This window comes from Dendrobates tinctorius, unplaced genomic scaffold, assembly GCF_039654945.1.
Source record: "Dendrobates tinctorius isolate UK_male_01 unplaced genomic scaffold, ASM3965494v1 ptg000022l, whole genome shotgun sequence".
Lineage (NCBI taxonomy): Eukaryota > Metazoa > Chordata > Amphibia > Anura > Dendrobatidae > Dendrobates > Dendrobates tinctorius.
In genome coordinates this window covers 70,776,841-70,921,019 of record NW_027361690.1, presented here as the reverse complement: position 1 = coordinate 70,921,019, position 144,179 = coordinate 70,776,841, and the positions used below count along the sequence as shown (strand labels likewise).

General features: G+C 45.0%; 1 pseudogene; it reads right to left on the bottom strand.

Moving 5' to 3' along the window:
* Window positions 1-65,029: 65,029 nt before the first annotated feature.
* LOC141084423 (uncharacterized) lies at window positions 65,030-129,926 on the bottom strand (annotated as a pseudogene).
* Between the last annotated feature and the right edge of the window lie 14,253 nt (window positions 129,927-144,179).

Below are 144,179 nucleotides of genomic sequence, written 5' to 3'. Positions count from 1 at the left end.
TGAAACTGCACCTCCTGTACATAGAACAATTAGGCATAGACGGCGACAACCCTGGCACACGCTGCAAACACACTTCATATAGTGGTGCCCCAGGTGCGCCGAACGTTTGTGGAGAAAATCCAATCTACCCGAAGATTTCATTCATTATAAGTTTATGCTTAAAACATACAACACTGCCCTTCACCTCTCAAAACAAACCTATTTCAACACCTTCATCACCTCACTTTCCAATAGCCCGAAACGTCTATTTGACACTTTTCATTCCCTACTCAACCCAAGAGTGCAGCCCCCAACCACAGATCTCCATGCTGACAATCTGGCCAATTATTTTAAAGAAAAAATTGACCATATCCGACAGGAAATTATGTCCCAATCACCTCACACCATGCACTGTCCTTCCTCCCCCACTGCATCTAGCTCACTCTCTGATTTTGAACCAGTAACAGAAGAAGAAGTAATCAGTCTCCTTGCATCTTCTCACCCTACTACTTGCACCAGTAACCCCATTCCTTCACATCTCCTCCAGTCCCTTTCCCCTGCTGTCAACACTCACCTAACAAAAATATTCAACCTCTCTCTCTCTTCCGGCATCTTTCCTTCCTCATTTAAGCATGCCATCATACAGCCATTACTTAAAAAACCATCCCTCGACCAAAACTGTGCCGCTAACTATAGACCTGCCTCTAATCTTCCTGTCATCGTTAAACTCCTGGAACACCTGGTTCACGCCCAACTTATCCGCTATCTCTCAGATAACTCTCTTCTCGACCCTCTACAATCCGGTTTCCGCTCTTTACACTCTACTGAAACTGCCCTCACTAAACTCTCTAATGATCTTCTAACAGCTAAATCTAATGCTCACTACTCCATGCTAGTTCTCTTGAATCTCTCTGCAGCATTCAACACTGTGGATCATCAGTTCCTCCTCACTATGCTCTGCTCCATCGGCATCAAGGACACTGTTCTCTCCTGGTTCTCCTCCTATCTCTCTGACCGCTCCTTTACTGTATCTTTTGCTGGCTCCTCCTCTCATCTTCCCTTTACTGTTGGGGTTCCTCAAGGATCGGTTCTAGGCCCCCTCGTCTTCTCTTTGTATACTTCCCCTATTGGTCAAGCAATCAGTAGATTTGGGTTCCATTACCATCTCTATGCTGATGACACCCAATTATACACATCTTCTCCTGATATTATGCCTGCCTTTTTGGAAAACACCAGTGATTGTCTTACCACTGTCTCTAACATCATGTCCTCCCTATCTCTGAAAATGATCCTGTCAAAAACTGAACTCCTCGTGTTTCCACCCTCTACTAACCTGCCTATGCCCGACATTGCAATTTCCGTATGTGGTTCCACCATTACCCCAGCAATATGCCCGATGTCTTGGGGTCTTTCTTGATTCAGAGCTTTCATTTACCCCCCACATCCGATCATTGGCTCGCAATTGTTATATGCACCTCAAAAACATTTCTAGAATTCTACCCTTTCTTAATTTCGACTCTGCAAAAACTCTTACTGTTTCTCTTATTCATTCTCGTCTGGACTATTGTAACTCTCTACTAATTGGTCTCCCTCTTACCAAACTCTCCCCTCTCCAATCTGTCCTGAATGCTGCAGCTAGGTTCATATTCCTCATCAGTCAATGTCTCTACCTTGTTCCAGTCCTTACACTGGTTACCCATCCACTCCACAATTTAGTATAAACTTATTACCCTCACCCAAAAAGCACTCCATAGCTCAGTACCACCCTACATCTCCTCTCTCATCTCATCCTACCACCCTACCCGTGCCCTCCATTCTGCTAATGACCTGAGGTTAACATCCTCAATAATCAGAACCTCCCACTTCCATCTCCAAGACTTTTCACGTGCTGTGCCAATTCTTTGGAATGCACTGCCCAGGTTAATACGATTAATCCCAAGTCCCCACAGTTTTAAGCATGCCGTAAAAACGCATTTATTCAGACTGGCCTATTGCCTCAAAGCATTAACCTAAATATCCCTGTGTGGCTCATTCAAAATTTTTTACCATAACCAGGTTCCTCGCATCATGTTCTCACATGCTTTATGCATTTATGCATTTAATAGCCCTCTGTGTCTGTACTGTTACATATTTAGACTGTTAACTGGTTCATGCAGCATCACAGGAACATGCGATTCTTACACTATGGCTGGTCTGAACAATAAAAGCAAATGTTACCATCCACCTTTCGTGTCCCCCCCTTTTTTCCTTATAGATTGTAAGCTTGCGAACAGGGCCCTCATTCCTCTTGGTATCTGTTCTGATCTGTTTATTGGTATGCTGTAATGTCTATTGTCTGTAGTAGTCCCCTCTATAATGTAAAGTGCTGCGGAATATGCTGGCGCTATAGAAATAAAATTATTATTATTATTATTTTTTTCATAAAAATATTTATTTATGGGTACAATATATTTAGTTTTTTTTAACTTATTTTTGATTTTTTAAAATGTTTTAAGTGTTTGTAAAACTTTTTTTTTTTTTACTTTTTTACTTTGTCCCACTATGCGACTTTCATTTGTTGCAGGCTGAGCGCTTGTATATTATAGAGATGCCGGCGCATCCCTATGTAATGTAAACTGTCAGCGCTTCACTGACAAAGTTGCTGATCATGCTCTGAGCAAGATCAAGCAACTTTGGTAGCTTGGGTGGCCATGGCAATGATCATCGCGGGGTGTCCAATCCAAGGGCAGAGGGTCTTTCGTCCCTCTGCCTGATCCCAAATTGCTGTGATAGAGTTTGATAACAGCATTTAGGGGGCTAATGTGCCAGGAGTGATCCTGGCACTAAGTGCCGGGTGTCAGCTGTCAGAATTAGCTGTCACCCGGCGGCGATATTAGCGCACATCCCTTGTGCTCGCAAAATCGCCGGGACATATCAATACATTCCAGGCCAATAAGTACCAGGTCAAAGAGACATTAAGGAGTTAAAATACTTTACATTATTTGGCATTTACAGGCTCTAAAGGTCCTTGCACATCCAAGTTTCATGTGGTTTGTGGCCATATATTTACAGCATATGGGGTCTATTCTATGGAGCATCTTATGGGGCCATAACCTTTATGGAGCAGCATATGGGGCATATTATTCTATGGAGCATCTTATGGGGCCATTATTAACCTTTGTGCAGCATTATATGGGGCGTATTTTATATGGAGCATCTTATGGGGCCATCATTAACCTTTGTGCAGCATTATATGGGGCGTATTTTGTAAGGAGCATCTTATGGGGCCATCGTGTACTTTATTGAACATTATATGGGGCTCCTGATTAAATATGGATATTCAAAAACGTTTAACCTACTGATGTCTCAGTTAATTTTACTTTTATTGGTATCTATTTTTATTTTTGAAATTTACCAGTAGCTGCTGCATTTTCCACCCTAGGCTTTACTTGGGTCAGCTTATACTCGAGTATATATGGTACATGGCTTTTAGAACAATAATATTAATGACAGGTGTTTCTTTTTCAAAATTAGGTACCTTAGGGTCACAAACAGACATTCCTCAACAGGAATTGCTCGATGTAGTTGTGTGTCCTGCCTGGTGATGGATCCTCGGACACATTGCAGCAAGTCATCAAAGCTCTGTTTCGACATCCTCGTGTAGTCGAAAAACTTCTAAGGGTTTGCACGCAGCTCGGTGTACAACTTGTGGTATGCTCCACGGCTCTCTCTGACTTCAGCGATGGGGTGTTGCCAGTAGCGACGACGACGTCTTCTCCGTCTTTCTCTTCTTTTTTCTTCATAACAAGCAACAGCAAAGGCATAAGCCAATTTCAAATCCAAATCCAGATTATGAAATAAGCTCTCCATGCGAAGATCCATCTTGCAGCTGGATACAGCAGCAAAAGATGAGGATTTCATCTGTACAAGGGTCTATATACAGAATTTTCATGAGACACGCCAATTGAACATGGCTTGTGTCAAGGAAATTCTCTTGGAAAAGCATTGTTCTATCGAATTCATGCGCATAAAAATCACAAACACATGCAAAAACACATGCAAAAGCATGCGCACACACGTTTTTTTGGCGTCATGTGTAAGATCATGCGGATAAAAACACTGCGTTAGCATACGTTTACGCGTGCAGATGATACGCTGCGCATGTATACGCAAATGTGAACTTAGCCTAAGACTGTCATCTGTAGCTCTGTGATATAGTAGATTGTCAGTTAACTTATTCTGCTAACTAATAGCACAGTACAGAGATTACAGCAGGCAAACAGTGGAGAATTTTTAATAAACCTCAATCGCAAAAATATTTTTTATCCCAAAATATATGCATTTAAGTAAAAAATGGAGGATAACCCCTTTAAAGTAAATACTCAGGAACTCATCAAAGAACAGTAAAGAGAAGTGTCAGCTATCACAGACTGATGGATAATACCTGATCCAATGGTGGTAGAATATCTGATCCACATGGTGTCCTTTGACATCTTCATTGTCAAAATGTATCTAAATCCTATAAAACATCAAGTTCAAGTACAGTGAGCAGAAGTTTTGAGAATTGGTTCAAATTTATTTTGATCTTAGAATCATTCATCATTTCCCCACCGGTCACATACTGCTCACTGTGACAAGGCTTCCCGGCTGAGCAGTAGCATTACTGATGTCACTGCTCAGCAGTACAACCAGATGTTGCAGAGTCGGGGATTGTTGTGGAACATAAGCATTATGGATTATCAATGTACAGGTAAGGATTACTTTGATTTTTTATTTTTATGTTAATAAATGGGGGAAAAGAGGGGATTTGTCAGGAGTGTTTTGTTAAATTAAAATACTTTTTCTGTGTGTATGTCTTTATTAATTTTCACTACGGGGTTAGTAATGGGGGTGTCTGAAAGACGCCTCTCCGTTACTAACCGCTGAACTTGACGTCAGCACGTTACACTGTTGACATGAATCCGAAAATATTACCCCACTTGTCACCGCACCAGGTCAAGCAGGAAGAGCCAGGCAAAGCACCAAAATTGAAGCATCTAATGGATGCGCCTTTTTGGGGGCTGATGCAGGCTACTATTTTTAGGCTGAGGAGGGCCAAACATTCATGGTCACTTCCCAGCGTAAGAATACCAGTCCTCAGCTGTCTGTTTTAGCTTGGCTGGTTATCAAAAAATGGGGAAGACCCCCACACTGTTTTTTAAATTATTTATTTCTTTATTATTGGTAACCAGCCAAGATAAAGCTGACAGCTAAGGGCTTCTTCCGGGAGAAGTCTATTTTAGGGTCCGTGCACGGAGCACGAACTTTATCATTCAGGTTCACCTATCTCTATTCAGGGGCATTGATGGGGAAGGGCAAACTTAGGAAATGTGTAGGATACTGACTGTTATATGTTTAAGCTTCATAAAAGGGGTATTTTCAGTTGGAACAAGCTATCCATGGGATAGGTGATGAATCTGGCTTATAGATCAGTGAGGGTACGTGTGCTGTGAACTCCATCTTTCCCTGGCAGCCTTATGAGACCACAGGAATCGAGATGTCGTCATGGACAGGAGGAAGATCAAGAATTAACATATTTATTAACAGATATATACTCATCGCAGGGAGAAAGTGGTTATGGGGGGTATGGTATGGAGCAATGTTGTATAGGAAGCGACAGATGGGGTAAAACAAGAACAAAAGAATGTTCAAGAGAAAATAAACTTATCACTCTGTTTGCTTCTTGATTGCAGTTCCTCGGTATCTAACGGTGGCACCAACAACAGCAGCACGTGTAGTCTCAGAGTCGTCCGGTGTAGACGAAGTTTCGGTATCTGAGGCGGGCGAGTATTTTTCTCTGGGTCAGCTGGGTTCCTGTTCTTTCAGCTTCTACGTAGTGTGCTCAGTTCGTTGTGAGATACCGCCAGAGCGTAGCTCTGCTCGGCGGTGTATGCGGGTGAGGGGTCAGGAGGCTCTGGCTCAGTCACCTGAACCTGGCTGGGCCACGCACACGCAACAGTCACTCATCTCATGTGTGAGTAACCTCCAGGCACGGAGGACAATGGGTTCTGTCAGTCTAGTGTCCGCGAGCAGTGGACACAGTTATGAGGGATGTACAAGGCGGGCCTGCACTCGTGTGATGCTCTGCTGATACAGCCATCACCTCACCCTGCTGTGCTCTCTCTCTTCCTGCCAGGAACTCTCCCTTTTTCCCGCACGCAGCCCTCTTTATGTCAGGCTGATCCCCTGCTGACAGGTGCAAAAGTCGGTCCTTGCCAGAATAAGCTCTGCAGTGCAACAACGGCGACAGTCCCGACAGTTCCAGAACCGGCACAAGAAAGGTACCCCCGGTCCAGTTCATCTCCTTACAGCTCCATAAAAAATGAATGAAGCATGGATGGGAGAGGGTACTGGCACTCCATTCTAACAGAATATCAGTGCCCTGTTATCCCGCATATAGGTGATAACTTGTTACAATGGGAGCACCCTTTTAGTATGTGGTATATACAGTGTGGAGGACAGGATATTGTAGAGAATACTAGCAATACTACACATCAGGCCTTCCTGCATTCTGCTGTGTAATTCCCCATGCAGAGCTGGGGGAAAATGTCGGGATTTTGCTGCTGGATCCATCCCAAGGAGAGATGTAACGAGTGCCAGCCTCACCCACTGGTATTTCATCAGATCATGTTCTGGGGTAAATAATAACTTGGTAATAAAGACTGGGGAAGAAAATAAAGGAACGGAACGCACAGGTTGTTTTCTCATCAATCCTCCCAGTCGATAGTCATGGCATCAGAAGATGGAATGGGATACTAGAGGTGAACAACTGGCTACGACGGTGGTGCAGGCAGCAAGGATTTGGATTCTTGGACCATGGCGTGAATTACCTCTACGATGGACTTCTCGCAAGAGATGGGATGCACCTCACAAAACCTGGGAAACACACATTCGCCAGAAGACTTGCCACACTCATCAGGAGGGCTTTAAACTAGAAGAAGAGGGGATGGGAGGAAAAACAGCAGACAAGAACATGCAGCAGAAGGACAAACTAATCAAGGATACTAGATGTGGTAAAGAGGACCCAAGACAGGGTACTCAGAAGGAAGCTAAGAAAAATGAAGCAAAACTTCTTTCCTGCATGCTGACCAACGCAAGAAGCCTGACCAATAAGATTGAAAATCTGGAGTTGGTAATGTATGAGGAAAAATACGACATATTAGGAATAACTGAGACATAGTTAGACGACAGCTATGACTGGGCGGCTAACTTGCAAGGATATGATTTGTTTAGGAGGGATGGTAAAAAAAGGAAATGGGGTGGAGTCTGTCTGTATATAAAGTCCACTTTAAAGCCCACACTAAGAGAAGATATACAAGAGGGAAATGAAGAGGTGGAGTCTCTATGGGTGGAGATACAAGGAGGGAAAAGTAATAAAATCCTCATAGGGGTTTGTTATAAGCCACCAAATATAACAGAAACCACTGAAAATGTATTATTGAAACAAATAGACAAAGCAGCAAATCACAATGAGGTGATTATTATGGGGGACTTCAACTATCCCAACATAGACTGGGAAACTGAAACTTGCGTATCTCAGAAAGGAAACCAATTTCTGTTAGTGACCAAGGATAATTATCTGTCACAACTTGTGCAGGGCCCAACTAGAGGGAAAGCCCTTCTGGACTTAATTCTAATCAACAGGCCAGATAGAATAACAGAAGTATGAGTCGATGGACACCTAGGGAACAGTGACCACAATATAATACAATTCCACTTGTCCTTCAGTAAGGTGCCCTGGAAGGGGGTTACAAAAACGCTGAATTTCAGGAAAGCAAAGTTTGATCAGCTTAGAGGACCTTCACCGAATTGATTGGGACAATGTCCTCAAAAATAGGAGCACAGAAAATAAATAGGAAATATTTAAATCAGTTTTACACACCCACTGCGAGCTAGCCATACCGTACAGAAATAAAAAGGCTAGGAACAGGAGAACACCAATGTGGCTAAATAAGGATGTAAAAAGGGCAATAAATAACAAGAACTAGGCATTTAAGAAGCTAAAACAAGAAGGCAATGAAGAAGCATTAAAAAGTTATAGAGAAAAAAATAAAATGTGTAAAAAACAAATATATTTAGCAAAAGTGGAAACTGAGAGACTCATTGCTAAGGAAAGTAAAACAAACCCCAAACTATTCTTTAATTATATAAGCAGTAAAATTATTAAAATTGATGGTGTCGGCCCTTTAAAGAACAATGAGGGTGAAATCATAGAGAGCGATGTGGGAAAAGCAAATGTTTTAAATACTTTTTTCTCAACAGTGTTCACACAGGAAAAGGATTTGCCAGGGGAAATGCAGAGTGATAATGTAAACTCCCCATTAAGTATTACCTGCCTAACCCAGGAAGAAGTGCAGAACCGCCTTAGTAAGGTTAAAATAGACAAATCACCAGGCCCTGATGGCATTCACCCTCGGGTATTAAGGGAGTTAAGTAATGTGATAGACAGGCCTCTATTCCTTATATTTAAAGACTCTATAGAAACAGGGTCTGTTCATTTTGATTGGCGGCAAGCAAATGTGGTACCAATATTCAAAAAGGGGTGTAAAAGGGAACCTGGAAACTATAGGCTGGTAAGCTTAACATCTGTTGTGGGTAAAATTTTTGAAGCGTTTCTAAGGGATACCATTATGGAATATCTCAATGTTAATAAATGTTTAACTCCATATCAACATGGATTTATGAAGGATCGCTCCTGTCAAACTAACCTGATCAGCTTCTATGAGGATGTAAGCTCTCAAATGGACCAAGGAGAATCATTAGATGTCATTTATCTCGACTTCTCTAAAGCATTTGACACTGTCCCACATAAAAGATTGGTAAGTAAGATGAGAAAGCTTGGACTAGGGGAAAATGTGTGTAGATGGGTAGGTAGCTGGCTTAGTGATAGAAAACAAAGAATTGTTATTAATGGTGCATACTCAGATTGGGCCAGGGTTACTAGTGGGGTACCACAGGGTTCTGTATTGGGCCCCCTACTATTTAATATATTTATTAATGATCTAGTGGATGGCTTACACAGTAAAATATCAGTAATTGCAGATGATACAAAGCTATGTAAGGTAGTTAACACAAAGGAGGACAGTTTGCAACTACAGACAGATTTGAGTAAATTGGAGAATTAGGCTGAAAAATGGCAAATGAGGTTTAACACAGATAAGTGTAAGGTTATGCACATGGGAAGGAGAAACAGATGCTACAATTACTTACTAAATGGGAAACTGCTGGGGAAATCAGACATGGAAAAAGACATAGGCATCTTAGTCAATAAGAAGCTAAATTGGAGTGCCCAGTGTCAGGCAGCTGCCACCAAAGCGAATAGGGTCATGGGATGCATTAGAAGAGGTCTGGGGACACAAGATGAAAACATAATTCTCGCTCTGTACAAATCACTTGTCAGACCTCACTTGGAGTATTGTGTGCAATTTTGGACGCCGGTAATCAAGAAAGACATTACTGAACTTGAAAGGGTTCAAAGGCGGGCTACTAAAATGATAAATGGAGTTGGTTCACTACAATACCCAGAAAGGTTATCAAAATTAGGTCTATTTACTCTAGAAAAGAGAAGACTTAGGGGAGACTTAATATATATGTACAAGTATATCAGAGGGCAATACAGAGATCTCTCCAATGAACGGTTTGTTCCAAGGACTGTGACAAGAACAAGGGGGCATTCTCTTCGTTTGGAGGAAAGACAATTTCTGCACCAGCATAGAAGAGGGTTCTTCACGGTAAGAGCAGTGAGGCTCTGGAATTCTCTTCCTGAGGAAGTGGTGATGGCCAACTCACTGAATGAATTAAAGAAAGGAATGGAGGCTTTTCTTGTGAGTAACAGTATAGAAGGTTACGAATAACATAATATTATAGGTAGATGGTTGACTCAGCTTAGGGGAAGGAATTTTTTTCCCTATGGAGAAAATTGGCTTTTACTCTGTGGGTTTTTTGCCTTCCCGAGGATCAACAATGCAGAACAGCTGCACTAAAAATAGGCTGAACTAGATGGACATAAGGTCTTCCTTCAGCCTTCAAAACAATGTTACTATGTATGTTACTATCAGAAAATATCAGTTCTGGTCTATGAGTGCGTGTGTTGTGATGTATGGTCTGTCCGTTGCGTTATATTATGCGTTATACCTGAAATCTCGCACTGAGTGCAGGTGTCTGTCTTCATACTTGGATGAGATGTAACACGTTGGATGAGATGTAATACGTTATAGTACATTTTACTATAACTTTCATAAAATACTGAATATTATGTGTCCCTGTACAGACAATAGGTGGGCATGCACCTATATATCACTTCATATGTTACTTAGATTCATTTATGGGAGCCACAGAGATATTTGGGGAGTAAAATAACTTGTGTTGGCAATTGAACATGTAAAAAGAAGTCCTGGTAATGGATTTAATGGTCCTAACATTGTGGTTTTTATATTCAATCCATATTTAAATATTAATCAGAAGTCATTGGGAGAAATTTTCCAAGCTAAATGTGACAAAATTCTGTAGGTATGTGCAGCAAACCTTGTATTTCATGGCTTGCTCCACATGTTGTAAATACTTTTAGTGCCTGACAAGAGGTGTGGCTTAGCTGGAAAAGGCGCAGCTTAGCTGAGAGAGAAGGGGGGCTAACATTCTGCATTGCGCATGAGAAATTGCACCAAAATTGAAGCCAACTAATAGGTGGTCTAAAATCGTCAAGATTGCCTAAAAATTTGTCAAGTTTGTCAAATGGCAGCTGAAGAGGAACGTGACCTACTGCACGCTAATTTTTACCAGTTTTTGAAATTACAACATACTTACCAAGCGGGTCACTGGGGTTACAGGTGGACAACCCATGAATACACCACATTGCTAACATGGAGTCATTTTAATATAACAGTCAGCATTAAATTTAGAAAAAAGGAAAGAAAACTGAACAGCAGCTCCTAACACAATAAAGCAAGTGTGAAGAGGTGCAAGGTGCTATGACTGCATTATACACAGAATGTGCCAAGTTATAAGCAAATATTGACTATGAGATGAGCAAATCTTTTGAAACTTAAATTTGCCAGCTTATTGCCCGGAAAATATGTGTGTAACACTTGGAGGACTTCTATAACTTTATTTTACTTCCTTTTGATCTTTTTTTTAACAGAAACTCAGCCTTATTTATGTCGGAGTGCACTCCACAGTGGAATGCACAAACATACAGAAGATTGCCAGAGTGCGTTTTACCCTAAAGTGGAACACACAGATGATGAAACTAAATATATTCACTGAAGGAAAACAGTGGATGGGTATCTACATAAGAATTCAAAATGAGCATCTGTGGATATATAACACTGCAGAACGAGCATCTGCGGATATATTCAACCACAGACAGAAGATGGCCTCTGTGCAACTACAATATATTTGGCGCTTTGCAGTCCAATCTATATAAATATCAAACTCAAAATCTGTAGAAGTTCGCTCTATTCAAATCCACAGTTCTCACCTGATTTGGGTGAAACTTGGCATGCCCCCTCTCCACCCACAGGAGCAGAATACTGCACATGCTACATCTCGCTAGTGTCCCCTCGTCATAAGATTGGGGCCTTCGAAGTTAGGCCCTATACATATAATGAAGAAATGTGAAGGTGAAAGTAAAAGTACTGAGGGGAAAACAACAGTTATGACTGACAGGGACAGATTATAGTCACGGCGCCAAAGAGTCGCTGCTAAAGGGGCCGCACCACCACACACAACACACAAACATTTCACAAACATCATACAAACATCACACAGACAGCAGACATACACCAACCCACAAGCACAACACCACACAAATGCCACAACACACCACACAAACACCAGACCACTCTAGACACACAACACAAACACCACCCCACAAATACCACACCACCACCCCATAAATACTACATGCACATCACACACACACACACACGCAAGGCCATACACGCATGCAAACACACTCAGATGGATGCACCCTACGCACACGGACGAACATTACTGAGCAGCAAAATTGGTCAGGCGAAAAATGCCTCATAGTAAGATTGTCATTATTGCTTATATACAGGGAACTTTCATCACTGAAGCTGCTGAAGGTAAAGTGAAATCTGAGCTCTGATTGGTTGCTATGGGCAACTAGACAAGTTTGCCTGTGAGGTGGTTTTCATTACTGAGATGTGAGCTCCTTCAGGTCATAGTAATACTGTGTGAGGGCTGCTCTGTATTTACTATTCATCCCATTACATCTCTTATCAGTGTCAGGTGAATACTAAAGGGTCATAATACTAAGGACTTTAAAATGCCGCCCAAAAAACGGCCTTCTATCGGGCAAGTTCATCCAAAAGGTAAAAAAGCAAAATTGTGTCAATGAGCTGAGACAAGTGAACAATGTGACTCACGGCTTGAAAAGAAATGGATGAGACAGGCTAAATGTAAGGCATCTGAGACATCAGGGCAACAGGAATGTCATCTTCACAAGAATCGGATAAGGCAGACTGAAGCAAAGAATATGGAATCTTCTGAACAAAAGGATGAATGTTGTGAAAATGACCGCATACAACATATGCAACCTGTACAAAGATGTAGGCAGGCTGATTTGAGTGTGGAAGCATTTGCTACAACTCAATTCAAGACTATAGGTCACATCAGAAAGTGATAATTGGCAAAATGGACATAATATGCAAACATTGTCAAGTAAATATATATATAAATATGTATATATATATATATAAAGTGGAAAAAATTACTGTAGCACTCTGAAAATGTCAATTTCAGGGTGACACTGAAAATTTAACTTTAGCCACCATAACCAACAATTTAGCATAGTTTCCGCGAGCGAAGCCGCTGGTATTCTACTAGTAGCTGCTTATAATGCACAATTCCACCTGCTTTGGGGGTGGTGGTGGTCCCCTTACATCCTGGACCTTTGTACGACTGCACAGGTTGCACCAATGGCATGTCTGCACCTCTACATTATTCAAATTTCAGGAGTCATACATTGCGATGACTGTTATTTTTACTAAAGTATATGCAGCAATACCCTGATATTCCCCCCAACAAAAATAAAGAGAACAATAAAAAAATGCACGCATGTGGCATCGCCGCATACAGAAAAGTCTGTTCTATCAAAATATAAAAATAATTAATCCAATTGATAAGCACCATAAACATAAAACAATTAAAAACAGCAAAACTGATTTTTGGGGGGATTGCCGCAATAAGGGAAAAACACCGTAAGAAGCTATCCAAATGTCATATCTATTACAAACTAGTATAAAAAGTGTCTCGCCACGCAAAAAATAAGTCCTATATCACCTGAAAAATGAAAACATTATGGGTGTTGGAAAATGGCAATAAAATATATATATTTTTTTCAAATCTGTTTTTTCACCATTAAACGAATTTTAAAAATGGACAAGTTTGGTATCGCCGTACAGATGAGGAGAATTTTATTGCCAGGTCATTTTTACCACACAATATATGCTGTAAATACAATTTCCAAAAAACTATGTCAAAATCATGTTAATTTCACTGAAACTTGAAATTATTTTTTTTTTCAATTTTCCAGTACATTATGTGGTTAAATGAATTGCGTCATTTAAAAGTACAACTCTCATCTCAAAGAATAAGCTGTCATACGTCTATGTGGACACAAGAATAAAAATAAGTTATGGCTCTGGGAAGAAGGGGAGGGAAAAAACTAAAAAAGAAAAATGGAAATTGGCCATGTCGGGAACGGGTTCATGTCATACTGTCATTTGCCTATAATATTCATATGTTTTTATCTAATGGTTACCAGTAATCAGGTAATTTCTTCTGTGAGTAATCCTTAATTCTAGATAACTCCATTTCCATTTGTCCAAGGCTAGATATGGGTATTTCAGTTCTAGACTGTAACTTTATCCGATATATCCTGCTTATGTATGACTACATGACCCACAATAGTTTTGATCTACAGTAGCAAGGACAAATTCATTTTCTACAAGAAAATTGAAACATGACTTTGCAACATAGAGAATTTGGAAAGAGCAAGGCAATAATCTTAAAGGGAAGCTAATACCAGACAACAGCCTATTGTTTAAATTACCATATATACTCGAGTATAAACTGACCCGAGTATAAGCTGAGGCACCTAATTTTGCCACGGAAAACTGGGTAAGCTTATTGACTCGAGTATAAGCCAGGTATGCATTGTCCCCTCATCCCTGTCCTGTTATGCGTGTCTCCCCCGTCACTGTTCTGGTATGCGTGGCTCCCCCCATCGCTGTCCTGGTATGCGTGGCTCCCTCGTCCTGTCCTGGTATACGTGGCTCACCCCGTCGCTGTCCTGGTATGCATGGCTCCCCCGTCCAGTCCTGCTATACATTGCTCCCCCATAGCTGTCCTGGTATGTGTGGCTCCCCCCACAGCTGTCCTGGTATGCGTGGCTCCCCCATAGCTGTCCTGGTTTGCGTGGCTCCCGCCGTTGCTGTCCTGATGTGCGTGGCTCCCTCCTCCCGTCCTGGTATGCATGCTTCCTATTACAAAAAAACAAACTCACTCCAGCGTACCCTCACTACTCACACTCCAGCGTGCCCTCACAGCACCTCATTCTGGCTTCCAGCAGCTCTTCCTGTACTGAGTGATCACGTGGCACCTCTCATTAAGGTAATGAATATGCGCTCCACACCTACATGTGCATATTCATTACCTTAATGAGCGCTGCCACATGATTGCTCAGCACATTAAGTGCTGCCAGCACCAATGAGAAGCTGCGAGGGCACCAGGATCAATGAGAAACAGGGCACGCAGGAGGGTGAGTATGATATCTTCTGGAAGCCGGCGGCTGCAGCAGTCACTGTGCCCGCTATAAGAGAAATGAATCATTTCTCTTTAGCAGCGACACAGGCACCCGCTTCCCCTCCTCTGCTGACCCTCTGGGACAATGACTCTTGTATAAGCCGAGGGGAGTGTTTTCAGCACAAAAAAATGTGCTGAAAAACTCGGCTTATACACCAGAATATACGGTATGTGTTTATATTAAATTTATTTTCAAACATTTTTGTCGTTTTTTTTTTTTACATATCTCAATTAACCCCTTCATGACCAGAAGTATTTTCGTGTTTAAATTTTCATTTTTTGCTTCCCTCCTTCCCAGAGCCATAACTTTCTTATTTTTCAGTCAAAATGGCCATGTGAGGGTTTGTGTTTTGTGGGATGAGTTTACTTTTGAACAACAACATTGGTTTTAACATATCGTGTACTAGAAAACAGGAAAAAAAATTCCAAGTGCGGTGAAATTGCAAAAAAAGTGCAATTCCACAGTTTTTTTTTTACCATGTTCAGTAAATGCTAAAACTCACCTGTCATTATGATTCTCCTGGTGTTTACGAGTTCATAGATGCCAAACATGTCTAGGTTCATTTAATTTAGGTGGCAAAAAATCCAAACTTTGGTAGGAAAAATATATGGCGCCATTTCCGAGACCTGTAGCGTCTACATTTTTCAAGATCTTGGGCTGGGTGAGGGCTTATTTTTGCATGCCGAGCTGATATTTTTTATTGATACCATCTAGATGTTGATACGAACATTTGATCAACCGTTATTGCATTTTATTGCAATGTAGTGGTGACCAAAAAAACGTAATTCTGGCGTTTTGAATTTTTTCTCGTTACGCCATTTAGCAATCGGGTTAATTTTTTTATATTGATAGATCGGGCAATTCTGAAATTGGCGATACCAAATATGTGTATATTTGATTTTTTTGATAGTTTTATTTTGAATGGGGGGTGATTTGAACTTTCATATTTTTGTATTCTTTTAATATTTTTTAAAACTTTTTTTTTACTTTTTGCATGCTTCAATAGTCTCCATGGGAGACTTGAAGCTGCAGTTGTCTGTTCGGCTTTGCTACACACAGGCGATGATCAGATCGCCTGTATGTAGCAGAAATGCTAACCTGCTATGAACGCCGACCACCGGGCAGCGCTTATAATCCAGCTATGACAATCATAGAGGTCTGCTGGAGACCTCTGGTTGTCATACCAACCAATCGGTGACCCACAATCACGTGACAGGGTCACTGATGGGTGGGATTTCGGTGCACTTACCGAAAACGCAAGTTAAATGCCGCTGTCAGAGATTGACAGCAGCATTTAACAGGTTAACAGCAGCGGGTGTTTCGCGTTTCCACCTGCGGCTGTTAGAGGCACATGTCAGCTTTTCAAAACAGCTGACATGTGCTGGGAAAGATGTGGCCTCAGCGTCGGAGCCCACATCAAAGAGAGGGATTCTGACATGGGCGTACTATTATGCCCAATATTGGAAAGGGGTTGAAAATAAAAAATATACATTTTGCAATTTTTACATTGGCCACTGGGGCCTTTTTTCGACTCTAACAATCATCCTGTTGTTTCAGTAAACAATCCATGTACGTTAGCCACAGTGAACAGACTCTGATCCTTTTTTTTATTAAAACATCCAATCAGGATGTTCAAAAGTCAGTTTGATGGATGGAGAAGCAGGGTTAGCTGTGACATCACCTATTGCGATTGATGGGTCCTGTGTTATCAGTTGCATATAGTGTTAATACCTGTCATTGTATTTCTGCCTTTGATAATTTGAAACATTATTGAAAACTCTAAAAAAATTTCAAATTATTTTTAAAAATACATATAACACAAAAATCCTGATTTAAACAATAGGTACTTTTCCGACATCTTGTAAAGAAAACCTATCAGTACAATTTTGTAAAGTAAAGACATGGTGCTGTAATTCTAATTACAGTGATAATTTTGCTGGAGAAATCCAGTTTATGGTTCCTCTTTAACCAACTTTTGAAGTTTTCTGCTAATTAGATTTCAGTGCACAGGGGCTGCACTCTTCTCCTCAATGTCTGTGATTCTCAGCTCCTCCATCTGCCTCTAGCAGAGAGATGAGATGCCACAGCTAGTTCACTGAAAGTAAGTGCAGGCCTGCCTGTCTGGGAGCCCTACTTACACGGGCAACCCACCTGATGGAGACCTAACTTGGAGTCTCTACATTTCAAAAAATTGTTTGTAATATCACCATTAACAGCAAGCACAGAAGACACCACAAAGAAAACAGACTGCAATAATGCAAGATCAATACATGACACTAAAAACACCACCATCACCTAGTCTGCCCAATCTGTGACTGGGATGCAAAAGTTATCAGAGATCCATGACTTGTTCATTTTGATGAAAGTTATGTGGTCTACACTTTAAGGGGACAGTTAGATGTGCTTATCCATTAGGACACCACCAGCACCGCTGAAGACACGTTCTGAGAGAACTCTGGCTGCCGGGCATGATAAAACCTCCAAGGTGTGACAGGCAAGCTCAGGCCACTCATTCATTTTTAAAGACAAAAATGTAAAAGGGTCCAACCCCCCCCCTGATGGCATACTGTACTTCTGCACTATCCTCTACAGTCATTCACAGAGTGTCAGACTTGTACACTGTTTTGCTGATGCATGTGCTGGTCTAAAAAATGTGTTAAATGACTCACAGAAATTGCTTATGCCACTTACACTGTAATGTTTTGGCTATGACGCCTTGACGTTCCCATGGTTTCACTACTACATCTGGGATGCACACTATGTGCCTCACTGCTGTCTTGAGGAAAACCACTCTTAAGATTGTGTACAAGCGTATTTTGATTCTCCAGCATGCATGCATCCCTTTCTGGGGGGCAGAAGCAGCTAGCTAAATTTACTCTTGTACCGTGGATCTAACAGAGTGGCAACCCAGTAGTCAGCACTATTTCTAACTCAAAGAATACGGGCATTGTGTTGAAGATAGTGCAACAAGAAGGTGCTCATGTGTTGGGTGCTTCCATGAGGTCCAAGCCCATGCTGTGTTGGTGGCGAGGTAGCACTCAAGGTTGCTTTCTCTATCCCCTCCTGCTGACCATGGACAACAGAGAGCGTATCATTATCCTCTTCATCTCCTGACTATTGGGAGTCTATCACCTCCTCCTCATCAATTTGTTCCTCGGCTCCTGTATCTTCACTAACAGTTTGTCTGGTACCATGAGCCATAATGCTCCATTCCTAATGGGCTCCGTATAATTCTCCAATTTATGATGGGATCCATATATTGCTCTATAATATAATGGGCCCCATATAATGCATCATACAGCAGATGATAGGCCTCATATATTGGTCCATACATAATGGGCCCCATAGAATGCTCCAATCATAATGAGCCCCATATATTGTGCCATACAGTATATGATGGGCCCAATATAATGCTCTATACAGAATGGGCCCCATATAATGCTCCATACAGTACATGATGGGCCCCATATATTGCTCCATACATAATGGACCCCAAATAATGCTTAAAATAATGCCTCAAATGATAATAATTATTGCTATTATTATTATTACTATTATTATTATTCATACAGAATGAGGCCCATATAATGCTCCATACAGTATATGATCAGTCCCATATATTGCTCCATACAGAATGGACCCCATATCATGCTCCATACAGTATATAATGGGCCCCTTATATTGCTCCATAAAGAATGGCCCCCATATATTGCTCCATGCAGAATGGATCCCATGTTTTGCATCGTACAGAATGAACCCCATATAATGCTCCATACAGTGTATCATAGGCCGCATATAATGCTCCATAAAGAATGGGCCCCAAATATTGATCCATACAGAATGGCCCCATACATTGCTCCATACAGGACATGATCCCTAGGGGATTGAGGATTAAAAAATCATCCACCACTCAATTTTTTGAGGAGTTTGAGAAAAAATGGTTTAATACCCTCAGCGAATGCTCTTTTACACTGATGGACCTCATTATAGATGGGGCAGCACGGTGGCTCGAATCCCACCAAGGTCAACATCTGCAAGGAGTTTGTATGTTCTCCCCGTGTTTGCGTGGGTTTCCTCCCACACTCCAAAGACATACTTATAGGGAATTTAGATTGTGAGCCCGATCAGGGACAGTGATGAAAATATGTGCAAACTGTAAAGCGCTGTGGAATATGTTAGCGCTATATAAAAATAAAGATTTATAGAAGAGGAGGAATCCTTGTTATCAGTCATTAAACTTGAGATCCAAGAGACCAAAAATGCATTACAGCAGTACAAGTCTCTTGAAAAAATTAATCAACGGTCTAATAATATTAAAACCAACCTGGCAAAGTTGGAAGACCAGATCACTAATATTAAAACATCCAAGTATCAAAGAGACTGCAATGACTATAACTGCAATGAGGTGTATTCCTGGTCTAGTGAGTGTCGGAGGAGAAGTAAAAAATCAATCCTCATAAATCTAATGGCCCACAACATAGACTGGTATTTTCCGACACAGATACTTCACACACTTCATGTGAGAATTCTGAGGACAATGATATGGATGATTCATTAGGTCCTTTAGAAAGGAGATTATGTGGAGCTACGCCACATCATATGGAGAATCAACAAATTACATCACAGAGAAGAACTGATTTACAACATTTAGCCTCAAAGAAAACGGAGGAGGAGGGGAAGGAAAGTTGGGAAGAGACACAGGAAGGTATTCCCTGAGGAAAAAGCAGGGGAAAACACAGTTATAAACCATTCCAGTTATATTGTGTCTGAAATGCAGCAAAACATTATCTCCAAATGACTTTTCTTTTCTCCAACCAAATAACTAGATGTATACCATACACTCCTGAACGTAAATAAATTTGTCAGGAATTTGACATAGAAATGTCATTTTCTGGATGAGACCAGTGAAAATGATATAGAAATTTCCACCATCAGTGATCAAACTCCACCAATGTCTTCAATTCCCACGTTTGAAAAAGTATGTTGTCTTCAAAATCTTAAAACACTGGGTGCAGAATCCCTGACTCAGGATGAAGATCTTAACAGACATTTCTGTGTGAAAAAGCCTTTTTACTATCCAATAAAATCAAGACCCGAGAGCTTGGACACATTCCAGGAAATTGTTGAAAGGGATCTGATTAGCCTGAAGAAAAATGCTGGCCATGAGAAGATAAGGCCCGCTTCGCATTTGTGTTTGGTGGAGCTGCGGAGGGCTGCGTGGTTCCTCCGGTCAGCTCCGCCCACTGTCGCGCCTCCGGTTGGCTCCGCCTGCATCTGCGTGCTTCCTGCGTGCCTGTCTTTGGCGATGGGTGTGCAGGCCGTGCAGATGTGTGCGGATGCATCCACTTGCGTCGTTTTGACGTAATGTGTTGTATTTTGTTGCGGTCGTTGCATCGTTGGGGCAACGCATGTGACGCATCTTCTTGCATCCGTGCGGCCTGTGTGCCCAGTGTTGGAGATGGGTGCGCGGGCCGCATACAGATGTGGGCGGAGCTGAACGGAGGAGGTGCGGTGGTGGGCGGAGCTTCACTGAGGGGCTGCGCAGCCCTCCGCTGCTCTGCCGAACGCTAGTGTGAAACTAGGCTGACATAATCTCAGCAGAGGCGAGAAGCAGGCTCTGAAAGAGTTAAAGTTAAACACTAACCTAACTATCAGAAGGGCAGACAAAGGAGGAGCTGTGGTCCTCCTGGATTCATGTCTTTATGAAAAGTTGAATCAGAACATGCTACGCCCTGCAGTATCATCTCTATGCCGATGACACGCAGATCTACCTATCTGGACCTGACTTCACCTCCTTACTTACCAAAATCCCACAATGTCTGTCTGCTATTTTAGCTTTCTTCTCTGCTCGCTTTCTAAAACATGGGCAAAACAGAATTCATAATCTTTCCCCCATCTCACTCTACCCCTCCACCAGACCTATCCATCAATGTGAATGGCTGCTCACATTCCCCAGTCCCGCAGTCCCGCATACTCGGTGCCTCGGGGTGATCCTTGACTCTGCCCTCTCTTTCAAGCCACATATCCAAACCCTTGCCTCCTCCTGCCATCTCAAACTCACAAATATTTCCCGGATCCATGCATTCCTTGACCATGAAACCACAAAAACACTAGTGCACACCCTTATCATCTCCCGCCTCGACTACTCAAATTTTGGGGAAGAGTCCTGAGGAAAGAATTTGCATATTCCCAGTGCCTTCTGGGATAAGTGAAGAGTCTCCGTGGGCTCAACGATCACTGGATTTTGGCCGTTGCAGCTGAAAAGAGGAAATCGGTAAACCAGGGGAAGAGTCCTGAGGAGAGAATTTGCATATTCCCAGTGCCTTCTGGGATAAGTGAAGAGTCTCCGTGAGCTCAACAATCACTGGATTTTGTCCGTTGCAGCTGAAAAGAGGAAATCTCTTTAACAATAACAATATGGAAGAGGCCAGGAGCAATTTGGTGAGCTGCATTTCTTGCTACATGTTCACAGACTTACCAGCGGAAAAGCCAAACTTCACATGCCACAAATGCAAGCTTGTGTCCCTGTTGGAAGAAAAGTTGCAAAATCTCGAAGAGAGGTAAGCTACATTGAAGATCATTAAGGAGGGTGAAGAGTTCTTAGACAGAGCAGAATTATCTCTTCATGTTACAGAAAGAGAAGAAATTCGAAGTGCACCTGAAGAAACAGAGGAATGGAAACATGTGACCCAGAGAAGCAGAAGGATCGGGAGTCAGTCAGCGCCCATACTGCTAAGGAACCAGTACCAGGCTCTTATGCAGGAGAACGATGAAGAAATACATCAGGATAAGACTATGACCACAAACAGCAACCTTGTACGCCTTCAGAATCCTCCTGGATAGAGAAAGAAAAATGTTGTGAAGAAGAAACGGAGAGTGGTGGTCATGGGGGATTCCCTGTTGAGAGGAACAGAGGCCGCTATCTGCAGACCGGATATAACCTCAAGAGAAATGTGCTGCCTTCCAGGTGCAAAAATTAAAGATGTGTCTGACAGAATATCAGGACTCTTCAGACCTACAGATGACTACGTATTCCTGTTAATACATGTGGGGACAAATGACACAGCAAGAAACAACCTGGAAACCATCTGCAGTGACTTTGAAAACTTAGGTAAGAAAGTGAAAGAACTGGGAGCGCAGGTGTCTTCTCTTCCATCCTCCCAGTGGATGGCCATGGAACAAGGAGGTGGAATAAGATTCTGCAGGTGAACAACTGGCTATGTCGATGGTGCCATCAGCAAGGATTTGGATTTCTGGATCACGGAGTGAATTACCTATATGATGAACTACTTGCTAGAGATGGGGTGCACCTTACGAAGACTGGAAAGCATGTACTTGGAAGTCGCCTTGCTACACTCATCAGGAGAGCTTTAAACTAGAACAATGTGGGAAGGGAAGCAAAAGGCCAGAAATAGCCATACACCTGACAATTGCTATTGTGAACTTTGCTATTAGAAGTGGAAAGGAAGAACAAAGACAAAAGAATCTAAATAATAAAAATATTGGAGAAAGAGAAACCAATCACAAACTAAAATGTTTCTATACTAATGCACAAAGCATGGGCAACAAACAAGGAGAATTGGAACTACTAACTCAGGAAAAGAAATATGTTAACGGAATCACTGAAACTTGGTGGGACAACACACATGATAGGAATACAAGGCTAGAAGGATACAACTTACAGTTGTGGCCAAAAGTATTGACACCCCTGCAATTCTGTCAGATAATACTCAGTTTCTTCCTGAAAATGATTGCAAACACAAATTATTTGGTATTATTATCTTCATTTAATTTGTCTTAAATGAAAAAAACACAAAAAGAATTGTCCTAAAGCTAAATTGGATATAATTCCACACCAAACATAAAAAAGAGGGTGGACAAAAGTATTGGCACTGTTTGAAAAATCATGTGATGATTCTCTAATTTGTGTAATTAACAGCACCTGTAACTTACCTGTGGCACCTAACAGGTGTTGGCAATAACTAAATCACACTTGCAGCCAGTTGACATGGATTAAAGTTGACTCAACCTCTGTCCTGTGTCCTTGTGTGTACCACATTGAGCATGGAGAAAAAAAAGAAGACCAATGAACTGTCTGAGGACTTGAGAAACCAAATTGTGAGGAAGCATGAGCAATCTCATGGCTACAAGTCCATCTCCAAAGACCTGAATGTTCCTGTGTCTACCGTGCGCAGTGTCATCAAGAAGTTTTAGGCCCATGGCACTGTGGCTAACCTCCCTAGATGGGGACGGAAAAAAAAAATTGACAAGAGATTTCAACGCAAGATTGTGTGGATGTTGGATAAAGAACCTCGACTAACATCCAAACAAGTTCAAGCTGCCCTGCAGTCCGAGGGTACAACAGTGTCAACCCGTACTATCCGCCGGCATCTGAATGAAAAGGGACTGTATGGTAGGAGACCCAGGAAGACCCCACTTCTTACCCCGAGACATAAAAAAGCCAGGAGTTTGCCAAAACTTACCTGAAAAAGCCTAAAACGTTTTGGAAGAATGTTCTCTGGTCAAATGAGACAAAAGTAGAGCTTTTTGGGCAAAGGCATCAACATAGAGTTTACAGGAGAAGAAAAGAGGCATTCAAAGAAAAGAACACGGTCCCTACAGTCAAGCATGGCGGAGGTTCCCTGATGTTTTGGGGTTGCTTTGCTGCCTCTGGCACTGGACTGCTTGACCATGTGCATGGCATTATGAAGTCAGAAGACTACCAACAAATTTTGCAGCATAATGTAGGGTCCAATGTGAGAAAGCTGGGTCTCCCTCAGAGGTCATGGGTCTTCCAGCAGGACAATGACCCAAAACACACTTCAAAAAGCCCTAGAAAATGGTTTGAGAGAAAGCACTGGAGACTTCTAAGGTGGCCAGCAATGAGTCCAGACCTGAATCCCATAGAACACCTGTGGAGAGATCTAAAAATGGCAGTTTGGAGAAGGCACCCTTTAAATATCAGGGACCTGGAGCAGTTTGCCAAAGAAGAATGGTCTAAAATTCCAGCAGAGCATTGTAAGAAACTCATTGATGGTTACCGGAAGCGGTTGGTCGCAGTTATTTTGGCTAAAGGTTGTGCAACAAAGTATTAGGCTGAGGGTGCCAATACTTTTGTCTGGCCAATTTTTGGAGTTTTGTGTGAAATGATCAATGTTTTGCTTTTTGCTTCATTCTCTTTTGTGTTTTTTCATTTAAGACAAATTAAATGAAGATAATAATACCAAAGAATTAGTGTTTGCAATACTTTTGGCCACAACTGTATTTGCTAGAAACAGACTTGATAAACGAGGAGGAGGTGTCACATTGTATGTTAGAAACGTGTATATCTGCACAGAGATTGAAGCTTCAGAGACTGGGAATTCTGTGGAAACTGTTTGGGTAAGAATACAAGGACAGAATAATGGAAAGGTCACCATTGTAGGCATTTAATACAGGCTGCCTGTGCAAGCTGAGGATATGGATGAACTCTTTATGCATCAAATGGCTCCAAAAAATCCAAAAAATATGACATAGTTGTCATGGGAGATTTCAACTATCCTGACATTTGTTGGGAGTCTCTCTCAGACAAAACTAATAGGTCAAGGAAATTCTTATCCTCTCTTGCTGACAACTTTATCTTCCAAAAAGTAGGGGAGAAAACAATGGGAACTGCTACCTTGGATCTAGTCCATATAAACAGGGAGAAAATGGTTGAGGAGGTAAAAGTGGCTGGGACCCTAAGAGGAAGCGACCATGCTAGTTTAGAATTTTGGATAACTAGAGGAGGAAGACCTGTGAAGACTCAAACGTCAAGGTTAGATTTCAGAAAGGCAGATTTTAAGGGATTCAGAAAGAGAATTGGAGGGATCCCATGGCTGGATATCCTTAAGGACAAAAATGTCCCGGAAGGATGGGAAATCTTGAAAAATGAAATTCTCAAAGCACAATTGTTAACAATTCCGAAAAGAGGGGAGAATAGGAAGCATTTAAGGAAACCAGGATGGTTGAACACAGAACTTAAGCACATGCTAAAAAGGAAGAAAGAAATGTTTATAAAATGGAAAGAGGGAAGCATATCTAAAGAAGAATATAATGCTGTCTGCAGAACTTACAGGGCACAAATCAGATTATCTAAAGCTGAAAATGAATTGAGGCTTGCAAGAGAAGTCAAAAGCAATAATAAACGATTTTGGGGATATGTCAAAAGTAAAAGAAAAGTCAAAGATGCTATAGGATTTTTACAGGATGAAAATGATGAAATGGTAAGACAGGATGTTGAGAAGGCTGAACTTTTAAATTCCTATTTTAAATCTGTTTTCTCTCAGAAAGGAAATGTAACATCAACTGTTCTTCACTGTCCTATTAAGGGAATAGAAGAATCCAGGATATCTATAAACAGAAAGAGAGTGAGGAAACACTTAGCTAACCTAAATGAATTCAAGTCTCCAGGTCCAGATGAATTACACCCCAGAGTACTAAAGGAGATAGCAGAAGAAAATTTTGAACCCTTCTCCATAATTTTTGAATATTCTTGGAGAACAGGAGAAGTCCCAGAAGACTGGAGAAGAGCAAATGTTGTTCCTATCTTCAAAAAGGGGAAGAAGGTGGACCCAGGCAACTATAGGCCGGTGAGTCTGACTTCTATACCAGGAAAGATCTTTGAACAAATTATTAAACAACATGTATGTAAGTACCTGGATAAGAATGAAGTGATTAAACAGAGTCAGCATGGGTTTGTAACTAATAAGTCATGTCAGGCTAACTTAATTTCCTTCTATGACAGAATCACTGATTGGGTGGATCAGGGAAATTCTGTAGATATAGTATATGTTGACTTCAGCAAAGCATTTGACAAAGTATCTCACACAATCCGTATTGAAAAAATGGCTAAGTATGGAATGGACAAGGCAACTGTTAGGTGGATTCATAACTGGCTTAGTGATCGGACCCAAAGAGTGGTTGTAAATGGCTGCACATCCAGTTGGAAGAATGTCTCAAGTGGGATACCACAGGGCTCTATCCTGGGCCCTGTATTGTTCAACATCTTTATCAACGATTTAGATGAAGGAATTGAGTGTAAACTGATTAAATTTGCTGATGACATAAAGCTAGGAGGGATAGTTAATACTAAAGAAGAGAGAGAGAGGATTCAAAAAGATATTAATAAACTGGAGCAGTGGACAGCAACTAACAGAATGGTTTTTAACTGGGAAAAATGCAAAGTACTACATCTGGGCAATAAAAATGAAAAAAGCATATACAGAATGGGAAGAATAGGGATAAGCAACAGCACATGTGAAAAAGACTTGGGTACACTAATAGATCACAGACTGAATATGAGCCAACAGTGTGATGCAGCAGCAAAAAAGGCAAATGCAATTCTAGGATGTATTAACAGAAGTATACAGTCTAGATCACATGAAGTCATTATTGCCCTCTACTCCTCTTTGGTCAGACCTCATCTGGAATACTGTGTCCAGTTTTGGGCGCCACATTTTAAAAAAGACATCAACAAACTAGAGGAAGTTCAGAAAAGAGTGACCAGAATGGTGACCGGTCTACAAACTCTGTCTTATGAGGAAAGGTTGCAGGATTTGGGAATGTTTAGCTTGCAAAAGAGAAGACTGAGAGGAGACTTGATAGCTGTCTACAAATACCTCAAGGGCTGTCACATTGTAGAAGGATCATCTTTATTCTCAATTGCACAAGGAAAAACTAGAAGCAATGGGATGAAACTGAATGGGAGGAGACACAGAATAGATATTAGAAAAAACTTTTTGACAGTTAGAGTGATCAATGAGTGGAATAGGCTGCCGCGAGAGGTGGTGAGTTTTCCTTCAGTAGAAGTCTTCAAAAAGAGGCTGGACAGACATCTGTCTGAGATGATTTAGCGAATCCTGCTTTGAGCAGGGGGTTGGACCAGATGGCCGAGGAGGTCCCTTCCAACTCTACGATTCTATGATTCTACTGCAACCTCCTACTTCCTGGTATCCCCTCTAGCACTCTGGCACCACTCCAATCCATCCTGCACTCTGCTGCCCGACTAATCCACCTGTCTCCCCATTATTCCCCACGCTCTCCTCTCTGCCAAGCCCCTCTTTGGCTACCTATCATCCAGAGGCTCCAGTTCAAAACCCTAACTGTCACGATGACCCTTCCTGTGTGACGCGTCCCGCAGGCCGGTAACTAAAACAACAGAATGCGGCACGTGATACTGTCCTGTGTGACACGGCTCACAGGCCGGTAACTAAAACAACAAGACACGGGGAAAGGGGAAACAATTGCAATGGTGGGCCCTCCGATAGGGAAAGGGGATGTGGAGACCTCCTGAACTCCCATGAGTCAGTGTCCCTAATGCTCCAAATGTTCCCTATGCTGGTTCCGCACCGGGCGCCGATCAGGAACCTGTCGCCCTAGCACACATTACACCTATCCCTTGCTAGGGAGCTGGGTGGTGCAGGCACTGGTCCCACCGCTGTACTAATACACACTAAGGAAAAACACAAACAGGGAAACACCACTTAGCTTTACTCTGTTGCACTTACTCCTGGCAACAGAGTCCACCACCAGAATGCAGCTCTCCTCCTGAATCGCTGCCACCAAGCTATGTCAGAGCTACAAGGAAATCCCCTATGACTCCTTCCACACCAGGGCTAAGACAGTGCTGCAAGGAATGCTCTCCAGCTCCTTCCTCCACCAAGGATGGTTGAAATGAACACTATCACCAACCCTGATTGCAACACCTGTGACTCTTTTATAGCAGAGCCAGAGCAATCACACCTGCATTATAATCATGTGCACTTAACTAAAGAAACCAGAGTGCAATGACACTCAGCACCACCAGGGGCAAACCTAGAACAAGCGACACCACAGTGCAATAATCCTAATGGCCACCGGGGGCAAAAACCAAACTTAAGCACAGCTTAAGAAAAAAAAAGGTTGCCTGTGCTTTTATCAGTCCAGTGCCCTCCCCTTAATGAGGGGCCTCTGGACCCTCAAACCGCTCCTCATCAGGGAACCACCTACTGCAGGGACGCCCAGACCCAGAGTTCACCCCAGCAACTACCTGCACGTCAGGTTGATGACAAACGAGCCCGCTGGTTTTGGCAACGTTTCTGGAGGCACCACACATCTCCGAAGCGCTGACCTGGGGAACAAGTTGTGTATGTGTATGTTTGGTATGAGCTGGTAACACTCAACAACACACTTCCACTGTATGTTTTTTGTGGCCACCCATACACGCTCGTTCACACACAGGTCCAGGCCTGAACGTTTATTGCCACTCGTTCGCTTGTCACCATTTGGAGAACTCTTTCTTGAATTGACAACGGAGGCGTCCCCCTGTGTCACCACACTTAAACCCCCGCACTTTACCAAGGGGTACACCACCCTCCAACCCCTTCCACCATGAGGTCTGCGCCTCCCAGGGTTGGCCAATGGCGAGGGTTGAGACTTGCCCCTACTCTCCTGCAGCACATCTGCTGCTCTCACCGGAGAGGAAGGGGTCCGTTGAAGAGAGATGGCAGAGACGGTAGTTCCTAGGCAGCAGCACTCACACGAGTGCCCCCAGCTGACCACTTCCCTCGCCCGCCAATCTATTACCGGATTGTGTATTTTCAGCCAAGGGAGGCCTAAGACAATAGGTACTGGCATTCCCTCCAAGACGTAGCATGACAAGGACTCCTCATGATGTCGCAGATGGATACTCTCTATGACTTGGGTCAAGCTCCCCTGGCTCAGTGGAACAGAGTTTATGGCCTGGATGCTTTTAGGCTGGGCTAGCGTCCTACACCTCAGACCATGAGTCTGGACAAAGCGAGCATACACCAGACTGACTCCTGCTCCACTGTCCACAAGCACCGGTATCACCTCCAGTACCCCGCCAGCTAAGACCTCTGCTGACATGGTACCTTGGGAGGGCAAAATGGAGGAAATGTATACTCCCTGGTCACCTCCCTCCAAGCAACCAGGGGAATGCGGCTTCTCAGATGGCACACATAATTTGGCGCGCAATGGGCAAGCCTTCAGGACATGACCAGTCTGCCCTCAGTACAAACATGGCGACACGACTCCCCGAACCGTAGGCAGCTCCGAATACAAACTAGCTCCTCCTACTTGCATAGGTTCGTCTGGAGACTTGGCATGAACTGGGCAGGCTCTCATAAAATGGCCAGGCTTCCCACAGGAAAAGCATACCCCCCTCACCACGACGAGCCGCAGACACCCCCTTTTTTGTATCAACAACACCGGGCTGTCTGGGTTCCTCCGTCCGCACTGGTGGGGCCTCCTCCCTAGCGAGGACATCAGGGGGCACTTTTTGTATATGTCTTTCCCTAAGGCATCTATCCACCCAGATGGCAAGGGACATGGCGGCCTCCAGCGACCTGGGGGCGGCGTACTGCACCAGAGTATCCTGCAATTTTAGAGACAAACCCTGTACAAATTGACTCCTAAGTGCAGGGTCATTCCACTGAGTGTTAGTGGCCCATCTCCTAAACTCTGAGCGGTACTCCTCAGCAACCAGGGCTCCCTGTTTACACCTACGGATTCGGGATTCCGCCAGGACGACACCATCAGGATCCCCATACACAAGCGCCAAAGCCGCAAAAAACTCGTCCACAGACACCAATGATGGAGAATCGTCCGGTAGGGAGATGGCCCAGGATTGGGGATCCCCTTTAAGAAGGGACATAATGATTCCCACCTTTTCCTCTTCACTCCCTGATGAACAAGGGCGCAGCCTGAAATATAATTTACAAGCTTGTTGAAATACCAAGAATTGATCTCTCCCTCCAGAAAATCTGTCAGGGAGGGGTATCTTGGGTTCTGACTGAGCCTGTCTCTGAACCAAGCCCCCAAAGCCCACCAACTTCTGCAGTTGCTGCACCAACTCACCACGCAGCCCCCTAATCTCCTCAGTAAGGGTCTGCATCATTTGGGCAAAGGTCAGAACTGGATCCATGGCTCAGCAGAATAAAAAGTTATTGGTTGGTGATAATGTCACGATGACCCGTCCTGTGTGATGCGACCCGTAGGCCGGTAACTAAAACAACAAGACACGGGGAAAGGGGAAACAGTTACAACAGTGGGCCCTGCGATAGGGAAAGGTGACGTGGAGACCTCCTGCACTCCCCTGAGTCAGTGTCCCTAATGCTCCTAACGTTCCCTATGCCGGTTCAGCACTGGGCGCTGATCAGGAACCTGTCATCCTAGCACACCCTACACCTATCCCTTGCTAGGGAGCTGGGTGGCGCAGGCACTGGCCCCACCGCTGTACTAATACACACTAAGGAAAAACACAAACAGGGAAACACCACTTAGCTTTACTCTGTTGCACTTGCTCCTGGCAACAGAGTCCACCACCAGAATGCAGCTCTCCTCCTGAATTGCTGCCACCAAGCTCTGTCAGAGCTACAAGGAAATCCCCTATGACTCTTTCCACACCAGGGCTAAGACAGTGCTGCAAGAATGCTCTCCAGCTCCTTCCTCCACCAAGGATAGTTGAAATGAACGCTATCACCAACCCTGATTGCAACACCTGTGACTCTTTTATAGCAGAGCCAGAGAAATCACACCTGCATTATAATCATGTGCACTTAACTAAAGAAACCAGAGTGCAATGACGCTCACCACCACCGGGGGCAACCTTAGAACAAACGACACCACAGTTCAATAATCCTAATGGCCACCGGGGGCAAAAACCAAACTTAAGCACAGCTTAAGAAATGAAACCATTACCTGTGCTTTTTATCAGTCCTGATCCAGCATGGATCATACAAAACCATCCACGACCTGTCTCCTCCATACATCTGTGACATGGTCTCCCGGTACTTACCCACATGCAACCTTCGATCCTCTCAAGATCTCCATCTCTACTCCCCTCTTATCTCTTCTTCCCACAATCGCATACAAGACTTCTCCTGTGCTTCCCCCATACTCTGGAACTCTCTACTCCAACACATCAGACTCTCGCCTACCACGGAAACCTTCAAAAAGAACCTGAAGACCCACCTCTTCCGACAAGCCTACATCCTGCAGTGATCCTCAGTCTACTGAACTGCCACACGACCAGCTCTACCCTTTCCTAGTGTATCCTCGCCCATCCCTTGTAGACTGTGAGCCCTTGCGGGCAGGGTCCTCTCTCCTTCTGTACTTGTGTGTGTCTTGTATTTCTCATGTTTATTGTACTTGTCTATATTTGCCCCTTTTCACATGTAAAGCGCCTTGGAATAAATGGCGCTATAAAAATGTATAATAAAAATACAGAATGGAAACCATATATGGCAGCATTAGGCATATTCTAGCTGCGGGGGGGTGGGGGGAACAGTTCATTTTCTCCTGTCATCAGTCTCTCAGTGGGGTGCCACACAGTGTCATAACGCTATTAGCTTGCAGATTAACCCCATACGTGCGGGTAATAGCAATATATTACATGACAGATTTCCTCTAAGCTTAGTGAAAAGGGTGAAAATTACTACATTTTTGGATGTTTTTTACTTTAGGAAGTGAGAAAATTTTTGTAAAAAACAGCAGAAAAATAAAAAAATAACAGAAAACTGATTTCAACAATAGGCCATTTTCAGATGGCAAATTCTTTTTAGGCATTTGTAGTTTTTGAATGACATTAGTTTAACAATGTTGATAAATATAGAACCATAATAAAATTCCAGACTACAGCGCAGGCTTTCACGTGTTTATTATAATAACTCTTATGCAACATGAAGGTTAGTTCCATTCATGTGGCGACATGCTTCTATCTTGACTCATACAGTTCTTAAGTAATTAAATCTGATCACCTACTGCTTTTGAAGGTGAATAATGTTGGCATTCATACGGAAAAAATAGAAATACTGCAGTATGACTGCAAGATATACGTAGTTCTTGAAGAACATGGACCAACATGAAAATGAAACGTATGTGGGCGCTTCTTTTCTTTGTAAAGGAGTAACAAAATTAATAGGAAACCTTTTATGATGTAGATTAAGCATCAGAATCAAATTTATTACAATTCTTACTATTTCTTACAATTTTTAATTCTTCAGAATTAATTAAGACATTCTGCAAAATGAGATGTCAACCAAAGTATAGAGATAATTATACTTAAAAGGAGAATGGCTTTGTCACATGTGAAACTAAGGGTCCCGTTACATTTAGCGATGCACCAGCGATCCCGACAACAATACGACCTGGTCAGGATCACTGGGGCATCGCTAAGTGGTCACTAGTGAGCTGCCAAACATTCAGATCTCACCAGCGACGCAGCAGCGATAACCGATCTGTCAGTGGTCGCTCTTACCTGTCACACCGCAGTGATGATGACGACTTCCGCCTGCGTCCATGCGTCGCTAGTCGGCGCCAGCGGGACGCCGACGAGGAAAAAAATGGCCCAGGACATTCGAGCATGATCACCGATATCCAGCGGTGGGGCGGTCGCAGTTACGTGTCACACAAAGCGAGATCGCTAGCGATATCGCTGTTGCATCACAAAATCAATGATGCTTTAGCGATCTCGCTAGTGATCTCGCTATGTGTAAAAGGCCCTTTAGTGTTTAAATCAGTCTTAAAGATGAAAAGGTTTCCCTTAAGGCCGGGATCACATATGCGAGAAACTTGGACAAGTCTCGCATCTTAATACCCGGCACTACTGCCGGCACTCGGGAGCGCAGCATGCGGCTGCGTAGAAATGCATGCACCCGCACGCTCCGCTCCCAAGTGCCGGTGGCAGTGCCGGGTATTAAGACGCGATACTCGTCAGAGTTTCTCACATGTGTGATCCCAGCCTAAGTCAGAGAGACAGAAATCCCATATAAAAATGACTGTATGTGACGGAATCTGCCATTAGAAAGACAACTGTACATGTCCATAATATTGGTTTAAGAGGATGCTATTACTATTCAGTTTGGCCTAATTTGTCTGCAGATCTTCTAAGTACAATGGCCATGACTGGATGATGAATGATTAATTGGCTAATCAGGCAGGAAGGTTCTATTACTGTCCTATTGCACATGGTTTATGAGCACATGACTTATCACAAAGCTATGCACAGAGGTGTATCTAGGTTTTTTGGCACCCGGGACAAGAATTCACTTTTGCTCCTCCCCAAGCACATATGCGATTTGCACACTTAGCCACATGCCAATGAGCTGCTCTCCCTAATTTAATGTTGAGTGAAAAACAGAAAAGCAGGAGGAGAAGCTCGTTGTCACGTAACAGCGTAAGTATGAAAATTGCATATGAGTGATACAGCTATGTGATGACCTCTGAAACCAGCAAGCAGAGCTGAATCCTGACAGTGAGTATATTACACGCTGTTAGGCATGCATTTGTCCAGTGGGCTGCGGTGTGCCACCTCCTGGGGGCCGCCAGCCGTTTTCCGGCCACCAGCCCCTTTAATTTTGCAGGCACCTGGTGGTGCAGCATCACGGGAGCGGGACACGCAGCGTGCACATGTAGCTAGAGCCATCATCGGCTTCAGCAATGTGCATGCAGTGGTGAGAGGGGGCAGCTCCTGGCACATAACTAAGAAGAGGAGGGTACGTTACTTACATAGTGATCGCGTGTGTAAGGAGAAGACCCGGACCAGGCCTATCTACTCCATGACAGACCCGGAACTGTCGGGGCTGTCACCCAGGTTTAACGGGGGAAAGCTTAAAGCCCCAGACTGACCTCTGCACCTAGGAGTAGGGGGCATGGCTAAGATAAAAGGGCCACAGCGCGCAGCCAATTAGTTAGTTGCTGTGGGAGCGTGCATCACGCAGGAGGGCAGTGTCAGGGCTTTTGCAGGGGGTCCAACTGCCAGAGTGGGTAAAAACCAGCAAAGGCTAAAAGCTGTTAACAGAGACTGCCAACAACGACGTATCTGGTCCCCGCTGACATCGCTGACTGTGAGTGACAGGACACCCAGTCAGGACATAAGCCTGCGCACGCACCGACGGGAGAATTGGGACACCCGCTGTGAGGTGTTTCCATTTGTACCTGAATCGCGTTGCTCGTTGTCCCTGTATGCTGACATGGGCAAAGACTGTGCTCTGTGTGGCTCATCGTTTCCTGACACGCTGATCACCGACCAGGCCACAAGGAATCACCGTCGCCGCCAGGAGCCAAGACGTCATCTTTTCCAGGACTACACTGGACCACGAGGAATCACCTCCGCTGCCAGGATCCAGGATGCCATCTTTTCCAGGACCATACCGGACCCCTTATGCACCACTGCTTTGGCGCCAACGTCCACATCCTGAACTAACCGCATTCTGAAGTCATCAGACTGATAAGTTTGCTATCCTTGAACTTCCTACCCTATGCTTCACACCTGCTACCCCTGAGTTACATCCCCTGTGTTCCTTTATACTGTTTTATTTGATTTCTCCCTGTGAGGAGTATAACTGTTAAATTAAACTCCACGTTAATTCTTGCTCTTCTTCTGACCCGTTACTTCATCTTCCTTCCTGTTCACACACGTAGCATCCTCCTCTTCTGTACACAGATCTGTATCCTATGTCTGATCAGCCAGGACCAGGAGGGGGAGGAGCAGCCCTGCACACTCCAGGTAACTTTTCCAGCAGTCCATCTCAGCTTTTGTTGTGCTGAGATAAGTAGCGGGGGATGGGGGGGAATTTAACAAATTATAAATTTAACATGGCAGGTTAGAGTATGTGCATTTCCCTAGGTATGTGTGTTTTCCTATTTGTGTGAGAGAGCATGTATGTGTTTTTCCTCTGTCTTTGAGCATGGATGTGGGTGTCTTTTGCAATGTGTGCTCACTAGTGTTGAGCATTCCGATACTGCAAATATCGGGTATTGGCCGATATTCGCTGTATCGGAATTCCGATACCGAGTACCGATATTTTTACAATATCGGACACTGAAATCGGAAGTTCACATAATGCAATGGGCCAGTGTTGTGGCTGTGATTGGCTGCTGAAATGATGTCATCATGATGCGCGGTCTGTGCGCATCATGATGTGCGGGCCTGCCGGGGGTCTGTGCAGGCTGCCGGGGGTCTGTGCGGGCTGCCGGGGGTCTGTGCGGGCCTGCCAGGGGTCTGTGCGGGCTGCCGGGAGTCTGTGCGGGCCTGCCGGGGGTCTGTACGGGCCTGCCGGGGGTCTATACGGGCCTGCCGGGGGTCTGTACGGGCTGCCGGGGGTCTGTGCGGGCCTGCCGGGGGTCTGTGCGGGCTGCCGGGGGTCTGTGCGGTGGGGTTGTGTGTGCGTGCAGGCATTGTCCGATGGGACTACAAGTCCCATCGGGCGATGCCTGCTACAATGACAGTGATTGACACATTAGCCAATAATGGGACAGTAGTAGTCCCATCATTCGGCTAATGTGTTGAATGTAAAAAAAAAATAAAATAAAAAAAAAATAAAAAAATAAATACTTACATATATATATATATATATACAGTACAGACCAAAAGTTTGGAGCTCTTGAAGCTCATCAAGAGAATGCCAAGAGTGTGCAAAGCAGTAATCAAAGCAAAAGGTGGCTACTTTGAAGAACCTAGACTATACGACATATTTTCAGTTGTTTCACACTTTTTTGTTAATTATATAATTCCACATGTGTTAATTCATAGTTTTGATGCCTTCAGAGTGAATCTACAATTTTCATAGTCATGAAAACAAAGAAAACTCTTTGAATGAAAAGGTGTGTCCCAACTTTTAGTCGGTACTATATATATATATATATATATATATATATATAGATGTGTGTGTGTGTCTGTGAACAGACCATAATTTAATTTTCAAACATCACATATGTAATGTATATATATCAGTCTCAGCAGACCCCATGTGGTGGATACACGTCGGCCCTTTTGCATTCTGTGTGGTGGACACACGTCGGTCCCGGTGCGTCCCTTGCGGTGGATGCACGTCGACCCTGGTGCATCCTGTGCGGTGAATACATGTCGGCCTCGATGCGTCCCGTAGGATGGATACACGTCGGCCCCGGTGCGTCCCATGCGTGGATACACGTCGGCCCTGGTATGTCCCATGTGACGTAAACGGCATAATTAAAGGGAGCCTGTCATCAGGATTGTGCACATTAACTACACACAGTGTCAGGTCGGTGCCGTTATACTGAATAATATGATACCTTGGTTTATGAAATCCATCTTGTGTTTTTTGTGTAATCAGCATTTTCAGTTTTGAATTAATGATATGCCCATGCTCCGGGTGACCTGTAGGCGGGAGTCTTCATGTGGTGCTTAGGTATTAATCTGTATGACTTCAGTATGGGCTTCTGACAGGCTACTGATCCTTCACTGACCTGCCCACTGTTTTACATACATTATATATATATAGTAGTGTAGTAACCACTGTCCGCTAGGGGGCGCTGTGGGGATGTCCCAAGAGAGCGGATGAGTGGCAGAATCCTGAAGGACCATTATGTATCTCAAGGTGGGTGGCCTTGAGATGGAGACTTATGTGTGTGTGTTGATCAGCAATGATATTGCTGAGGTGTTGTTTCAATGTGTCAGGGAGAAGTCTCCAGGTAGCTGGGGAGTCGGGCGGTCCCAGTTACCAACAAACCCACCCAGGGGGTGTGTTTGAGAACGTTGTTATAAAGTGTGTGTATGGTTCAAGGACCTGTGAGGAGGTCATAGCCATGTGACCCGGTGGGCGTGGCTACGGACCATATAAGGTGGCCAGGGTAGGTCACATGAGGTGAATGCTGGGACCTGGTTGGTCTGTTTTGGAAGGTCCCATCTGAGAGAGATGGGGCTGTCTTCCTGACAGCAAGGAATGCTGTGTTGAATGGCTGCACGTGCCTGATGATTACCTGGAGGGAATGGACGTCTGCAGCATGATGAAGGAACCATGAGGTTACCCTGACGTGGGTGAGATAGCTGAGGCTAGAAAGCCTGTGTATGCATAACCTGTATGACTACAGGGTAACAGAGCTGAACTCTGTCATGGACGCTATGCTGTTAAGGGAACTTTATGTTACTGTTATGGGTTTATGCTGCTGAATAAACCGCATGGACTGTTATGATTTTATGGAAAACCTGTGCTGGATCTGATTTTGTGGCTGCTGAGCAAGTATCCCCTAATTGAATGACAGCGCTACATATATATATACATATATAAAACCTCTCATGGGGAAAAAAAAATCCCCTTCTGCATGCAGACGTCGGCGGTGGCCACTGCGCTGCAGCATGACTGCATGTGTATATGATTCATTTGTTTAAGGTTGTCCAGAAGTTCATAAAAAAAATAAAAAATCAGTTTGAAAATGGCGGCCGCTGTGCCTGAACAATAGCAGCTATCAGTGTATAGAAAGTGGATCTGACCACTGCTACTGCGCAGGTGGTGCCATCTTTGTAGAGAAAAAAAATTTCCTCCTCGAAGATGATGCCACCTGTGAAGTAGCAGCTGTCAGATCACCCGAAAGAGAAACAAAACTTGTCGTGTTTGGAGGAGACAGAATGCTGAGTTGCATCCAAAGAACACCATACCTACTGTGAAGCATGGGGGTGGCAACATCATGCTTTGGGGCTGTTTCTCTGTAAAGAAACCAGGACGACTGATCCATGTACATGAAAGAATGAGTGGGGCCATGTATCATGAGTCCAAACCTCCTTTCATCAGCAAGGGCTTTGAAGATGAAACTTGAATGGGTATTTCAGCATGATAATGATGCCAAGCACACTGCCAGGGCAATGAAGGAGTGGCTTCTTAAGAAGCATATGAAGGTCCTGGAGTGGCCGAGCCAGTCTCCAGATATCAACCCCATAGAAAACCTTTGGAGGGATTTGAAAGTCTGTGTTGCCCAGCGACAGGCCCAAAACATTGCTCTAGAGGAGATCTGCATGGAGGAATGGGCCAACATACCACAAACAGTGTGTGCCAACCTTGTGAAGACTTACAGAAAACGTTTGACCTCTGTCATTTCCAACAAAGGATATATAACTAGGGATGAGTGATATTGCCCAATATCATATCGGAATTCCGATTTCCGATATTGAAAAAATATCGGATATCGGAATTTCCGATTTCCGATATCAATGCAAGTCAATGGGAGAAAAAAATCGGAATTACAAAATTACCACTACAGTGCTATATAATGGATAAAATGGAGGGGAAACACCTCAGGATAATGGGGAAGGAGTTTGCAGAGGCAGAGGAGCAAAAAAATAGCTAGAAAAATGCACAGAGCGAAAGCTGTAGCAGGAAAACATCTTCTTAATAGCGGTGTTTTTTCTTTGGGTTAGGATTAGTTGAGGTAGGGTTAGGGTTTATGGTTAGTAGGGTAAGGGTTAGGGTAAGGGTTAGGGGTTAGGGATAGTTAGGGTTAGGGCTAGTGATTTTACATTATTAAATTAAAACTGCCGGTGGTGGTGTCAATATGCCCTTTGACTGACATGTGTCCGCGTTCAGCTCACCTTGCTTTGCAGGGAGTTTCCAGGAGCACCACGTGGAGGAACGGATACACTCCCTTTAAACCATGCTTAGTCTTCTTCTGCTGATTATATTACTGTTGTTCAGTAATTCTGCATATTGATATTCTTCTTTTGGTTCATGTACATCTGCTCCTACTGCTTCCTAAACCTCTGTCTATGGTTATCCTGCTATTGGCTGGTGGCAGAATGTCCCTAACCCAGAGGAAATACGCAGAAGTAACAGTAGGCACAGGAACTTGAGAGAACCAGCTGGTGAGTCTGGAACCCGTACAGGAAGCAGAAATCAGCATAAGAGCCAATGGAACTAACGGGCACCAGCTGACGTTACCGGAGGCCGATAACTAAGCAGGAGGTAACCTGTGCCAGAATGCACTACCAAGGACCAGCAGACGTTACTGGAACTTGGATACCACAAAGAAGGGACCTAAGCCATTGACTCTACTGAGAAACAGCTGACGTTACTGGAACCCAGATAAGCAGCAGAAGGTAAAAGTGCCAGTGGCTGTACTGGGCAACAGCTGACATTACTGTAGCCCGGATACCACAATGTAGTAGTGACATAAGCCAAAAGCACTGCCAAGAAGCCCAAAAAAAACCCACAAAGACGCAAGTTCAAGAACAAAAAGACAGAAGTCCGGGGACATCTCCATCTGTCTTCTTGTCTTGGGTCTTCTGCATCTGTCTTCCTGTCTTGGGTCTTCTGCATCTGTCTTCCTGTCTTGGGTCTTCTACCGGAGTAATGTCTTCTCGGCAGAAGGTGCAAGAGCCACATTTGCCCCCACAACCCGGACACAGTCTTCTTTCCTCTGCAGTCGCAGCAGGGGAGGAGGAGGGCCTACTGGCACTGTCGAGACCAGCCTTGAGCGCCAGGTACCGGAGTCCACGTAGGGGGCTCCTACACTGTCGACACCACGGATAACAGCAAACTGAGCCGGAATGATATACGGCAGGGGGCGTGGAACAGTACGGCGGACACAACCGTGTAACGGCGAGCGTTGTCGAAACACGGTTTGGAGCAGGAGGTACCCGTGCCCTTGGGCTCTCCCGAGAACCAGCTGGTGATGCTGGAACTCGGTTTACCCCTCAGGGGAGGCACCTGTGTCCACACTTCACTGACAGGAAACAGCCGGCGTGGCTGAATCCTGCCTCTTGTGCTTCTGCCTATAGGTGTTTGGCATATGTCATCCTTTTTTTCCACTTTGGTTTAACGAGGTACAGCTGGCGTTACTGTTGCCCAGAAACACAGGATGCTGTGAAAGTGGCAGTCACAGAAATGGGCACTAGCTGGCGGTACTAGAGCCCAGAAACACGGCATGCTGTGAAATCAGCAGTCACGGAAATGGGTGCTTGCTGGCGGTACTAGAGCCCAGAAACACGGCATGCTGTGAAATCAGCAGTCACAGAAATGGGCACTAGCTGGCGGTACTAGAGCCCATGTTAAACAGTATGAGGTGAAAGAGTCAGTCACAGAACCAGGAGCTAGATGTTGGTAGTTGAGGCCAGAGCACTGGCATAACAGATGACGCTGTGTGCAACATAGGCACATGACAGAGCATGCATACTGCTACCAACCATGCATGTAACCTGTCTACTCTGGCCCAGGGCAGCAAAAGTCACCAGAAATCCAGGCCTGGTTCATTTTTAGGAATGTAAGCCGGTCCACTTTTGCAGCGGATAGTCTGGTACGTTGGTCTGTTAGTACATTGCCAGCTGCACTAAAGACACGTTCAGAAATCACACTGGCACCAGGACAAGCCAGGACCTCCAAGGCATACTGGCTAAGCTCGGGGCATGTATCCAACTTGGAGACCCAAAACTTGAAGGGGGCAGATCCATCCTGAAGCACACTGACAGGGGTGGAGAGGTATTGTGCCACCATGTCACGGTAACGTTGCCTCCTAGTGCGTTGCACTGTCTGTGCTGATGGTGCCCGAACTGCTTGCGGGTTCAGAAACCGTTGGAACAGGTTGGGTATACTGAACCTGTCAGTAGCAGATGTACTTCTTCTGCTACCGGCTTCTGAACGGATTCCGCTGGGCCCAGGACGCACTGAGGTGCCTGCTAGTGCATGCGCATCACTGTTATGCGGTGGAAAAGAGTACATGAGTGAATTAACCAGTGCATCTCAGTACTCCTGCCTTTTATGCGCCCGGTTCAATGGTGTAATTAGGCTTTGAAGGCTGTCCCGGTAACGTGGATCTAAGAGGGTGGCCACCGAGTAGTCATTTGTGTGGAGAATATGAGCCACGCATGGGTCGTTTCTCAGACACTGCAGCATGAAGTCACTCATGTGCTGAAGGCTGCCAACTGGCCATGCTTCGCTGTCACCTGCTGGAGGAATGTGCTCTGGCTGCTCTGCATCACCCCATCCACGCTCTATCTGGTGACTACTAGTAGAGCTCTGTGTACTTTCCTCCTCTGGCTCATTCTCATAGTCCTCCTCATCCTCCTCGCTTGCTGTGTCCTGCCTGGACCTTTGTGAGGCACCCACAGAGCTTTGTACCAACCGAGCCGATGAAGATTGCCTGGTTGGTCCAAGTGTCTCATCATACTCCTCCTCCTCCAGAGAAACCTCATCCCTTAGTCCTTTAAGTGATGATTCTATAAGGCATATAAGGGGAATAGTCAGGCTGAGTAGGGCAGCATCCGCGCTCACCATCAGAGTGGAGTCCTCGAAGCACTTCAAAATGGTGCATATGTCTTTCATGGATGCCCACTCTGTGATTGGAAAGTGGGAGGGCTGAGATGTGTGTCGCCTACTTTGCGCCTGCTGCAGTTGCAACTCCATAATTGCAGGTTGCTGCTCACACAACCTCCGCAGCATATGCAAAGTCGAATTCCACCTGGTGGGGAGGTCAACAATGATGCGGTGCTCGCGCAGGCCCAATCTGCGCTGCATGGCTAAAAGGCGCGATGCAGCCATGCTTGAACGCCGCAAATGAGAGCACTCATATCTGAATTTGTACAGCAGCTCCTCAAGGTCAGGATAGTTCTTAAGGAAACTCTGCAACACCAAGTTTAGGACATGGGCAAGGCATGGAATGTGAGTCACACCACCTAGGCCCAGAGCCGTGACCAGGTTTCGGCCGTTGTCACACACCACCATACCTGGCTGAAGGTTGAGCGGCGCAAGCCACATGTCGCTCTGCTCCTTGAGCGTGTTCCACAGCTCGGTTGCGGTGTGGCTAATATCACTCAGATAAACCAATTTCAACACGGCCTGTTGATGTTTGGCTGATGCAGTGCTGAAATCGGTTGTTGTGGTACGTCTGGGTGCAGGTGAGTCTGACGAGGAGTATGAGGAGGAGTCAGTTTGTACGGAGGAGAGGCCTGCAATCCGTGGAGTTGGCAGGACCCGCGCATTTGCACTGTCTACTTCAGTTCCAGGCTCAACTACATTTACCCAATGGGCGGTGATGGAAATGTAGCGTCCCTGGCCATGCTAACTGGTCCATGCGTCGGTGGTCAGGTGGACCTTGCTACTAACTGCATTTTGTAGCTCATGCTTAATTTTACGCTCCACATGCTGTTGCAAGGCAGGGACGGCTTGCCTGCTGAAGTAGAAGCAGCTGGGAACGCTGTATTGTGGGATTGCAAACCCTAACATATCGATAAAGGCTGGCTTGCTCACCAGCCAGAATGGTAGCATTTCCACTGCAAGCAGTTTGGCAATGCGAGAATTCATGCCCTGTGCTCGTGGGTGGTTTGCTGAGTACAGGTGCCTTTTCTCCCACACCTGTGTGACAGATGGCTGCACACTGGATTGGGAATGTTAGGATGCCAGCGATTGGGATGCTGATGCTGACGAAGTGCAGACCGTGCACCGCCGCACAACACTGCCTGCAGATGCACCCTGGCATTCTGGCGAGGAAGCGGGAGCAGCTGTTTGTGAGCTGGAGTAAGAGGTGGCCCATGTGGCTGAAGAGGTGGAAGGTGGGGAACCAGCTGCAGGTGGCGAATCATCTTGGGTGTGATGCTGCCACTCCACAGGGTGCCTCTTCCTGACATGCGTCAACATATTGGTGGTATTAAGGTTGCTGACGTTCTTCCCTCTCCGCACAGTTTGTCAACAAAGCTTGCATCTGACTACTGTAACGTCATCTGCAACTTGGTCGAAAAAGGCCCATACACCACAACTTTTGGGCGCACCCCTTGTGTTCTTTAAAAGAGCCCTGCTCCTAACGGGTGCTGAAGTTGAGGGAGCCGACAACCAATATTTCCCTCTTCTTCTCCCATGTGGACGGCCACGCTGCGCCACACCTGCAAGCTCTTCCTCTGAGCTATCCCCACTTGCTTGCTGCCATTCAGCATGCCATGATGGGTCAAGGACCTCGTCATCCAATACACTTTCGTCAGCAGAAACTGGCAGCTGAGTTTCATCATCATTTGCTGACTGGGGTCTTGTCACTGTGGGCACTAGCCCACCCTCCACTTCTTCCTCAGACGGACACAGTGGTTGCGCATCTGTGCACACTACCTCTTCTTCAGCTGCGGGAATGCTGTCTGGATGGCACACAGATTCCAAGCCAACAGATTCTGAGAAGAGGATTAAGGTTGGCTCCTGGCCCTCTGAATGTCTGGGCAATTTAGTTGGCGGTGAAGAAGCAGATGGGTGCTGCTCTTCAGTGGCCTGACCCGATGTGGTGGAGAAGTCCTGGGAGGATGCTGTGCTCATTGAAGTGGATTCCTCAGCTGCCATCCAACCAACAATGGTTTCTTCTTGATCCTCTCTTATCAGCCTATGGCCCTGCGCTCCTAACAAGCTGCGCATAAATGACTGCTGCCAGGTGAAAGTAGGTGCTGAGTGACTTGGGCCTGCTGCTTGCCCTGGATGTGCACCATGTCTAGCTGCTGATGCACCTCTTCCGCGGCCGCCGCGAGGACGTCCCTTACTCCCTGCCTTCTTCATCTCTATCGATGGATTCAAGAAAGTAATTATTAGGAATTAGTGTGCTTATTCTTGTAGGACTACAAACAGGTATAAGAAGCACTAATGGCACTGTATGATGATGGTGTGTCTGCTACACTTTATTTGAATCTAGAGTGGCCTACACAAAGAGTAACGTGTGTTTGTGGTATTGATGTACACGTTATGGTCGGATGTCACAGCGCAGTAAATGACACTGCTGTGATACCAAAAAAAAAAGGATTCTCCGGTACTGGGCCAGGTGCTGTGTGGCACCAGCCACAGAGGTTGTTTGGGTCCCTCACAGCACAATCCCTATATAGTGTTTAACTTTTATGAAAAAATAGGTGAAGGGGATTTAAGGGATGAAAAGAAAAGGCAGTGAGACACACACCACACAGTGCTGCAGCAAGAGGAGCTGCAGCAGCTGCAGTGAACGTGTGCTGCACTGTCTCACTAAGCACCTCACTGAGAGCCTGCACAGCACAAAAAATGAAACTGAGCGGGGTCAGTGAGGAAAAAGACTGCTTCTGTAACACACAGGGGCTGCTACAGTCGCTGAAAAACAATTTGTATCGCTATTAGATCCGAGATCTCTCCCTATCTCCCACAGCAAACTATCCCTATCTGCTTTCACAGTAGAGTGAGGCTAAAATGGCAGGTGCAGCCTTTTATACTGCCTGATCACACCATCCAGCCAGCCAATCGCAGCGCAGCCCCTAGCTAGCAAGTTTAGACGCCTCCTACCAAGCTTAGGAGAGTTACACAATGTTGTCAGCAATTCTTCAGCTCCTGATTGGCTCCACGGAGCGCTCAGAGGCTGAAGGATTATGGGATTTCTGATTTCCGATTTCCGATGTGAAAAAAATATCGGAAATCGGAATTCTGATATCGCAAATATCGGGCCGATTTCCGATATTTCAATATCGGAAAGCTCATCCCTATATATAACCAAATATGGAGATGAAATTTTGTTAATGATCAAATACAGTACTTATTTCCCACCATAATTTGCAAAATAAATCTTGCCAAATCAAACAAGGTGATTTTCTGGATTTGTTTTCTCATTTTGACTCTCATAGTCATGGTCTACCTATGATGTCAATTACAGGCCTCTCATCTTTTCAAGTGGGAGAACTTGCAAAATTGGTGGTTGACTAAATACTTTTTTCCCCACTGTACATGCTCTCCACACTTCTCCCTCCTTTCTATACTAGGCTCCCTCTTCAAACTTTTCTCTCACACTGAGTCTCCTTATAGGACCCAGTCTCTAAACTGTGCCCCTTCATCACATCCCCCCTTCATATATTGTCACCTCCTGGCTGTGCCCTTATACTGCTGTCCCATTCTACACCCCCACACAACTCAGTCTCTATTCTTTATCCACTCACACTTTTTCCCCCATACTGTCTCCCCGCACAATTTCCCCTCCCTCCTTATACATTTACCCTCTCACTTTCTATGCTGCCTCCTCACACACCCATCTGACTCCCCATACTATGTACGCACCCATCCCATCATGCCCCATACTGTGTCCTCATATGTTTTCCCCTCGCTCCTCATACTGTGTCCTCACCCATACCACCACTCACCATTCTGTGTCTGCACCCTACCCCTATACATGCAACCATCTCATACCTTCCGCCTCATATTGGCATCAGCAGAGTGATAACATGATATGATTACACTGCTGGCGTCACTTTGACCCGCTGTTAAAACTTCAATTGTACTCTCATCTGTTAGAACACTGGAAGCTGACTTCCTGCAGTTTCTCTGTGCCAGTTGTCAGCTTGACAGCTGGCTCAAAGAACTGCCCACTCTCAGCCGACCGACTGCTCCCCCTGCCAGCTGCGCCTGGGGCACATGCCCCAGCTGCATCCCCTACATATGCCTCTGGCTTTGCATCAGGGGCAGACACACCATTGGTGCAGTCTGTGTAGTATCACAGGGGTCCAAGAGGTATGGTGACCCACTTCCGCTTCCAAAGCAGGTGGAACTTTGCATTATGATGGTTTATTGGACTGCAATGGTCCATATATTGTTCCTGCACAGGAGTCCTCTTCTGTCTGTGTCTGCTATGCAAATCTCATAGGTGACCTTTATTAAATGGTGATAGTTTCCTTTTTAACCCCTTCAGGACAGTCCAATTTATCATTTTTTCCCCTCCTCTTTCACCAAGATCCGTAACATTTTAGTTTTTTCTTCCATATAGCCATATAAGGGCTAGTTTTCCACTGAAAGAGTTGTAGTTATGGATGATTCTTTTTATTCTACTGTACCATGTACTTGAAAATCGAGAAAAAAAATGGGGTAAAATAAACTGCAATTCTGCCATGGTTTCCAGTTTTTTTTTTCAAAAATTTTCATTATTCAGTAAAAATTGCCTGGCATTGTGATAATCCAGGTCAGTATAATTATGGCAATGCTGAACATTTATAGTTTTTTTATAGCTTAGCAGTGAAAAAAAATTCTGAAATTTGTAAAAATGAATAAATAAATAACTTGCCGGTCCATAACGTTATTATTTTATCTGTTGGTGATGGAGCTTTGCAATAGCTTGTTGTTTGCCTGCTGACCAGTCGTTTGATTTTTTTTCCATTTGGGGTTCATATGACATATTTATCACTTTTTATTTAATCTTCTGAGGAAACTGTGGTGACGGAAAAATTAATAAATCTGGTGGATTTTTTCTGTTTTCAATGTTTTTAATATTTTTTTATTTTTAGATATTTGCCTTTTACAGATGCAGCAATACCAAATATGTTTTTTATTATTATTATTATTATTATTATTATTATTATTATTATTATAACTGCCCTCATCTATTTTCATTTCCTCTATTTTCAGGCCCCCAGCTGCGATGGTAATCCATCGGTCCTCTGCATCGGAATGCGTACTATTTAAAAGCCGATGTCAGTGATTGATGTGAGGAGGCCAGGGTGGTAGTTGTGGTGAGGAGCTGTTGCGTCCCTACACCCTGGCCCCGCACAAAGGAAATACAATGTCCCACCTGTTGTGTGTAAAGTAGATCACTCACATTTGGCTCAAGGGTTCCTTCAGATCCTGTAATCTCAGCTCCAGATTCATGGTTCATACAAACAATTCCAGACTCCATGTTAACACTCAACAGTTCAGCTTTACTTGAAAACAGGGATTTTTGCACAGATATACCACAGTTCACATCCATTTGCATTCCGTGAGCTCTCCCTCCTTCTTCTAACAATTTCTGTCCCACAGACTCTCCTTTCACTTCTGCAGCGTCCGTGCCCCTAGGTCAACCATATTCTTCCCTTTCCCCTTGACCAGTTTAAATTGGAAAAAGGTAAAAGGCACGCTCAGCTCTGCCTAGTCTTGTCCGTTAGCCCTGGATCCCCAATTGTTACTTCAATACATGGTGACCACTCGCACGCTGCTTAGCCTGGGGTTCCTCATTGCCTCAGCAATCTCCAGCTCCAGGGCTATCCGTTTTCCCTCTCTCACTGCTACATCACTTCTCAATAAAAAGGAAGTCTCACCACTATAACTCACTGCTCTGCACCCATCTCAAGCTCCTCTCAATCTGGAAAACCCCTTATTCCAACTAAGCTTATCCTAGCACTCTCATTTCCTACCTCTATTGTGCCCCACTAATCTATTCCCAATATTGTCCTATTCTATTGCTACCCTTCTATTCTATCTTCTATATCTTTCCCTAATCTTGTACAAAGTAGATGTAAAGCACATACACATTATAATAACATTAACGAATACAACAATGTACATAAAACTCTATGGAACAGTACATATCCAAAGCCAATACGGTCTAGAGAGGGAGAGACAAATGTCGGCCTCTGTCACCGCCTTTCAATCGACAGTGGTATTTAAATAGTTAACAAGCAGCGATTGTACCTAGCGTCAATCGGTTCTGTTACAGTTAGATGCCAGCTATGTATTACAGCTGAGTTCTGCCCTATATGGAGCCGGCCCAGTTCCTTAGATTGCTCCATACACGCTTGCTCTGACCATGAGATACATGTACAGCAGGGTGTGTAAAGGGATTTAGGGATCTTTCAAAATAAAATGATGTGTCCAGTACCCAGATTCCTAATGCTTTTACACTAGACTGTCAAAAAGAGGCTGGACATCTGTCAGAGATGGTTTAGTGAAACCTTCATTGAGAAGAGGGTCGGACACCATGACCCTGGAGGTCCCATCCAACTCTAGCATTCTATGATTCTAGACCTTGTTTGGTTTGCTCACCCACTCATAGATTTAAATAGCTTATCATAGTTACAAAGAAGTTGTTATGTACCGAGGCCTCTCAAACTGCTCCCCCTACTGAGCCATTGTACAGCAATAAATCATGGCCTTGGTGTTGCATAAGGTTATTTATATCTTTATACCTTTATATTGTTCTCGTTCACATTTGCAAATTATCCATGACTAGTCTGCTGGGACGTTGTGTTCACAGAACTGTCCGGATTCACACTTGTTATCATGGCCCTCTTGATGTGATTGACATTCTGCACGCTGATTATAGAATATCACAACCAACTACAATCTCCTGCCTTTACGCAACTACATTCCTCGTTGGACAGGTTGAATGTGCTGATGAAGAGCGGAATAATTCACCTGGATACACTGCATCTGTCTGGGAAGGAATGAAGTTATGTGAAAGATCGAAATTGCAATTGCCTGAGACATGTACGACTGCCCTTTGGACCTATAAACTCAGAAAAAGAATGTAAGTAAATAAAGAAATGATAAATGTTAGTGATGAGTTGGTCAGTCTTGTATGCATTCCTTTCACATGTTTTATGTCTTAGGTTTTCATGTGCCTGTTTGGATTAGTATACAGTACATTGAAAGGTGCTCTAAAGGCCCCTGTACACATTTCATAAGTCGGTCAAACCTGCTGATTTTGGTAGGATTGGATGGTTCTCTAATGTGTATAGAAGCCTCCCATACATAACATGTCAGAGTAGAGAAGGATCTGGCTCCGTGTATTTCAATAACTAATCATTTTGTTATGCGGGAAGTCGACAACAACTTTCCCATAGAGAACATAGGAGCACTGAGAACATAGGAGCGCATTATGGGGGCGGTCAGGAGAGATAGCTGTCGGCTGCATAAATGTTTATGGGGGTCTGTACACTAAGCTTGGGGTATAATAATAATAATAATCTTTATTTATATAGCGCCAACATATTCCGCAGCGCTTTACAGTTTAACAGTTTCAAAACACAAGTCATAAGTTACAACGTTAACAATACACTAATTAAAGCAAAATAAGACGAAATATGACGACCCTGCTCGTGAGAGCGTACAATCTACAATGAGGTGAGGGAGATACAAAGTACAGGTGTGTATTTACAATGGTGTATTTACAATGATGGTCCGGCCATCTTGAGGGAGTGAGGGATGGATGGAGAAAGCCTATTCACTACACACGCACACTTTCACATAGAATGACTTTGATTAGTGAACGTGATAGGCCGCTCTGAACAAATGTGTTTTGAGGGAGCGCCTGAAACTATACAAATTGTGGATAGTCCTATTTTCTTGGGGTAGAGCATTCCAGGGGATTGGCGCAGTGCGGTAGAAGTCTGCCTAACAACCCAGTTTGGTAGCTCTTAGTGGCAGCTGCTTTTTGAAGAGTTTATCATTTACAATAGAGGGTATAAAAAGGCAGAAAGTACACTAAGCTTTCAATGTAGATAATGTTGTGGATTCTCGGAATGTTATTGTTGTTAGATGCTAAAAAATGGGTGCATCTCTGATGGTGCTCCACTATTCATTGCGTATTTTAATTGCTTTTAACTTACTATAATGCTCATCACTAAGCTTAGGTAGAAACTGCAGAGAAACAGAGCGCACCATACAATAGCTCCAGGTAATATGCCCACCTGTGGCACAGCTGATGGCACAACCCCTGTAAAAGCTCAATATTGTTTGCTGCTCCTCCATGACTGTTGGATGAACGCCACCAGAATGACAAGAAGAAATAATTTACGGTTGTATGCTGTGCTACCGGTGTAAAGTTTGTTGAGCCAGAGATACAATAAATTGTTTTTCTACCATTATTGGAAAAAATCATTGAGTATTGAGCTCACTTCTTAGATAGTGGTGGTAGAAATGCTTGTTAGCTCCTTCTAGACTGGAGGCCATTATTGCTGAAGAGCAATTCTGAGGGGATTATTACTGAAATGCTTACTAAATGGGAAAACTATGGGGACATTGTTATCAATGGGGCACATTGTGGGGCTTTATAACTGAGGGTGTCACTCTGAGGTGAACTTTTGAGGGAATTATTACTGGGGAGGACTTAGGTGTAGCACAATATTACTGAAGCCACAGAATTTGGGGTAGCAGCAAGATGAGGGAGATTGTAGAGAATAAGAATAGGTGTGGATGATGCTGGAAATGTAATTAGTAAAACGTTCATATGTTACATACTCTGTAGATACAAGTTGTCAAGAAGTCACCATGTTCTTACTGACCTGATGAAAAATGTGGGAAAAGTAAACAACTCTAATCAGAAAAAATGTCATTTGAAAGGCAATATATATTACTGTACTGCAGAACTGCTATACAGTATAATGCTGCATAGCCACTGTATGGTGGTAATACAGGTCTTTTTTTTAGAATGTCTGTTTTTTTGTTTAGTAACAGTTAGTTTCTACAGTTCAGTCACTCTGTAATGATATATACAATGCTCAAAAAATAAAGGGAACACTAAAATACCACATCCTAGATATCACTGAATTAAATATTCTGTAATGGGCTGGGTGGTGGAATCACTGTGCCAAAGCCCAAAGAAGACTTGGAGAGGTGTGACTAGGAGTCTCACCCAATCTGACCATGGATATGCAGCATCTAATGAAACCGTGGTCCGTGGAGAGATAAGGGAGGTGATCCAAGTGTTACTCCAGGACTGACCATGGGTAGATGGCAGCTGACCCCTAGGAACGGGTAGCTGGGATGGCCTGGGGGAATGTTCAATAGATGCAGGCAGGCAGAGAAGATGACAGGAAATGCAGGTGCAGACAGGACAGTCTGACGGAGAGATGAGCACTGGCAGATGCAGCTGGCTCGGCTGCTGTTGGGGTGAGCACTGGCGGGTGCAGCTGGCTTGACCGCCATTAAGGTGAGCACTGATGGGTGCAGTTGGCTTGGCTGCCGTTGAGGTGAGCACTGGCGGGTGCAGCAGACTCGGCTGCCATTGAAAGAAGCTCTGGCGGATGCAGCAGGCTGAGATGCAAGTACTGGGACCTGAGAACGGACAAGCGTGTTAGGAACAAACTCACAACATTGCACAGGCACCTCCAGGTTGGAGGAGGCACTTTAAATAGTAAGAGACCTCCAGCTATTGGCTGGGGACACTTTAGAGGAACGCGCCAGGCCCCTTTAAGAAAGAGGAAGTGTGCGCATGCATGCTCTAAGCACAGTGCCTGGAGACCTGCTAGGAGTGCATGCTCCCTAGGCAGAAGCAGACCCAGAAGGAGCAGGACAGGAGCCTCTGCGGTGAATATGCTGGTTTCTCTGCAGGGAGAGAAGGTCTGCAACCAGAAATGCGGGTGCTACAGTACACCCCCTTACACCCCTTTCTTTTTCAAGCCTATCAGAAACTTCTCCAGGAGGAGAGGGGCCTGGATGTTCTCCCCGGACTCCCAGGACCTCTCCTCAGGACCAAACCCCTTCCAATCTACAAGAAAGAAGGTCTTTCCTCTTACCTTCTTGGTAGCCAAAATGTTCTCTACCTCAAAAACGTCCTCAGCACTGACAGGAGTTGGAGTGGCACCAGGAACCTTGAAGAAAGTACCAAGGACAACAGGTTTGAGAAGAGACACATTAAAGGAATTGGAGTAGCACAAGGAGGCCGGGAGTTTGAGTTTGTAGGTTATTGGATTAATCCCTTTCAACACCTCGAAGGGACCAATGAAGCGAGGACCCATTTTATAGAATGACATCTTGAGGCGGATATACTTAGATGATAGCCAGACATTATCTCCAGGATGAAACAGAGGTCAATCCAGACGTCTCTTATCTCTTATCCGTGTGTCTTTTCATCCGTTTGGAGGATTTCACCAAAGACGCTTTCGTGTCTTCCCAGATCTCAGTAAAGTTCCTGACGAGGGAATCGGCATCAGAGCAGGAATATTGGAGGTGACAGCCACAGGAAACAGCACTATGGGGTGTTGACCATAGACCACAAAAAAAACAGAGATTTGGCCGAAGACTCACTCACGTGGTTATTGTAAGAGAATTCGGCCCAAGGCAGGAGCTCAGCCCAGTCACTGTGATGAACATTGACAAAATGCTGGAGAAAATTAGTCAGGATCTGATTGACTCTTTCCACTTGGTCATTGGACTGAGGATTGTAAGAAGATGAGAAATCCAAAGTAACATCCAATAGCTTACAGGTGGGCATCCAGAAACGAGAGTTAAACTGGACATCTCTATCGGAGACTACAGTATGTGAAGCGATAGACCACGGAGACAAAAAATTTGAAGAATGAATTTTTTTGTCAGTACTGGCGCAGATGAAGACCGGATAGTGGAATGAAATGAGCCATCTTGGAAAAACGATACACCACCACCAAGATAAATCCATGGTGATATGCTGCCATAGAGAAGATTGCACAGGCAAGGGAAGCAACTGACCGGTCGGAAGTTGTTTGGGAGTCTTATTTCGGGCACACGAAGGACAAGCAGAGATGAAATTCACAACATCTTTGCGCAGAGTCGGCCACAAATAGTGTCAAGAGATAAGGAGAGTAGTCTTCTTTGGTCCGGCGTGGCCCTCCAGCTTAAAAGAATGTCAACCAAAGTTGAACCCGCTTCCTGTCAGGTTAAACCACGTAGGTTTTACCGGAGGGTAGACAAGATAAGTCTAGCAGAGCGACTGTGATTATTTTGGAGGGCTCAATGATATGTTTAAGCTCCTCCTCCTGGTCGGTGGCCTGGAAGGACCTAGAGAGCGTGTCCACCTGAACATTTTTATCAGCCGGCCGAAAGAGAAGTATGAAGTTGAAGTGTGCGAAGAACAGAGATCACCTGGCTTGATGGGGGTTAAGCCGCTGAGCAAACTGCAGATAAGCCAGATTCTTGTGGTCAGTGTAAATTACCACAGGGTGCAACGCTCCTTCCAGCAGTACCACTACTCCTCCAGAGCCAGAGCCAGCTTTATCGCGAGCAGTTCTTTATCACCAATAGAGTAATTAAGTTCTGGTGCCGAGAAGCATTTAGAGAAAAAGCCGCAGGACAACATGTGACTGGGTAAAGACTTCTGAGTGAGGATGGCTCTGGCCCCTGTGGAAGATACATCCACCTCCAGGAATAACTGCTTGTTATGGTTTGGGCGATGCAGCATCGGAGCCGAGGAGATTGCCTGCTTGAGGGATACAAAGGCATCTTCTGCTTCCATTTCTTAAGATTGGCTCCTTTGCAGGTGAGAGCAGAAATAGGAGCAGTTTGGAAAGAAAAATGCAAAATAAATTGGTGATAATAATTCGCAAACCTGAGAAACCATTGGATAGCCTTAAAACTGTCTGGACGGGGCCACTTCAGCGGATGCCTTCTTAGGATACATCTTCAGACTGGACTCAGAAACAATGTACCCTAGAAATGGAAGGGAGGACTGTTCAAAGACGCACTTTTCATATTTTGCATAGAGACAGTTAGTTCTTAACCTTAGTAGAACCTTGCGAACATCCTTACTGTGTGTTGACAGATAAGGAGAGTATACCAAGATGTTGCCAAGGTATACTACCACACATGTATAGAGCAGGTCACAAAAGATGTCGTTCACCTGTTCTTGGAAGATGGCTGGGGCATTAGAGAGTCAAAAACAGCATAACGAGATGCTCATAATGGCCATCGCGGGTGTTGAAAGCTGTATTCCACTCATCTCCCTGGCGAGTTTGAACCTGGTTGTATGCCCCTTGTAGGTCAAGCTTCGTGAAGACTCTGGAACCCTTCAGGCAATCAAACAGCTCAAAGATCAGGGGTAGGGGGTAGTAATTTTTTCCGTGATTTGGTTAAGTCCTCTGTAGTCAATGCAGGGTCGCAAATAGCCGTGCTTCTTCACAAAGAAAAACCCAGCTCTGGCCGGAGGTGAAGATTTCCAGATAAATCCCCTAGTGAGGTTCTCTTCTACATACTCGAATATAGCGTGAGTCTCAGCCTGGGACAGAGGGTAGATTCGCCCTCGTGAAGGTGATGTATCCGGCAGGAGGTCAATTGGGCATTCATATGGCCTATGAGGTGGCAAGGTCTCAGCCTCCTTCTCCTGCCCGGCAAATTAGCAGGAGAAGTAGGAGACTAGACAGGATGCACCGAAGCAAGGCACATTTCATGACATCCTGAGCCCCAACGGAGTACTTCTCCAGACCTCCAGTCCAGAACAGGTTTACGTTTTGCAGCCAGAGATGACCTAGAAGTAGAGGATGAGAGAGACCAGACAGCACATGAAGAGAAATCTTCTCCCAATGCAGCATCCCCACGTGAAGCTCCACAGGCTCCATGATGAATTGGATGGCCTCATGAAGAGGCTTTCCATTCACTGAAGAATTCACCAATGGATCCAAAAGACGTAGTGTTATGAATGGGTCAACGAGGAGGAAAACAAGACCAAGCCAAGTCACAGAAAAACAGAAAGGTTGGTAACGACGCAAATTGCTTACCCCTGATCCTAACCACACAACTAACAGCAGCCTCGGAGCGTACCTACGATGATTCTAGATGCCTCGTCACAGCCGGAGGACTAAGTAAGCCTAAAGCAAGAAAAGGGAAAATCTAAAACTGCCCCAGAGCAGACCCCAAAGGAATAGACAGCCCCCACACATGTATTGATGGTGAGACAATATGAAAACATGAACACAGGTAGGAAAATAGGCTGAGCAAACAATGGGGCCCACACTAGCTAGAAAGGATAGAAAGGACAGATACTGTCTGCAATCACGCCAAAAAACCCTGGCACATACAGTGGCATAAGAGTGGAAATTCAGCACAGCCCCAGCCGGGCTGGCTGACCACACAAAAAACTGAATAGACCAAACCAAATCAAATGTGAAACATTAGCAAAGATAACTTAGCTTGAGAAGGCAGGAACTGAGCTGGAAACTAAGACCTCAGGAGGCAGGAAAAAAATCACCAGCATGGGAATAGGGAGTCGGCTGTCTTAAATCTAGTCTGAGACTCCAAATGTCCACTCCTCTTCCTCATTATCAGGTGGCAAGTCTCTGTTAATTAGATCAGCTTCACTACCTCCTGCCACCACCAGAGGGAGCACGGAAAGAGAACTCACAACTCCTCTGTCAGCACAACCAGCTCCCTCACCAGAAAGTGCAGCATCCACTGGTTAATGAACTCCCGACACAGGGTAGGATCTCCACCAAAGCGTGGAGGAGCTGACAGATGAGGTCCAGAACCTGGTGCATAACTGGCTGCCTGGTGGATCACCATGGTAGCAACTGCCGCCAGAGAGGATGTGGAAGCGGCCTTACTGCCAGCATATCAAGACTGGTAATCATAGACCGTAGATAGGGTAGAATCTTGTACTGCTGATCCTCCTGGAGGGAGACCGTCCGGTATAGGTCCAAGATGGAAGACGCCTGGGAGGCAGCAGATTCCATGGCCTGTGCAAACTGTAATGGTCTGGGTGGTGAAACCACTGTGCCAAAGCCCAAGGAAGACCTGGAGGGGCATGACTAGAAGCCTTACCCAATCTGACCACGGACATGAGCAGCTAGCGACACCGCGGTCCGTGGAGAGACGAGGGAGGTGATCCAGGTGCTAATCCAGGACTGACCTTAGGTAGATGGCAGCTGACCCCTAGATACAGGTAGCTGGGATGGCCTGGGGGAATGTCCAACAGATGCAGGCAGGTAGAGAAGATGACAGGAACCACAGGTGCAGACAGGACAGTCTGACGGAGAGATGAGCACTGGCAGATGCAGCTGGCTCGGCTGTCATTGAGGTGAGAACTGGCGGGTGCAGCTGGCATGTCTGCCATTGAGGTAAGCACTGGCGGGTGCAGCTGGCTCAGGAGCCGTTGAGGAAGCACTGGTGGGTGCAGCTGACTCGGCTACCATTGAGGTAAGCACTGGTGGGTGCAGCTGGCTCAGCTGCTGTTGAGGAAAGCACTGGCGGGTGCAGCTGGCTCGGCTGCTATTGAGATAAGCACTGGTGTGTGCAGCTGGCTCGACTGCCAATGAGGTGAGCACTGGCAGGTGCAGCAGACTCGGCTGCCACTGAAGGAAGCACTGGCGGATGCAGCAGACTGAGATGCAAGTACTGGGACCTGAAAACTGACAAACATGTTAGGAACAAACTCACAACATTGCATAGACACCTCCATGTTGGAGGAGGTGCTTTAAATAGTAAGAGACCTCCAACTTTTGGCTGGGGACACTTTAGAGGAACGCACGAGTCCCCTTTAAGAAAGAGGAAGTGTGCGCGCGCTCTAAGCAAAGTGCCTTGAGACCTTCTAGGTGTGCATGCACCCCAGGCAGCAGCAGACCCGGAAGGAGTCTGGTGTCTCTGCAGGGAGAGAAGGACTGCAGGCAGAGATGCTGGTGATACATATTCCAGTTGCAAATCTTTATTCATTATATAGTGGAATGTATTGATAACAATAAAACATACAAATAATCAATGTAGATCTAAATTCATATCCCAAGGAGGACTGGAGTTGGAATAATACTGGAAAATCAAATTACAGGCTGATCCAACTTCAGTGGAAATGCGTCAAGACAAGGAAATGATGCTCAGTAGTGTTTGTTTGGCCGTCACATGCTGATAAGACCTCCCTACTACGCCTGGGCATGCTCCTGATCAGGCGGCAGATGTTTTCCTGAGTGATCTATCCCAGACTTGGATTAAAGCATCAGTCAACTCCAGGACAGTCTACGGTGCATGGAACGGGACATGATGTCCCAGATGTACCCTATTAGATTCAGGATTGGGGAATGGGCAGGCCAGTCCATAGCGTCAATGCCTTTATCATGCAGAAACTGCTGACACAGTTCAACCACATGAGGCCTAGCATTGTCACGCATCAGAAGGAATGCAGGACCCACTGCACCTGCATATGGTCTGACAATGGTTCTGAGGATCTCATCCCGATACCTAATAGCAGAGTACCTCTGGGTAGCACATGGAGGGATGTGCGACCCTCCAAAGAAATGCCTCCGCACACAATTACTGACCCACTGTCAAACCAGTGATGCTGGAGGATTGTGCAGGCAGCAGAATGTTCTTCATGGCATATCCAGACTCTGTCACATCTGCCACATGTGCTCAGTGTGATCCTGCTCTCATCCATGAATCTGCAAAACTTGGTGTTTTCTGGCAAATGCCAATCGCTCTGCATGGTGTTGGGCTGTATGCATGTCGGGCCATCATATCACCCTCATGGACCTGTTTCTGACAGTTTGAGCAGACATATGGATGTTAGTGACCTGCTGGAGGTAATTTTGCAGAGCTCTGGCACTACAACCCCTGCAGCAGCTGCAGAGTTATTACCCTCCTACTGTTCTCTCCACATCTCCTAGTGTACTGGACTGCCTCTTGGTGTCTTCTCCATGTTCTGGACACTGTGCTGACATACACAGGTACCCTTCTTGCCATAGCTCGCATTGATGTGCCAACCTGGATGAGCTGCACTACTTAAGCAACTTCTGTGGGTAGTACAATAGACACTGCCTCATGCTACTGTACCTCTAGGGGTGAGAGCAATGACAGCATCCAAAACAACAGCCAAAAAGGATGACAACAGAGAAATGGTCTGTGGTCACAACCTGCAGAACCTCTCTTTTATAGGGATTATCTTGCTAATTGCCAATCATTTGTACCTGTTGTCTGTTCCATTTGCACAACAGATGGAGAAATTGATTCACAATCGGTGTTGCTTCATAACTGAACAGGTTGATTTCACAGAAGTGTGGTTCACTTGGAGTTATATAGTGTTGTTTAAGGGCATGTGCACACGCTACGGATTTTGATGCGTTTCCGCAGCGTTTTTGGATGCGCGGAATTGCCTCAAATACGCAGTGCGTTGTGCACACAATGCTAATCAATGGGAAGTTCAAAAACGCTGTGCACATGCTGCGGAAAATTCAGCGCGGAATCGCAGCATTTTATTTTCCACAGCATGTCAATTCTTTTTGCGGATCTGCAGCATTTCTGCACCCATTGACTTCCATTGATTGTGTACAATCCGCAGCAAAACCGCAGATGTAAAAAACATCTGTGGTTTTGCTGCGAATTAGGGTGTCAAAAATGCTGCAGAGGGAAGTGACGTCAAGTGTGTGGGCGGAGTGTGTGTGTGCAGGAAGAGAAGGCAGTCACCATCTTGGAGCCAAAATAGAGGGCTATCATCGCATGGGGATGCATGTCGGGAGTCTAATTGATCTGGTATGTCTGTGTGTGTCTGTCTGTGTGTGTGTTTGTCTGTGTGCGTCTGTCTGTCCCCATGCAACGATAGTGTTACAGGGATTGTACTCAGTCATCGTATGGGACTCCTGCTCCCATTTGGTTATTATGACATACAATAAATACAATACAAATACAGTACATGTAACATACATTACAGACAGTACATACATCATACAACATAGAGGACATATTCACCATACACCATACCTAATTCCCCAAAGCCCTCGTTCCCCTGGAAAATAAAAAAAATAAACCAATGAGGCTAGTTTCACACTTGCTTTTTTTTGCAGCGCGTTTTTCCCGCAAAAAAACGCATTGAAAAAACGCATACAAAAGCATACAACTGCTGCGTTTTTTTCAAGCATTTTTATGAGCATGCATGAAAAAAACGCAGCGTTTTTAAGCGTTTGTATGCGTTTTTAGTGCGTTTTTACCGCGTTTGCGTTTTTTTCCAACATTGGATGTCCCCTCACACTAACCCAAACCATGACTTTACTAACCCTAACCCTGACCCTAACCCTAACCCTAACCCTGACCCTAACCCTAACCCTGACCCTAACCCTTAACCAAATCATACTTAACCCTAACCCAAACCCTAAACCCTAACTAACCCTAACCCTAACCCTAACCCTGACCCTAACCCTAACCCTAACCCTTAACCAAACCATACTTAACCCTAATCCTGACCCTAACCCTGACCCTAACCCTTAACAAAACCATACTTAACCCTAACCCTGACCCTAACCCTAACCCTAACCCTGACCCTAACCCTAACCCTAACCCTAACCCTGACCCTAACCCTAACCCTAACCCTGACCCTGACCCTAACCCTAACCCTAACCCTAACCCTGACCCTAACCCTTAACCAAACCATACTTAACCCTAACCCTGACCCTAACCCTAACCCTAACCCTAACCCTGACCCTAACCCTATCCCTAACCCTAACCCTGACCCTAACCCTTAACCAAACCATACTTAACCCTAATCCTGACCCTAACCCTGACCCTAACCCTTAACAAAACCATACTTAACCCTAACCCTGACCCTAACCCTAACCCTAACCCTAACCCTGACCCTAACCCTAACCCTAACCCTAACCCTGACCCTAACCCTTAACCAAACCATACTTAACCCTAATCCTGACCCTAACCCTGACCCTAACCCTTAACCAAACCATACTTAACCCTAACCCTGACCCAAACCCCAACCCTAACCCTGACCCTGACCCTAACCCTAACCCTAAACCCCCTTAACTAACCCTAACTCTAACCCAAACCCCTAAATTCCATGGTTAAAAAAAAAAACGCATATGCAAAAAAACGCATACATGAGCATGCCAGTGCGCACATATGAGCATCCATAGGCTATAATGGCCATTTTTAGCGCAAAACGTGCGCATATGTGCGCATGCGCTTTTTTGCAGGGCCAAAAAATGCAACATGCTGCGTCTGGAAAATACCAACGCACACCCCAAAAAAACGCAGCGCATGAAAATCGCATACATGCGCTTACAAGCGCGCAGGTATGCGCACCCATGTTAAATATAGGGGAAAAAACGCATGCGCACATATGCGTTTTTTTCCAGCGCTAAAAAACGCAAATGTGAAACCAGCCTAATATACTCCCTGGTCTGCCATAATCCAATAAAGCGAGTGTCCTACGCCGATCTGTCACTTCCTCCGGCGATACACTCACAGGAGCTATGCTGTGAGCTATGCTCCTGTGAATGTATTGCTGAGTTTGCCAGAGTTTTGCAGCTCCGTGCTGTCACATACGGCACTAGAGCTGCGTGAGAATTTTCCCATGCAGCTGTGCCGTAAAGTGAGAGTACCGGAGTGAATGAACTCCGGTAAACTCTAGCGCATTCGCAGTGACACACTGCAGGACCCTTAGCTCCTGTCAGTGTGTTGCTGGAGCCGTGGAGCGCAGTCACATCTCCTGATGTGACTGTTCTCCGTGGGAGATTGTCATGGGACCACTCGTTTTTAACCCTGCTATTCTGTTCGTTTCCACTATACACTTGTACTGCTCCGGTCATTTTTGACCGGACCTATTAAAATGCTGTTTTAGCTACTTAAAACATTTTTTTGAATACCTGTTGCATTTTTATACTGTATGTGAACATGGTTGGTCAGTATATAAAAAAAAAATATGTAAAAAACTCAATTTTTTAAATTATTTTGTGCTTATAAAGGTTACAAGGGCTTATTGAATTCTGCACGGAAATTACAAATTTGAGCTTAACTAACTAAAACAACTACTACTACTACTACTACTATAACAACTATAACTAACTATAACTAAAATTAACTATAGTATAAAATTTAACTGCGTGCAAACATTTTGAAAAAAAAATAAAAAAAAAATAAAATAAATAAAAAAATCAGTTTTTTACAGAAAATTTTCACATAATTCTATTGTTTACATTCAGGACAACAATAATACACATGTCTCTTGCACATATATTTTTCGCAACGAAAACAAGTCATGCTTGATTTGTGGTCATTCGAAGGAGGGCAAAAGCAGCATCTCTTTCTTTTTAGGCTGGCAGCTGTGCTGGTGGAGGATGTATTGGTTTTTCATTTGCAAGTATAAGTAGTTATTAGTTGGTCAAGTGTATCTACGGCCCCTTTTGTTGCATTGTAGTCCATTATCATGTCCGGCTGTCTATCAACACAACCAACACAAGGAAAATGTAAAAAAAAACTCGTTTCTTTTACAATATGCAATCTTGACAACTGAATTCATTTATTTTTAGAGGAAAAGCAGGGTAAATAACATACAGAGAAAAATAATTGCACAGAACTGTACTGAAAGCCAATGCGTATGGTTTGTACTGAAAGCATGTGTAAATCTGCACCTAAAGCAACTGTTTACTTCATAAACAACAGTAGATGCAATAAGTAGTCTCAAAAGAAATTATAACTCATTTGTTTTACTCAAAAAATGGCTGAAATTAGCATAAAATGCTATTCGGTCATTTTTGACCAGGAACAGTACAAGTGTAAAAAAAAATGTGGCCCAAAAAATAAAAAAAAAGAACCCCTCAAATTAGGAAAATAGAAGTAACCACAAGTTTCAGAACCGCATAATGAATTTTTAAAAAAATATCAAAGTTCAAAAACGGTCATTTTTGACCGAACATAACAGCAGGATTTGGACTGCGTCGGACCAGGGAGTATACTATTGTTTTTTATTTTTTACAGGAGAACAAGGGCTTCAGCTACGATTGGGCGTTCAATAAAATTTTGTCAAATATGTAATTGTTTCATTAAAATACTTTTACCTAATGTCTGTGTGTTTAATTTACCCTTTCATACTATTGGATTAATAATGGATAGGCGTCTTATTGACGCCTCTCCATTATTAACTGGGCTTAATGTCACCTTACAATAGCAAGGTGATATTAACCCCTTATTACCCCATATGCCACTGCTACACGGCAGTGGGAAGAGAGAAGCGAAGTACCAGAATTGGTGCATCTTACAGATGCATCTTTTCTGGGGTGGCTGCAGGCTGGTGTTTATAGCCAGGGGGACAATATCCATGGCCCCTTCCTATGATATGAATATCAGCCCGCAGCTGTCTGCAAAGCCTTTCTGGCTATTAATTATAGGGGGACCCCCACATCATTTTTTTTTGGGTCCCCCTATTGTTTTAGGAAGTAAAGGCTATGGAGAAAGCTGCCGGCTGATTTTCATAGCCTGGGAAGATCCATGGGTATTAACCCTTCCCAGGCTATAAACATCTGCTCCCAGTTGCCAGCTTTCCATCTCTGGCGCAATTTTTTTTTCTAACCCCTTGTGTCAACCCCATAAAAAAGGTAAAAAAAGATATAAATAACCCGCAATAAAATAGTAAATCAAACCCCCCCTTGTATCACCCCCTTAATTATGGCCAAATAATAAACTATTTTTTAAAAATATGTTTTCAATTTTCAAACTAGGGTTAGGGTTAGGGCTAGGGTTGGGACTAGGGTAGGGGTTTGGATTAGGGTTAGTGTTGTGTTGGGGTTAGGCTTCTGGTTAGGCCTGGGATTAGGGTTTGGATTAGGGTTAAGGTTGGGATTAGGGTTAGGGTTGGGATTAGGGTTAGGGGTGTGTTGGGATTAGGTTTCTGGTTAGGCCTGTGGTTAGGGTTTGGATTAGGGTTAGGGTTGGGGTAATGGTTTGGATTAGGGTTAGGGTTGGGATCAGGGCTAGGGGTGTGTTGAGGTTAGGGATGGAATTAAAATGGATGGTTTTCCACTGTTTATGCACATCAGGGGCTCTCCAAACGTGACATGGCATGTAATGTAAATTCCTGTCAATTTTCCATTAAATATACAAACGGCACTCCTTCCCTTCCGAGGTATGCTGTGCGCGTATATAAATATATACTAAATATATAGATTTTTTTTACTTAATTTTTTTAATATTATTTGTGTGTTGAATATCGTATCTAATGACATTTTTGTATACATTGTAGGTACGTGATTTTCCTGCGATCTGGGACCCCGCTGATGACTCGTACAAGGACAAATTTTATAGGGATATTTGTTGGCCGAAAATTTTTCATCAGCTATATCCCGAATGAGATGCGTGCACAAATGTCAGGCAGTTGCAAATTGGTAATTATAAACGCTATTTAACCATTAATATTATACTTTTTAAAAATGGACTGAAATTGATAATAATGTGTTTTTTGTTTTTTTTAGAAAAAGATATTAAACAAATTTATCACAAGCTGCAACAAGAGTGGCTCCTCTCCCCCGAAGAAAAACTTCCCTTTTTTTGAGGAATTACAATTCATATCGACAAGCAGGACATTGCGGAGGTAAGTGTCTCGCCGCTTGTCACGCCGCTCTCACCTGGGGGCGGGACCTCGGCCCAACGTCACCACTTCCAGGGCCGTGGCTGCTCCGGGGGTCCCGTCGGGTTCGCACACGCACCTCTTGTACCTAGTCCCATGGCTACGCAGTGTTCTTGGTGCGCACGCGCGCTCTTCTTAGCTCTGTCATCAGTCTGTTCCTCTCTATGGTCTTGGAGGACCTGACCGGAAGTCCAAGTGCTCATGTGCTATATCAGGCTACCTCTTTGCATTTGCCTGATTATTGTTGTGCTTCCTGGCTTGGTCTGCTTGGTCCTTGCCTGGCTGTGTGCTGTATTCGGTTCCTTTGCCTTGTGCTCTGTTCCTGTACTCTGCCTTGTGCTCAGTTCCTGAACTCTGCCTTGTGCTCTGTTCATACACTCTGCTCTGTCTGTGCTCTATTGTGCGTGATTGCACATGCACTGCCTCTGCTCTGCTCTGTCTAACTCTGTACTCTGGCGTGCTCCTTTGCTTGCGCCCTGCTTTGCTCGCACCCGGGCGTGCTTTTCTGTGCACGCCATACATGCCCTCTTGTACCCAGCTTGCACTATCCTATATCTAGCGCACTCCCGTGTACACGCCTTGTATTTTCCTGTACTGTCCATGCTTCCATACACTCTCCATGTACCATCCTGTACCCTGCATGTCCCTGTGTCCACGCTTTGTATATTTCCTGTTGCTATACACTCTCACGCGTGTCTCCTGTGAGCCGGCCACCTGGTGCCAGCAGTCGTGGTACCTTACCCCCTTGGGCTTGCCCCTGACACTCCCTGTATAGGGGGTGGTCCTCACAAGGTCAGCTCGCCCTGGGAGGGTTGGTGCCACGACCCAGAGGGTCCACTCCAGGAGTCGTCACAGTAAGTTTTTAAAAATTTTGAGAAATCAGTAATTAAAGATTTATCTAGCTGTTTCCATGTGACATAATACAGCAGAATTGGCTGCATATTGAATGCTGTGTACAGCCGCACTGCAGTGCTCAATCAGCAGCGTCCAGCTATTACAGCATAGTGGAGGGGATTTTATGAAATCCCATCTCCACTATGCGTACAAAGACGCAGGTGGCAGACCTACATCACCGGACATGCGGCGCGTCTTTCTAGACCACAGCATGTCTATTTATCTTGCGGAGGTGCTCAGTCTCCGCAAGATAACTAGCACAGTGTATTGATAGGATGCAGTGATTCCGCATGTGTTCATTGAAAACATGCATTATAACCACGCGAAAAAAAAGGGGGCAGTGCTTTGGGAGGAGCGGGCTTTCAGCTGCGTCCAAAGCGCGGCTCCTACGCAGCATGGAAGCATACCCTAATAATGAATAATTGTTTTCTTTTTCTCACACAGCACTGGAGTGAACATTTGTCCTCCTGGTCCGGAAGAAGATGACTCGGAAGAGGCAGCAGGGACATCTTCTTCACCTGGTGCGACATCTTCTCAAGCTGGTGCAACATCTTTAGCTGGTGCCACATCTTATGCAGCTGCTGGCACATCTGCTTCTGCAGCTGGTTTAGCATCAGTTACAGCAGAAACAGATGTAACAGAGAGGAGAGAAAGAGCTGCCTATCCAGTGGAAGAAGAGCCAAGCAAAAAAAAGCAAAAAAAATGATGATAAAACAGTTAAAATTGCAAATGATACTCTGGATTTGATCAAAAAATCAAATACAGAGGATCACTTTGAGTTTTTTGCATTAACTGTAGCAAGCAAGGCTCGCTCACTGCCACCAGATAGGCTGTCAATCTTTATGAGTACTGTGCATACAGCACTTACAGCTTTGGAGGACCCTGCAACAATTGCATCTTTTCCAGACTTTTTGATGGGGGTACTTGGTAGTATACACCCGAAGCCACAACCACAGCCGTGAGAACCTGACTACAGATACAGTATACCAGCCACCACGTATTCCCAACATTCTGAGTCAGGCAGCGCACAAAGACTGAGCCCCTCACCGACTGCAACTTTCAGTTCTGATCCAGCGGCAAGACATGGTTATTGCCCTGAGTACCAATTTTTAAATTAACAATGGGTGCACACTATTGTTCTCGGGCCAACTACTTTAGGTTGAAAGTTGTGTTAATTCCTGCCAAGTGTCGCAGACCATCCATCAAACCGTTCCCAGATGTTTGAAGTCTACAACACCAAGTTTGACGTTGCCACCACAAGGCCGCTTCACCACCAAGAGACCAATCACCTTCTTGGAAGCAAGGCAACATTGTTGTTCTGTGGTCAAAAAATTAACTTATTTGGCCAAAAGTTTTAAAAAATGTTTTCATATTGAAATAAAAAATAACAATGTTTGTCATGATGTTTTTATTGGTTTAAAAATAAAGTTATCTTTTCAAAAAGTATGGTTTTTTTATATACATTAGCCTAAGGGGTCTACACAAGGGCTCAATCTCTAACTGTGTCATGGGTATATAAGCGCAGGACTATGGGATGGAGGATATGTATGATGGGTATATGGGCACTGGACTATGGGATGGAGGATAATCATTAAAATTTCTTATAACAAACCACACTTATTAAATAGAAAGCATAAAGCACATCAAATTAACATTCATAAATTTTTTTATTACAGAAAAATATAAAGCAACATTTTTGTGAGAAAATTTTTTTTTTTTTAATGATCTTGTTATCTTCTTTTGGGTCGGTTAATGTTCTTCCATCCTTCTCTGCTGGTCAGGCTGCACAACACCGACACAGGAGTATTTCCAGTGCACGGCACCTTCTGGACTCATAAAATAGTCAGTAAAGGTTTCTCGCACACATGCAGCCAAGTTGTATGGCCTTCCCTGACCCACGTTGCGCACTGTATTAAATACTGGGTGCTGGTACTCCACATCTACCTCTAGGCTGTACTCATGAGCATAGTTATGGAATACACAGCATGCCTTAATTACAGCGTCAACGGTGTCTGTATCCAACTGGATGGGTGTGTGAAATATCCTCCACTGACTAGTCATGATTCCAAAGGGGCATTTCACATATCTGCGTGAACGACTCAACTGATAATTAAAAATCCTCCGCCGGGCATCCAGTCCCCTTTGTGGGTATGGGCGCAGCAGGGTGGTCATTAAGGGAAATGCCTCATCCGATACCATCACAAAGGGAACTGGATGTGTGGAACCCGGCAAAGGTCGTGGGGCTGGAAGCGTTCCGCAATCTCAAAGAATTTGCAGACCAATTTGTGATGTTCGCAACACCCGAGTGTCCCCAGTACTGCCATAGGCACCAACATCAATGACAACAAATTTGTAATGTGCATCAGCCACCGCCATCAGGACCACAGAAAAATACTTCTTATAATTAAAGAAGCGTGATCCTGATCGTGGTGGCTGCTGAACCATTACATGTTTACCATCAACTGCACCTATGCAGTTTGGGAAATTGGCCACAGACTGAAAGCCCTCGGCAACCTGTAGCCAAGTCTCCTCAGTTGGTGAAGGCATCACGATGGGCTGCAACTTCTGCCAGATAACGTTACATGTGCACCTGACAATTTTAGAGATGGTGGATTTACCAACTCTAAATTGGAGGTGTAGTGTTGTAGCTCACTCCTGTGGCCAGAAATCTGAAAAGAAAAGATTATTAGAAATGTCACACAAAAATGTAAGGGAACCTGCCAGCAGTTATGGCCGCTATAAGATGCAGACACCGCCTTTCAGGTCTTATCTGAAGCATTCTATAATGCTGTCGATAAGCCCTAAAAGGCAGTGGCCGCATCTTATAGCAGCAAAAAATGCTGACAGGTTCCAGGTGGGTTTTACACATCAGGATATTTCCGGTACCGTAAAACACTGTACCAAAAATATCCATGTGTCTGTGTGTGTGCGGCACACATGTTGGAACCGTGTGCCACCCATGTGCTGCATCATTACCACACGGATGACTGGAAGGGAAAAAGCGCTACAGTAAGCGCAGTTACGCGGTGGCAGTTGCTGAAGTCGAATCCCATTGTTTCCTGATTGTGCTGAAATCCGGCAGAGCAGAGGAGAATGATGACAACATTTTCATCACCTGCTGCCAGGGAACAGCGCTTCCTGTAGCGCTTTTTCAACAGTACCAATGTGTGCCACATAGAGGACATTAATGTGTGTTCTCCGTGTGCACATGTGCGGGAAACTTTGTGGACCGTGCTACTGGTAAAAATCTGACATGTCAGCGTGTTTTGCCCACGGACACACGGTCCATGAAAACACGCTGACATGTGCTTAGACCCTTTCATTTGAGTGGGTCTATGTGTGTCAGTGTCTCCGGGACATGTGAAAACTTTCACTACATGTACCGGACACACTGTCATGTGGAAGAGGCCTAATGACATACAAACAAAAAATAATTTACTTACCCCAAGGTGATGAGCAGCCTTTCCTCAGAAGAGATCGCCTTCCTCATGACCGTATCGGACAAGGTTGGATGGGGTGACAAGATTCCGAGCAGTCTGTCAAGTGCAGGGATCGGTGTTGTGAATTCACGTTCTGGCCTACCTCTGGTTGCTGGTGAAGGTAGTGGAGATGGTTGTATTGACAGAGGGGTCGCGAGTTCTCTTTCCGGGCTCCCTCTGGTGGTTACAGGAGGTATTGGAGCTGATCTAATTAACAGAGGCCTGCCACCTGATAATGAGGAGGACGATTGGACATTGGGAGTTTCTGACTGGATTTAAGACAGCCGACTCCCTCTATCCCTGGTGGTGATTTTTCCTGCCTCCTGAGGTCTTAGTTTCCAGCTCAGTCCCTGCATGCTCAAGCTAAGTCTTCTTTTGCTATTGTTCACATTTGATTTGGTTTTGTCTATTTCAGTTTTGTGTGGTCAGCCAGCCCCGGCTGGGGCTGTGCTGAATTTCCATCCTTATGTTAGTGTTTGTGCCAGTTTGTTTTTGTCCCTTATTAGATTGGCCTCTCTTTGCTCTGTTTTCAGAATATACCAGAGTGCTGATACAGTGGGCGAAGTCTAATGACTTCAGTATTTTTTCTATCAGACGTGTTGGGCATTTTTTGCAGGGTTTTTTACGTGATTGCAGACAGTGGCTTTCCTTTCCTGTCCTGTCTAGTTAGTTTGGGCCCCATCATTTGCTCAGCCTATTTTCCTACCTGCGTTTGTGTTCTCATCTTGTCTCACCAACAATATATGTTTGGGGGCTATCTATTCCTTTGGGGTCTGCTCTGGGGCAGTTTAGATTTCCCCTTTCTTGCTTTAGGCTTATTTAGTTCTCCGGCTGTGTTGAGGCGTCTAGAATCATCGTAGGTATGCTCCACGGCTACTGCTAGTTGTGTGGATAGGATCAGGGGTCTGCAGTCCGCTTAGTTACCAACCTCTCTGGTTATCTGTGGCTTAGCTTGACCTTGCTTTCCTCCTCGGTGACCCAATCACAACAGAATCACCAGCCTAAACTGCAGATTCTAGGGTACACAAAAGCAGGAGAGAATTGTAAAAAAAAAATATATATATACATATTTTTTCCTCTTTTTCTCTGGGGCCGCAGTAGGATTATTTCTTTAATGGAGATTAAGCAATTGTCTGATCGTGTTGAGCAGCTCGCTGCTGAAGTGCGGGGAATTTCCGCCTATCTCGCTCAATCACCTGCTGTTGAAGTGTTTTCTGGGGATCGGTCTAAATATTTGAATTTTAAGAATAATTGTAAATTATTTCTTGCCTTGAAGCCTAACTCATCGGGGAGCTCTGTGCAGCAGGTTAAAATTGTCATTTCCTTGCTGCGCGGCGATCCCCAGGATTGGGCTTTTTCTCTGACACCTGGAAATCCTATTCTGACTAATTTGGATGCATTTTTCAAGCCTTGGGGTTGTTGTATGATGAACCTAATGCTATTGATCAAGCTGAGAAAACCCTATTGGCATTGAACCAGGGTCAGAATTCTGCAGAGTTATACTGTCAAAAATTCCAAAAGTGGGCGGTCCTTACTACATGGAATGATGGTGCCTTAGCAGCTCTCTTTCGGAAGTGTTTATCAGAAACCGTAAAATATGTTATGGTGGGATTTCCTGTTCCCTCTGGTCTTGACGATTCTATGTAATTAGCCATTCAAGTTGATCGGCGTCTATGTGAACGTAAAATTATATCAAGGAGTCGTTGGAGAAGAGTCATATTAGACCATCCTCTTCACCCTTAGGTGCTGGGTTTTTTTTTGTGACCAAGAAAAATGGTTCATTAAGGCCTTGTATTGACTATCGTTCCCTTAACAAAATCACTGTTAAATATCAGTACCCCTTACCCCTGATTTCTTATTTATTTTCCAGAGTTAAAAGTGCCTGCTGGTTTACCATGCTTGACCTTGGGGGCGTATAATCTTATTCGCATCAAGCACGGGGATGAATGGAAGACAGCTTTTAATACTCCGGATGAACATTTTGAGTACCTGGTGATGCCTTTTGGGCTCACTAATGCCCCTTCTGTCTTCCAATCTGTTATGAACGATATTTTCCGGGACTTTGTGGATAAGTTTTTGATCATTTATCTGGATGATATTTTGATCTTTTCCAGTGATTGGGATTCTCATGTGGAACATGTCCGGACTGTGTTCCGGAGTTTGAGGGAAAATTCCCTGTATGTTAAGGGATTGAAATGCCTCTTTGGAGTACAGAGGATTTAATTTTTGTGATTTATTTTGTCTCCGTCGGCTATTGAAATGGACCCGGCCAAGGTACAGGCCATTTATGATTGGGTTCAGCCCACTTCTTTGAAGGCTCTCCAGAAGTTTTTGGGTTTTGATAATTTCTATCATAAATTTATAGGTAATTTTTCTGGTATTGTTAAACCACTGACTGATTTGACCAAAAAGGGCGCTGATGTGATGAATTGGTCTCCAGAGGCAGTCTCGGCATTTCAGGAGCTTAAGCGGAGATATACTTATGCTCCGGTTCTACGGCAACCTGATGTCTCACTTCCATTTCAGGTGGAGGTAGATGCTTCTGAGATTGGTGCAGGAGCTGTTTTGTCCCAAAAAGATCCTGTGACTTCTAAAATGAATCCCTGTGCCTTCTTTTCTCGAAAATTCTCTCCATCTGAACGTAATTATGACGTGGGGAATCGGGAATTGTTGGCCATGAAATGGGCATTTGAAGAGTGGAGACATTGGTTGGAGGAAGCTAGACATCAAGTTGTTGTCCTCACCGACCACAAGAATTTGATTTATCTTGAATCAGCCAACCGCTTGAATCCTAGACAGGCTAGGGGGGCCTTGTTTTTCACGCGTTTTAATTTTGTGGTCTCTTTTCTTCCAGGCATTAAGAATGTTAAGGCGGACACCCTTTCTAGGAGTTTCTTTGCGGATTCTCTTATTGTGACCGAGCCTACTGCCATTTTAGGTGAGGGGGTAGTTCTTTCTGCCATCTCGCCCGATTTGAGACGTGCCCTGGAGGAATTTCAGGAGGACAAACCTGAGCTTTGCCCTATGGGAAAATTGTATGTTCCTGACAAGTGGAGGAAGTGAGTAATGTCTGAAATTCATTGCTCCGTGTAGGCTGGTCATCCAGGTATTTTTGGTACCAGAGATTTTGTGAGTCGGTCTTTTTGGTGGCCTGCCTTATCTCGTGATGTCAGGAATTTTGTGCTGTCCAGTGGGACTTGTTCTCGGTCTAAACCCTGTTCTCATTCTAGTAGGTTGTTGATGCCCCTGCCGGTGCCCAAGAGGCCATGGACCTATATCTCAATGGATTTTATTTCTGATCTTCCTGTCTCTCAGAGAATGACTGTTACCTGGGTGATTTGTGATAGATTTTCTAAGATGATCCATCTTGTACCACTCCCAAAGTTGCCATCTTCTTCAGAGTTGGTGCCCTTGTTTTTACAACAGGTGGTTCGGTTGCATGGGATTCCTGAGAACATTGTGTCGGACAGAGGAGTCCAGTTTTTTTCCAGATTTTGGAGATCTTTTTGTTCCAATCTGGGAATTCAGTTATCTTTCTCCTCTGCGTTTCATCCTCAGACCAATGGGCAGACTGAGAGAACAAACCAGACTTTGGAGTCCTATTTGAGATGTTTTATATCTGCTGATCAGGATGACTGGGTCTCATTTTTGCCCTTGGCAGAATTCGCGCTAAACAATAGAGCTAGCTTTGCCACTTAGATGTCGCCCTTTTTTCTGCAAGCTTGGGTTTCATCCTCAAGCTTGGGTTTTCTTCAGGGCAAGTGGAATCTTCGACCTGCCCAAGTGTGGACACTGTGGTAGAGAGAATGCAGCAGATTTGGGACCAAGTGGTGGATAATAGAGATGAGCGACTTTGCCTTTTTTCGGGTCGAGTCGGGTTTCATGAAACCCGACTTTCGCAAAAGTCGGGTCGAACGCAATCGGCCGATTATCGTGAAAAGTCGAAGGCCGACTGGAACACGAAACCCAATGCAAGTCAATGGGGAAGAAAGGTCGGCAGTGAGTGGAGGACAGGAAACACACCTACAGTGCCCATTTTAATGCCAAAAACATCAATTCTTATTACTTAAGCTTGTCAACCTTAATTTACTAATAATAGTTATGCATTGAAAACTGGGGGTTATTTGGCTAAAGTTGTGTGTGTGGGGGGGCTGGCTCAAGATTTTCATGGGCCCAGGGCCAAAGAGTGTCGCTGGGCTCCTTTAACACATGCCACAATTCATGATCCTCTGATACGGCAGAGAAATAGCGGTATAGCACAATGAAAAATACTTCACTCCTTACATCACATGACTGATATCCATTTTAAATTCTCCAATAGCTCCAAAAACGGACAGTATATTACTCCATACAGTATTATGGCCACGGTATAGTGCGCCATACAGAGTAATGAGGCCCATATATTTCTCCATACAGAATCATTGGTCCCATATAATGTTTGAAACAGTATATGATGAGCTCCACATAATGCTACAGTATATGTTGGTCCCCATGGATGAAGCTCCACTGTTTTATGGGCCCAAATAATGCTCCATACATAATGGGCCCCATTTCTAATGCTCTAGTGTATAATGTGCCCTGTAAATGCTGCTCCATTGTCTGATGTCCACCTTTGGAATGCTCCAGTGTATGGTGGACCCCATATATCATTCTCCAGAGTATAGTGCTCCCCAAAAATTGCTCCCAACCTTTAAAACAATTAAATAAGTCTCCTCGCTAGGGAATCCCTGTACTCTGGACTCCTCGTCGCCCCCATCTTCCATCTCTCTGCACTTGGACTGTTTAGGCAGAGGGCGTACAGACGTGATGTCATCGCGCTCTCTGACCAGAATGTCACTGCCAGGAAACGTGGAAGACATCACGGCGGTGGAGCAGGGAGAGGTAAGCATTTCAACTTTGCAAGTGCTGTGATCCTGAGCAAGCAGGGGGGGCCCACTCATTGGTGATGGCACGGGCACAGGGCCCCTTATAGTACGGCAGTGTGTTTGATGGCGGGTGGACCCTCCCACCGGCAGAGACACTTTTGCGTACTATAAGGGGCCCTGTGCCAGTGCCGTCGCCCATGAGTATGCCCCCCCACCTGCTCAAGGAACCTGCACTTTCATCTGCACCTTCCTCTTTGTCACCGTGTAAGGTGGTATAGTATGCGGGAAGGGGAACCTGAGTTTCATCAGGGTCAGATTCTTGCTGTGTAGAGTGCGAGGGGAATGTAGTGGTCTGGGTCAATGTACCAGCAGAATCATCTAGCAGTGGCTGGGCATCAGTGCACTTGTGGTGCCCCCAGGAGTACGGTCGCCACAGTGGCATTACCTTCCTCCTAGGGAGTGTGATGTCATGCTTGGGAGCAACGAAGGATCTCTCTATCAGTTAAACCAACACACAACACAGTTCCCACACCACGCCAGCAGGGAGACCTCTGAACCTGACTGCTGAGGAACTGCTCTCTGTGGTCGGGAGGAGGTAAGTTAGGGCAGTCTGTGAAGGAAAGGGGAAGTATGTGGATGTGAGAAGGGAAGCTGGAGGATGAGCAGAGTTAAGGCTCACTCCTAGCTGGAGCGCATGGTTGGGATTACGGTCTCCGAGTTTGTAGGGACACTGATGGTCCTGCAGCTGAAACCAGAGGAAGTAGCAGCTGTAAATGCTCTGTTCCCAACTAAGGCTCGGAGGCCCCAGCAGCGACGTGTGTGAGCCAGAAGGAAAAGGCTATGGCTGCCTGCCATACGAGAAAGTTCCAAAAGAGAGTCAACAGGGGGAACTTCAGTGAACTCAGTACTGCGAGTACTTCAGATAAGCGCTAGAACGGAGGCCACACTACCTATCTGCAGAGAGAGAATTCCAAATTTGCTTCCAGGCTGACCAACTCCTTCTCCATCTGTACTCTGGTTCCTGGACGGCACTTACCAAGTACAGGTAAATGAACTGTACAACTGTGTCTGTCATCTTTCTCCTGCGCCTTGTGCACGGCTCTGCTATCCTGCACTGCACACCATCTACCAACTCTCATCTGCCCTGCGACTACGGCCCTACCCGTGCAGGGCTTCTACATCTTAGCTGCACCACAACATCTGTCCCAGAGAAGCGACACTGCAGCGCTGGTCAGTCTGATCAGAAACCACAGGTGGCGTCACGTATCATTCACCTATAAACATTATTCACCCCTTTGCATGGACGCCCAGGGCCACGGACCGGGTCACCACCACCGTGACACATCCTTCTGAGACACCGACCCCACTGCCCTGGCTGGCGACCCACACTCCATGTCAGATTCATCTTGGACTGGGGAATTCACGATTTGACTTGATAACCCAGGCATGGTATGTGAAAAGAGCTCAATGGAGTAATCTGTAGTGTGACCTGCCACATCCTTCACTTTTGGTAGGGGTGAAGGACACAAGGAAAGGTGTTGTTCCTGACCAGGAGCCTCCACTGACGACTCAGTGCTTTTATTTTTTGAAACTTCAGAAGAGGAGGCGATAGAGCTGGAGGCTTTGTCAGCAATGTAAGCCAAAACATGTTTCTGAAGCTCCGGCTTTAAAAGCGGTTTACCTACTCCCAGAAAAGGGAACCTTCGAGGCCTTGTGGAGCCAGACGATGACGCAGGCTCAACATCTCCTGCCTTAGGTGCTATTGTGCTTTTGCCACTACCAGCAGATGCACCACCACCACCACCGCCATCAGTACCAGCTGGCAACCCTTGCCCACTTCCATGGCCTCTTCTACCATGCTTCCTAATTTTTTGGGAAAATGTACCCAAAATATCACCAGCTATATGGTACTGTAAAACAAGGTGCAAGGTGTATATAGTATTGGGGAGAATTTGAATCTCCCTAGAGATTTTAGGAGGCTGAACAATTATCTCAGGCCCACTATAGATTACACCTCAATTTAACAGGCTGAAACTGGCTGGTGTATGACAAGGTAGTAACATAGTAACATAGTAAGCCCGAAAAAAGACATTAGTCCATCCAGTTCAGCCTATAAAATTCTGTCAGAATAAATCCCCTGATCTACGTCCTTCTAAAGAACCTAACAATAACTGTAAGATACAATATTGTTTTGCTCCAGGAAGACATCCATGCCTCTCTTGAACTCTTCGACTGAATTCGCCATCACCAACTCCTCAGGCAGGGAATTCCAGATTCTCACTGTCCTAACAGTAAAGAATCCTCTTCTATGTTGGTGGAAAAACCTTCTCTCCTCCAGATGCACAGAATGCCCCTTTGTGACCGTCACCTTCCTTGGTATAAACAGATCCTCGGAGAGATATTTGTATTGTCCCCTTATATACTTAAACAGGGTTATTAGATCGCCCCTCAGTTGTCTTTTTTCTAGACTAAATAATCCTAATTTTGCTAATCTCTCTGGGTATTGTAGTTCCCCCATCCCCTTTATTAATTTTGTTGCCCTCCTTTGTACCCTCTCTAGTTCCATTATATCCTTCCTGAGCACCGGTGCCCAAAACTGTACACAGTACACCATGTGCGGTCTAACCAGAGATTTGTACAGAGGCAGTATAATGCTCTCATCATGTGTATCCAGACTTCTTTTAATGCACCCCATTATCCTGTTTGCCTTGGCAGCCGCTGCCTGGTACTGGCTGCTCCAGGTAAGTTTATCATTAACTAGTTAGAGAAAATACCATTTATAACCACCCTCTGCTTTCTATCACTAAGCCAGTTACTTACCCATTTACACACATTTTCCCCCAGACCCAGCATTCTCATTTTGTGTACCAACCTCTTGTGTGGCACGGTGTCAAACGCTTTGGAAAAATCAAGATATACCACATCCAATGACTCACCTTGGTCCAGTCTATAGCTTACCTCTTCATAAAAAACTGATTAGATTGGTTTGACAGGAGCGATTCCTCATAAACCCATGCTGATATGGCGCTAAACAGTTATTCTCTGTTAGGAGTGGCAGAAGGCACTAAAAAAAATAAATAAATAAAGTGCCTTTGCCACTCGGGGTCCACTGTGCGGTGGATGGCAAAACCGCTGCTGAGAGAGGCAGAGCACAAAAGCGGTAATGTGCACAGGGTTCTAACTCACCCAGGTGCAAAAAGGCAAACTCTGTTAAGGAACACAGAGCTGCACAAGGAAAAATACAAAGTAGTAACGCTGAGCCTGTTAACAGCACAGGATCTCAGCGGCACACGTACGGAAGCCAGAAACTGGAGTAGTTAAAAACGTCACTACCGAGTGGACTTACCTTGGACAAACGTGTGCTCGGCGTCGCAACTGCGCATGCCTGAACAGACTGCAACGGCAATATCGCAAGCGCGATGCAGGACGCTAGGCTGCTGGAAACGGTGGAGCTTGTGCGCGCTGGCGCTAGCGCAAGTACTGACTGAATACCACTCACTCACACAGACGTACTATCAGAGGGAAAGGGTTTCATAATGAGTCAGTCACCAGTCCAAGCATCCATCACCATACACACAGCAGCAGTATGAAAATACAAGCGCATGGCAGAACGGCCATGCGCACTTTTTATAGCGTACGGGACCTGCCGGAAATTTCCAGAGCCCTGAGCTAAGCCAATGAAATCAGGAGCAGGACCTGAGCACCTGACTCCTGAACTCCAATGGGAGCTCGTCCCGTGGGCATGCTCAGAAGCTGGAAAAAAGGACTTAGCCTCTGGTGACAAATGTGAGAATCTGGATTCCCGCATAGGCATCATAGAACTCAGATTCGTAACATTCTCATTGAGATAATCCGGAATAACATCCCTCAGAAACCCTTCAAATATTTTACCAACAATAGAAGTTAGACTTACTGGCCTATAATCTTTATTTTTAATCTTTTTTTAATCTTTATTTTTATATAGCGCTAACATATTCCGCAGCACTTTACAGTTTGCACACATTATCATCACTGTCCTCGATGAGGCTCACAATCTAAATTCCCTATTATTCTATAATCCTATAATTTCCAGGTTCACTTTTAGAGCCCTTTTTGAATATTGGTACCACATTTGCTATGCGCCAGTCCTGTGCAACAGACCCCGTCGCTATAGCATCTCTAAATATAAGAAATAATGGTTTGTCTATTACATTACTTAGTTCTCTTAGTACTCGAGGGTGTATGCCATCCGGACCCGGAGATCTATCTATTTTAATCTTATTTAGCCGGTTTTTCACCTCCTCTTGGGTTAGGTTGGTGACCCTTAATATAGGGTTTTCTTTGTCTCTCGGCATTTCACCTAGCATTTCATTTTCCACCGTGAATACCGTGGAAAAGAAGGTGTTTAATATATTAGCTTTTTCCTCATCATCTACAACCATACTTTCCTCACAATTTTTTAATGGGCCTACACTTTCACTTTTGATTCTTTTACTATTGATATAGTTGAAGAACAGCTTGGGATTAGTTTTACTCTCCTTAGCAATGTGCTTCTCTGTTTCCTTTTTGGCAGCTTTAATTATTTTTTTAGATAAATAATTTTTCTCCTTATAGTTTTTTAGAGCTTCAACTGTGCCATCCTGCTTTAGTAGTTTAAATGCTTTCTTTTTACTGTTAATTGCCCCTCTTACTTCTTTGTTTTTAGCCACATTGGGTTTTTCCTATTTCTTGTCCTTTTATTCCCACAAGGTATAAACCGCTTATAGTGCCTATTAAGGATGTTCTTAAACATTTCCTATTTATTTTCTGTATTCTTATTTCTGAGGACATTGTCCCAGCCAACCAGATTAAGGGCATCTCTAAGCTGGTCAAACTTTGCGTTCCTAAAGTTCAGTGTTTTTGTGACTCCCTGACATGTCCCCCTAGTGAAAGACAAGTGAAACTGTACAATATTGTGGGCGCTATTTCCTAGATGCCCAACAACCTGCAGATTTGTTATTCTGTCAGGTCTGCTAGATAGTATTAGGTATAAAAGTGCTGCTCCTCTGGTTGGATTCTGCACCAATTGTGAAAGATAATTATTCTTGGCTATTAGCAGAAACCTGTTGCCTTTATGGGTTTCGCAGGTCTCTGTTTCCCAGTTAATATCCAGGTAGTTAAAGTCCCCCATAACAAGGACCTCATTATGGGTTGCAGCTTCATCTATCTGCCTTAGTAGTAAACTTTCCATGATTTCTGTTATATTTGGGGGTTTGTAACAGACTCCAAAGAGAATTTTGTTACTATTTTTCCCTCCATGTATTTCAACCCATAAGGACTCGACATCCTCATTCCCTTCACTAATATCTTCCCTTAAAGTGGACTTTAGACAAGACTTTATATAAAGACAAACCTCTCCTCCACTCCGATTTTTTTATGATCCTTTCTAAACAGACTGTAACCCTGTAAGTTAACTGCCCAGTCATAGATTTCATCTAACCATGTCTCGGTTATTCCCACTATGTCATATTTACCTGTAGATATTTCTGCTTCTAGTTCTTCCATCTTGTTTGTCAGGCTACTGGCGTTTGCGAGCATGCGTTTTAGAGAATTTTGCTTTGTTCCAATCTCTTCCCTGTTGATTGTTTTAGAAATTTTCTTACCTCTCTTCTAAGTATGTTGTCTTGGATCTTCTTTGCCACACCTCATATCATTCATCAGTATAATATCTGGTTTCATGTTCATGACTAATGTTTTTCTTCCCATCCCCTCTTCTTCTAGTTTAACGCTCTCCTGATGAGAGTAGCGAGTCTTCTGGCGAATGTGTGTTTCCCAGGTTTGTTGAGGAGTAGTCCATCTCTGGCGAGGATTCCATCGTACAGGTAATTCAAACCATGATCCAGGAATCCGAATCCTTGTTGTCTGCACCATCGTCTTAGCCAGTTGTTCGCATCAAGGATCCTGTTCCATCTCCTGGTGCCATGCTCGTCTACTGAAAGGATAGAAGAAAAAACTACCTGTGCATCCAGTTCCTTTACTTTCTCCCCAACTCTTCAAAGTCCTTGCAGATTGTCGGTAGGTCCTTCCTTGCCGTGTCATTGGTGCCAACATGTATCAAAAGAAATGGGTGGACGTCCTTGGAACTGATGAGCTTTGGTATCCTATTGGTCACATCCTTGATCTTCGCACCTGGGAGGCAGCATACTTCTCTTACGGTTATATCTGGTCTGCAGATGGCTGCTTCTGTGTCTCTCAGTAGTGAGTCTGCCACCACTACCACTCTTCTTCGCTTCTTGGCTGTACTTTTTGTTGTCACTTCTGGGTGTTGCTGTGTGCCCTTTCCTTCTTTACTTGCTGGTTGTGCCTCATCCTTAGGTGTACCATCGTCATCCTCCGCAAGGCCTTGGTATCGGTTTGTCAGTTGTGTGGTTGGTGATGTCTCTATGGTCTTCTTGCTTCTTTTGGTCACATGCTTCTACTCATCTGCTTTTGAAGGTTCTCTGACACTTTCTTCACCTTCTGTGACCAGTAGAGATGCTTCTGTTCTGTCTAGGAAGTCTTCATTTTCTTTGATGAGTTTCAAAGTTGCAATTCTTTTTTCCAGACCACGCACCTTTTCTTCTAAAAGGGCCACTAATCTACACTTCTGGCAGGTGAAGTTGGATTTTTCTTCTGGTCTATCTGTGAACATGTAGCACATGTTGCAGCTCACCATGTAGGTTGTCACATCTGCCATGTTGCTCCTAGATCCTGCTGACTTGCTGCGTGTCTTCCTTCTTGTGTAATCTACTCAATCAGGCAAGCTTTCTTGCAATAATGTCTTAGAGGCAAAAATTTGCGCGCCTTACGGTGCGCGGTTTGGCAATGCTTTCCGAGCAGCTGGTCCCGGCTGTATCCAACGAACTTCTTGCTTAGGGAGACTCTTTACTTTTCCCAGAAGGCACCTGGGAAGGTACAAGGTGTATATAGTATTGGGGAGAATTTGAATCTCCCTAGAGATTTTAGGAGGCTGAACTATTATCTCAGGCCCACTATATATTACACCTCAATTTAACAGGCTGAAATAGGCTGGTGTATGAGAAGGTACAAGGTGTATATAGTATTGGGGAGAATTTGAATCTCCCTAGAGATTTTAGGAGGCTGAACTATTATATCAGGCCCACTATAGATTACACCTCAATTGAACAGGCTGAAATTGACTGGTGTTGTGAGTTCATTTTTCCCTTCACCATTGAGGTCTGATGAACTCCCTCCTCTGGTGAAGGAAGGTAGTGAAACTGATTACCAAACACCTGGGCAGCTAGATGATAACTGGGTGGCTGGAATTGAGGACTGGATATAAGGCTGCCGACGCCCTTCTTCCTGGCTGGTGATTTTCCTGCTGGATTCTTGGAGACCAGTCTGATTCCTGCGTCTCAAAGCTAAGTTTTTCTGCTCTGCTTTGTACTCTTCAGTTTTGTTTTGTTTTGCCTTGTTTTTTGGGAGTTCAGCCATCCCCGGCCGGGGGTGAGCTGAATTCCATTTTTGTCTCTGATCTGTTGATCTTTTGCTCTGTCTTCAGAATATACCTGAGTACTGATATAGTCTTTTGAAGCCTAGCGACTTCAGGGCCTGTTTTTCCTATCAGTCGGTTGGCTCATTTTGATAGGGTTTTTGCGGATGGCAGACAGCAGCTTTCCTATCCTGTCCTATGTAGTTAGCTTGGGCCCCATCATTTGCTCAACCTATCTTTCTATCTGTGTTAGTGTTTTCATCTTGCTTCACCGTCATTATATGTTGGGGGCTGCCTATTGCTTTGGGGTCTGCTCTGGGGCAGTTTAGTTTTCCCCTTTCTGTCTTTAGGCTATGCAGCTCTCCGGCTGTGATCGAGGGGTCTAGGGCACCGTAGGAACCCCCCACGACTACTGCTAGTTGTTGTGGATAGGTTCAGGGGTCTGCAATCCGATAGCTGCCAACCTCTCTGGTTTTTCTGGACTTAGCTGGTATTTTGTTTTTTCCTCCTTCGGTGACTCATCATAACAGAATCAAGTCTCACTACCTTCCTTCACCAGAGGAGGGAGTTTATCAGACCTCAATGGTGAAGGGAAAAATGAACTCACAACAGGCTGGTGTATGTGAAGGTACAAGGTGTATATCGTATTGGGGAGAATTTGAATCTCCCTAGAGATTTTAGGAGGCTGAACTATTATCTCAGGCCCACTATAGATTACACCTCAATTGAACAGGCTGAAATTGGCTGGTGTATGACAAGGTACAAGATGTATATAGTATTGGGGAGAATTTGAATCTCCCTAGAGATTTTAGGAGGCTGAACTATTATCTCAGGCCCACTATAGATTATACCTCAATTGAACAGGCTGAAATTGGCTGGTGTATGACAAGGTACAAGGTGTATATAGTATTGGGGAGAATTTGAATCTCCCTAGAGATTTTAGGAGGCTGACAATGATGCTCTCAGTCCATGTATGGCAGCAGGCAGCCTAATAAGCAGGACTGCTGCACACAAAAGTGTGGAAAAATGAACGCTTGGTAACTGTGCAGAAAAGAGGAAGAAAAGTATTTTTGCTTTTAAAAAAGCAGTTTGCACAGCAGTGTGCAAACAGCAATGCAGCTATCAGGGAGCCTTATAAGGCAGCCTAATAACCAACAGAGCTGATGCACAAAAATATAGCCTCCCCTGTCACTGCACACAAACTGTTGTGTTGTACAGTGAAAATCGCTACCAGCAGAAGCAGTTTTTTTTTCTTCTTCCCTGCCTAACGCTCTCCCTTATTCAGAATCATCAGCATCAACCTCTTCCTATGCTAAGATCGGCAGAAGTAAGATGGCGGTTGGCGTGCACGCCCTTTTATAGCCCCTGTGACACCACACAAAGCAAGCCAATCACTTGCATGCCCTTCTCAAAGAAGGTGGTGACCGCAGCCCTTGCCATCGAGTTGCCCACAGTGTGCATCCTCCATCATTGGCTGAAAAAGGTCGCTGGAAGCATCATTTGAAACGCGACTTTGGCGCTCTGGTCGCAGACCTCACGCTATGGTCGGGTTTCGTTTCATGAAACCTGACTTTAGCAAAAGTCGGCCACTTATGAATTTGACCGACCCGTTTCGCTCCACTCTAGTGGATAAGTTGTCCCTTTCTCAGGAAAAAGCCCAACGGTTTTCCAACCGGCATAGGACCATTGGTCCCCGGTTTAAAGTGGGTGATATGGTTTGGTTGTCGTCAAAGAATATTCCCATGAAGGTTGCGTCTCCAAAGTTCAAGCCAAGATTCATTGGACCTTATAAGATTTTGGAGATTCTTAATCCAGTTTCTTTTCGATTGGCTCTTCCAGTTACGTTTAAGATCCATAACGTGTTTCATAAATCTCTGTTGAAGAGGTTTGTGGAGCCAATAGTTCCTATGGCGGCACCTCCTGACCCTGTATTGGTTAAAGGCAATGTGGAATATGAGGTAGAGAAAATATTGGATTCTCGTTTGGCTAGACGGAGACTCCAGTACTTGGTCAAATGGAAGGGTTATGGCCAGGAGGATAATTCTTGGGTCTCTGCTTCGGACATTCATGCCGATAGATTGGTTCGTGCTTTTCACCGGGCCCATCCTGATCGTCCTGGAGGCGTGGATGAGGGTTCGGTGACCACTCCTCAAGGGGTGGGTACTGTTGTGAATTCACTTTCTGGCCTACATCTGGTTGCTGGTGAAGGTAGTGGAGATGGTCGTATTGACAGAGGGGTTGCGAGTTCTCTTTCCGGGCTCCCTCTGGTGGTTACAGGAGGTAATGGAGCTGATCTAATTAACAGAGGCCTGCCACCTGATAATGAGGAGGATGATTGGACATTGGGAGTTTCTGACTGGATTTAAGACAGCCGACTTCCTCTATCCCTGCTGGTGATTTTTCCCGCCTCCTGAGGTCTTTGTTTCCAGCTTAGTCCCTGCATGCTCAAGCTAAGTGTTCTTTTGCTATTGTTCACATTTGATTTGGTTTTGTCTATTTCAGTTTTGTGTGGTCAGCCAGCTCCGGCTGGGGCTGTGCTGAATTTCCATGTTAGTGTTTGTGCCAGTTTGGTTTTGTCCCTTATTAGATTGGCCTCTCTTTGCTCTGTTTTCAGAATATACCAGAGTGCTGATATAGTGGGCGAAGTCTAGTGACTTCAGTATTTTTTCTATCAGACGTGTTGGGCATTTTTTGCAGGGTTTTTTTGCGTGATTGCAGACAGTGGCTTTCCTTTCCTGTCCTGTCTAGATAGTTTGGGCCCCATCGTTTGCTCAGCCTATTTTCCTACCTGCGTTTGTGTTTTCATCTTGTCTCACCGACAATATATGTTTGGGGGCTATCTATTCCTTTGGGATCTGCTCTGGGGCAGTTTAGATTTCCCCTTTCTTGCTTTAGACTTATTTAGTTCTCCGGCTGTGTTGAGGCGTCTAGAATCATCGTAGGTATGCTCCACGGCTACTGCTAGATGTGTGGATAGGATCAGGGGTCTGCAATCTGCTTAGTTACCAACCTCTCTGGTTTTCTGTGGCTTAGCTTGGTCTTGCTTTCCTCCTTGGTGACCCAATCATAATAGATCGGTATACGGCAAAATGATACAAGTTTTTCAGGAAATCTGTAATAAAATTTGACATAAAAAAGTGGTTAGTTAATATATGATTATTTTTTTTTTCGGACACATTTTACTTAGGATATTATCTTTAGATATGGTTAGCTTACCTCCTCACATCTGTATAGAGCGCATAAAAGTGCCCCTCTCTGTGCACTCTGCAGTTATTGGGTGCACCCACATCTTTTGGGCTCGCCTTCTCCTTCTGTGCTGCTCCTAAAAGATAAAACTATTGTTTAGTACACAACACAGTGAAAAAACAAACACATGTCAATATTTTTTACATCTACTTTATCTTACCTGCTTTCTGTGAAGATTGATGATTTGGAGAAGTAATCCCAACATCATGATTCTATATGGCCTGGGCGCTCTGCTTTTCGAGCAACCATCCACTCATGTTGCATTGTGTTGGCACAATGGAGAATGGAAGAAGAAGGGTTGGACAAGGAAAAAACATCACAATTTTTTTTGTTTTAGATTTGTCAAGTTAGGCTAGTTTCACACTAGCGTTTATTCGATGCAGCGCATGGCGCCACTAAGCCCCGCCCCCTGCCAGCTCCCTGCCCGCCCCATCCAGTCATCGCCGCCTACTATCGCACATAGACGCTTGCGATCTGCGCACCCTATCTTTAGCATAGGGTGCGCAGATCGTTTGCTGGCCGTGCGCTAGTAGGATTTTGGCGTGAGCTGCGCACTTTTGAAGGTGCGCCTTGTCCGCCGAAATGCAACATGCTGCGTTCGGCACGCACGGGCGCACCTTCGAAAGTGCGCAGCACACGCCAAAATCCTACTAGCGCATGGCCAGCGCACGATCTACGCACCCTATGCTAAAGATAGGGTGCGCAGATCGCAAGCGTCCATGTGCGATAGTAGGCGGCGATGATCGGATGGTGTGAGCAGGGAGACGGCAGGGGGCGGGGCTTAGTGGTGCCGTGCGCTGCGTCGAATAAACGCTAGTGTGAAACTAGCCTTAGTCAAAGATAAATATCTTTATTAGCTTTAAAAAACGCAGACAAATCCGCATTAAAAACCACAAGTAAAAACCACATCAAATCTGCATCAAAAACGCGCGGATTTTTAGCTGCATTTTCTGCCAAGAGATGCGGATTCTGTGCGGAAACATCCGCAAACAAATCTGCAATGTGTGCACATACCCTAAATGTTCCTTTTATTTTTGGAACAGCATAGTATATTGAGGTGTATAGTTGTATTGTTGGTAACAATGGTCTTTGTATAATGTGTTTTGTTCAGGTCAGAATGTAGGTTTTATTTAGTCCTATAGCAGCAACCTTTTGTCTCGATAAAGGCTATTTACCTGCAGATATAGTGGTAATTTGCAGGTAAATAACATTTAAATCCCGTTAGCACACTGTAATCACTCCCACACATTGATTGACAACCTGCTCTGCACACATACTCTGCACAGATGTGCTGGAGAGCAGGTTCTCAATTATTGTGCTGGGGAGTGATTACAGCACTTTCAATAAATAGTGAGTGGTGACTGATACAGCCCCCTGCACCAACATGATGACTGGAAATGAACAGCTACAGTGAGAATACAATTCCTTTTCTCCCTGCTCTAGTATTCTGGAATTGATTAAAGTCCCATTTACCTGCAGATTTTAGCTAGATTTGCAGGTAAAAAATGTTTCTGGGGGTTACCTGATCCATTTAAGTGGCGGGTATAGAGGTAGGGATTGTATGTCAAGATATTCCTTGTAGTTTGGTCCCCTGATCTTTTACGAGCCTATAATGATGGGGATGACCTGTATGCATATTGACTATTGAATGATTGTTTTGTTAGGCATAGAAACTTGAAAACATACCAAACTTAAGACTCCCTATCTGCACTTAATTACTTTGAGTGTTGTTTTTTGTTTTTCTGTTGTGAATTTGATAAATTACAGTAGATTTTGCTGAAATTAAGAAAATGATAAATGACTTCCCTATTGATCCTAGCTGTTTTAAAAGGTCCTACTAGGTTTTATTATACATAATTGAATACAATTTTTAATTCTTTGTATTTGTGACTTGCACATTGTAAGATGAGTTTGGTATTAAATAGGCAAAAAAGCTTATCTGGATATCAGCTTAATTTCCTGATATGCTTTATAAACTTGTAGAGCTAGATATAGCCTTCACCATTTGTGCCTCCGTCTTGTGGCACCTGCTCGGGGAGGATTTAAAAAAAAAAATCATAAATACATTCAGAGAAACATTTTGGCTGATCTTTTATTCCATGCGCCTGGGGCTCCTGGCAGGGCATAATGTTTATTCCTCAAATGTACTTTGCTAAATTGCCTTAATGGCATTCTTAGCACTAAAGGGGGAGTAATGTCAAGAAACAGAAAGTGCAGCGAATGCTATGTCAAGTAAACAATCATGCTGAGTATCAAGCCACACCCACTCCACCTAGCAACCAATCACTAAGCATCGATCATTTCTCCAGAGTTGTTTAAAAGCTGAGCTGTGATTAGTTGCTATGAGCAACAGTTTTCCTTGCAACTAATCACTAAGCATCTTTCATTTCGCCCGAGCTGTTTAAAAGATGAAAGCTGAACTGTGATTGGTTTTTATGAGCAACAGTTTTCCTTTTAGACAGTTGTGGTAACTGATGCTTATTATTCTTATCATTTATATGGTATTATTGTCATTCTGTAAAGCTGGAAATAACACATTTTATTACCGTGCCGACACAGACCACCCTCTGACATAGCCTGTAGGGGGAGCCCAGTAGCACACAGGATAGGATTAGATACACGGCTCAGCAGACTGTATCACACAGGATAGGATTAGATACACAGCTCAGCAGACTGTATCACATAGGATAGGATTAGATACACAGGAAAATATAATCCCTATAAAAAACTAGTTTATTCAATGAAATTAAAAAACACCATATTCCCAGTGAAAAATAGTGGCAATGCCACAAAATAGAACAAAAGACCTAATCTGAGATGCTGCACGGCACTGAATTAGGCCTAACTGATATATTTCTGTCTGTGGAGGTTGGCACCCTAAGATGACGATTTTTTGGCGCCCCCACTCAACGAGGACTGTTCCTCGCTCCCCTACCAGTCCTTAATATCACAGGTGGGAAAACAATATCCGATAGTGCAGAAATGAATCATAAAAATGCCCTAGGTATAATGAAAACAATCTCAGAAAAATAAAAACAGATTACCACATCATGATAGTCAAAGGTCCACAATGCATCTGCATTAAGTTAAACATGCCCTGTCAATGGAGCATAAATAGAAAGAAACTATTAAGAAAGTGGCCACTTATCATGTATGGTGTCACCCCAACGCGTTTCCCCGTGACAGCGGTTCATCAGGAGGTATAAGAGATAGAAATTATGTCCATCATGCCAGATACCATGATGCTAAATGATGGCACAGTATCACACAGGATAGGATTAGATACACGGCTCAGCAGTCAGTATTACACAGGATAGGATTAGATACACAGCTCAGCAGTCAGTGTCACACAGGATAGTATTACATACACGGCTCAGCAGTCAGTATCACACAGGATAGGATTAGATACACGGCTCTGCAGACAGCATCACACAGGATAGGATTAGATACACGGCTCAGCAGTCAGTATCACACAGGATAGGATTAGATACTCGGCTCAGCAGTCAGTGTCACACAGGATAGGATTACGTACACGGCTCAGCAGACGGTATCACACAGGATAGGATTAGATACACGACTCAGCAGACAGTATCACACAGGATAGGATTAGATACACAGCTCAGCAGTCAGTATCACACAGGATAGGATTAGATACACGGCTCAGCAGACAGTATCACACAGGATAGGATTAGATACACGGCTCAGCAACAGCATGTGCCAGAGGAGAGGACATTTTAATTCTAAGAATTCCACTCATTCCATCTGATTTGCCTTTTGATTTTAAATGCCTCCAGTTTCCAGTTCAACTGGCATTGGCAATGTCCATTAACAATGCTCAGGGACAGTCCTTGAAAGTATTAGGGATTAATCTGCAATCTCCATGCTTTTCTCGTGGCCAACTTTACGTGGCCTGTTCAAGAGTTGGAACTGCCAAAAATCTGTTCATCTTTGCACCGAAAGGAAAAACCAAAAATGTTGTTTATCAAAAGGCTCTTGAATGAGTTGAAAATAAAATACTATCACTACATGAGTAATCGTTTAGTTAATTTATGTTGCAAATCTGTACTGTTGAATATATGATGTGAAATGTTTTTATGTGCAATATAATCATTATAATTTGTTATAACTAACCACAGTTATTTACTATGCCCAGGCAACGCCGGGCTCTTCAGCTAGTATTATACATATTATATTATTATTATATAATATAATAATATTATTTATTATTATTATTAATATTATATACAGTGGCAGGTAAAAGCATGGGCACCTCTGGTTGAAATTCTTATTGAGAACATTTACACAAGCTGAAGATGAAATGATTTCTAATAAGCCAAAGTTGAAGATAACATATTTCCTTTGTATTTAAGTCACCAAGAAATTGTCAATTTTTACATTTTAAATGTTACAGAAAGTAAAGTGGGCATATGCAATAGTTTGGGAACACTTGGAGATTTGTGTGCTTTGACCAAGGTTTCATACCTTAATTAGCCTGTTAGGATTATGGCATGTTCACTATCATCGTTAGGAAAGGCCAGGTGATGAAAATTTTCCAGCTTTATAAAAATAATCAACAGTGGTTTTAGAAGCAATGGTTTAAATGGTTTTTGTCTACTTTACCTTGGCTGGTTATCAAAAATAGGAGGGGGGCTCCACACCATTTTTTAAAATCATTTCTTTAAATAAATTAAAAGGTAAACCGTGGATGTTAGGTGCCATGATTTTCCCACTGCATGGGATTGATCCCAAGCTTTGTCTGGCCCTGCGGTCTCCTATTCAGGATTCAGGTCCGGCTGCTGACACTGCTGCTCAGCGCAGGTGTTGGGCCCGGTGTCTTGCTCAGATTCATGCCATGCATTTGGTTATTGCTGACTCCAGCTAAGCCTTTAGTAATCAGAGATCACAAAACTGAGCATGTCAGTGATGTGGCGTCTTCCTATTGAAGGTCAGACGTCAGCTGCTCAGGTGATGTGGCAGCTCCGGGTTGGTCCACGGGCAAGGTCCTGTCCATGTGGACATGAGCCTAATGTATAAATAGCTCTCAGAGGTGTATTCCGATGTGCTAGTATCATTTATGGTTGGCGTGTGTGAGTGGATACACTACCATTCTGTATGCACGTATGTGTGTTTAGTTACCTCCTGAGTTTTAGCCAGTTAGGACTTTCTGTACCTGCTTGGCTTAGCATCTGTTTCCCACATGTGTGCGGTTAGCACAGTGGACGTACAGGGCAAGTTCCAACCATAGAGCTGTGCTCCCCTGTAAAGTCTACAGGGTTTGTAATTAGCATCAGTTTTTGTATTTTTTTGTGACTCAGCATCTGTTTCGGCCTTGTGTACGATTGGCAAGGGTCAGTTACAGAGCGAGCGCAAGCGTTTAGTTCTACCTCTCTGTGAAGCTAACAGAGCTGAGTATTGTGCGTTTTGTTCATACTGCGTGGAGTTAATGCAGTCCTATTAAGGAGTTGGCTTGCTGTCTTTAGTTCGTCATTGTTCATATTAACAGCAGTTTTACATCTCTGCACTGTGGACCCCGGGTTGCAATCACGCTTTATTATTTATTTTATTAAGTGCGATCCGCTAACCCTAACAGTGGGGGCCCCTCTATTTTTGATAATGAGCGAAGTTAAAGCAGAGAGTTTAGGGCCTTTACGTTAACTAGCAAAAATAGGCAGGACAACTGACCTGCCATAATGATTCTCCTGGTGATTACGAGTTCACAGACACCAAACATGTCTAGGTTCTTTTTTCTATAAGTGGTGAAAAAAATTCCAAAATTTGTTAAAAAAACAATTGCACCGTTTTCCGATACCCATAACGTCTCCATTTTTCATGATCTGGGGTTGGATAAGGGATTTTTTCTTGCATGCCGAGCTGATGTTTTTAATGATGCCATCTGGGTGCAGATACGATCTTTTGATCGCCTGTTATTGCATTTTAATGCAATGTTGTGGCAACCAAAAAAACGTAATTTTGGCCTTTTGAATTTTTTTCTCATTTAGCGATCAGGATAATTCTTTTTTTATATTGATAGATCGCGTGACTATGAACACGGCGATATCAAATATGTGTATATTTGTTTTTTTTATTTTCTTTTGAATTGGGCAAAAGGGGGTGATTTGAACTTTTATATATATATATATATATATATATTTTTATATTTTTTAAAACTTTTTTTTACATTTGCCATGGTTCAAGACTAGAAGCTGAAAAACGATGACGGTTGCACCATAATTTACCAAGAATGTTTACTCTAGAACATTAAAGATGCATTACTACCATGGAAAATGGGGAAAAAAAATTAAAAAAGCGCTACATAATGTATATATGAAATATTCAACTGCAAAAATTGCTATGAAAAATACAGTTGAAAAGAAGGTATGTAAAAAATAAATTGGCCAATATACAGTATGTGTGCCCAACCACCACGTCATAGCGTCCTTCAAAAGTTGGGTCCCTGTCCTGTTTTGTCACCTCTCCTGGGCAAAAAAAAGCCTACAATTTATGAGTCAGGAGTGGACCAGCTAACTACCTAAAATCACCTGTGGTTGATGCAAGTGGGAGTGCACATGTCCAAAAAGTCTTTAATACAAATAGAGAAAAAGACCAGCACATCCAAGCTAGTGTGAAAAGGCGCCAACCAAAAAAAGCATATAAGTTCAAAAACAATAAAGGTTGCACCATAATTTACCAAGAATGATCACTAGTGATGAGCGAGCAATAAAAAGTTCGGGTGCTCGGGTCGAGCAAATTGGAATATTCGGGTGCTCGACCCGAGCAACAAGGCAAGTGTAAGTCTATGGGAAAATTGAGCATTTTTGCCGCGATCTCCCTTGGGGTTCTTTTAGGGTCTAAAAATGTCTGAAATCGATGGGAACATTGCTCACATTACATGGGAACATCATGGGGAATACCCCTGGAAGCAATTCTGACTCACAGTTCACAGCTGTGGAAAATAAATAACCCAAAACAAAAATGTTCCTCCACCACTTGGGCTATGTTCACACGTAGCGTTTTTGATGCGTTTTTCAACTTTACCATTGCTTTCAACCAAGACAAATGTATTTACTGGGAAATGTCATTTTAACATTTTACAACCTTATTTGGCCATGTGGTGTGTGACACGTCATCAGATACACCCTGTTTCATATATGAAGGAGGGTGTCATGATCCGGGTTTTGAGTCCTGTCTTTCCATGTTCCCGGTCTGGTCATTTCAGGGGTTAACTTTTCTCAACCTAAGTCTGGCTTCAGGTTTGCTATTTAGCTCCACTGCATCCTGCAGGTTTGTGTCAGCTATAGTTCTGCTTTCGTCGTGTGTATCTGACTCTGGTATATCCTGATTTGTCCTGCTGTGATCCCTGATTTGCCCCGTGTCTGTTTATTCCCTCTGACTGTCCTGACTCAGTTTTTCCCTGTAAGTTTGTTGACTCTTTGGTTTTGACTTGGCTTGTATTCGGACCTGCTTCTTTCTTTTGTCTTTGTCTTATTCGCTTCCGACTGTTGCTGATCCCCTGGCTTGTTTCTGACCACATGTACTGCTGTGACCTCTAGTACTTTTGCTCCTGACTGTTTCTGACTCTGCTCGTCCAACCACTCTTTTGCCACCTGGTGGCACTTATGCTGCTGCTCAGTGTTGCTATGCTGTGTGTGCAACCTCTTTTCCCTCACCAGCACCCCCTGGTGGAGGTTGCGCTATACTTCACTGCAGTAGCATGACAGAGGGACTCTAAAAGTCACAAAGTCTATTTTTATAGGGCCAGCAGTCAGCCCTCAATATTCTTAGAGAGCCATCAGCCGGCTATGCTTTGTCGTTCCCATTATTAAACAGTGGTCCCTTATACTGTTATTGAGTATGCAGTTAGTGGCAGGGCTTCCCAAAATTTGGACACATGCCAACAACCCATTGAACAGATGTCATGAATGACCACATGCAACCAAAGTTCCAAGTATTCATTTGGTACTTCCATACTGTTTGCTTATGCATTGAATGCAAGGCTTGCCCTGGCCCAAAGTTACATGCACCCCAATAAGCCTTTGAACCCACATACTGGATGGCCATATGAAACCAAAGTTTCCATTGTTATGATTTATTTGCCACCTAAAGTTTGCCCATGAAGTGAATACAAGGCCTGCCCAAAATTTGCGCGCACTCCAATCCCTCAAGGAAGAAATGTGGAGGATGGCCTCTGAAAAATGTTTTCCCAGCTTAAAGGACCGGGTCTCCTATACTTGTAATGGCCATACACTAAGTGTATGGGCTGACAAACATTCCCCCCCACCAAATAGCCAAAATCAGGAAGCGTATACCATGCGTGAGTGTGAAGCGGTGCATGGGAATACACCTCCTAATTTCACCAACGGCACTAAAAATCTGCTCTGACAAAATTTAGCGGCAGGGCAGGCCCGGACCTCCAAGGCATAGAGAGCCAGATCATGCAATGTGACCAATTTGGATACCCAATAATTAAAAGGCACAGAGGAATCACAGAGGAAATTGGTACGGTTAGCAAGGTACTCTCTCAGCTTCATCACAAACTTTGCACTCCTTGTGAGAGTACCCCGCGCCTCAGGGCCTGTGCTATGGGAGGGTCTGAGAAAATTCTTCCAGAACTTTGACAGTGTTCCCCTGACTCTGCTGGATTGGAGTTGTGTCTCTCTCGCCTGTACTTCTTGGTTGTCCAACGAATTGTGACCTCTGCCACCAGCGTTTTCAGGTGGGAATTTGTTTTAATAATTCCGCAACAAGGGCCTTCTGGTGCTGCCCCATTTTAGTAGACCTGTCCGCCTCGGGAATAAGAGATAGAAAATTCTCCTTGTATAGTGGGTCTAGAAGTGTCACCAACCAGTAAAAACTGTCACCCAAAATTTTGAGAATGCTAGGGCCACGAGAAAGGTAACATAACATAAATTCAGCCATGCGTGCACTGCCGACTGCTAACAGGCAACACTTCCTTGTCCTCACCAAGAGGACGATTTATCATGCTCTCCTCCTCCCTGTCGTCAGGCCATCCATGCTGAACAGACAGTATGACAGTTGTGCAGGTAGTATCGTCTATAGCGCATGAAACTAGCTCCTGTTCTTCCTCTTTCTCCTCCTTCTCTTCCCCATTGTCATCCAATCCACGTTGGTATGACATGAGGCTGGGCTGTGTGTAATCACCCTGTATGGTTCCTTGCTTCATTTCATCGTGCTCCACCTGTAATGCATCCTCTTTGATTGTGAGCAGAGAGCATTTCAGAACACGGAGAAGTGAGATGGTGATGCTAATTATGGCGTCATCGCCGCTCACCATCTTGGTGGAGTCCTCAAAGTTTTGGAGGATGGTACATATGTCTGAAATCCATGTCCACTCCTGAGGTCTTATATGTGGAGTCTTAACTGAATACCGATGGCCTTGTTGATGCTGGTAGTCAACAACTGCCCTCTTCTGCTCACAAATCCTTCCCAATATCTGCAGTGTAGAGTTCCAACATGTGGGACATCACACTCCAGTCAGTGAGCTGGAAGCTGCAAATGCTGCTGAAGCACGGCAAGGGCGATTAAAGCTGTAGCTGACTTTCTAAAATGGGCACACAGGTGGCGTAGTTTGATAAGCAGATCCGGCAGCTCCCGGTAGGTTTTAAGAAACCGCTGAACCACAAGGTTAAGCACATGGGCCAGGCATGGTATGTATGTGAGCTTGTCTCATCTTAGAGCTGCCACCAGGTTCCGGCCATTGTCACATACAACCATGCCTGGCTGTAGGTTCAGTGGTGTCAGACTCAGATCTGCCTGCTCTTTCAGAGCTGTCCACAACTCTTCAGCATTGTGCGGTTTGACACCTAAGCATATTATCTTCAGCACAGCCTGTTGCCGCTTGGCTGAGGCAGTGCAGCAGTGCTTCCAGATTGTGACTGATGTGGTCATTTTGGAAATGAACGCTGAAGAGAAGGACGAGGAGGATGAGGTGCAGGAGGTTTAGACTGTGGGGGCAACCCTGGTTGACCTAGAGCCGGCAATCATCGGCATTGGAAGGACTTGTTCCATCCCAAGGTCCAACTGGGTCCCAGCTTCCATTATGTTAACTCAGTGTGCCATCAGCGAGATGTACCATCCTTGGCCACAAGCACTTGTCCACGTGTCCATGGTTAGGTGGACTTTCCCAGTAACTGCATTGTTGAGGGCACAGCTAATGTTGTGGGGTACATGCTTGTGTAATGCGGGCAAGGCACACCGGGTGAAATTGTGGCGGATGGGACCGAGTACCGAGGGACGGCTGCCACCATCAGGTTGTGGAAAGCTTCTGTATCCACGAGCCTAAAAGGCAACATTTTGAGCATAAGCAGTCACGAAATTTGGGAATTTATTGGAGTGGCATGTGGGGCATTGACTGCGTATTTACTCTTGCGTTCCAAGGACTGTGGTATGGACAACTGAATGCTGTGGCTGGGATGCTGGGACAAGGACATGGATGTGCTTGCTGATGGTGCTAGTTGAGTGTGTGCAATGACAGATGCAGGGCAGAAGGCATCGTCGCATGTACCATGGACAGGGGATTGGCTTGTGCGCACAACAGCGGATGAAGCAATGGTGTCACCCGCAGACACTGTTCCTGGACCCTAGGTTTCGGCCCACAAAGTTGGGTGCTTTGCTGCCATGTGCCTGATCATGCTGGTGGTGATCAAGCTGGTAGTTTTGCTACCCCTGCAGATGCTAGCCTGGCAGGGAGTGCAAATGGCCTTTTTGGGGTTATCGGCAAAGTCTTTAAAAAACAACCATACTTGGGAAAACCTAGCAGTTGTATTGGCAACTTCAGTCGTGTTGGTGTTACGAGGAACTGTTGCCTGCCTTCTGTGTGCGGCCACCACAATGCTTCTTCCTGCCTGTTGGGGTGCTATGCCTCCTTCCCCCTGTGTGCTGCTGTCCTCGCTCTGCATGTCCTCCTTGGGTCAGTTACTATATCATCTACCACCTTGTCTTCCACTTCCAAACCCTAGTCCTCCTCCTGACTTTTTGGCAACTGTGTCTCATCAAAGTCCACCTCTTATGACACTTTCCCACCGTCACCTTTGTGTGACCGTGTTTGCTCAAATATTTGGGCATCGCTACATGCGATCTCCTCTTGGCTCACTTCAAGTGGACTGGGCAAGAGGCCTGAATCTATAAATGGAAAAGAGAATAGCTCTTCGGAGTGTCCAAGTGTGGGATCAGTTGTCTCAGGGCACACAGCATGATGGAAGGAAGGAGGATCAGGATGAGGAATATGCGGTCCACACTCACGGCTACTGAGACAGGGAAGACAGGGTGGTGGTGGTGGTGGCAAAGTGAATCGAATCAACATTCACTATCCTACCAACAACCTTTTGACACTGCTCTAGGTTCGATAGTGGTGTGCTGCAGTCCCCTAGTAGTTGGGACAGGAAGGTCGGGCAAGAAGATATGGGTGTTTGTTGTGGCACAATTTCAGCTTGCCCTCGGCCTCGGCATGCAGCATCACCATCACATCCAGTTCCCAGAATTTTGAGCGCACTTATATGTGATCCGTGTGATGGACAAACCACAGTTTTATATAGCTGGTCTGTAGGTAACTATTTTTAACAGCAAACTGGTGTCAATAACTTCGGTAACGCATTGCAACAAAATTTAAATGGAGGCCAGAAATGGCAGAATTTTTAGCACACTTATATATGATCCTTGTGACGGACAAACCATAGTTTTAAATAGATGAATTTTTAGCACTGTAATATGGAGAGGATCTGTCTGTATTCTGCTGTGCGAACAAGCAAATGGAACAGAAAAATGGTGTTCTCAGGATTGCTTTTAAAGCAAATAATCAGGATTAAGATACAAAAACAAAATTTCTGGGCTATGTCTGGAAATATCTGTAAAAGCAGCAGCAGACAGATATGGAATGGACCCTCTTGCTATGTGCACTGCAGTCTGCCACATACACTTCCTGCCTACCTAGCACTGATGTATATGCAGCTGGATTAGTCCTCAGAAGGACTGTTCATTGAGATGGAAATGTTTGTAATATACTGTGGTATACCTACACTAACTAAGAAACAAGCAAATCTCTCCCTAGCTCAGCAGCACCTCTCCCTACACTGCCTGTTTCCGGAGTAGACTGTGAAGAGCATTGTGGTGCCAGGTCTGATATAGACCTGATGATGCTGTGCGGCCAGCCAATCGCTGTAATTCCACAACCAACATGGCTGCGGCATTACAGTGTGTCGCAGACAATCCCTGCATGTTCATTGACTCTCTAAACAGCTCCAAATATGCAGGGAGGGGACCCGAACTCACGCCGAGCAACCCTGGAAATACTCGGCAAGCCCCGAGCATCTCGAGCAGTGAGATGCTCCGGCGAGTACCGAGTAGTGGCAAGCATGCTCGCTCATCACTAATAAGTAACTTTACCTGGTATGCTGTCAAGAGATGCATGATCCCACCAGTTGCCACAACTTGTGAGGATCTGAGGTTGTGGGTTTTAAAAATCACCTAGGCAGGTTAACGATGCAACTATTATTTATTCCATAGATCGATGGTTGTACAACAAATCCAGGTAGATGGCCAACATACAATGTCCTCAGTTCACAAGTTCCCAGTCTGAGATCAGTAGTTCCACTGGTCCCGTACCAGGCAATACCCACTGTGTCCCAACTTTTGGTTGGACACAGCTTTTGGTATCTCCAGCCGGTATAGTGTGCATTTACAGCCTAGGTACCTCCAGATGATGGATATCACAACCATAGCTAATGGATACCCCTCCAGCCAACAATCAATCTCAAAAACTCCATAGACCATCCATTAATCCCAGCTTTGATCCTCACCCTTCTAAGTCCCTCGAACAACAGCCTGATTCAACCCATGTGTCTTTTTTTCCCTTCCCCTTAAACATTTTCCTTTAGCTCACAGAATGAAGCATATTCCATCACCTGAGATTGCATGTGAGACTCCCTGTGGTGATGGCTCCCTTGGGTCTACTATCTCCATCCATACAATGGGGCTTGGTTGGAAGAACAATGAATTGATAGGGTGATTGCTTTACATTTACCTTTATCAATCTCCTGTCTTGCCTTAAGGCCCTTTTACATTTAGCGATGCACCAGCGATCCGACCGGCGATCCGACCCGGTCAGGATCGCTGGTGCATCGCTAAATGATCGCTAGTGAGCTTTCATACAGAAAGACCTCACAGCGATGCAGCAGCGACACAGAGAACGATACTTACCATTCACACACAGCGATCCTGCGTCCTCCCGCCCGCCTCCACGCGTCGCTGGACGTCACAGCAGGAAGTCCCAGCAGGAAGCGCCCGACGAGAAATGGAGCTGGACATTCTCGCGCGATCAGCGATGGACAGCGGGGGAGCCGGTCGCTGGTAAGTATCACACTTAGCGATATCGCTAGCAATATCGCTATAACGTCACAAAACCAGTGACGTTTTAGCGATATTGCTAGCGATATCGCTTAGTGTAAAACCCCCTTTAGGTTTACATAATTTCCAGCCTGCTTGTCTTCCTCTGCTTACTGTCAATGTAACATTGATTACTGAGGATGAACTGACAAGCAAGAAAATATATATAAAAACGAGTGTATGTGTGTGTATCGACGACAATGTCATAATGGTTGCCATGGCGAAAATGATGTCATAATGGTTGCCATGGGGAAATGATGTCATAATAGGTTGCAATGGTGATGGATATGTCATAATGGTTGCCATGGTGACGATGATGTCATAATGGGTATATGGGCACGGAATTATGGGATGGAGGATGTATAATGGGTATATGGGCATGGGACTGTGGGATGGCGGATATGTATGATGGGTATATGGCTACTGGACTATGGGATGGAGGATAATCATTACAATTTGTCATAACTAACCACAGTTAGTTACTATGCCCGGGCAATGCCGGGCTCTTCAGCTAGTCACTAATAAAACACAGCAAGAAAGTATCTAATAAAACACAACAAAATAATAATAATAATAATAATAATAATAATACATTTTATTTCTATAGCGCCGACATATTCCGCAGCACTTTACATTTCAGAGGGGACTTGTACAGACGATAGACATTACAGCATAATAATAATCACATAGATCATAACAGATACCAAGAGGAATGAGGGCCCTGCTCGCAAGCTTACAATCTATGAGGAAATAGGGGAGATACGAAAGGTGGGTGGTAACAATTGCCCTGATTGTTTGGACCAGCCATAATGTTAAGTGTGTAACAGTACAGACACAGAGGGCTAATAGATGCATAAAGCATGTGGGAACATGATACGGGGAACCTGGCTATGGTAAAACTTTTGCCTGTGCCGCACAGGGATAGTTAGGTTAATGTGTTGAGGCGGTGGGCCAGTCTGAATAAATATTGACGCAACCGGTGCTCGGTCATGGAAAAAGTATGTATCTCTTTAGTAAGTGGCCATCTCCTCACAGATGTTCTTGCCAAGTCTTTATTTTTATCATGTGAGGTTATGGTTACCTCTTTTTCACTACTGTGCAGGAAAGCATCATTGCATTATTCTTACATTGTGTGGGGTAACTGGCATTGTACTAATTATTAGTGATAAAGTAGTTTTGTGCAGCACAGGAACAAACATTATTTCCCAAAGCACGCAACCAGGATGTTATTTGCCTTTTTATTTTTGTTCCTGGCTCAGCAGTAGATGTGTAATTAATCTTTGAAGTGCGTGCTGTTCCTTGCTTAAAACACAATCCTCACTAACACTTTGGAGACAAGAAAGGCAGAAATTGTTTTCATCAGGCGCAGTCTCCTAATGTGAAGAACTTCCATATAAACACAGCTTTTTTCATGAATAGCTCTTTATTGTATTCAACAAAGCTGTACTTATATCTATGATGTAAAATAAGAGGAATTTTAAATAAAAAAAATCTAATTTGAAACATGTTTTTAAAACTCCCACCCCTCAAGCTGTTTATAGGGCAGATCTGCAAAAAAGTTAGTACACCAAGTCTAGCCAGTCTAAGCCTGGAGTCAGAATCATTGAGACTGGTTCCTATTAGAGAAAAGCAAATACTTGAAATTGAAATTAATCAAAATTTTCCCAAAATTTAAATTAGCTGCAAATTGCAATGCTGAAAAGCCTCCAATTGCCTGGAAAAAAAACAGGTGTAACTCTTTCATGTCTTCTAGGACTTTGTCGGATTCTCTTTTGTACTATTTAACACAAACACAGCTTCAGTACTGACCTCAACATACAGCTCTGGCAAAAATTAAGAGACCATTGCAAAATTTCCAGTTTGATTTTTCTCTTTATAGGTATATTTTTGAGTAAAATGTAAATTGCTCTTTTATTCTATAAACTACTGATAACATGTCTTCCAATTTCCAATTGCTAAATTTTGTATTTATTTTCAGAAAATGAGAAAAGGTCAAAATAAAAAAATGCAGTGCTTGCAGACCTCAAATAATGCTAAGAAAACAAGTTCATAGTAATTTAGAAACAACAATACTAATGTTTTAACTCAGGAAAAGTTCAGAAATTAATATTTTGTGGAATATCCATGATTTTTAATCTCAGCTTTCATGCGTCTTGGCATGCTTTACACCAATCTTACACACTGATTTTGGGTGACCTTATGCCACTCCTGGTACAAAAATTTAAGCAGTTCTTCTTTGTTTGATGGTTTGTGACTATCCATCTTCCTTTTGATTACATTCCAGAGGTTTTTAATGGAGTTCAGGTCTGGAGATTGGGCTGGCCATGAAAGGGATTTGATGCAGTGATCCTTCATTCACACATTGATTGACCTAGCTGTGTGGCATGGCCCTTTGTCCTGCTGGAAAATACAGTCCTCAGAATTGGGGAGCATTGCCTGAGCAGAAGGAATCAAATGTTTTTCCAGGATAACCTTGTATGTGGCTTGATTCATACGTCCTTCGCAAAGATTAACCTGCCCAATTCCAGCCTTGCTGAAGCATCCCCAGATCAACAACGATCCTCCATCAAATTTCACAGTGGGTGCAAGACACTGTGGCTTGTACGCCTCTCTAGGTCTCCGTCTAACCATTAGACAACCAGGTGTTGGGCAAAGCTGAAAATTAGACTCATCAGAGAAGATTACCTTACTCCATTCCTCTATGGTCCAATCCTTATGGTCTTTGGCAAACTTCAGCCTGGCTCTCCTTTGCTTCTCATTGATGAAAGGCTTTTTTCTAGCTTTACATGACTTGAGCCCTGCCTCTTGTAGCCTGTTACGAACTGTTTTTGCAAGTCACTTTACCCATGCTGCCATTTGCCATTCCATTTGTATATTACTTGATGTCATCCTGTGGTTGCTGAGTGACATTCGAATAAGATGACGGTCATCCCGGTGAGTGGAGAGTCGTTTTCACCCTCTGCCGGTCTGTAGTTTTGTTGTCCTTAATGTCTGCTGCTTGGCCTTGTTGTAATAGACTGACGTCTTAGAAATTTTAAGGATGGAGGCAACATGACGCTTACTGTAACCCTCCGCTAATAAAGTCAGAATTGAGCCCTTCTTTTGTTCACTCAAAACTTTTCTTTTCAACTTCTTTGGCATGGTTAAAATTTTTTTTTCATTCCTATTACTTTTGGGATATTATCATCACTTGTTTTGCCATCCAGCTTGCCCTATTGCAAGAGGATTGTGAACACCAAAGCAGGGTTTTTAGAATTTTCCTTATAAGATTTGGTTCAGGTGATCACCTAATCAGAAGCACATTAAGTTGAATGAGGTGTACTCTGGTTGGAATTCAATTGACACTGGAGTGTAATGGCTGTCAGACATGTAGAGATGCTGATTTTTACAAAACTGTGCAGTGGTCTCTTAACCCCGGAGCTTTTTTCGGTTTTGTGTTTTCATTTTTTGCTCCCCTTCTTTCCAGAGCCATAACTTTTTTATTTTCTGTCAATATGGCCATGTAAGGGCTTATTTTTTGCGGGACAAGTTGTACTTTTCAACGATACCTTTGGTTTTACCATGTCGTGTAACAGAAAATGGGAAAAAATTGCAAAGTTATTTTTTGTGCGCCGAGCTGACGTTTTTAATGATAACACCTTTGTGAAGATACGTTCTTTTGATTGCCCGTTATTGCATTTTAATGCAATGTCGCTGTGACCAAAAAAACTTAATTCTGGCATTTTGATTTTTTTCTCGCTACGCCATTTAGCGATCAGTTTAATCCTTTTTTTTGATAGATAGGGTAATTCTGAACGCGGTGATACCAAATATGTGTAGGTTTGATTTTTTTTTCTATTTTGATTGGGGCGAAAGGGGGTTATTTGAGCTTTCATTTTTTTTTTTGTTAATATTTTTAAACACTTTTTTTACTTTTGGCAATGCTTTAATATCCTCCATGGGAGTCTAGAAGCATTCACTACTTGATCGGCTCTGCTACATAAAGGTAATGCACAGATCACCTCTATGTAGCTGGATTACAGCATTGTTACGCCGACCACAGGGTGATGCTCATACCAATCCGTCTTCAACAACCATGGAGGTCTCCAGGAGACCTCTGGTTGTGATGGCAATGCATCGCTGACTCTCGATCACATGACGGGGGTCAGCGAAGAGCGTATTTCCGGCCCGGCAGCTGGAAGTGCTTGTTAAATGCCGCTGTCAGCCTTTGACAGCGGCATTCAACTAGTTAATAGGCACGGGCGGATCACAATTCCAATCACGCCTATTGTGGGCACATATCAGCTGTTGAAAACAGCTGACATGTCACGACTTTGAGGTGACCGCCAGAGCCCACCTCAAAGTGGGGGATACTGCCAGCTGACGTACTCTTCTGTCAGCTGGCAGTAAGGGGTTAATTCTTGCCAGAGCTGTATATGGCTATGGTTAAATGGATGGTAAGTAGTGTTGAGCATTCCGATACCGCAAATATCGGGTATCGGCTGATATTCGCGGTATTGGAATTCCGATACTGAGTTCCGATACTTTTTGCATATCGAATACCGGAATCGGAAGTTTCCATAATGCTATGAGCCAGTTTGATTTGATTCAGCCAATGAGGAATCCTAAGAAGTGTGGGCACATCCTGTTAGGCATGTAGACATGTTAACTAATGGCATGGCTGTGATTGGCTGCTGAAATGATGTCATGATGCACTATAAAAGCCGCCGCCACCATTTAGGGTTCACTCTGCTGTGAATTCAGTTAGGGACAGGCTGCTGTTCAAGACTCAGAGGGACAGTTAGAGATACTGATTTGCTAGATAATATTGTGCTTTACCCAGGCTACATTATCACTGTAATAATCACTGTAGCTTTCTTTTGCCTTGCAGCAGCGCTGTTTACAGCTGTCAGCAAGGTCTGTGTGAGTGCAGCTAATGCTGTAGTGTGTCCTGCAGCCACCTCTGGTTGTAGGCCGCTCAGCGTGCGTCACTGCCTCATATATATTTATTTTTGTTTTATTACTGCTCATTTTTCATTCACCTATTAGTGTGCATCCATCCGTATCCATCTACATTGGTTGCAAACACTGTAGGAGTAGACAGCGGAGCCTTTCTGCAGCCTTTCAGTGCTAGTGCCCAGTTCTCTGCACTGTTCACGGCTGTCTGTGAGGTCTCTGTGTGTGAGTGCAGCTCACGTTGTAGTGTGTTCTGCAGCCACCTCTGGTTGTAGTCCGCTCAGCGTGCATCACTGCCTCATACATTGTCCTTTTTTTGTTTTATTGCAGCTCATTTTTCCTGATTTTTTTCTCCTATTAGTGTGCTTCCATCCGTATCCATCTACATTGGTTGGTTGCAAACACTATATAGGAGTAGATAGAGGAGCCTTTTTTCTGGCTTGTGCCCTGTAGCCGCAGCCAGATTAGTATTAGCCTATTTTTCGGAGCCTCATCTATTGTATTGTAGGTTACCTTCCTGCATTGTAATAGCTCAAAAAAGTTTGTGATACTATCGCTTTCACATCTTTGGTCACATCCTTTTTGTTTTTTTTGAAAAAAAACACGTAAATAAAGTTCACCAAACACTCCACTTGACAGTTGTGTAGGCCACATTAGCTCATATTAAAGTGTAGTCCACACACTTTATAAAAATAGTGTTTCTTATACCTGTTAGCAGCTGTTCAGGAATAAGCACACTAAGCCCCCCTTTGTACTTTTCTGCCTATCTTTATCAGTCTACCAAGATGAAGAAGGCAGGGAGTAAGGCTAGTTTCACACTTGCTTTTTTTTGCAGCGCGTTTTTCCCGCAAAAAAACGCATTGAAAAAATGCATACAAAAGCATACAACTGCTGCGTTTTTTTCAAGCATTTTTATGAGCATGCATGAAAAAAACACAGCGTTTTTATGCGTTTGTATGCGTTTTTAGTGCGTTTTTACCGCGTTTGCGTTTTTTTCCAACATTAGTTGGCCCCTCACACTAACCCAAACCATGACTTTACTAACCCTAACCCTGACCCTAACCCTAACCCTAACCCTAACCCTGACCCTAACCCTAACCCTAACCCTGACCCTAACCCTTAACCAAACCATACTTAACCCTAACCCTAACCCTGACCCTAACCCTAACCCTGACCCAAACCCTAACCCTAACCCTAACCCTGACCCTAACCCTTAACCAAACCATACTTAACCCTGACCCTAACCCTAACCCTAACCCTGACCCTAACCCTTAACCAAACCATACTTAACCCTAACCCTGACCCTAACCCCAACCCTAACCCTGACCCTAACCCTTAACCAAACCATACTTAACCCTAACCCTGACCCTAACCCCAACCCTAACCCTGACCCTAACCCTTAACCAAACCATACTTAACCCTAACCCTGACCCTAACCCTAACCCTAACCCTAACCCTGACCCTAACCCTTAACCAAACCATACGTAACCCTAACCCTGACCCTAACCCTGACCCTTAACCAAACCATACTTAACCCTAACCCTGACCCTAACCCTGACCCTAACCCTTAACCAAACCATACTTAACCCTAACCCTGACCCTAACCCCAACCCTAACCCTGACCCTGACCCTTAACCAAACCATACTTAACCCTAACCCTGACCCTAACCCCAACCCTAACCCTGACCCTAACCCTTAACCAAACCATACTTAACCCTAACCCTGACCCTAACCCCAACCCTAACCCTGACCCTAACCCTTAACCAAACCATACTTAACCCTAACCCTGACCCTAACCCCAACCCTAACCCTGACCCTGACCCTAACCCTAACCCTAAACCCCTAAATTCCATGGTTAAAAAAAAAAAAACGCATGTGCAAAAAAACGCATACATGAGCATGCCAGTGCGCATGTATGCGCATCCATAGGCTATAATGACCATTTTTAGCGCAAAACGTGCGCATATGTGCGCATGCGCTTTTTTGCAGGGCCAAAAAATGCAACATGCTGCGTCTGGAAAATCCAAACGCACACCCCAAAAAAACGCAGCGCATGAAAATCGCATACATGCGCTTACCAGCGCGCAGGTATGCGCACCCATGTTAAATATAGGGGAAAAAACGCATGCGCAAATGTGAAACCAGCCTAAGGCATGTGGTCGTGGGCGGGGAGTTTCAGCAGGGAGAGGACGTGGGGATTCTGTCCCTGCTGAGGGCACCAGTGACTCAGCATCCCCCAGTTTTACCAGGCAACAGTCCTTTATGCGCAGCTTTGTAGGACCTCGCCGTACCCCACTGCTGCGGGACGAACAAATTGAAGCCGCTGTCGGATGGATGGCAGCTAACGCATCGACTTCAATGACTTCCACATCCTCTCAGGATCAGAGCACTGAAGAGCAACCTCCTGTCTCTTCACCACTTGCCAAATTGCCCAGGCAGTCAGAGAGCCCTGGACAGGAGCCATCTCTACTTCTGTTCTCTGAATCTCTTGGCTTGGAAACAGGGGGCCAGCCAAGCAGCATTCTAGAATGTGAAGAAGAGGGAGTATGCAGTGAGGCGCAACTGCTTTGTCCCTCTGAATCTGAAGAGGCGGGTGGGCCAGTGCCTATGGTCAGCACACCTCAGTATGCATCAGATGATGAGACATAGGTGCCACTTTCTGGTGCGTACTGTGCTGGCGAGACTACCCAGGAGAAGCAGGTGTTTGAAGAGGGGAGTGTAGATGATGAGGTTCTTGACCCATCATGGCGTAAGGAACAGGGTGGTGGTGGGAGCAGCTCTGAGGAAGAGATTCCCCGAACGGCCAAAACAGGAGGGAGAGGGAGGGGGCAGACTTGGTTGCCTGTAGCCTCCACTTCGGCACCCATTAGGAGCATTCCTCCTCCAAAACACAAAACGGGCGCTCCCAGGACTTGCAGTGCGTGGTCTTTTTTTGACACAGTTGCAGATGACATTTGCTTTGTCAAATGCAAGCTGTGTAATCAGAAAGTCAAAAGAGGGAAAAGTGTCAGCAACCTGAATACCACAAATATGTGGAAACATGTGCGGACCAAGCACGTGGTGGAGTTACAAAGACACACTAAAGACATAGGCCAACCTACAGCACCACCTACCACCTCTTCAGCCCATGTTGTAGCCTCTTCCTCCAGCTCACACACAGCTGGTTCGGCTTCCTCACAGGATCGCCATGGAAGAACCTTTGGCACTGTTGTCCAGAGACCCAGTGACATTCCACCCACAGCACCATGTTCCCTGCCATCCTCACACTCCCAGGCCACTCTACAGCCATTGGTAGCACAGGCATGGGAGAAAAGGCGGCCATACTCGGCAAACCATCCCCGAGCACAGGCTCTGAATGCTGGCATTGCAAAACTACTGGCCCTTGGTGGAGACTGACACCTTCCGTAATGTCATGGCATTGGCAGTCCCACAATACACCGTGCCCAGCCGCTTTTATTTCAGCATGCAAGCCGTCCCTGCCCTGCAAAAGCATGTGGAGGGAAAAATTAAACATGCGCTACTAAACGCCGTCAGTAGCAAGGTCCACCTGACCACCGATGAGTGGACCAGTAGCCATGGACAGGGACGATACCTTTCCCTCACTGCCCATTGGGTCAATGTTGTGGAGCAGGGTACAGATCTTGAGAGTGGCGGTGTACGTGTTCTGCCAACTCCAAGCATTGCAGGATTCCAGTCTGTACACATTGACTCCTTCTCATACTCCAGTTCCTCAGAATCAGTGCTGCAGGAGCCTGTTACGACCGATATGAGCACAGCCATGGCCAAACGTCAACAGGCCGTGCTGAAATTAATTTCTTTGGGGAATCGAAGCCACACAGCGCAGGAGCTGTGGAATGCCATCAAGCAGGAGAGCGACGTGTGGTTTGTGCCAGCAAATCTCCAGCCAGGCTTGGTAGTGTGTGACAATGGCCGAAATCTGGTGGCAGCTCTGGGCCTAGGCAACCTCACTCACATCCCGTGTCTGGCACATGTGCTCAATTTGGTCGTGCAGAGCTTTCTGAGGGACTATCCGGATCTTGATGCACTGCTGCACAAGGTCCGCATAGAGTGCGCTCACTTGCGGCGTTCCAGCATGGCAAGATCGCGCATTGCAGCTCTGCAGCGCCGATTCCGCCTTCCGGAACATCGCATCATATGTGACCTACCCACCAGGTGGAATTCAACGTTACATATGTTGGAGCAGTTGTGTGAGCAGCAGGCAGCAGTAATGGAGTACCAGCTGCATCAGGCGCAAACAAGTCGCACTGTGCGCCGGTCACACTTCAGCACCACTGAGTGGGCCTCTATGAAGGACATCTGCCACGTTTTGCGTGCCTTCGATGATTCCACGCGGATGGCGAGTGCAGATGATGCACTAGTCAGCATGACTGTCCCCCTTATCTACCTGCTTCAAAAACACTGCAAGCACTAAGGGAGGAGGTTTTGGAAGAGGTGGAGGGTGAGGAGTCACAAATGCCATCTGCTTCTGGACAGTCTGTGCAACGTGGTTCCTCACAAAGGCCTAGGCAGGGGACACTTTGTGAGGAGGATGAGGAGGAGTCAATGGAGGAGGAAGACATCTCTCCAGAGGAGGGAGGTACACAATGCTCTAGTAGTCAGTATGTACAGCGAGGGTGGGGTGATGCAGAGCAGGCAGAGATGACGCCTCAAGCACGGTACAGCGTTTCTTGGACAGTTGGGAGTCTGCAGCACATGGTTGATTTCATGCTGCAGTGCCTGAGAAACGACCGCCGCATCGCCCACATTCTCAACACGGCTGATTATTGGGTGTACACCCTCCTAGATCCTCGCTACCGGGACAACTTACAAAGCCTCATAACACCGTTGAACCGGGAGCATAAAATGCGGGAGTACCAAAACACACTGGTGCATTCCATCATGTTCTCCATTCCACCCAAGAGCAGTGCTGCTACTGCTTTACAAAGCAGCTCTGTGCGTCGAGGCAGTGGAGGAAGCTCTGCACAAAGAGGGAGCAGAGGCAGCGCCTCATAGAATCATAGAATCATAGAATCGTAGAGTTGGAAGGGACCTCCTGGGCCATCTGGTCCAACCCCCTGCTTAAAGCAGGATTCGCTAAATCATCCCAGTCAGATGTCTGTCAAGCCTCTGTTTGAAGACTTCCATTGAAGGAGAACTCACCACTTCTCATGGCAGCTTGTTCCACTCATTGATCACTCTAACTGTCAAAAAGTTTTTTCTAATATCTAATCTGTGTCTCCTCCCATTCAGTTTCATCCCATTGCTTCTAGTCTTTCCTTGTGCAAATGAGAATAAAGTTGATCCTTCTACAATGTGACAGCCCTTTAGATATTTGTAGACAGCTATTAAGTCTCCTCTCAGTCTTCTCTTTTGCAAACTAAACAATCCCAAATCCTGCAACCTTTCCTCATAAGACAGGCTTTGCAGACCGGTCACCATTCTGGTTGCTCTTTTCTGAACTTGCTCCAGTTTGTTGATGTCTTTTTTAAAATGTGGTGCCCAAAACTGGACACAATATTCCAGATGAGGTCTGACCAAAGAGGAGTAGAGGGAAATAATGACTTCACGTGATCTAGACTGTATGCTTCTGTTAATACACCCTAGAATTGCATTTGCTTTTTTTGCTGCTGCATCACACTGTTGACTCATATTCAGTCTGTGATCTATTAGTATACCCAAGTCTTTTTCACATGTGCTGTTGCTTAGGCCTATTCCTCCCATTCTGTATATGCGTTTTTCATTTTTATTGCCCAGATGTAGTACTTTGCATTTTTCCCTGTTAAAAACCATTCTGTTAGTTGCTGCCCACTTCTCCAGTTTATTTATATCTTTTTGAATCCTCTCTCTCTCTCTTCTCTAGTATTAGCTATCCCTCCTAGCTTTGTGTCATCAGCAAATTTAATCAGTTTACCCTCAATTCCTTCATCTAAATCGTTGATAAAGATGTTGAACAATACAGGGCCCAGGACAGAGCCCTGTGGTACCCCACTTGAGACATTCTTCCAACTGGATGTGCAGCCATTTACGACCACTCTTTGGGTCCGATCACTAAGCCAGTTATGAATCCACCTAACAGTTGCCTTGCCAATTCCATACTTAGTCATTTTTTCAATAAGGATTGTATGAGATACTTTGTCAAATGCTTTGCTGAAGTCAAGATATACTATATCTACAGCATTTCCTTGATCCACCCAATCAGTGATTCCGTCATAGAAGAAAATTAAGTTAGTCTGACATGACTTATTAGTTACAAACCCATGCTGACTCTTTTTAATCACTTCATTCTTATCCAGGTACTGACATACATGTTGTTTAATAATTTGTTAAAAGATCTTTCCTGGTATAGAAGTCAGACTCACCGGCCTATAGTTGCCTGGGTCCACCTTCTTCCCCTTTTTGAAGATAGGAACAACATTTGCTCTTCTCCAGTCTTCTGGGACTTCTCCTGTTCTCCAAGGATTTTCAAAGATTATGGAGAGAGGTTCAAAAATTTCTTCTGCTATCTCCTTCAGTACTCTGGGGTGTAATTCATCTGGACCTGGAGACTTGAATTCATTTAGGTTAGCTAAGTGTTTCCTCACTATCTTTCTGTTTATAGATATCCTGGATTCTTCTATTCCCTTAATAGGACAGTGAAGAACAGTTGATGTTACATTTCCTTTCTGAGAGAAAACAGATGCAAAATAGGAATTTAAAAGTTTGGCCTTCTCAACATCCTGTCTTACCATTTCATCATTTTCATCCTGTAAAAATCCTATAGCATCTTTGACTTTTCTTTTACTTTTGACATATCCCCAAAATCCTTTATTATTGCTTTTGACATCTCTTGCAAGTCTCAATTCATTGTCAGCTTTAATAATCTGATTTGTGCCCTGCAGGTTCTGCAGACAGCATTATATTCTTCTTTAGATATGCCTCCCTCTTTCCATTTTATAAACATTTTTTTCTTCCTTTTTAGCATGTGCTTAAGTTCTGTGTTCATCCATCCTGGCTTCCTTAAATGCTTCCTATACTTCCCTCTTTTCAGAATTGTTAGCAATTGTGCTTTGAGAATTTCATTTTTTAAGATTTCCCATCCTTCCTGTACATTTTTGTCTTTAAGGATATCCAGCCAAGGCAAGACCAGTATGGCCCAAATGTGGCAAAGTTTTGTGTGCCCGCCACAAATGTCTACACCATCACAGACGGCTCCAGTCAGCAGGAGGCAACGTTTCCGTCAGATGGTGACAGACTACATGTCTTGCCCTGTCAGTGTACTCCCAGACGGCTCTTCCCCCTTCAAGTTTTGGGTCTCTAAGCTGGATACATGGCCAGAGCTTAGCCAGTATGCATTGGAGGTGCTGGCTTGCCCTGCTGCTAGTGTATTATCGGAACGTGTCTTTGGTGCCGCAGGTGGTGTACTAACAGACCGTCGCACACGACTATCCTCCGATAACGTTGACCGGCTTACTTTTCTGAAAATGAACAAGGCCTGGATCTCGCCAGAATTTGCCAGTCCTCTTCCAGAATAAATAATTGGTTGGCAACCATATCCAGGTCTCCTGTTGTGTTCATTAGAGTTGAGCGAAACGGGTCGAAAAAATTCAAAAGTCGCCGACTTTTGGCAAAGTCGGGTTTCATGAAACGAAACCCGACCCTAGGATGAGGTCGGCCACGAGGTCGGCGACTTACGCGCCAAAGTCGCGTTTCAAAAGTTTGTTTTGCGCTCTTTTTCAGCCAATCAGGATCCACGGACACTGTGGGCAACGTGATGACATAGGCACGGGTCACCACCATCTTTCAGAAGGGCATGCAAGTGATTGGCTTGCTTTGGTGGGCGTCACAGGGGGTATAAAAGGGCGTGCACGCCGACCCCCATCTTACTTCTGCTGATCTTAGTATAGGGAGAGGTTGCTGCTGATTCTGTAGGGAGAGCGTTAGGCAGGGAAGAAGACAAAAAAACTGCTTCTGCTGCTAGCGATTTGGCCTGCACAACACGCCAGCCACTGTGTGTGCAGTGCAAGGGGAGGCTATATAGCGGTGTATCAGTGGTGTTGGTTGTTGGGCTGCCTTTTAAGGCTTCCTGACAGGCTGGCATTGCTGTTTACCCACTGCTCCGCAAACTGTTTTTTTAAAAGCAATCCCAATTTTTTTTTTTTGTCCTGCTGAGAAGAAAAAAAAACTGCTTCTGCTGCTAGCAATTTGGCCTGCACAACACACCAGTCACTGTGTGTGCAGTGCAAGGGGAGGCTATATAGTGGTGTATCAGTGGTGTTGGTTGATGGGCTGCCTTCTAAGGCTTCCTGACAGGCTGGCATTGCTGTTTACCCACTGCTCCGCAAACTGCTTTTTTAAAAGCAATCCAATCTCCCTTATCCTCTAGTCACTTTTGTCACAGCTGTGCCATCGAGCCTGTCACATAGCGCTCAGATATTCATTGGGCCTCACACAATCCAAAAGTGTCCAGTGTCCAAAAGTGTGTGCAGAGATTCAAAATCTCCCTTATCCTCTAGTCACTTTTGTCACAGCTGTGCCATCGAGCCTGTCACATAGCGCTCAGATATCAGTGGGCCTCACACAATCCAAAAGTGTCCACTGTCCACAAGTGTGTGCAGAAATTCAAAATCTCCCTTATCCTCTAGTCACTTTTGTCACAGCTGTGCCATCGAGCCTGTCACATAGCGCTCAGATATCAGTGGGCCTCACACAATCCAAAAGTGTCCACTGTCCACAAGTGTGTGCAGAAATTCAAAATCTCCCTTATCCTCTAGTCACTTTTGTCACAGCTGTGCCATCGAGCCTGTCACATAGCGCTCAGATATCAGTGGGCCTCACACAATCCAAAAGTGTCCACTGTCCACAAGTGTGTGCAGAAATTCAAAATCTCCCTTATCCTCTAGTCACTTTTGTCACAGCTGTGCCATCGAGCCTGTCACATAGCGCTCAGATATCAGTGGGCCTCACACAATCCAAAAGTGTCCACTGTCCACAAGTGTGTGCAGAAATTCAAAATCTCCCTTATCCTCTAGTCACTTTTGTCACAGCAGTGCCATCGAGCCTGTCACATAGCGCTCAGATATCAGTGGGCCTCACACAATCCAAAAGTGTCCACTGTCCACAAGTGTGTGCAGAAATTCAAAATCTCCCTTATCCTCTAGTCACTTTTGTCACAGCAGTGCCATCGAGCCTGTCACATAGCGCTCAGATATCAGTGGGCCTCACACAATCCAAAAGTGTCCACTGTCCACAAGTGTGTGCAGAAATTCAAAATCTCCCTTATCCTCTAGTCACTTTTGTCACAGCTGTGCCATCGAGCCTGTCACATAGCGCTCAGATATCAGTGGGCCTCACACAATCCAAAAGTGTCCACTGTCCACAAGTGTGTGCAGAAATTCAAAATCTCCCTTATCCTCTAGTCACTTTTGTCACAGCTGTGCCATCGAGCCTGTCACATAGCGCTCAGATATCAGTGGGCCTCACACAATCCAAAAGTGTCCACTGTCCACAAGTGTGTGCAGAAATTCAAAATCTCCCTTATCCTCTAGTCACTTTTGTCACAGCTGTGCCATCGAGCCTGTCACATAGCGCTCAGATATCAGTGGGCCTCACACAATCCAAAAGTGTCCACTGTCCACAAGTGTGTGCAGAAATTCAAAATCTCCCTTATCCTCTAGTCACTTTTGTCACAGCAGTGCCATCAAGCCTGTCACATAGCGCTCAGATATCAGTGGGCCTCACACAATCCAAAAATGTCCACTGTCCACAAGTGTGTGCAGAAATTCAAAATCTCCCTTATCCTCTAGTCACTTTTGTCACAGCTGTGCCATCGAGCCTGTCACATAGCGCTCATATATCAGTGGGCCTCACACACTCCAAAAGTGTCCACTGTCCACAAGTGTGTGCAGAAATTCAAAATCTCCCTTATCCTCTAGTCACTTTTGTCACAGCAGTGCCATCGAGCCTGTCACATAGCGCTCAGATATCAGTGGGCCTCACACAATCCAAAAGTGTCCAGTGTCCAAAAGTGTGTGCAGATATTCAAAATCTCCCTTATCCTCTAGTCACTTTTGTCACAGCAGTGCCATCGAGCCTGTCACATAGCGCTCAGATATCAGTGGGCCTCACACAATCCAAAAGTGTCCAGTGTCCAAAAGTGTGTGCAGATATTCAAAATCTCCCTTATCCTCTAGTCACTTTTGTCACAGCAGTGCCATCGAGCCTGTCACATAGCGCTCAGATATCAGTGGGCCTCACACAATCCAAAAGTGTCCACTGTCCACAAGTGTGTGCAGAAATTCAAAATCTCCCTTATCCTCTAGTCACTTTTGTCACAGCTGTGCCATCGAGCCTGTCACATAGCGCTCAGATATGAGTGGGCCTCACACAATCCAAAAGTGTCCAGTGTCCAAAAGTGTGTGCAGATATTCAAAATCTCCCTTATCCTCTAGTCACTTTTGTCACAGCAGTGCCATCGAGCCTGTCACATAGCGCTCAGATATCAGTGGGCCTCACAAAATCCAAAAGTGTCCAGTGTCCAAAAGTGTGTGCAGATATTCAAAATCTCCCTTATCCTCTAGTCACTTTTGTCACAGCAATGCCATCGAGCCTGTCACATAGCGCTCAGATATCTGTGGGCCTCACACAATCCAAAAGTGTCCACTGTCCACAAGTGTGTGCAGAAATTCAAAATCTCCCTTATCCTCTAGTCACTTTTGTCACAGCTGTGCCATCGAGCCTGTCACATAGCGCTCAGATATCAGTGGGCCTCACACAATCCAAAAGTGTCCAGTGTCCAAAAGTGTGTGCAGATATTCAAAATCTCCCTTATCCTCTAGTCACTTTTGTCACAGCAGTGCCATCGAGCCTGTCATATAGCGCTCAGATATCAGTGGGCCTCACACAATCCAAAAGTGTCCTGTGTCCAAAAGTGTGTGCAGATATTCAAAATCTCCCTTATCCTCTAGTCACTTTTGTCACAGCAGTGCCATCGAGCCTGTCACATAGCGCTCAGATATCAGTGGGCCTCACACAATCCAAAAGTGTCCACTGTCCACAAGTGTGTGCAGAAATTCAAAATCTCCCTTATCCTCTAGTCACTTTTGTCACAGCTGTGCCATCGAGCCTGTCACATAGCACTCAGATATCAGTGGGCCTCACACAATCCAAAAGTGTCCACTGTCCAAAAGTGTGTGCAGATATTCAAAATCTCCCTTATCCTCTAGTCACTTTTGTCACAGCAGTGCCATCGAGCCTGTCACATAGCGCTCAGATATCAGTGGGCCTCACACAATCCAAAAGTGTCCAGTGTCCAAAAGTGTGTGCAGATATTCAAAATCTCCCTTATCCTCTAGTCACTTTTGTCACAGCAGTGCCATCGAGCCTGTCACATAGCGCTCAGATATCAGTGGGCCTCACACAATCCAAAAGTGTCCAGTGTCCAAAAGTGTGTGCAGATATTCAAAATCTCCCTTATCCTCTAGTCACTTTTGTCACAGCAGTGCCATCGAGCCTGTCACATAGCGCTCAGATATCAGTGGGCCTCACACAATCCAAAAGTGTCCACTGTCCACAAGTGTGTGCAGAAATTCAAAATCTCCCTTATCCTCTAGTCACTTTTGTCACAGCTGTGCCATCGAGCCTGTCACATAGCGCTCAGATATCAGTGGGCCTCACACAATCCAAAAGTGTCCAGTGTCCAAAAGTGTGTGCAGATATTCAAAATCTCCCTTATCCTCTAGTCACTTTTGTCACAGCAGTGCCATCGAGCCTGTCACATAGCGCTCAGATATCAGTGGGCCTCACACAATCCAAAAGTGTCCACTGTCCACAAGTGTGTGCAGAAATTCAAAATCTCCCCTGTCCTATAGACACCTTGTACCTTGTTTTACATTACTATATAGTTTGTTGGATTTTGTCTACATTTCTACCAAAAATGAGGAAGGCTGGTGGAAGAGGCCGTGGAATTGGGCGGGGGTTGGCAGCTGGTAATGATGGTGTTGGTGGTGGATCTGATGGTAGTGGCAAGAGCAAAATAGGACCGAATGCAGGAGTTGCTGACCCTGCGTCATCGTCTGGCTACATAAGGCCTCGAACGCTTAGTTTTCTAGGAGTTGGCAAACCGCTTTTAAAGCCAGAGCATCAGGAAAAAGTTTTGTCTTACATTGCTGACTCAGCCTCCAGCTCTATCGCCTCCTCTTCTTCAGTTGTAAAAAGTAAAAGCACTGAGTCGTCATTGGAGGCTCATGTTCATGAACCACACCTTTCCTTGTGTCCTTCACCCCAACCAAGATTGAAGGATGACGCAGGCCATACTACTGATTACTCCATGGAGCTGTTTTCACATACCATGCCTGGATTATCAAGTGAAATGGTGAATTACCCAGGCCAAGATGAATCTGACATGGAGTGCACTGATGCACAGCCGCTGATGGATGATTCTGCTGGTACATTCACTCAGAGCACTACATTGTCCTCGCAGTGTACAGAGCCAGATTCTGACCCTGATGAGACTCAGGTGCCCCTTCCCGCACACTATACCACCATACACGGTGACACAGAGGAAGGTGCACATGACATAGAAGAGGAGGTGATGGATGACCCAGTTGTTGACCCAGATTGGCATCCATTGGGGGAAGAGGGTGCTGCTTCCAATAGCTCAGATGAGGAGCATCCACAGCAGACATCGACATCGCAACAGCTGTTATCTGGCAGGCCCGGAGTACTCCAAAGACAGGTTCCAAACATCAAAAGAGTTGCTGGACAGCTTGTCCAGAGGGTCAAAAGATCACAGCGTGCTAGGCCGCAAAATGTCTGCCAAAGTAGGAAGAGTGCAGTGTGGCACTTTTTTGAACAAAATCCTCATGATCAGGCCAAGGTTATCTGTAAGAAGTGCGCAAAGACCTTTAGCCGAGGGAAAAATCTGAAAAATTTGAATACCAGTTGCATGCTTAGACATTTAACCAGCATGCACTTGCAAGCGTGGACACAACACCAAACCTCAAGTGCCACATGTGCAACTGATCACAACGAAGGTAGTCAGCAACGCTACATTGTTTCCCCCACTGTAAGCCCACCGGTTAGCACAGCAGCAAATGTTGAGGTGTCGTTGCAAGACCACAGCAGTCAGGGAATCCTACTGTTATATCAACGAAATACTGATTCTAGGCCATCAGAAAGAACACCAACTCCATCACCATCATCAACCCTCTCTCAGTCCGCCCTGTCCACCGCTACTTCCACCATATGCAGCTCTCAAGTCCAGCTCACCCTCCCAGACACTATGAGTAGGTCAAGAAAATACTCAGTCTCTCATCCGCGTACACTGGGTTTGAACGCCCACATTGCCAAACTAATCTCGTTTGAGATGATGCCCTTTCGGTTGGTGGAAAGCACAGCTTTCCGCAAACTCATGGCCTATGCAGTACCACGCTATGACCTACCCAGTCGCCACTTCTTCTCTCGCAAATCCATCCCAGCCCTCCACCATCATGTGAAAGACCGCATTGTCCATGCACTCAAGCAGTCAGTGAGTGGAAAGGTGCACCTCACAACTGATGCATGGTCCAGTCGGCATGGCCAGGGCCGTTACGTGTCCATCACTGCGCACTGGGTTAATGTGGTGGATGCAGGGTCCACAGGGGACAGCGGTGGTGGGACAGTGCTGCCTAGCCCACGGTATAGGAAACAGTTGGCTGTAGGCGTTCGACCCTCCTCCTCCTCCACCTCCCCCAGAAGCGAAAGCTCGTCCACAGAGCGCAGTCGTACGAGCACTCCATCTGCAGCTGCCACTGTTGCACACGATGTGTCCCCCTATCGAGCAGCTAGTGGAAAGCGTCAGCAGGCTGTGTTGCAGATGATGTGTTTGGGCGACAGACACACCGCCGAGGTGCTGGCCGAGTACTTGAAGCGACAAAATGAGTCATGGCTGGGCAGTGTACATCTTGAGGCAGGCAAGGTAGTTAGTGATAACGGCCGTAATTTTGTGGCAGCCATAGCCCTTTCAAAACTCAGCCACATGCCTTGCTTGGCTCACACCTTGAACCTGGTGGTGCAGTGCTTCCTCAAAAATTATCCGGAGTTAACAGCCCTGCTCCAGAAGGTGCGGAGACTGTGCGCGCACATCCGCCGGTCGCCTGTACACTCCGTTCGTATGCAGAAGCTGCAGCGATTGCTCCACCTTCCCAACCACCGCCTCATTATCGACATTGCAACAAGGTGGAACTCCACCCTGCACATGGTGGAGCGGCTGTGCGAGCAGAGGCAGGCCATAATGCATTTGTGGGAGGATACACGGCCAGGCACTTTGAGAGCAGACATGGAGTTGACAGGTGTGCAGTGGTCGAAGCTGAATGACCTTTGTAAAGTCCTTCAGTGTTTTGAGGAATGCACATGGCTGGTAAGCGCAGACGACGCCATCCTAAGCATGAGCATCCCACTTATGCGTCTGCTCATGCAAACTTTGACGCACCTTAAGGAGCAGGCGTCTGCAGCCAATGTTGATGAGGAGGAAGAGGAGGAGGGAATCCTTGATGACATTCAGCCATTGTCTGCTCAGGGACCTCTCCTGGACGAGGTGGAGGAAGAAAAGGAGGAGGAGGAGGATGATGGGGATGATTACTTAGGGGAGGAGGATGCATCTCGTGGGGCAAGTGAAAATGTTGGCGTGGCAAGGTCTGGTACAGGGTTTGTGCGTGACTGGAGGGATGTGGATTTGCCAGAAAGTGCTCCTCCACCCAGCACTCGCAGTGCATCATTGACACCGGGAACATTGGCCCACATGTCAGATTATGCCTTGCGGATCCTAAAAAGGGACCCCCGCATTGCCAAAATGATGAACGATGACGACTACTGGTTGGCCAGCATCCTGGATCCACGCTATAAAGGCAAATTACAAAACATCATGCCACAGGAGAACCTTGACCTAATATTGGCTAATAAACAAGCAACTCTGGTAAATCGGTTGCTTGAGGCATTCCCAGCACACAGCAGCGGTGATGGTTCTCACACGAGCCGTACGGGCCGGGGGCAGCTTGGCAGAGGTGTTCGTGGTGCACACAGCAGAAGTGGCGTTGGAGACAGGGGTTTCATGACAATGTTGTGGACTGTTTTTTTAAATACCGCTCACACAACTGGTAATACTGCATCGATGGAAAGTGACAGGAGACAGCAGTTGTCAACTATGGTAACAAACTACTTTTCCTCCCATATCGATGTTCTCCCACACAGGTCATTCCCCTTTGACTATTGGGCCGCTAAACTGGACACCTGGCCTGAATTGGCCCAATATGCCTTACAGGAGCTCGCTTGCCCAGCTGCAAGTGTGCTATCGGAAAGAGTCTTCAGTGCAGCTGGATCAATCCTGACAGAAAAAAGGACCTGTCTGTCAACCCAAAATGTGGATGATCTAACCTTCATTAAAATGAACCACGCATGGGTTTCCAAGGATTTTGTCCCACCTTCCCCTGATGACACATAGGGTGACAGAAAAATGGCTTGCTTTGGTCCACCTCTTCCTGGTACTTCACCTATTTCGCCTTTTGCATCAGCTGAATGTCCAACATCAACATATGCCACTTTCTAAAACTCCCTAACTGTGCTGCCTCCCCCCCCATGGCCGGGGTCACCACCTACCGCACGACACCGTGCGAGTGCCGTTGCCCTGGACAGGTGGGTAGGCCGACTCTTGGGCGCGGGCACTGGCACAGGGTCCCTCATAGTGCAATCAAGTGTCTCTGACGGTGGTGGTGCACACCCGCCGTCAGACACACCGCTGTACTATGAGGGGCCCAGTGCCAGTACCGACACCCACGAGTGGGCCCCCCTTGCTTGGGCAGGGCCCCAGCATTTGCAATCTTTACCTCTCCCTGCTCCTCCACTGTGTAATCTGGGCCGTCAAATCCATACTGTGCCTGACACCGTCTGAGCCTGCCTCCTGAGACATATATTTTGAATGTGTACGCTATCCATACATGTTATCCAGGGATACGGTACCCTTTCTAACCTTTGTGCAATCACGTGCAATCCATACTGGGCCTAACACCGTCTGAGCCTGCCTCATGCTGTATAGACATATATTTTGAATGTGTACGCTATCCATACATGTTATCCAGGGATACGGTACCCTTTCTAACCTTTGTGCAATCACATGCAATCCATACTGGGCCTAACACCGTCTGAGCCTGCCTCATGCTGTATAGACATATATTTTGAATGTGTACGCTATCCATACATGTTATCCGGGGATACGGTACCCTTTCTAACCTTTGTGCAATCACGTGCAATCCATACTGGGCCTAACACCGTCTGAGCCTGCCTCCTGAGACATATATTTTGAATGTGTACGCTATCCATACATGTTATCCAGGGATACAGTACCCTTTCTAACCTTTGTGCAATCACGTGCAATCCATACTGGGCCTAACACCGTCTGAGCCTGCCTCATGCTGTATAGACATATATTTTGAATGTGTACGCTATCCATACATGTTATCCGGGGATACGGTACCCTTCCTAACCTTTGTGCAATCACGTGCAATCCATACTGGGCCTAACACCGTCTGAGCCTGCCTCCTGAGACATATATTTTGAATGTGTACGCTATCCATACATGTTATCCAGGGATACGGTACCCTTTCTAACCTTTGTGCAATCACGTGCAATCCATACTGGGCCTAACACCGTCTGAGCCTGCCTCATGCTGTATAGACATATATTTTGAATGTGTACGCTATCCATACATGTTATCCGGGGATACGGTACCCTTTCTAACCTTTGTGCAATCACGTGCAATCCATACTGGGCCTAACACCGTCTGAGCCTGCCTCCTGAGACATATATTTTGAATGTGTACGCTATCCATACATGTTATCCAGGGATACGGTACCCTTTCTAACCTTTGTGCAATCACGTGCAATCCATACTGGGCCTAACACCGTCTGCGCCTGCCTCATGCTGTATAGACATATTTTGAATGTGTACGCTATCCATACATGTTATCCAGGGATACGGTACCCTTTCTAACCTTTGTGCAATCACGTGCAATCCATACTGGGCCTAACACCGTCTGAGCCTGCCTCCTGAGACATATATTTTGAATGTGTACGCTATCCATACATGTTATCCAGGGATACGGTACCCTTTCTAACCTTTGTGCAATCACGTGCAATCCATACTGGGCCTAACACCGTCTGAGCCTGCCTCATGCTGTATAGACATATATTTTGAATGTGTACGCTATCCATACATGTTATCCAGGGATACGGTACCCTTTCTAACCTTTGTGCAATCACGTGCAATCCATACTGGGCCTAACACCGTCTGAGCCTGCCTCATGCTGTATAGACATATATTTTGAATGTGTACGCTATCCATACATGTTATCCAGGGATACGGTACCCTTTCTAACCTTTGTGCAATCACGTGCAATCCATACTGGGCCTAACACCGTCTGAGCCTGCCTCATGCTGTATAGACATATATTTTGAATGTGTACGCTATCCATACATGTTATCCAGGGATACGGTACCCTTTCTAACCTTTGTGCAATCACGTGCAATCCATACTGGGCCTAACACCGTCTGAGCCTGCCTCATGCTGTATAGACATATATTTTGAATGTGTACGCTATCCATACATGTTATCCAGGGATACGGTACCCTTTCTAACCTTTGTGCAATCACGTGCAATCCATACTGGGCCTAACACCGTCTGAGCCTGCCTCATGCTGTATAGACATATATTTTGAATGTGTACGCTATCCATACATGTTATCCAGGGATACGGTACCCTTTCTAACCTTTGTGCAATCACGTGCAATCCATACTGGGCCTAACACCGTCTGAGCCTGCCTCATGCTGTATAGACATATATTTTGAATGTGTACGCTATCCATACATGTTATCGAGGGATACGGTACCCTTTCTAACCTTTGTGCAATCACGTGCAATCCATACTGGGCCTAACACCGTCTGAGCCTGCCTCATGCTGTATAGACATATATTTTGAATGTGTACGCTATCCATACATGTTATCCGAGGATACGGTACCCTTTCTAACCTTTGTGCAATCACGTGCAATCCATACTGGGCCTAACACCGTCTGAGCCTGCCTCCTGAGACATATATTTTGAATGTGTACGCTATCCATACATGTTATCCAGGGATACGGTACCCTTTCTAACCTTTGTGCAATCACGTGCAATCCATACTGGGCCTAACACCGTCTGAGCCTGCCTCATGCTGTATAGACATATATTTTGAATGTGTATGCTATCCATACATGTTATCCGGGGATACGGTACCCTTTCTAACCTTTGTGCAATCACGTGCAATCCATACTGGGCCTAACACCGTCTGAGCCTGCCTCCTGAGACATATATTTTGAATGTGTACGCTATCCATACATGTTATCCAGGGATACGGTACCCTTTCTAACCTTTGTGCAATCACGTGCAATCCATACTGGGCCTAACATCGTCTGAGCCTGCCTCATGCTGTATAGACATATATTTTGAATGTGTACGCTATCCATACATGTTATCCGGGGATACGGTGCCCTTTCTAACCTTTGTGCAATCACGTGCAATCCATACTGGGCCTAACACCGTCTGAGCCTGCCTCCTGAGACATATATTTTGAATGTGTACGCTATCCATACATGTTATCCAGGGATACAGTACCCTTTCTAACCTTTGTGCAATCACGTGCAATCCATACTGGGCCTAACACCGTCTGAGCCTGCCTCATGCTGTATAGACATATATTTTGAATGTGTACGCTATCCATACATGTTATCCAGGGATACGGTACCCTTTCTAACCTTTGTGCAATCACGTGCAATCCATACTGGGCCTAACACCGTCTGAGCTTGCCTCATGCTGTATAGACATATATTTTGAATGTGTACGCTATCCATACATGTTATCCGGGGATACGGTACCCTTTCTAACCTTTGTGCAATCACGTGCAATCCATACTGGGCCTAACACCGTCTGAGCCTGCCTCATGCTGTATAGACATATATTTTGAATGTGTACGCTATCCATACATGTTATCCAGGCATACGGTACCCTTTCTAACCTTTGTGCAATCACGTGCAATCCATACTGGGCCTAACACCGTCTGAGCCTGCCTCCTGAGACATATATTTTGAATGTGTACGCTATCCATACATGTTATCCAGGGATACGGTACCCTTGCTAAGCTTTGTGCAATCACGTGCAATCCATACTGGGCCTAACACCGTCTGAGCCTGCCTCATGCTGTATAGACATATATTTTGAATGTGTACGCTATCCATACATGTTATCCAGGCATACGGTACCCTTTCTAACCTTTGTGCAATCACGTGCAATCCATACTGGGCCTAACACCGTCTGAGCCTGCCTCATGCTGTATAGACATATATTTTGAATGTGTACGCTATCCATACATGTTATCCAGGGATACGGTACCCTTTCTAACCTTTGTGCAATCACGTGCAATCCATACTGGGCCTAACACCGTCTGAGCCTGCCTCATGCTGTATAGACATATATTTTGAATGTGTACGCTATCCATACATGTTATCCAGGGATACGGTACCCTTTCTAACCTTTGTGCAATCACGTGCAATCCATACTGGGCCTAACACCGTCTGAGCCTGCCTCATGCTGTATAGACATATATTTTGAATGTGTACGCTATCCATACATGTTATCCGGGGATACGGTACCCTTTCTAACCTTTGTGCAATCACGTGCAATCCATACTGGGCCTAACACCGTCTGAGCCTGCCTCCTGAGACATATATTTTGAATGTGTACGCTATCCATACATGTTATCTGGGGATACGGTACCCTTTCTCACCTCTGTGCAATCACGTGTAATCCATACTGGGCGTGAGAACGGCTGGCGAGGTGTTAAGCAAGCTACAGTACCTGTCCAGACAAGTACAGGGATTCCCTAGCGAGGAGACTTATTTGATTGTTTTCAATGTTGGGACAGCAATTTTTGGGGAGCACTATACTCTGGAGAATGATAGATGGGGCCCACCATACACTGGAACATTCCAAAGGTGGACATCAGACACTGGAGCAGCATTTACAGGGCCCATTATACACTAGAGCATTAGAAATGGGGCCCATTATGTTTGGAGCATTACTGGGGCCCGTAAGACAGTGGAGCTTCATCCATGGGGACCAACATATACTGTAGCATTATGTGGAGCTCATCATATACTGTTTCAAACATTATATGGGACCAATGATTCTGTATGGAGAAATAGATGGGCCTCGTCATGAGATGTAAAAAGTGAGGTATTTTTCATTGTACTATACCGCTATTTCTCTGCCGTATCGGAGCATGATGAGTTGTGGTATGTGTTAAAGGGGCGCTCTTTCGCCCAGGGCACATGAAAACCTGGAGCCAGCCCCCCCCCCACAGTTTGTAGCCAAATAACCCCCATTTTTCAGTGCGTAACTTGTATTATGAAGTTAATTAAGGTTGACAAGCTTAAGAAAGAAGAATTGATGCTTTTGGCATTCAAATGGGCACTGTAGGTGTGTTTCCTGTCCTTCTCTCACTGCCGACTTTTATTCCCCATTGACTTACATTGGGTTTCGTGTTTTGGGACGACCCCGACTTTTCCCTATAATCGGACGATCTTGCTCGACCCGACTTTTGGAAAAGTCGGGTTTCACGAAACGAAACGCGACCCTAAAAAACCAAAAGTCGCTCAACTCTAGTGTTCATGTTTCTACCACCTGAACTGTAATCCCTGGGCTCCAACATCGCCAGTTGTTGCTCAGAAGTGCCGTCTGCACAGAGAAAAACACTAGCTCCTGTGTTAGTGGGGTTCAGTGACGCCAGCTGCTCCCCTGCTGTGTGTCCGGCAAAGTCTCCTGCTGCCTCCACATTCAAACTACATCAGATTTTACACTTGCTCCAAGTAGGCCTCAGCCTAAACCCTGATTGACCTTGGGCTCCAACATCGCCAGTTGCTGCTCAGAAGTGCCATCTGCACAGAAAAAAAGACTAGCTCCTGTGTTAGTGGGTTTCAGTATCGCCAGCTGCTCCCCTGCTGTGTGTCCGGCAATATCTCCTGCTCCCTCCACATTCAAACTACATCAGATTTTACACTTGCTCCAAGTAGGCCTCAGCCTAAACCCTGATTGACCTTGGGCTCCAACACCACCAGTTGTTGCTCAGAAGTGCCGTCTGCACAGAGAAAAACACTAGCTCCTGTGTTAGTGGGGTTCAGTAATGCCCGCTGCTCCCCTGCTGTGTGTCCGGCAATATCTCCTGCTCCCTCCACATTCAAACTACATCAGATATTAAACTTGCTCCAAGTAGGCCTCAGCCTGCTCCATGATTGACCCTGGGCTCCAATATCGCCAGTTGTTGCTCAGAAGTGCTGTCTACACAGAAAAAAACACTAGCTCCTGTGTTAGTGTGGTTCAGTAACGCCAGCTGCTCCCCTGCTGTGTGTCCAGCAATGTCTCCCGCTCTGTCCACATTCCCACTACTAGTGGGAATGTGGACAGAGCAGGAGACATTGCTGGACACACATCAGGGGATCAGCTGACATTACTGAACCCCACTAACATAGGAACAAGTGTTGATTGTGCAGTTGGCACTTCTGAGCAGCAACTGGAGGTGTTGGAGACCAGGGTAAATACTAGAGACAGAGTGGAACCAGAGGCCTAATAGGAGCACGTTTAAAATCAGTAATAGTCTACAACAGATATTAAACTTGATTAAATTAGGCCTCAGCCTACACCCTGATTGACCCTGGGCTCCAACATCGCCAGTTGCTGCTCAGAAGTGCCGTCTGCACAGTCAACATATGCTCCAGTGTTATTGGGGCTCAGAAATGTCATCTGATCCCCAGCTGTGTGTCCGGCAATTTCTCCTGCTCTGTCCACACTCACACAACTACAGATTTTAAACTTGCTCCAATTAGGCCTCTGTCTCCACTCTGTTTGTAGTATTTTCCCTGGGTTCCAGCACCGCCAGCTGTTTCCCGGCATTGTCTTTGGCACGGGTACTCCCTCCTGCCCAGCCTGGTTCCTGCACGCCTGCTGTTTCCAGGTAGTGTCAACGTCACTTTGCCATCAATACGTTGTCCTGTCGTGTTGTGGTCGGGTTAGCCGAGTCTATTGTGTCTGCAGTTTATGGGCTTCCTATGTGGGCTGCAGAATCTGGCAACAAAGGCTGTTTCCGTAGTGCCAATAGGACAAGCACCCCCTGTAGGACTGTGGGTTTCGGTAACTGCGGCCGGCTCGTGGCCATGCAACGTTGTTTTTCAGGGGTACTTTCTGCTACCCTTCCGGGTTCCAGTACCGTCAGCTGGTTCTCGGCAGTGCCTTTGGCTTAGGTGCCTCCTTCTCGGTATCCGAGTTCCAGCAACGTCTGCTGGTCCTTGGTAGTGCTTTCTAGCACAGGTACCTCCTGCTTAGTAACCGTGTTCCAGCACCATCAGCTGGTCCTCGGTAGTGCCATTGGCTCTTGTTCCATCTGCTGCCTCTCCGGGTTCCAGCACCGTCAGCTGGTCCTCGGTTGTGTCATTGGCTCTTGTTCCTTCTGCTACCCATCCAGGTTCCAGTACCGTCAGCTGGTTCTCGGCAGTTCCTCAGCCTTCTTGTACCTTCTTGTCATGATCCAGAGTGGATCTGACAGGTTAAATGTACTTAATGAACTTTTTTTCCTTTGGCTGTATGCCAAACTGGTGTGATTGCCCCCGGTGGCCATTGGAATTATTACACGTGGTGTTGTTTGTTCTAAGTTGTCCCGGTGGTGGGCAGCGGTAGTGCACTTTAGTTCTTTGGTTTAATGTGCACGTAATTATAAAACAGGTGTGATGCTCTATAAAAGAGTGTCAGGTGTGTTTGATCACTGTTTGTGATATTGTGAGTTAGTCATTCACAAGTAAGCCTGGGTGAAAGATGGAGCTGAACAAGAGTCCTGGGCAGCCCAGCCAGAGGGTTTGAGTCAGCTATGGAGTCTGCAAGGAGTGCTGGCATGGATTGGTGGAGTTCATCGTTGGAGTCTGCAAGAAGGGCTGGCATGGTGTGGTGGAGTCGCAGTTTGGGTGTCGGCAGGAAGTGCTCGCATGGTTTGGTGGAGTGGCGACTATGGTGTAGAGTTGCACTCACCATGCTGGACTTGGTTGCTGAGAGCTGGAGTCAAGCATGCTTGACTTCTTGGCAGAAAAGTTGGACTCAAGCATGCTGGATTTTTTGGCAGAAGCTGGACTCATCTTTCGGACTCTGTTTACTGGGCAGCTGCAACTGGTGGTGGACTCTGCTCCAAGGCTGCACTATGGTGATGGATCCGGTTATGGTGATGGATCCGGGTGGAGGAGAAGATGCATGCAGGTGGTGGGCTCTGTTGCTAGGAGCGTACGCAACAGAGCAAAGCTAAGTGGTGTTTCCCCTGTATTGTCATTTTTCCTCATGTGTGTTTAGTGCAGTGGTGGGATTAGTTTCCGCACCCACCAATTCCCTAGTGAGGGTTTAGGTGCAGGGCGAGCTAGGGTTTTTAGGTTCCTGTGCGTCGCCCGGTACGGAACCGGCATAGGGAATGTTAGGAGTGCAGGGACACTGGCTCAGGGGAGTACAGGAGGTCTCCACGTCCCTATTCCCTATCGCAGGGCCCACCATTGTTAATGTTACCCAGGTTCCCCCTTATTATTTAAATTTGCCTTACTGGAGGCGGGGTTTCCAGACTACTTATATATAACGTGTATTACGTAAATTCGCCAGTTGGAGGCGGCGTATCCAGCTGCACATTTTATTATTTAAATTCGCCCCACTGGAGGCGGTGTATCCAGGGTCACGCGTGTCATGGGTTCGCCTTGCAGTACTCACTGCGTCCAGACACGCGTGACCGTGACACTTCTGCTACATTTCCAAGTTCAAGCTTTTGGAAATGGTTTTTGGTTGTCACTCTGGATCTCCCTGACGACGACCCTGGAGACCACCCCGAAGAAGACGACGACCACGAAAAAGATGACCCTGAAGATTATTCCTGCTATTCCATTTGATTGGGCTAAACCTCTATGCCTTTAATGTCTGCTCCACTTCCAAAAATACATTTTACATTATTATTAGTTGTTTTTCTTCATGTAGAATTAACCTACAAGGAAAGAAAGGGTTTTTTTAATTCCGATATTTCTGTCCCATTGACTTGCATTGGTTTCCGGTATCGGAATCGGCGATACCCGATACTTTTTGGGTATCGGTCCGATCTAATCCGATCTGATATTTCACGATATCGGATGGTATCGCTCCACACTAATGGTAAGGTAACCAACAATATTTTTAAAAACACACTGCACGGACAAATTTTATATGCTTTTTAAAATGTAAAAATGGTCCAGAAATCGTCCCTTTTGAAGGATAGATGATTACCTTGCTGATGTTTATACAAAAGGAAATGGAAAAATGGTGAAGGAAGGAGAATAGTAAAATTATTTAAAAATTTTGACATTTACCATTATGGTTTTGAAATCATATTTAATTTTGAATTCATTTTTTTTAATCTGAAAAATTAATTTTTTTGATTATTTCTTCACTGTCCAGGTATGACTGAACACTGCTATTCTGCCTTTTCCTAATGGCTGAAAATCCCCAGTGTTCTAATTATCAGCTTCTTAGATAATTGTATAACTTGTACTCACACCACCAGACGTCCGCAGACAGTTTAACTCGACCGGCACTGCAACTGTAGAAAGACCAGGAGAAACAATGCTGTTTTCGTCCAAAATCTTGTATTAGTTACAATGAACAGTAGGTAAAAAGGAGTAATCTGTGCAGGGGAATACGCATGCGTCTTGAGTAATGGCTGCTGTAGACTAAACTGAAGAAGAAAGGAGGAGCAATCTAATACAGAGCCCAACTATGGGAGGGACATAGGGACAATCTTCACACTGTCTAATTCTACCTAGCAACAACAGGGAATGTTGCTGATTGGAGGAAAAAACTCAACACAGAAAATATTCATTACAGGTTGTTCCTATTTGTGGGACGCAACACTCCCTGTCTGAAATAGTCAGATTTCATAAGTCCTTGTGTTACGTAAGGTGTTGACTCCCTCAACATCATGAAACCTGCAATGAGAGGAGAGAAGAAAACCAATGCAACAATAATGCAGTAATCAAGTCCATACTTGCAGTAAACATAGTCCTTAAATGAAAAATAGAAAAATTAGTCCAATAGAAAAACCCATCTTCGCATTGGGGAAGGCGCAACATGCCAACTCTTCCACAACCCAACAGTAGAAGTTCTAGTCCACAAGGGGAAGTTCAAAGTTCAGTTTTAGGCTGATAGTTCTATGTCCCAGTATGGCAGTAGTATGCAGAGGTATGCTCCCCGCCGTGGCAGAATCCAGCGACAAGTTAAGTTCTGCTTGAAGGAGCCAGCAGATGATGAACCTGAAATGGATGTCAGCAGGCATGATGGCTGACCAGCTGGAAGGATGTCTAGGGTGATGAGATCTCAGCCTTGGTGTAGGGTATGCAGATTTTGGAGTAAACTTAATCTTGTCCAAGTTGAAGCTGCAAAGTACATTTTTGCTTGTTTCTGAAGCACTCAGAGAGGCTCCTGCAGCTGTAGTCTTCCTGGCTGCATAGTAGGAAAAGTTGACTTGTCTCTTAAAGGGAATCTGTCATCTATTTTTTCGCATGTAAGATACGGCCACTGCCATCAGGGGCTTATCTACAGCATTCTGTAATGCTTTAGATAAACCTCGATGTAACCTGAAAGATAAGAAGAATGAGTTTTATTATACTCTGCGGGGGGCGGTCCGGTCCGGATCCGATGGGTGTCGCGGTCCGGCGCCTCCCATCTTCTAGTGATGACATCCTCTTCCTCACTTCCTGTCGTGGCTCTGGCGCAGGCATACTGCTCTGCCCTGTTAAGGGCAGAGCAGAGTACTGCAGTGTGCTGGCGCCGGGAAAGGTCAGAGAGGTCCGGTGCCTGCGCACTGCAGTACTCTGCTCTGCACTCAACAGGGCAGAGCAGTACACCTGCACCAGAGCTGTGATGGGAAGCAAGAAGAGGACATCATCGCTAGAAGATGGGAGGCGCCAGACCCGGACCGCGACACCCATTGAACCCAGACTGGACCAGCCCCCGGTGAGTATAATATAACTAGTTTTTCTTATCTTTCAGGTTACATCGGGGGCTTATCTACAGCATTACAGAATGGCCACATCTTATATGTGAAAAAATAGGTGACAGATTCCCTTTAATGATTGTTGAAAGAGTGTTTAAGGAACACTTGGACTTGGAGAAGGACTTGGAGTTGCTCTAAGGTCTTTAGAGACTTCTTCCCTGTCTCCCACCTTTGTTGTCTCTGAGATGTTAACATAGTGTTCCTGTTGATGCCCTGAGTAGCAAGCTGTCTCAGTGGTACCCTGTCTTGAACCGCGATGGATGTCCTGAACCCAAGAGGACATGGATGCTGTTTTCAACAGGCGAGGCTCCTTGTTCGATAGCAAGTTCATCACAGGATGATGCTTGGGAAGTGAACGTGTCTTATTCATCATCCGGCAGTGTGCTGAGGCTGCATTGCATGGGGAGAATACTATCACCATCAGTAACAGGAACACTGTTGAGAGAGGGGCTCTCACTCTGAGCACTGAAGTCTAGCACGGCTTTGGCTTGACCATGCTTGTGATGGAGATAGGCGTCAAAGGTTGGGAACTAAGCAGCTGCTTGCTGTGGATCCCTTGACAACTCAGTCTTTGCGGGAAGAGAAGGTGAGGGAGATACACAGCTGTTCTAGTGGTCTTGGGTGAGTTTGATGTTCATGACCCTGATGATCACCTTGTCTTCCTCTGTAGGTGGTGAGTTGTTGTTCTTGGTTGTAGGATCGAGTGCTGTTGTCTTGAGGTCATAGTCTCAAGGATAAAGCAGACTTGAATTGTCAGATGGTTGTTGTTGCCACTTAGTGTCGTTTGACTTCTACTTCATCCAGTAGTGATGTGGGTATGGCAGGGAGGAAAAGTCGTGGTCATCTAATGTGATAAGGCTTTTGTAAGCGGAGATGTTGCTTGGTTTCTTTGTCTGGTCACTACAGACATTGCCGATGATGACCTAGCTTAGCTCGAGGCGCTGGGTGTATGGTTCATTGGGTAGTCTCAGGATTTATTGACGCATCTTGTGCAGTCATATAATGTCTCTGCCAAGGAGAATAAGGATGTCTGCCTTGTCATCCATGGGTGGCAGATCTTTGGCTATCATTCTGAGATGAGAATTCTGAAGAGCGACTTCTGGCGTTGGGATTTCTTCCCTGTTGAATGGTATTTGGTTACACTCAACAAGCATGGGTAGTGGTATCTCCATGGCGTTCTTCTCAAGAGAAGTTATGAAGCCAGTGGCCCTTCTTCCAGAGGTTTTTATAACCCAAGGTGTAGGGATAGATGTCTCCTTTTAAGTTGAACAGGTCAGAGAATTCTGACCTGACCAGTGATTTGCTGCTCTGGTCATCCAGACTAACGTACACCTTGATGGCCTTCACTGGAAGACACTTGGGATACACCCTTGCCAGGCGAATCTTCGCACAGGACTTGTCTCGAAGACCTTCTCTGCAGACTTTAGTGCATGAGGAAGATACCGCAACATGGCTTGTCACTTGGTCTGTGCTCTCCCCACCATGGCTTGTGGTGGGAGAAGGTGTAGACGCAAAGTCAGGCTTTGATGGATGGAGTGCTTTTACGTGGTCTTCGCTGTCACACTCTAGACACTTGACGGCGATGGCACAATCCTTAGCAAGATGTTCGGTAGAGGTGCAGCACCTGAAGCATACTCCAAACTTCTTCAAGAGCTCCTTTCGTTGTTGAAGGGGTTTCTTCCTGAAGCCAATGCACTTCTTCAGGGGATGTGGCAGTTTGTGAATTGGACACTGGCGGTTCAGATTTTCCACCTTCTCACCTTCATTGCCTTTGTCTGGCACTAATGTCGGTGTATGCAGAACTTCTGTCTTTTTTGCAGAAACCGGACTGCTGAGGTTTCTGTCATGAGAGCGCGAACTCTCATACTTAGGAGATGACGCATAGCCGCTGGGTTCTTCATGGCTGAAACTGGGGTTGGTTTTGCACTCTGCAATCTCCTTTAAGTCACAGAAATAGGAGAATGGAGGAAAAGAGACTTGGGGTCATGACTCAGGACGAGGTTGTTCTAGCTCCGTCCTGGTCAGGTCAGGATTAAGTGAGTTTGGCTCTTTTTGGTTCTGGGGTGGCTATTTAATGCTGATAGCTACTGGGTTCAGTGTTCGTGATACTTCTGTGTACTTGGTTAAAGGAAGGTGACCCAGGTTACTCATCTATAATCCTTGTGCCTCTGTGCATGTGAGCTTTGCTGTGTATGACCTGGTTTGTCCCCTGACTTCTGCCTATGTTTTCTGCTCGGTACTGTTCTGTCCTTCCTGGTTCTCTGAACCCTCGGCTTGTCTCTGTTTACTCTTTTGTCTTGCCCCTGGGTACCTCGCTCTTGGCTGGCTTCTGATCCTCGACTTGCTACTGACTACGTTATAGTCTTTGCCCTGTATTCCACTCTCTCAGCTGCTTCCCCATCCTCAAGCTTGGTGACTCCGTCCCCCTGCAGTCACATTACTGCTTAGTCTCAGGTGCTGTGCGCACTGTGTGCCTCAGTTCTCAAACTCCCTGCACTCAGTCCTGTGCCCCCTGCTAGCGCCCCGTAGGCTTCCACAGTGACACTACTGGAGTCATTACCCTTGGTATTGTCTTTTGTAGTTTGACCCTCGTATGGTCAAACTTTCTTGTATGTTGTAGGGTAGCTTGGTGACTATAGGTTTCACCCCAAGAGCGGTGTGCAGGTAGCTGAGGCCAGGTAGATGTGTGTCTGTCTTTGCCAGCTGAAGCTCGGACAGCAAGTCGCTAAGTTCCGTTTCCATCTCTGCCTTTCTTTGGGTGAAAACGGCCTGCACTTTTGTAGATTCTGCTTCAACATGCGCTCTTATGAGCTGCTCACTGAGGGATGAGCACCTTGATGAGCTTGACTTCACTGAGTGCCTTGTGCTTCTAGCGGACCTGGATCTGTGCGATGCCGCTTCTGACATTTGTGCAATTTTTGCTTCTGTTTTGTCCACAATGCCACGCAAGGTGCAATCTTGTTCAGCATTGAGCTGTTGGAAGTCCTGGTGCTTCTGTAGAGACTCTAGTGTGTTTAATTTCAGCAGAATAGAGAAGTATTTTTTGCAGATGACTTTGCAAGATTGATATGCAGAGTGCAATAGTTCAAGGGCTCCCTCTGGTGGTAACTCGTGAGTGCCAAGCACAGATAAGACAGTCATTTGATTCAGCACCCTTTCCCATAGGGAAGTTGTGTGGTGTAGCAGTTAACTTTTGGTGGATTTTAGGTTCTCTTTGACCATCCATGTAGGTCTGGTAAATCATTTGGATCTTTCACTGTGAACTGTGAGAAGTTCTGTTTCCCTTTCTTGCTGCTGCAGGACAAGCAGTGAAAGGGTTATCTTAGTCATAGACATTGCAGGCAGGAATGAAGGGTGGGGGCTGTTCTGCTCCTGGTTGTCAAGGAGACCAATACAAATTTGCAAATAGCTGAGCTGAGGAGCATAGAGAATGTGTTAAAAGTCTATGAAAACTGCTGCTTCTCAATAGCTTGTAGATAATCCTTCCTCTGGATAACAAGCTGTGAACTGTTCTAAGTAACAGGTTAAATCTTTCTCTGTGCAATTTTCTGAGGTGAACAGCCCAGAGAAAGTCTGAAACGATGTAAGCTGCTGTTGTGGCTTTATGTTAGCCATATAAACAATCCTCTTCTTGGATTAGAACTGTATATTATTCCTGGTCACATCTATTCCTTTTTACTATTCTGACTCTTTCTAGTGGCTGAAAATCCCAACCGTTTTTATTATCAGCTTCTTAGATAATTGTTGTCACGATGAACTGTCCTGTGTGGCGCGACCCGCAGGCCGGTAACTGAAACAACAAGACGCGGCACGTGAATCTGTCCTGTGTGACACGGCCCGCAGGCCGGTAACTAAAACAACAAGACACGGGGAAAGGGGAAACACTTACAATGGTGGGCCATGCGATAGGGAAAGGGGACATGGAGACCTCCTGCACTCCCCTGAGTCAGTGTCCTTACCGATCCTAACGTTCCCTATGCCGGATCCGCACCAGGTGCCGATCAGGAACCTGTTGCCCTAGCACACCCTACACCTATCCCTTGCTAGGGAGCTGGGAGGCGCAGGCACTGTCCCCACCGCTGTACAAATACACACTAAGGAAAAACTCAAACAGGGAAACACCACTTAGCTTTATTCTGCTGCATTTGCTCCCTGCAACAGAGTCCACCACCAGCATGCAGCTCTCCTCCTGAATAGCTGACACCAAGCTCTGTCAGAGCTACAAGGAAATCCCCTCTGACTCCTTCCACACCAGGGCTAAGACAGTGCTGCAAGGAACGCTTTCCAGCTCCTTCCTTCACCAAGGATGGTTGAAATGAACACTCTCACCAACACTGATTGCAACACCTGTGACTCTTTTATAGCAGAGCCAGAGCAATCACACTTGCATTATAATCATGTGCACGTAACTAAAGAAACCAGAGTGCAATGACGCTCACCACCACCGTGGGCAAACTTAGAGCAAAAGACACCACTGTGTAATAATCCTAATGGCCACCAGGGGCAAAAACCAACTTAAGCACAGCTTAAGAAAAAAAAAAGGTTACCTATGCTTTTTATCAGTCCTGATCCAGCATGGATCATGACAGTACCCTCCCCTTAATGAGGGGCCTCTGGACCCTCAAGATCGCTCCTCATCAGGGAACCACCTACAGCAGGGACACCCAGACGCAGAGTTCACCCCAGCAACTACCTGCACATCAGGTTGATGACAAACGAGCCCGCTGGTTTTGACAACGTTTCTGGAGGCACCACACATCTCCGAAGCGCTGACCTGGGGAACGAGTTGTGTATGTGTATGTATGGTATGAGCTGGTAAGACTCCACAACACACTTCCACTGGATGTTTTTTGGTGGCCACCCATGCATGCTCGTTCACACACAGGTTCAGACCTGAACGTTTATTGTCACTCGTTCATTTGTCACCATTTGGAGACCTCTTTCTGGGACTGACAACAGAGGCGTCCTCCTGTGCCACCACACACACAACCCCGCACTTCACCAAGGGGTACACCACCCTCCAACCCCTTCCACCACGAAGTCTGCGCCTCCCAGGGTTGGCCAATGGCGAGGGTTGAGACTCGCCCCTACTCTCCTGCAGCACATCTGCTGCTCTCACCGGGGAGGAAGGGGTCAGTTGAAGAGAGATGGCAGAGACAGTAGTCCCTAGGCAGCAGCCCTCACACGACTGCCCCCAGCTGACCACTTCCCTCGCCCGCCAATCTATTACCAGGCTGTGTCTTTTCAGCCAAGGGAGGCCTAAAACAATAGGTACTGGCATTTCCTCCAAGACGTAGCATGACAAGGACTCCTCATGATGTCCTATACGTAGATGGATATTCTCTACGACTTGGGTCAAGCTCCCCTGGCTCAGTGGAACAGAGTTTATGGCCTGGACGCTTATAGGTTGGGCTAGCGTCTTACACCTCAGACCATAAGTTTGGACAAAGCGAGCATCCACAAGACTGACTCCTGCTCCGCTGTCCACAAGCAACGGCATCACCTCCGGTACCCCGCCAGTCAACACCTCTGCTGACATGGTACCTTGGGAGGGCAAAATGGAGGAAATGTATACTCCCTGGTCGCCTCCCTCCAAGCAACCAGGGGAATGCGGCTTCTCAGATGGCACAGATAACTTGGCGCGCAATGGGCAAGCCTTCAGGACATGACCATTCTGCCCACAGTACAAACATGCCGACACCACTCCCCGAACCGTAGGCAGCTCCGAACACAAACTAGCTCCTCCTACTTGCATGGGTTCATCTGGAGACATGGCATGAACTGGGCAGGCTCTCATAAAATGGCCTGGCTTCCCACAGGAAAAGCATACCCCCCCACCATGAAGAGCCGCAGACACCCCCTTTTTGGTATCAATAACAACGGGCTGTCTGGGTTCCTCTATTCGCACTGGTGGGTCCTCCTCCCTAGCGAGGACATCAGGGGGCACTTTTTGTATATGTCTTTCCCTAAGGCATCTATCCACCCGGATGGCAAGGGACATGGAGGCCTCCAGCGACCTGGGGGCGGCGTACTGCACCAGAGTATCCCGCAACTTTGGAGATAAACCCCGCACAAATTGACTCCTAAGTGCAGGGTCATTTCACTGAGTGTTAGTGGCCCACCTCCTAAACTCTGAGCAGTACTCCTCAGCAACCCGGGCTCCCTGTTTACACCTACGGAGTCGGGATTCCGCAAGGGCGACGCCATCAGGATCCCCATACATAAGCGCCAAATCTGCAAAAAACTCGTCCACGGACACCAATGATGGAGAATCGTCCGGTAGGGAGAAGGTCCAGGATTGGGAATCCCCTTTAAGAAGGGACATAATGATTCCCACCCGTTGCTCTTCACTCCCTGATGAATGAGGGCGCAGTCTGAAATATAATTTACAGGCTTGTTGAAACACCAAGAATTGATCTCTCCCTCCAGAAAATCTGTCAGGGAGGGATATCTTGGGTTCTGGCTGAGCCTGTTCCTGAACCAAGCCCCCAGAGCCCACCAACAGCTGAAGCTGCCGCTCCAAACCTCCGCGCAACCCTCTAATCTCATTAGTAAGGATCTGCAGCATTTGGGCAAAGGGCTGCGTTGGGTCCATGGCTCAGCAGAAAAAAAAAATGTTATGGTTGGTGATAATGTCACGATGACCCATCCTGTGTGACGCGACCCTCAGGCCGGTAACTGAAACAACAAGATGAGGCACGTGAATCTGTCCTGTGTGACACGGCCCACAGGCCGGTAACTAAAACAACAAGACACGGGGAAAGGGGAAACAGTTACAATGGTGGGCCCTGCGATAGGGAAAGGGGACGTGGAGACCTCCTGCACTCCCCTGAGTCAGTGTCCCTAACGATCCTAACGTTCCCTATGCCGGTTCCGCACTGGGCGCCGATCAGGAACCTGTCACCCTAGCACACCCTACATCTATCCCTTGCTAGGGAGCTGGGTGGCGCAGGCACTGGCCCCACCGCTGTACTAATACACACTAAGGAAAAACACAAACAGGGAAACACCACTTAGCTTTACTCTGTTGCACTTGCTCCCGGCAACAGAGTCCACCACCAGCATGCAGCTCTCCTCCTGAATAGCTGACACCAAGCTCTGTCAGAGCTACAAGGAAATCCCCTCTGACTCCTTCCACATCAGGGCTAAGACAGTGCTGCAAGGAACGCTCTCCAGCTCCTTCCTTCACCAAGGATGGTTGAAATGAACGCTATCACCAACACTGATTGCAACACCTGTGACTCTTTTATAGCAGAGCCAGAGCAATCACACCTGCATTTTAATCATGTGCACTTAACTAATGAAACCAGAGTGCAATGATGCTCACCACCACTGGGGGCACAGAGTGAAAAATCCAGCAATTTTAAACGGGTCCCAAACATCCCTTTTGAGTGTGCAGAGAAATATTTATTTTTTATGTGGTATGGTTGAGTAGTTTTTTTTTGAGTGTCTTACTCAATTTCTTTACACTGATTTGCTGAACCCGCAAAAAAATACAGACAGGCCACATATTTTACAGTGTGGTATATCTGTGACACGCCTCATCCTCCCGTCTGCTAAAAAATTTGGCCTTTTTAGCCCTAAATTAATTTTTTTGGCTGTCTGGCACTGTACTTATATACAGCTCTATTTAGCCAAAAAATTAAAAAAAAACAGGCCACACATTTTTCGATGTGGTATCTACGTGTTAGCTCATATCTGTTTGGCCAGTTTATGGCTGATTTCTTTTTTATGTCTGGGGATGTCACTTGACTTATATAGGACTTATAAACAGCGGTATTAACCCCTCCAAAAAAAAATTGTCATAGTGGTCAGTTACAATGGTAACATACTCAAAGTTTGGCCAGTTTAGACCAGTTTTCTTTTTTAGTCCTGGGTGTCACTGGAATTATATACAGCAGTATTTAGCACAAAAAAGTTATAAAAAACAAACATACATTTGTCGTAGTGGTATCTGCGTGACAGCTCATATCTGTGTGTGCTCAAAGTTTGGCCAGTTTACGGCTGTTTTCATTTTTGGTCCGGGGTGTCACTGGACTTATGTACAGGAGTATGTTATGAATGGGTCACTGAGGAGGATAGCAGGCCAGGCTAAGCCACAGAAAACCAGAGAGGTTGGTAGCTAAGTGGATGCAGACCCCTGATCCTGTCCACACAACTAGCAGTAGCCGTGGAGCGTACCTACGATGATCCTAGATGCCTCAGCACAGCAGGAGAGCTAACTAAGCCTAAAGCAAGAAAGAGGAAATCTAAACTGCCCCGGAGCAGACCCCAAAGGAATAGATAGCCCCCAAACATATATTGTCGGTGAGACAAGATAAAAACTCAAATGCAGGCAGAAAAATAGACTGAGCAAATGATGGGGCCCACACTGACTAGACAGGACAGGAAAGGAAAGACACTGTCTGCAATCACGCAAAAAACCCTGCAAAAAGTCCAACACGTCTGATGCACAAAAACAGTGAAGTCACACGACTTCGCCCCCACTATATCAGAACTCTGGTATAGTTTGAAAGCAAAGCAAAAAGAGACCAATATAAAGGGGACAAAACAAACTGGCACATGCAGTAACATATGGGTGTTGATTCAGCACAGCCCCAGCCAGAGCTAGCTGACCCGCACAAAGCAGAGATAAACAAAACCAGATAAAATGCAAACAGAATAGCAAATGAACCACTTAGCTGAACATGCAGGGACAGAGCAGGAGACATCAGACCTCAGGAGGCACAGGAAGAAAATCACCAGCAGGGATAGAGGGAGTCAGCTGTCTTAAATCCCAATCAGAAACCCCAGATCTCCAATCGTCTTCCTCATTATCAAGTGGCAAGCCTCTGTCAATCAGATCAGCTCCACTACCTCCAGTAACCACAAGAGGGAGCCCAGAAAGAGAACTCTCAATCTGACCAGCTCCACTATCTTCAGTAATCGCCAGAGTGAAGCCAGAGAGAGAATTCACAACAGTACCCCCCTTGAGGAGGTGTCACCGAACCCTCATCCACGCCACCAGGCCAGTCAGGATGGGCCTGGTGAAAAGCAAGAACCAATCTTTCAGCATGAATGTCAGAAGCAGAGACCCAAGAATTATCCTCCTGGCCATAACCCTTCCATTTGAGCAGGTACTGGAGTCTCCGTCTAGCCAAATGAGAATCCAATATGTTCTCTACCTCATGCTCCAAATTACCTTTAACCCCTTAAGCCACAAGGGTGGTTTGCATGTTCATGACCGGGCCAATTTTTACAATTCTGGCCACTGTCCCTTTATGAGGTAATAACTCTGAAACGCTTCCATAGATCCTGATGATTCTGACATTGTTTTCTCGTGACATATTGTACTTCATGTTAGTGGTAAAATTTCATTCATATAACTTGCGTTTATTTGTGAAAAAAATGGAAATTTGGCGAAAATTTTGAAAATTTCGCAATTTTCCAACTTTGAATTTTTATGCCCTTAAATCACAGAAGTACGGCACACAAAAAACTTGATAAGTAACATTTCCCACATGTTTACTTTACATCAGCACAATTTTGGAACCAAAATTTTTTTTGTTAGGAAGTTATAAGGGTTAAAATTTGACCAGCGATTTCTCATTTTTGCAACACCATTTTATTTTTACGGACCACATCACATTTGAAGCCACTTGAGGGGTCTATATGATAGAAAATACCCAAAAGTGACACCATTCTAAAAACTGCACCCCTCAAGAAGTTTATTAACCCTTTAGGTGCGTCTCAAGGAATTTTTTGAATATTTAAAAAAATGAACATTTAACTTTTTTTCACAAAAAAAATAATTCAGGTTCAAGTTTTTTTATTTTACCAAGGGCAACAGGAGAAATTGGACTGCAAAAGTTATTGTGCAATTTGTCCTGAGTATGCTGATACCTGATATGTGGGAGGGAACCACTGTTTCGGCGCATGGCAGACCTCAGAAGGGAAGGAGTGCCGTTTGACTTTTTCAATGCAAAATTGGCTGGAATTCAGATCAGACGCCGTGTCGTGTTTGGAGAGCCCCTGATGTACCTAAACAGTTGAACCCCCCCACAAGTGACCCCATTTTGGAAACTAGACCCCCCAAGGAACTTTTCTAGATGTGTGGTGAGAACTTTGTACCCCCAAGGGCTTCACAGAAGTTTATAACATACAGCCGTACAATTAAAAATTTTTATTTTTTCCACAAAAATGATCTTTTCACCCTCAATTCTTATGTTTCCAAGGGTAACAGGACCCTAAAAGTTATTGTGAAATTTGTCCTGAGTGCGCTGATACCCCACATGTGGGGGTAAACCACTATTTGGGCGCATGGCAGAGCTCGGAAGCTAAGCAGCGCCATTTGACGTTTTTGGCTGGAATTGAGATCGGACAACATGTCGCGTTTGGAAAGTCCCTGATGTACCAAAACAGTAGAAACCCCCCACAAATGACACCATTTGGGAAACTAGACCCCCCAAGGAACTTATCTAGATGTGTGATGAGCACTTTGAACCCCCCAGTGCTTCACAGAAGTTTATAACGCCCGGGCGTGAAAATAAAAAAAATCGTATTTTTTCCACAAACATGATCTTTTAGTCACCAATTTTTTTATTTTCCTAAAGGTGCAAGGAGAAATTGGACCCTAAAAGTTGTTGTCCAATTTGTCCTGAGTAGGCTGATACCTCATATGTGGTTGAAAACTACTGTATGGGCACACATCGGGGCTCGGAAGGGAAGTAGTGACGTTTTGGAATGCAGACTTTGATGGAATGGTCTGCAGGTGTCATGTTGCCTTTGGAGAGCCCCTAATGTACCTAAACAGTGGAAACCCCCCACAAGTGACCCCATTTTGGAAACTAGACCCCCTGAGGAACTTATCTAGATGTGTGGTGAGCACTTGGAACCCCCTAGGACTTCACAGAAGTTTATAATGCCTGGGCATGAAAGTAAAAAAATCGTATTTTTTCCACAAACATGATCAATTAGTCTCCAATTTTTTTATTTTCCCAAGGCTAACAGGAGAAATTGGACCCCAAAAGTGGTTGTCCAATTTGTCCTGAGTACGCTGATACCTCGTATGTGGGAGAAAACTACTGTATGGGCACACGTCGGGGCTAGGAAGAGTAGTGATGTTTTGGAATGCAGACTTTGATGGAATGGTCTGTGGGTGTCATGTTGCTTTTGGAGAGACCCTAATGTACCTAAACAGTGGAAACCCCCCACAAGTGACCCCATTTTGGAAACTAGACCCCCTAAGGAACTTATCTAGATGTATGGTGAGCACTTTGAACCCCCAAGGGCTTCACAGAAGTTTATAATGCCCGGGCATGAAAATAAAAAAATCGTATTTTTTCCACAAACATGATCAATTAGTCTCCAATTTTTTTATTTTCCCAAGGCTAACAGGAGAAATTGGACCACAAAAGTTGTTGTCCAATTTGTCCTGAGTATGCTGACACCCCAAATGTGGGAGAAAACTACTGTATGGGCACACGTCAGGGCTCAGAAGGGAAGTAGTGACGTTTTGGAATGCAGACTTTGATGGAATGGTCTGCAGGTGTCATGTTGCCTTTGGAGAGCCCTTAATGTACCTAAACAGTGGAAACCCTCCACAAGTGACCCCATTTTGGAAACTAGACCCCCTAAGGAACTTATCTAGATGTGTGGTGAGCACTTTGAGCCCCCAAGGGCTTCACAGAAGTTTATAATGCCTGGGCATGAAAATAAAAAAATCGTATTTTTTCCACAAACATGATCAATTAGTCTCCAATTTTTTTATTTTCCCAAGGGTAACAGGAGAAATTGGACCCCAAATGTTGTTGTCCAATTTGTCCTGAGTACGCTGATACCTCATATGTGGGAGAAAACTACTGTATGGGCACATGTCGGGGCTCGGAAGGGAAGTAGTGACGTTTTGGAATGCAGACTTTGATGGAATGGTCTGCGGGTGTCATGTGCGTTTGGAGAGCCCCTGATGTGCCTAAAATATTTAAACTCCCCACAAGTGACCCCATTTTGGAAACTAAACCCCCTGAGGAACTTATCTAGATGTGTGGTGAGCACTTTGAACCCCCAAGTACTTCACAGAAGTTTATAACGCCTGGGCGTGAAAATAAAAAAATCATTTTTTTCCACAAAAATTATATTTTTGCCCCCAATATTTTATTTTCCTAAGGGTAACAGGAGAAATTGGACCCCAAAAGTTGTTTTGCAATTTGTCCTGAGTATGCTGATACCCTATATGTGGGGGTAAAACACTGTTTGGGCGCATGGCAGAGCTTGGAAGGGAAGGAGCACCATTTGACTTTTTCAATGCAGAATTGGCTGGAATTGAGATCAGACGCCATGTTGCATTTGGAGAGCACCTGATGTGCCCAAACAGTGGAAACCCCAAATTCTAACTCCAACCCTAACCCCAACACACCCCTAACCCTAATCTCAGCCCTAGCCCTAACTCTAACCCTAGCCCTAACCCTAACCCTATCCCTAACCCTAGCCCTAGCCCTAGCCCTAGCCCTAACCCTAATGGGAAAATGCAAATAAATACATTTTCTTTTAGTTTTATTATTTTTCCCTAACTAAGGGGGTGATTACGGGGGGGTTTGATTAACTGTTTATGGCGGTTTTTATGTTTGGCAGCTGTCACACGCTAAAAGACGCTTTTTATTGTAAAAATAGTTTTTGCATCACCACATATTGAGAGCTATAATTTTTCCGTATTTTGACCCACCGAGTCATGTGAGGTCTTATTCTTTGCGGGACGAGTTGATGTTTTTATTGGTACCATTTTCGGGCACCTGACATTTTTTGATCGCTTTTTATTCCGATTTTTGGGATGCAGAATGAACAAAAACCAGCGTTTCATGAATTTCTTTTGGGGGGTGCGTTTACACCGTACCGCATGCGGTAAAATTGATAAAGTGGTTTTATTCTTCGGGTCAGTACGGTTACAGCGATACCTCATTTAGGTTTTTTTTATGTTTTGTCGGTTTTATGCAGTGAAAACTATTTTATATAAAAAATAATTATTTTTGCATCGCTTTATTCTGCGAGCTATAACTTTTATATTTTTTTGCGGTTGATGCTGTATGGCAGCTCGTTTTTTGCGGGACAAGCTGACGTTTTCAGTGGTACCATGGATATTTATATCCGTCTTTTTGATCGCGCGTTATTTCACTTTTTGTTCGGCGGTTTGTTAATAAATGATTATTTTTTGCTTCGTTTTTTATTTTTATTTTTTAATGGGTTCTTTTAAGCGGTTAACTAATGGGACAGTTTTATAGGGCAGGTCGTTATGGACGCGGCGATACCAAATATGTGTACTTTTATTGTTTTGTTTTTTTTTTATTTTCAAAAAATGAATTTATTGGGGAATTAATTTATTGGGGAATATTTTTTTTTTTACTAATTTATTTAGCGATTTTTTTAAAATTATTTTTACACTTTTTTTCTTTTTTAACTTCATTATATTGTCCCAGGTGGGACATCACTGTCCTGTGACAGATCGCTGATCTGTCACATCACAGATCACTGTGACAGATCAGTAGTGTTGAGCATTCCGATACCGCAAGTATCGGGTATCGGCCGATACTTGCTGTATCGGAATTCCGATACCGACTTCCGATATTTTTTCAATATCGGAATTCGGCATCGGAATCGGAAGTTCAGTTGATTGACGGCCTGACGTCATCATGATGCGCGGTGTGTGCGCATCATGATGCGCCGTCATTTCGGGCCTTCCGGGGGTCTCTGCCGGCCTGCCGGGGGGCTGTGCCGGCCTGCCGGGGGGCTGTGTGGACTGCCCGGGGTCTCTGCCGGCCTGCCGGGGGGCTGTGCCGGCCTGCCGGGGGGCTGTGCACCCTGTGGGGGTCTGTACCGGCCTGCCGGGGGGCTGTGCCGGCCTGCCGGGGGGCTGTGCTGATGTCCGGGGGTCTGTGCAAGCATCGTCCGATGGGACTACAAGTCCCATCGGGCGATGCCTGCTACCATGACAGTGATTGACACATTAGCCAATGATGGGACAGTAGTAGTCCCATCATCCGGCTAATGTGTTAAATGTTAAAAAAAAAAAAAAAAAAAAAAAAATACTACATACATACTACATGCTACATACATACTACATATATACTACATACATACTACATACATACTACATACATACTACATGCATGCTACATACATACTACATATATACTACATACATACTACATACATACTGCATGCTACATACATACTACATACATACTACATACATACTACATGCATGCTACATATATACTACATGCTACATACATACCACATACATACTACATGCATGCTACATATATACTACATGCATGCTACATACATACTACATATATACTACATGCATGCTACATACATACTACATGCTACATGCATGCTACATACATACTACATACATGCTACATATATACTACATACATACTACATATATACTACATGCATGCTACATATATACTACATACATACTACATATATACTACATGCATGCTACATATATACTACATACATACTACATATATACTACATACATGCTACATATATACTACATACATACTACATATATACTACATACATGCTACATACATACTACATACATACTACATATATACTACATGCATGCTACATATATACTACATGCTACATACATACCACATACATACTACATACATGCTACATATATACTACATGCATGCTACATACATACTACATATATACTACATGCATGCTACATACATACTACATGCTACATGCATGCTACATACATACTACATACATACTACATGCTACATACATACCACATATATACTACATACATACAATACATTCATACAATACATACATAGACATACAGTACATATAACATAGAGTAACATACTTACCAATACTTGTCACATTGTTCCCCGAAGCCATTGTCTTTCCGGAATAAATATTAACATAACAAACCACAAAAATACTCACCCACGATCCGAAGCAGTCCACGAGTGTGTCCCACGACGATCTTGGGTAGAGAACTGCAGCATCAGATGATGCTGCCGTTCTCTACGGGCTGCAGGAATCCAATGACGGAAGGTAGGTATCCTTCCGCACTGTATTCCTCCGCCACTTAAAAAAAAAAAAGTCCCTAGTCTCACTTTATGCCATTGCTGTGTGGGAAATACAGTGCGGAAGGATACCTACCTTCCGTCATTGGATTCCTGCAGCCCGTAGAGAACGGCAGCATCAGCTGATGCTGCAGTTCTCTACCCAAGATCGTCGTGGGACACACTCGTGGACTGCTTCGGATCGTGGGTGAGTATTTTTGTGGTTTGTTATGTTAATATTTATTCCGTAGACGACAATGGCTTCGGGGAACAATGTGACAAGTATTGGTAAGTATGTTACTCTATGTTATATGTACTGTATGTCTATGTATGTATTGTATGAATGTATTGTATGTATGTAGTATATATGTGGTATGTATGTAGCATGTAGTATGTATGTAGCATGCATGTAGCATGTAGTATGTATGTAGCATGCATGTAGTATATATGTAGTATGTATGTAGCATGCATGTAGTATATATGTAGCATGCATGTAGTATGTATGTGGTATGTATGTAGTATATATGTAGTATGTATGTAGTATATATGTAGCATGTATGTAGTATGTATGTAGCATGCATGTAGCATGTAGTATGTATGTAGCATGCATGTAGTATATATGTAGTATGTATGTAGCATGCATGTAGTATATATGTAGTATGTATGTAGTATATATGTAGCATGTATGTAGTATATATGTAGCATGCATGTAGCATGTAGTATGTATGTAGCATGCATGTAGTATATATGTAGTATGTATGTAGCATGCATGTAGTATATATGTAGCATGCATGTAGTATATATGTAGTATGTATGTAGTATATATGTAGCATGTATGTAGTATGTATGTAGCATGCATGTAGCATGTAGTATGTATGTAGCATGCATGTAGCATGTAGTATGTATGTAGCATGCATGTAGTATATATGTAGTATGTATGTAGCATGCATGTAGTATATATGTAGTATGTATCATGTAGTATGTATGTAGCATGCATGTAGTATATATGTAGCATGCATGTAGTATATATGTAGTATGTATGTTGCATGTAGTATGAATGTAGCATGTATGTAGTATGTAGTATGAATGTAGCATGTATGTAGTATGTAGTATGAATGTAGCATGTAATTTTTTTTTTTTTTTTTTTTTTTACATTTAACACATTAGCCGGATGATGGGACTACTACTGTCCCATCATTGGCTAATGTGTCAATCACTGTCATGGTAGCAGGCATCGCCAGATGGGACTTGTAGTCCCATCGGACGATGCCTGCACAGACCCCCGGAGCCTGCACAGACCACCGGCAGGCCGGCACAGCCCCCCGGCAGGCCGGCACAGCCCCCCGGCAGGCCGGCACAGCCCCCCGGAGCCTGCACAGACCACCGGCAGGCCGGCACAGACCACCGGAGCCTGCACAGACCCCCTGGCAGGCCGGCACAGCCCCCCGGCAGGCCGGCACAGCCCCCCGGCAGGCCGGCACAGCCCCCCGGAGCCTGCACAGACCACCGGCAGGCCGGCACAGACCACCGGAGCCTGCACAGACCCCCTGGCAGGCCGGCACAGCCCCCCGAAAGGCCCGTACAGACCCCAGAGAGGCTGTACAAGGGCAGGAAAGGGTTTTTCTTATTCCGATACCGGAAGTCCCATAGACTTGAATGGGACTTCCGGTATCGGAATCGGCGATACCGATACTTTTTTTAAAGATCGGCCGATACCATCCGATACGATACTTTGAAGTATCGGATGGTATCGCTCAACTCTACAGATCAGCGATCTGTCACAGGCATAGACGCGGACTTCCTCATGCCTGCGCTTTGCAGGCAGTGATGAAGTCAGCTCCCTACAGGCCCCCGAAGGTCCCCGTCGCCATCTTGTAGGGAAAGAGCCCCCCGCAGCAGCGCTGCACATTGCGCAGCCGTGGGGGGCTCTGGGAAGCACGGAGGGAGCCCCCTCCCTGCCGATGCATCCCTTTAACCCCCGGTACACCGCGATCGCGTTTGATCACGGTGTACAAGGGGTTAACGTGTCGGGGGCGGTCCGTGGGCGCCGCTGATCGCTATGACGTACTATCCCGTCCCTGGGAATTGAGTCCCAGGGCACATGGACGGGATAGTACGTCATATGTCAGAAAGGGGTTAACCAATACAGGGTCAGGAGGCGCCACCATAGGAACCACTGGCTCTACAAGCCTCTTCAACAAGGATTTATGGAACACGTTATGAATCTTAAACGTAACTGGAAGAGCCAAAAGGAAAGAAATGGGATTAAGGATTTCCAAAATCTTATAAGGTCCAATGAATCTTGGCTTGAATTTTGGAG